We start from the raw sequence: 144,179 nt of genomic DNA, 5'->3' as shown, positions 1-144,179 counted from the left end.
TTCTAAAATAGTAACAGATGGATATGTCTGTAGAGCTGTATAGATTTAGATTCCTACTTTAATTATATAATTTTAAAAAATTGAGTAAGTAGTATCCACCTTTCACGTAGTTTCTTGAAACACGTGCTTACAGCTTGTTCTATGAGCCAGCATGCAATATAATATAATTTTCTAGACAGATGCAGCAAGTCAAGGCAAAAAAAATTAAATTACTGGGAAAATATCCATCCCTTAACTGCTAACTATCTTTATAAATTTAGATTTTTGAATGAATGCTATACAGGACTATCCCTCAAGCAGCACTGTTGCCCAAAAAACCCAGTTTGAGGATATATCTACATCACAGTGTCCCCGAATAGAATTTTTGCTGTCTTTATGTATGTAAGACAACCTCTCCTATCACACTGATAAACAAGGATTTTTATTTTTTTGAATTATCACTAAGTTTGAAATTTGTTTTCAAAATGTCTGAGACTGGGGGAAAATATGATCTTTTTATTCATTAATTGCTTTGCTATTCATGAAATTCCTCAAAATGGAATAAGTGCATGAATTTACCTAGAATTTAGAAACATTATTTGCTTTTGGCATTAAGTGTTATCATTTCAAACAATCATATTTTTTAACCTGTTAACCTACTCTTGATTGTGCTTTGCCTTTCACATCCTTGTGATGCCATCTCTTAATTTAGGAAATGGCACCTTTTTTCCTTCAGTTCTAATGGCTTTTACTTCGACACTTGTTTCGCAGCTTAGAAGGTGTGCCTTTTGCAGGCATGCTGCTCCGATCAGCTTACACCTTACAAATATGGGCACACAGAAGCTTCAGTCTCAGATGCATTTACACAGATGCTTATCTTGGAGCACAGACTCGGCATAAAAAAAAGGTTGTCTGTCATTATCCTAATTATTTGTAAGTGATGACTTACTTAGACTATTTGCAAAGTAAACTACTATTAAATTTGAACCAAAAGTAAAATATGCTTTAAGGTATTTCTAGCCTTTCAGCAAGCTGAGAAAGCACACCAAAGACTGCACGGAAAACATTTCCCTTTTCCTGTGCCGCTAGACAGGCACTGGAAGTCCAGCGGAGCGATCAGGGCCGTGTGGGTCCGGCGGCGGGAGGGCGCATTTACCGCACTCCGGTAGCATCTCTCTGATCTCGCCTTTCCTTTGTGATCACTGATCCAACAGCTCTGTTTCGCATTGTTTTTCTACCCGCTTTATTAGCGAGTTAATGTGTTTCTTCTCAGGAGACCTTTAAGCTTAAAATATTTCTTTAATTAACAGAGCCTAATCTTAAAGAGCCAAAGCCGGCTGCGGTGCTTCCACACCGCGTGAGTGCGGGAATCCCACCGCCCCGGCTCACGGGGGATGCTGATGAAAGGACCATGCCTTCAACTTGCCGACGGGTGACGGAGAGACCCCGCGTCCCCGGCCGGTCCCCGGAGTCCCGGAACGCTCCGGGGCTCTCCGGGCTCGGCAGGCGGGAGGGGGTCACAGAGACAAGGCGAGAAAGCTGCCGGCCCCTCGCCCGCGCCCCTCCCACCTTTCACTGCCGCTTTGAACTTCTCCAGCACAGACCCCCGAAGGTGCAGCGCGGCCCCAGCACGCCACGCCACGCCAGGGGAAGGCGCAGGGCCAGCGCCCCATTCCCGAGCATCCCCCCGTCCCTGCCGGAGCGGAGGAAGATGCCCCGCTGCCGCCGGCCCCAAGCATTCCCCCCACGCGGCGAAGATGCAAGGCTGTCCCCAGCCCCTGCCCGTGCGGAGGAAAGCGCGGCAGTAACCCCGCCGCCGGGGCGACCCCCTCCCGCCGCAGCTCCCGCCTCTCCCGCCGCTGCCTTTCCCGAACAATGAGCCGGGACAGGGCGGCACAGCCCCGGGGCAACCCCGGCATGTCCGCCCGGCCCCCTCCGCCCGCCAGCGAGCGCAGCCGCCCGCCCCGCCGCCGTAGCGCCCGGCTCCGCCCGCGAGGTACCGGGGGCGGGAGCACCCCCATCCCGGGAGGGGCCGGGCGGCGGCGCGGGGGGCGCTCGGCCGTGTGCGGGGGGCGGCTCCCGGGGGGCGGGGGCGGTGCCGAGCCGTGCGGTGCTGAGCCGTGCCGAGCCACGCCGTGCCGTGCCGAGCCGCCCGTGCCGCCGCGATCCGGCCGAGCCGCGGTGCCGCCCGCCCCCGGCCGCTGCCCGCGCCCTGCGCTTTGTGCGTGCGGCGGCCACCAGCATGCGGGGGGAGAGGCTCCGCGTGGGACGCGGCGAGGCGGAGCGCCCGCGCCGCCCCGGCTGCTGCACCTCGGGGGGCAGGGCCCCCAGAGAGCCCTGAGCGCCCGGCGGTACGTAGGGGCGACCCCGGGCGGAGAGCGCTTCTCTCTTTCATTATTATTCTTTTGGGTTTTTGGTGGTTTTGTTTTTTTTTTTTTTTTTTTTTTTTTTTTGTTTTTTTTTTTTGTTTCTAGGAGGCGGGTGGTGATGATGAAGGGGAGGATTTCTACTGTGCAGCGTTTGCTGGAAAGAAAACCCTGTAGGTGAAGCCATATGGGTTCTCAGTGGCATGGCTTAGTGCCTTCTTGGCTTAACAGTTTTCAGGCGGGGAGTGTGCAGGGTGTGTTTTAGGAGGGCTCGGCTGCTCAAGAGAGCTTGAATAGATACGTTTAGAGAAGCAGCGCTTTCCAGGAATTTAAATGAGACCCTTTTTTTGTGGTTGCTTTTCGAGGCTGTTCTGTTAGTTCTATATTTGCTTTTGCAGATTGCTCTTATCAATAGTTAGGCAGCTGTGGTAGCATATAAAAATCGATGTTCTCAAAGGAAAAAAGAAAGTCTCTGCGAATTCACCTCTGCTAAGCGGTGTGGATCACTTCTGTGGTCTGGTTTTGCAATTTATCGGGAATGTTATAGTCTCTAATGCTCAACTACCATTTCTAGTTTATTTTTTATGGCAATGTGTTTCTCTAGAAAATAATTTGGTTGAGTTACTCGTTCAAGTAATTTAGTTGATAACTTGGAGGAACGTTTAGTCATCTCCTTTCAGATGTGGAGGGAAATGCTAAGAGAAAGGCAGGAGGCAGTGACAAACCTCAAGGTTTAGGTTTTTGCTCATTTTTAAATTTGATTTTCCTTTCTCAGTCTTGCAAACTTTCTGAACTTTAACCCTTTTGCAATGAAACTTTCCAGGCGTGGCATCTGCATCCAGGTAATTTTAATACATATATATGTATATATATATCTTTTTCTTGTTTGGAAAACTTAGGTGAAAATAATTCAACTGGTTTGCATAGTGTGGGGCTGTTGAATATGGGGAAAGAATTACCACATTTTTTCCATTTAAAGATGGAGCTCTTGCAGTTTTTTGGTGTTTTTTTTTTTTTTTTTTTTAAAGGGGGTTTTATTATTTATGTAAATCTGAAGTATGGTTTAGAGGTATTATTCTTTCATGGGCAGTTTCTGATTAAAATACTCTTTGATGGAAATCCTGCCATGGATACCTACTAATTTTGTGAGTATCTTGCTAAGACCAACGGTGGCACTATTGGGAAAATATTTTCAGCTATATTTGCTGAATGAGAAGCTGTGGTAAAAGGTCTGGAGCTGGGGTCCCATCCATGTACTTAAACCCAAGGACTCAACACTGATTCTGCAGCTGACAACTTTGTGGACACCTCTGCTGTAGGAGGCAGGCTCCTCTTGCCATGTGCTGTGGAAGTGCTGGATTTGAGATCTTGTAAGTGAAGACTTCAAACTATTCGTTGGCAGAAGTCTTCTCTGATTGAGTTTAGGATGTCTAAAACTCCTGGTGTGATAGTCAGAGAACTATTCTGTTCTACACTTCATCTGGGCAGAGGACAGGATTTCCCAGCATTGTCCACACTCACTGCACATTCAGACTTGGAGGATGTATGCAGTGTTAGAGGTTTCTTGCAAGGTTACAGAGTTCCACATCTATGGTTTTTATGTGTTTTCTACCAAGGCCATGAAAAGAAAGGCCAAACAATAGGGAAAACGTTACAAAAACTTTTTAAAGGGAGCTCAAAGAGATGCTAGGGTTGCATATGTAAACGTCATAGTGGAAAGACATCATGGATGAAGCTGTATGGTCGTCTGATCTCTTATTCTTTGGAATCTGCAAAATGATTGTTACATGCTCTCTTAGGTTAAATATAGACTTGTGCATAAGTAAAATCAGAAAGCATAATTTGTGCGTAATTTAAAATAAAGCAAAATTTTTTAAAAAATGTAATACTACAGGTTTTTTTCTTAATTGCAGATTAGTTAAATAAGGTAGAATAGCATCCTGGTGGTAGCATCCTAACAATTGCATTGTGAATTGCTCTGTGTGCTGCTTGCTGCATAAACTATTGGGGCATGCTGACTTTTACATGAGTTGTTGGAATGCTACTGGCCCATCAGAAATAGTATGCAAATCTCTCTGCAGTAATTTTCAGACTGTGATTTGGAAACTTCTCTGTACTTGCTAGGGAATTGGCTAGCAGTCTGCAGAGAAGTACTTGGGCATATGGTATAGCCTAATTTTCCATGTATTTAGCTACTAATGGCATTAAAATAAGCCAAAATACATTAAATACCTCTCTAATATTAATTATCTTGTTAAGAATTTGCTGAAAATACTATTAAAATCACAGATGTGTACAAGGGTGGTGTGATCAGTGTGAAGGCAAATCCAGGGAATAGGGTCAGTGGGAAATCTGTTGATCTGCAAAGGTTTTCTAAGATGCTGTTGTTGCTACAAAAAAATTGTTTGCTCCTGTGGCATTCTAACTTTGGAACAAAGACATAGGGACTTGCTTCAAGGAATGGAAAATCTGACTTTACTGCTACTTTTGTAGTGAAGGGATCATTTTTGTTGGGTAAGGCTGTTGGCTTCCTCAGCCTAAAGGTTTACAACCCTTAAATAGCTCTTCCTGACACTAAGCGGTATCCTTTTGATGTGTTACAAGTGTGTTAGAAAGGCTGGCTGGCAACACTGGTACTGATGAATGAAAAAGAGAAATTTACAACATCAGATAATTTGAAGAAACTATTTCCCTTGTTAGTTATTACCAAGCATTAGACTGCCACACTTGAATATAATTAATGTAGTAAATGGCTTATTAGGTGCCATCTGAACTTTTGCCTTGTTTAATTATAGAAGCTTAGTGCAGTGGTCTGTGTACAATATTCACCCCAAATAATTGCTTTCTGACTTTTATTTGACTATGGTTATTTTTGGAGCAGCTGCATACATGGCTTTTCCCTGAACTTTGCACTTCTTAGGCTCTCTGCAGTCCTGACACTACATTTTAGTTACATGCCCCTAACTAAAAGCATTTGTGTTTTGATTTTGCTGGTAGTAATTCAGAGCAATTTTTCTGCATGCCATTCATATGTTAATGCGTTTTGAGCTTCCTTAAAATTCTCTAATTCATATTTAGGTATCAATCAATCCATGACACAAATGGGAAATTTATTTTGAAATTTTTAAATTGTTACTGAAGTAAAAGTTTTTCTTCCAGTGACATTGTATGTATTGAAAATTATGTTTAAAGTGTGAAAGGAGTGGCATGGGATGAAATCAGCACCACAAAGGATTTACAATAAAGGGTTCAGATTCAGCAAGCCCTTCTTTGTGTGCTTAATTATGTATAATAATTTCACAATAAACGTCATCTTCCTCTAGTAGAGCTCATGGTGACATATTTAGAATGCAAGATCCTGTGAAAAGCTGAGTACGGCTACCATATTATACCTGTAAAAACCTCTGACACTTGTTACTGGGTTTGTGAACATTTTGTATTTTAGATCCAGTTTTTTCTAAGGTACAACCATAGAAAAACTGATTTTCTTGATCCGTAACAAAAAATAATTCTTGTAAAGAATTCTAAAAAAAAATAATCTTGTAAAAAAAATCTTGCAAAGAAATTCAGATTTCTTTTTATCTGGTCTGAAAATTTTACATAGACTAGTGCTTCAATAGTTGGCCTCAAGGGCAAAGCATGCCAAAATCATTCTGTTTGCTGTAGGCATCTCTCAGAGATTGTCTCTTTCCAGAAGGATAAACTCTTGAAGAGTTAAATATCAGGCAGTGGTTCCCAGTGTTCTTGATGAGGGTCCTTGACCTTGGAGCTCTCACTGGACCGATGTTCTGGCAGACCATATTGGTCTGCAGACCTTCAGAGCCCTCTTTGACACCAGTCACTTTGGAGAGGCCAGTTCTTCCATGCTGCTGAAGATGGCCAGAGGCTTGGAGGAGCTGAGGAGGTGGAACAGAGCTTAGCTGAGAGGTGTGGCAGGCTGGATTGCTGTTGCATTTCACTGGAGATGCAGCTGTACAGCTGGTTGTGTGTGTGTTAGCACACTGTGCTTTCTGGAGGGTGTGCTTAAGAAATCTAAATGTAAATTAAAAGTAAATGTTATTCATGGCATAGCTCTGCCGTTGTCATCAGAGCAGGATTCACTGTGGGTTTTGTGCAGTCTCCTGTTTATTGTATTAAATTCCACCAATGCTATTCCAGAGTAGGGTGTTACATAGCTGGGGTTGTGAAATAACTGTGAGTGCTCTGAGGTATGATCACAAAATCTTTGTAATAACCAAATGGCTGTCAACTTTGAAAAGTTTCTTCTTCACATGTGATGTGTATTTATCTGGCTGGAAGGTATGTGGCCAACCAGATATCGAAGGCTTAGTAAGATGGGGAGGTTTGTTCTGTCACTTTCTGAATCCCTCTTGTCATTGATGGAGCCAGAGGTCTGGAGGGTGTAAAATTTGATGAAGTCTCTTTACAGCATCCTCAGTTTAAAGTGACTGTGCTAAGTTCTGTAGGTAATTTTGGTAGCAGAGCAGTCTTTCTGTCCATCACTGGAAGGACTACTTTTGGTCTAGTCACTGTCATATCGGGGTCTCAGCAAAGGCTCTCATCCTGTCTCTGTGAAATACCAAGTCACATCTGCCCACCATGTTCTGAGTAAATACCTTCTGTGCATAAAAATGTAGTGATGTACTACAATCTACATTAGTCCAAAATGCCCTCAAACTCTGCATAATTGAGTAGTGAAGAATTTGCCATTCTCTTATGAGGCTGATGCCTAGATGAGAAAATGCTAGCTAAGAGTGATGTTTCAACACAATCTGGAAAATGCAGATATTTTATAATTCACTGTACAAAGGAGGAGGGGTTTGGCTCTGGACTGACAATGGAATATCGGGCCATTCACCCGTTGGCTGCGTCAGGGAGGGGAGGTCAGTAACAAATGAAAGCTGTTGCCATCTGATGGCTGTTCAGTCACCTGTGAAATGTGGTTTCTAATAGACAGGTTTCCACATCATAGGAGCAGCAACCGCAATTAGATGAGCAGAGCCAGCCCCCTTGTCAGAAGCCTCGTTCATCGTGCCTCATCTTAGCCTCAAACCAATCCTGCCAGTTAAGTGTTTCCAAACACAGCCCAGGGACCTGGGATTGCTCTGTCTGCTGGTGGAGAAAGAGCATGTTTCTTGTTGAAGCTGTTGGCCTTTCTCTCCTAGAAAGGCTTAAGCTGTGAAAGCAGAAAAAAGTAGAGCCCACAGAAGCATCCATGAGGTCCTGGCTCCATGTGAATAAGTTGCTTGCAAAATGTTCAAAGGCTTTACTGGGTTTAGGATTTCATCCTGTGGAAGCTTTATAGAGGGCACCCTGTATCTCCCAGTGAAGCTGGCTAATCAGTAGTAGTTAGCTGACAAATTGGCTGAGAAGTCAGTGATTAATTTTAACAAATTAGTTTTCTTTGAATGCAAGCTCATGCATGACAATTATAACAGTATGCTTGTGATAAAATTAGAGATTTTTATTATTTAAGCTTCAAATCTGCTTGTGTATGATTATTTTTTCCAGTGTCCTAAAACATCTGCTTTTGTGGGGAGTATCACTAGTGGAAGGGGACAAGCACACATAGAAAAGAACTGCTCTTTCTTTCCCAAAATACCCTAAATACCAATGAAACATTCAAAGCGATTGCAAAATTCCTTTTTAGTGCTAAGGGGTATTTAATATATGGTATCATACATTCTGTAAGGTCTCTGGTGTCTTCAGTGAACCACAGGTCTAATATCCACTCCCATAAAACTAGGAAAAGGTTTTGTATCACCTTTAAGTGAGCTCAGGGTCTAGACCCCAGTGAATCCTAGTTTGTGTTCTAGCTGCAGGCTCCTCTTAACAGGACACTGAACTTGGGTGGTAGGAAACAAAGCTGCTAGCAAACATACCTGAGTTGGGTCATATTTTGATGTATTAAGGAAGCTGCTTTTAAAATCAAGCCTGCTCGGGCTAATATATTGTGAGATGTTAGGGGGAAAGCATTAAGAATAAAAGGAGTGTAGGATTTTTTTTGAGTAAAGCAGTGTATACAATATGGCTTTTTTTTCTTCCCCTAAAGATTGTGGTGCTAGCACAGAAATTGCATTATAGCTGCATAGACAAGAAGCCTTCTTTCTTAAGAACACAAATGAGTCCTGTAGGAAAATCAAGCTGTGACTTATTTTTATGTTAACTTGGATCCAGTCTTGCAGATGGATGGAAGTTTGTGACCAAACCACCTTGACTCCATGCTCACATCTTTATTAGTGCAGCTGAAGGGCACAGAGTATCAAGGGTGGCTTTGCAGCAATGAGTTTGTGACTGTAGCAGTGTGGTGTTGACATTTTCTTTAGGATATGCCACCTAATTTTTAGAATCTTATCATTCACCTATAAACCACATGTTCTGATGTAAAGCGTAGTTAAAAGGTCTATTTAGTGGAAGAAGTCTTACTAAGTATAAAAACGATAACTTTGACAAAATAGAGAAGAATGTGGCATTAACAAAGAGAACTCTTTTTTTTTTTTCTTTCTTTTGTTTTTTTAAGCATGCATAACTCTCAAGCACCCTTGGATTTAAAAGACATTTAGGGAAAGACCTTTAGAAAAATAGAAGTCTCTTTGAACATTATTTCTTTCATTGTCTTGACAAACCTTGAAAAGTAGTTTCTGTGCCTGCACATTTCTGAAACAGTTCTTAGGGGTTTTATTATGTGCTGAAACATATGTTTATAAAAAAGACTATAACCTGGTGGAAAAAGTGCCTTATAATAATAATAAACCTGTCGATGGGCCATATGCTGCCATCAGTATGTTTAAAAAAAATAAATTCTTCTACAAGTGTTAAGTAAGTTTACAGCCTGAGTGTTAAGTTAGGGTCAGACTGTGACTCACCCTTTGTGGATTGAGAGGGGGAGGAAAGTGCCTGCGGATCCTCCTCATGCTCTTTTCATTAGCTCACAGGGTGGCAGGCGGGCTGGAGTTGGGAAGCACCCTTCCCAAAGGGCAGTGGAGGCTGGAGCTCTGGGAGAGACTGCAAGAAGTTCTCCTCCTGTAGCTTTTCCTTGGTGCTCTGCAGGTTTGTGCTGGTCCAGCACAGGCCTATGTATTTTGTAAAACTTGATTGAGTATTGTGTGGTCTCTGCTAAGAAGAGCACACCTCTGAGTTAGATTATCTGCATTTTGAAGGTGAAAGAGCAGATATTTGAAGTTTGTACAAATAAAAGAGCTCTGATAAATCTCCAACTGGATAAGAAATGTGGAAAAAAACTTCTGTTCTTGCTGTCTATTAGGTAGATAATTCTTATTTTATGGGTGTTTTTGGTGATTATAGTACCGGTTTAAGTTTTTAATGTAGGGGTCGTGGTCATTGCAAAGTCTTTTGTTTTTGAAGAGGAAAAGTAAGATGCAGAAGGTCAAAGGAAATGTCATTCTTAAGAGGTGCTTTCTGTGTGGGATCAGTGTTTGGTAGATGTAGACACTTTCGAGCCTATTTTACTTTGGATTCACTTGTGTAGCTCCTGTGAATGGGAGTCATGCATGTGTGCATCTCAAACAGAATAGGTCTCTTTGTAGCACTGCTTCCATGTAGAAACATACTTCACTGGGAAGTGTTTTAATAGCCTAATGTTTCCCACCACTAGTCAGCTGCGCACTGCTTGTTTTCCTGGCAAGGTAGCAGGTGATAGTCATTGTCAAAGGAGATATCAAACACTAAGGAGAATTGTTTAAAGAGGTTGACCATGCTGAAGGCTGTGTCAAGTGATACATGTGGTTGCCATAGTATCTGTTATCAGAATCAAGATTGTGAACAGAACAGTCCCCATCAGGAGTGAATTCCTTACCCACAGTCTCTTTAGGGCTCATCAGGCAAATTAGAAGTTTGCTCAGGGGAGCAAATTTGCTTCTTGAGGACTGAAGTGTTCCCCCTGGGTGTTCCTGTCCAGAAGTCTAATGCCCTACGTTGTGCCAATGTGTACAAGGCTCCTAGTCTAGAAGAGGGCCTTGGAGATCAAGAGAGTGGAGCAGATCAAGAGAATGGAGCAGAGAGGGGGAATCTGCTGCAGAAGAAGTACCCAGACCCCAGCACAGATTCTGCAATCAGCATTTAAATGGGAAATAGATAGGATCAGTAATCCATGGAGGAAGGGGCTGGGAACTGTGTGGATGTTCACTGAGGAAATTTTTTGTGGGAGGAAACCATCTGTGTCTGTTGTTTGCTCACCTTTCCAAGAGAAGCAACGCACTTTGGTACTGGCAAGGATGGGAAGCACCCCAGGACCATTCCTCTCCAGCTTGACAGAGTGTCTCCCCATGGAATCTGTAAAGTCCAGCCAAGTTCTTACACCCAGCTGGACCTGAGGGAAGGGTCCTGGGCTTCCAGGCTGCCTCCTGAGCACAGCTGATGAGGTGATGGAGGAGCCTGCAGCGGGCCAGGCTGGCTTGCCTGCGGCATGCACCAGCCAACGTATTGTGTTATAAACTGCAGCGCTCAGAGCTTGCACAAACCCACATTCAGTAATAAAATAGCCTGCAACTAGTCAAAGGCACCAGAAGTAGCCAAGCAAATTTGGAATGTGCAAGCCAACCATTTTTAAGTTATGGTGGGCCAAAAAAAATTAGGGAACAGTCCAAGCAATGGAGAACACCTCACTTTTCAGGAACTCTCATATCTTCAAGATGCCTTGGCTGATCTGCCTCAAACTTTCCAGAGGAGCTTTCCTTGGCATGAGACCACGACTGAAATTTCATGTGACTGGTTTTACTTTGTTGAAGTTATGAAGGTTAAAACCAGAGTTTGTTATAAAAAGCTAATCTCTCCATTAGAAATATTTGTGCATATTTAATATTCATTCCATTGTCATTGTTCACTGCTTGTACAGACTGATTCTATTTTTGCTATTTATTTCAGGTTTGGTTTTTTTGGGGGGGAATTTTTTTTCAAGGGTAAATTCAGAGACGTGTAGATTGGAGCCAAAGTGTGCATGGCTGTCTATAGGCACATGTGGTAAGGCAGAAGCATTAGCCTTGTAACTGCTGGAGGAGGATTTGCACTTGGAGTCCTACTGCCACTGTACTGTCACTGAGAGCTTTTTGGAGTGCCTGGTTTGAGAGATCACTATTTAGTACAGCTTTTCCCTCTCTGCTCGGTAGAAGAGAGTATCTCTGTTGGCCTAGTTATACTCTGACCTCAAGGCAAAAAATGTTTCTGATTGATGGCCAGCTTGGCATTTACGGTTTCCCTAGTGGCAGCTCCTGGTGTGGAAAGCTGTGAGGGTGGCAATGGCCTAAGATGGGGATCAGTATTCTCCATGTGTGCTTTTGAGCTGCTCTTCCTCGTGTCTAAAAATCTGTAAGCTGAAATGTCTAGCTTTCAAAATTGCAAGATTTCAGACAGGCATTAGAAAACAGAGAGAAAATGTTTGTGGGCCTGGAAGTGCCTTTTATTTTTCAACTTAGAGGCACCTTAGCAGTGACTTCTGTACCAGGGTGAGACCTGGTTGTGCACCAGCCCTTTCCTCTGCTCTGACTGCTGTTTTCTGAATGATAAGAAGACCACAGCATGATATTGCAGATACTTGCTATTGCTGGATGAAGCCACCTGAGCAAAGGTCTCTAAATATTCTTATTTCAAGACATTGAATTTGTTTGATTGAGCCACTGTATAGACAGAGCAGGCAGGGCTGGAACAGATGTCAGGCTGGAACGAGCCCTCACCCTGAGGCAGAGGCTCAGAGTGTTTGAAGTCACTGCTTGTCTGTATTTTTTTTTCTGGGGCTTAAGTTATGAAGCTCCAGGAGAGACCTGGCCGAAGACAGGAGGTGCTGCTCCTGACGAGACAGGGTGCTGTGCATCACTGTTTGCTAGGGCTGTCTTTTAGGCTGGATCACTCAGCACCTGCCCAACTCTGCAGTCAGTGGAGCCAGGAGGTGCTCTGTGCATCTGTACAAGGCCAGGTTTGCCCTGTTTGCCATCTGTACTGTTACTGGCTAGCAGCTGTAGCAGAGGGACATGCCTGCTTCTTGCCTAACACACCCCACACCAAAAATACAATTGCTACGTTAGTTTATTCTGGGTTAACTCCTGTAAAAGGGTATCTGCATAAAATAGGGATCAGTAGGTTTTCTATTTGCTCAGGCCTTTTATTATTAGGAGGACTGAAAAGACCAACAGAGTCAGCTAAAAATCAATGTGCCTCTATATAGGAAGCTACTGAGAAGGGTGCAGGTAATGTGATCACAGCCACTTAAACCAGTAATACCACTACAGTCTGCAAAAGCTTCAAGCACGAGAGAAACCCTATGGAAAACTCCTCCTAGACCACGGAATTAAAATAATTAAGTCTTGCAGTCTATGAAATATACATTGCTCTAGCAAGGTCATCATGAGATAAATAGGGATACTAGCACTAGGTAGAGCACACTGTATAAGTGAAACTTTACTTCTGTCCTGTGTGACATTAGGCTCTTTATTTTTGTGAAACAATGACTAGTTGCAGTTGAAAGTGCCCTAAGAATTCTTCAGGTGATGATGGCACCAAAACCAGAGCCATCAGAGGGGAAATGCACAGCAAAATGTGTAGATATGAAGATGCATCTTTTGGTTTTCAGGTTAACTCAGATACATTTCACTGCATGGCATTGGAGCGCATGCATAGTGACTCTCTGCATGATTTCTTTGGTAAGCAGGACCTCGAAGGAGGAGGTCACCCCAAAGAATTTTTACCTTCTTGGTGTTTCTAGAAATAGTATGTCTGCACTCTTCTGGCTGCAGAGCTGGAAAGCTTTGAGTTACTACTGGTACTGCTCCATCCTGTGCTCCCAGATGAAAGTTTCCAAGGAGTGTCATAAACCCTTTGCACCAGCTGAGAGAAGGAACAGAAAACTGCAAAGCCTGTAATACTGCAATATTATGGTATTGTCTACTGCTGCAATAACCCTGCTGTGTTTGGAAGGTCTCAGGCATACCAGCACCATGGTTAATCAGTCAAGCAGCCAATAGTAATTCATAGCCTTGACTGCTGAGAAATTCAGCGCGGCTAAGATAGACATCTGATCCAGCTCAAGAAAGTAAAGGCATCTTCCCACAGCAGTTTGCTTTTTGACTGAGCTGCTTTAACCCTGTTTCTGAATTTTCTTACTTATTTTCTAAAGAATAATTTTCATTTTTTTTTTCATTTAGAGATCCTAAACAAAATGTTATTTGAAATGTTATATCTTTTAAAGCAGAAGGTTCCCCTCATTTATTTTCTGCCACTCTGAAGTGGCAGAAAATAAGACAGTTGCAAGTCCCATGTATGCAAAGTTTGTAGAGAAAATATCAAGTGACTTGGAAACAGGCATGATAAATAAGAGTGTCATCAGGAGAAAGAGAAATTGGGTCAAGACTTATAACAGTGTGACTGGTTCGTAGGTCTTGGAGTTCAGAATAGAGGTACTACTTCTGAATTTTGGAAATCAAGGTGATTATAGTGATATGATGATGCCAGAGGGGAGACACACTGCTGTAATCTGGAGTTTTCAGTCACTGGCTGAAATGCTGGAGAAGTAGCAGCAGTAGAGAGAGTATACAGAGTGCATAAAGTAATTATTAAATTAACAATATTCTTTTTCCAAGAAAGACAATGCTTTTAGAGAGCTAATGTCGTATACTAAAAGTCTATTTTTTCCCCCGATTCTCTGATGCCCAAGCCAAGTGAATTGATTTTAAACTGAAGTGTGCCTGTTTTGTACAAGTGTGCTTGGCAGAAAAGTGATGTGATGTATTAGAATTCACATAAACTTGGATTCTTCAGCTCCTGGAAAGGAGACTGTATATGTTACCCACTGATGGAACACGGGCTCCTCTACACTGTGCCTTTGGGCATGTTCTGCTTAAGTGTCTTGAAAATGCGTGGTTATTCCTCATGTGCTTGTCCACGCTCAGTTTGTTTATGGAGACTGTGACATTTACAGTATCTGCAGTCTGGAATACTGCTTTTGCCATAGCTCTTAATGATTATCTCCTTTCACTAAATAAAACCCTAGGAGATCTAGGCAAGGCAATTGCATAGAAGACTTAGCAAATACCAATTGCTAACTGCATGTGGTGATAAAGTTAGAAAACACTTTAAAGAAATCAAACTTGCCTTTAGCCTGATCTGAACCATACAAATTCTTCTCCTTTAATTTCTCTTCCCTCATGGGAAGAGAAGTCTGCTCATTCTTTCATCAGAAATGATTCAGACCTGAGGGACACTTGTAATTTGGAAGTAATTAGTAAATAAGTCAGATAAATATTATCCATTGAGATTTGTGAAAGCACATTGCACAGGATTCTTAAAGAGCTGTATCAAATCTGAACAATTAAAGTTTAAAAAAATTATCTCTAGTTAGTACGATAAGTCCATTTCATCATAAATTAATTCACTGTTAATAGTTTCTGCCGCTTTTTGAGCGATCTGAAAGGGTTTGAGAATCTGAAAAAGTGGCTAAAATAGAAGAAAATCTGTAATAGCACAGCATATTTAGACAAAATTTTGACAGTATCCAGATTCTGAGATCTTGCTCGTGTGCAAATGTTGTCAGTGGGGTTCTGGTCCAGAGCTGAACCTCAGATCTGTGAATGTGAGTACTCACTCCTCACTCCCCGTCTAACTTCAAACAATACTTCTCTTGGTTCTTGTGGGGCATAACATATTGCCTGCCTTCTTGTTAAAGAAAAGCTCAGTGGTGCTCATTTTCTTATGCTGAAGTCAAAAACCAGATTATGTGGCTGTTACTGTTCACAGCTTTGGGCTCTTCAAGTAGAAAAGCAGAATTTGAGGTACAAGAGATGTTTGAATAAATGTGGTTTTTAAGTAGACCAGCCAACAGCTGCCCCTAAATTCATCTTAAAATCTTTGTATGCCTCTACCTGAATATACCACTACCTCTACCCTTCAGAATTATCAGGTGCTATAGAATTCTCCTGTAGCTTTGCATCAATGCACTAGTGGGTAATGGGAACATGCAGAGTTCTGCCAGTAGTCCCTGGTGTCTCTCATGACCCCCCAGGTATGTTGGATCTATTATCAGGTTTCACATTCGGAGGGTTTATGTAATAAAAGTCACTACAGTTGCTGGAAGTACTGTGAAATTATACAGTGCTTTAAAATGGATTAAAACATTACTTTTCCCATATAGATTTCCTTCTGCTTTATTGGAATGGTAAATTTGGTTTAATCAATTCACCAAACCAGGTTTGGTGATTGAGAGGTTTATTCCTGGTGGCAGGTGTCCTGCCTGATTGCCAGCACCTTGCTGTACTGCTGCATGTCCAAATATTGATTTGTAAGAATTCTACTCTTTTCCTAGAGCAGAGCAAGCACAACAGACTGTTTTGCATAGATAGTAAAAATTTTGAAAGAGTTTGGAGCAGATGAGCACAGCTGAACACCAGAACAAGAGTCTTGTCACAGCTTGACATCATTTATGATTGCTTATAATATATCTATTTGCATTTTTATACTCGTCCTTAGTATGAACTTCAATGCATTTTTCTCCAACATTTAAGAAGACCTTACAACCCAGTGTGATGAAAGTAGGAAAATTTTGCTTTGCTTTGCAGTCATCCTATGTAGTATAATCTATATCTGCTATAGTAGTTTTCACTGTTGGTAAAACATCTCTACTAACACGCTGACTGGAAGTATGGATGTAAATCAGAAAATAAAAGCAAAAATCCTGAAAATTTTAGGAACGTTAAGCATTAGTTTTTAGATCAGACTAACCTTTCCCCCCATTTTTTAATTGTCTGAATGGGATTGAAGGAAGACTAAACTCCATTAGCAGAATATATTTGACAGGATTGGGTGTTGCTGAGGAATTAATCTCTGTTAAAACAAGGATTTCTTTTTAACAAGTCTCTTTTCATGTTGGTAGAGAAAACCTTCTTGAGATTGATTTAGGGCAGTGAATTGGCTTTACTTTATTACTTACCTTATGCCTTTAGCACTTCAAAGCTGCAGGCAAGGTTTGGAGTTGTATTATCCTAGGCAAGGGTCAAAATCACATAAATGTTTCATCTCTACCATTGCAAACCTTTTCCCTAATTCTCCCAGTGGTTGGTTTGAGTGTTGCCAGTAGGTTTCCTAAATGGCAAATGGTGCCATGGTGGGAGAAAACTCCTGTTTCCTGAGAAGGAAATGAGCCAGAAGAGAAGCAAGCACTGTCTCAGAAGAGTCCCCTGCTCCCTGGGAAAGGAAGCAGGTGGGTTTGCTAGGGCAGTGTGAGCACATCCCATGTGCTCCTCGCTGCAGGTCTGTTCCCATAGATGCTGAGTTGTCAGTGTGGAGGGAGAGGAGAGGGAGAGGAGAGGAGAGGAAAGTTTCAGATGTTTCTGACATCTTGATGAGAGGATGGCTGTGCTCTGCGCTGGGCAAGAGGATGCACTTCGTTGGCACCTTCTCAGCAGATGCATTTACATCTTTTAAACAGAGTGTGCAAAAGGTGGACAGGGGTTTGCATGTCTTGGCTGCTTAAAGGCAGTGTTAGAAGGAGGGCTTTATAATGAAATTGGTGGTCTTTCAAAGGCCTTCTTGATGGCTGAAAATCAAGACATGCATAGCCAGTATTTGAAATACTAAGAAATATTTTAATGAAAATTTTGATTATGCCACCTGTTGAACAAAGGAAGAGAATATATTGCATATATACTGGTTAGCTTCAGGTTTTAAAGTCAGTATTTAAATTGAGACTTTACTCTAGAAATAAAGGCACCAAAAAAATATCTACCAAGTATCTTGGAAAGTGAAGTAATTACTCTTTGACAGACTCAGTAGTAGCCTGTAGATTTCAAAATACAAAGTTTTAGGTGTTGTTGTCTCTTATGATGGTGAAAATTACCATCAAATGGTAGTTCCACAGTTATATGCAGTGAGGATGGTCTCAACCTTATCCCATGCTTCTAACTTTTATAACAAAAACAACTAATGTAAATAATCTTGAGAACTAGCCAGCTCTCTATTGCTTCTCACTTACCTCTGTGTCTCATTGTTTTAATGGTGTCAGAGCTTTCAGAGAACCTCATCCTTTTTGTGCTGCCTTCCATCTTGTAAAAGTCAGTTGTATTTGTAGGGAGAGAATGGCAAGCGCTGGGGGAAAAGACATCCCATGTGCTGCACATGGGCATCAGTGACAAAGGGGATGAAGAACCCAGCCAGCAGCCTCAGTTTGTCACTATTGCTCATGCTAGTTTCATGCTGGTAGTTGTTAGAGATCCTGTTTCTCTGTAAAATTTCCAGACAGATAGGATTCATGTTCCAGTGGTTCATGTCAGGTTAGAAACAGCTGTATCCCCCACAGAAGAGATTTCTGTTGAGCTAGTCATAGTTTAAACTAATTTTGCCCACAGCCATGCATAAAACAGTGCCAGAATGGAGAGAGTAAGAAAGAGGTGTGGGGGGGAAATACTAATACCACTTCATTTTGTTTTAGGAAGCCAACCAAAATACCCCAGCTAGTGTAGGTTGGCTTATTATCAGCATAATCATGTTAAGTATTAAAATATACAAAAAAGAGGGGAAAATTGTTTCAGTCCAGGAAATTTCATTTTTAGATTGTAATGTAACAAAGGGCTGAACTGACTTCATCTCAGTTTGGCAAGCCTTCTTCCAGGGCGAAATTTTTCGCTGAAGCTTTTAGACTAAGGCAAATAAGCACATAGAAGGCATGTTGTTTGTATGTATATATATGAATATACAGAAATGAGATGTTAACAATGATAATTTTCTAAATATCCTCCTACAGTTATTTTGCTAACATAAACAAATGGGAACTGGCACTGAGATAGAGCTGAGAAATAGGGAACAATTTGTTTAACATTGTTCTCTATTAGAGTTTTTAAACAAGGGCTGAGTTGCTTGCTTTCTGGAACAAATGTAAAAAGACAAACTACAGTCCAATAAAGAAGTTAGTAATTAAAAGAAAGCGAAACGGTGCCTACAGTGTTAGAAATGTACAGTAAGAACATACTTGGCAGATGAAAAATACACTGCTACACAGAGATGTAGAAAATTAGTATCTCTCAGAAGTCTTGCTTTAGAATGAAAAATCAAAATTCTCCAATCACTTCTGCCTGGAAGAGTTAGTGAATTTGGTCAAGTTTTTGTGATGGGATTGAAACAGGTCTTTTGTAACTGTACTCTCTGTTCATGTGTGTGTTATTATAAATGTTTCCTTCTTTATGGAAGCAATTCAGATTGCCCTTTTTCAGGGCAATTACTGCTGTGTTAAGTTCAAGTAATATAGCATCTAAAAACATTTATGGAGCAAAGAAAAGAAGCCTTTTATTCTAACCTTGCCAAGAGCAGAAATAAAATGAGCTGTTGTGCTGGAAGTGTAGAACTGCATGAGGATTTGTAACGTCCTATTTCTCGTGGTTTAGTCTTGTGTGCAGCCTGAGATTTGTGTGATTTAATGAGACTGTGATTCGTTTATCCTGTCAAGCTTTAAATAAAAACCCTCAAAGCACTTCCTTCCTTTTTTGAATTATGTGTTTTTGCAAGTATGGTATCAAAAGCTGTCTCTTAAAAAGAGGGAGGGGAATACAATACTGTTATGTATGTTGGCTGGATTTTTTTTCTTCTGTTTTATTAGACACTGAGTAGTATTATCCGTTTCTCTGTGCCTTTCTGTCTTGTTTTGGTGCATTAAGAGGTTCCTACCATCCTGTTCAGTTACACAAGAAAGCAGAGCATAAGCACAGGCTGCTCCTGAACTCTGCTTTTGCAGGGGGGATTGGGATTACAGCCTTACTCTGTGGGTTGGGAATAAGTCCCACAGAAAGCCAGGCTGTGCTGAAGATGGGCATAAACTGCTGCTTGTGTTGTGTGTGCTCAGGCACCATCTGTGTCTGTATGTTGGAGCATCCCTGCATGGGGTATGAAGTAACCTTCACAGGGGAAATAGGTGCAACTCTTTTGGGTCCTGATCCATTGCAAAGTTCAGTCTGAAAATGCCCTGGTGCAAGGGTTGTGCTCCACCTGCAAGGACCAGGGTCAGTGCTCCAGGGTCCCCTTTCCCAGTCACAGGGGGGGCAGGGAGCAGCACACTGACCTGGGAGTGGCCATCCAGAGTATGGGGGAAAGACACAGCGTGGGTCCTGCCACTCACCCAGGCTTCCCATCTGCTGAAGGAACGTGGCAGCCTCTTTCCCATCTTGGGAGGAATAGGGTAGGACGCTCAAGTCCAGAGCCTTCCCTCAGCAGTAGCAAGGCTCTCGTGCTGCTTCCCCAAAGGGAAGGATGTGATCATTCTGGTGGGAGGAAGTTTTCACTTCCACTTCTCATCCCTGTGGTGCTGAGGTGTCGCTGCCTCTCTGGCAGGTGTTGTTTTGCTCCTCCACTAGCACTATGGGTGTAGTTTATTTTCAGTCTCTCTGCCTTCCTGCCCTCTCTGCTGCCCTGCAGCCAGGCTTCCTTCTTTCCTGGCCCAGTGCCACAGCCTCCCCCAGCCCCTGCTTCTTCCTCCCTGTGCTGGTGTACAACTCACTTCCTCCTCACTGGCCTCACTGCAGCAATAAACCTAAATAGTTTAATAAAGTGGTTATGTATGAGTGGAGGATGTGCAAGTAAGTGATGGCCATCAGTCTGGTCACCTTGTTTCCACACCTGGATTTTATCTCCAGCCAGCTTGATGTTTCAGTCTGCACAGCATTCAGCTTCCTAGGACCTTCATGGTGATCAGATGCCCTGGGAAGAAGTGCAGTTCCTCTGCAACCTGCAGTTTGTGAGAGGGAGGAGAGCTGCGCAAAGGTAGCACAGAAAAACCACACGCAGCTCTGTGGTTCGGTCTGCAGAGGAACTGCTGAGGTGGAAGAGTGGAGCCTGCTGGGATGGTGTTTGTGCAAACCCAGATCCCTCCATGACTATGCAGTGGCACACTGAATTTCACTTTGGAAAGTGACTTGCACTGTTTTGGATATTCGCAGTGGTTTTATATTGGTGTAGGTACAAGTGGATTTCTTTTCCCCTGCCATCTGGATCAAGAGACAGCTGAAATATGACCAAAACCCATCCAAAACACCCAGCTGGTAGATCTGCAAGGCCAGTGAAAATACTTCATCTGCTGCTTTGCTGTGTGTGAGGGCATGCTAGGGACTGTGGCCAAAGTGGTGGTTTCTGCACCTCTGTGCCGTGGTGCTACCAAGCTCTGTTGGCAACTGCAGCAACTTAAGCAGCCTTGAACCTTTGCATCTTGCTGTGAGCAGGACCAGGACACAGCAAAGGTGTGGCCAGAGCAAAGGGCAAAGAAAGGGTTCAGAAGTAGATAAGGCTGAGTACAGGTAGTACAGGGCTCCATGAGACACTCCTTGAGAGGCTGTGGGGGGTGATTTGAGTTATGTTGTGAAAACTGCTTGTCTTCACACAACTCTGTGACACTTCTGCCCCTTTGTAGTTTTGATTAAAGAGCCTGGAAGTGCTTTACACTAAAGCTGTACTGAATCTCACACAAAGTGGTAGGTACTACATTTCTATAGAAACCCTCAGTTAGAATAACAGGCCTGTGGTCAGCTCATACCTCTCTGGAAAAAACAGAAGTTCAGTTGTCTCCCCTGACCTGAAATTTGTGAGGAAATCTTGGCTGGAGTGGTGAATCTCAGGGCATGTCAGAGTGAGAGCTCCTCTCATGGCTCCTGAGAAAAGCTGCTGCAGGTTGGGTAGGTGGAGGTTGACCTGCAAGGTGCAGTCAGTGCCTGGGAAACCAGATTCTCCCTGGCAATTGTTGCTCTGTTAAACATTTCCACTGGTGGCGGGAAGGTCTGCATGTGAAGGATCGGAGCTGGTGAAGCTTTTCTTTTCTATTTTTACTTCCCTCCTGTCAGCCCACACTCGGACAACCTGTATGTGGTCTGTGGGAAAATGATAGCTGGCTTCAATGCCAGGAAGCTTGAACTTGATGATGGAGCATGGAGACTAGATATCAGATGCATAGAAGATAACTTTGACCTTCCACTAAGCCCCAGAGACTGATGCATCTAAGCCTCCATGCTCCTACATAGTAATCTAGGACACGTTCCTTGGCAGAAACCCCACTGAGCATTTCTCCAGCTGCCGGGTTGCCAGCTTGAGTGAGTTTTACTGCAAGTTTCACTATATTTGGCAATTTTCTTACAGCCCAAGCTCCTGGAAATGGGTCATTAGTAAAAATAAATAAAAAAGTTGCTTCACTCCCACCCCCTTTAACTTGAAATCCTAGGTTTTATCCGAGGACCTAAAACCAGGCACACTGCCTGCCTGCATTCTCAGAAGTAAGAACCTGAGACTGGTCTTTCCAAATGCTCTGACTTGGGACACTTGGCTCACATTTAATAGGTGATTCAGGTTAGCACTACCTCCCAAGGAATTTTCTCTAAGTAGATAATTAAATATAGGTTTAAAAGGCAATATTGGAAAAAAAAAAATCCTACTTCAGATTTCTTTGGGTGTTTTTTCTTTATTTCAGAAGACAGTTTCTCAGATTGCCACAAAAAATACTGAACTCAGCTTGACTCCTCTGAAGGAAAGAGCCAGATTTTTTGGGACTAACAAGGAAGTTGTCTAAAAGAGATTCATTAATTAGGAGACCTAATCAGAGCCAATAAGACAAATGCACAGGCCATCCACAGACCAATATACATCTTTTGGCAGTCACCACTCCCCACAGGCTTGCCTGTCTGTTGCTGCCTACTGTATGGCTTCCACCGCAGAAATGATGTGATAACACTAAAACCAATTTGGCGCTTTCCACATGAGAGGACGAGTGTATTCCCCACCCTGGAAATGCAGCCTCCAGCTGTCTTGCCCTATGCCAGAGGTTTCTTAATACTCTGGAATTAGCTGACTAAGAGATGCAGCAAACTAACAGAGCATTTGCTATCTGTTCAGGCTGCCTGAGCTTTCCATCAAATAAACTTTGGTTTGATTCTCAGCCCTTTGGGAATGCTTGCCCACAGCTAACATTTGCTACCCCAAATAACCCCGTGGTGACCTTCGCTGCAAAGCTGCAGCCAAGAAAAACCCTGTTTAACATAACAGTGCACATCTTAGCACATCAACTTGAACCATCCTGACCTCTGAGCTGCCAGGGTCTGTACAAATTAATTTTAACAATAGACAGTGTTGAAAGGAAGGAATGTTTCAAAGGAATTAAAAAAATCTCCCTTATCCATCTCTTCTCATTTAAGAAATAGTCAGGAGGCCTACTTTAGAAAAATGAAAAGTGCTCCTTGTTGCAAAACAATGGGCTTTATAAAGGGAGGGGGAACTCTTTGGTTTCTTGCATCTTAGCTTGGCAAGATGAAATTTCCCACAAGTGGGTGCTGCTTCTGGAAAATCAGCCTTTAATTTCCACTGGGGAATTGCCTTTATTTCCTGGGATGCCTCAAAGATACCATTGGGGTTTGCCTTTCTTTTTCATAGCTGCTGACAATACTTCTATTAAGCAACTAAGAAAGTCTTCCCTTTCTGCCCACTTCACTGGTTTGTACCTTGCCTCTTGTTTTCCAGGGCTTTTGTGTGAATGGCCAGACTGGGAAAGGAGAAAAGCCATTCTCCATATGGTAGCTGGAACTTAAATCAGTTAATGATTGAAGGAGCCCATCAGAAGGGAGATACATTGGAAAATGAGGTCTTCAGCCTCTGGGACAAAACAGGCTTATCACCTCTGCTGGAGAGGAAGCTGGGTTGGGTTGTCTCCAGTGTTTCCCCCAGGGGTAGACTTACTCCTCTGCTCCTCCTCTGCAGCAGCTTTAACTCCAGCAGTCTGTAAGTAGGGAGGATTATTACAGCGGGGGGGGGGGGGGGGGGGGGGGGGGGTGAAGCTGGAGACAATAAGAAATGCTAATGATAAATTAAAAATTATCATTGTGTAGAATTGCTTTAACAGTTTAAAGGCTGTATGTTGAGCATAGGTAAAAAAGATGGAAGTTTACCCTGAAGCATCCAGTGGACTTCAGTAATTGCACCCGTGAAACCACCTGTTTTTATTTATTTAGCCAGTGTAATTTGTTGCAATCATCGTTTCTGGTTTCCTACACAAACGCTTTTCTCTTTGCAATTGAAATGTGCTGCTGAAGGCAGCATAGGGCAGGAGTCCAAGTGTATCCCCAGATGGTGCTGAGGAAGATACCCCCTTGAGCAGCAGAGGGGTCTGCTGCCAGCAGGAGGATGGTGGGGAGCTTGTGGAAGGGCTGCCCTCTCCTCCCAAACGTCTTCAAAGCCAGGGACTGTGAGGTGTGAGAAGCTGCAAGGGCTGAGGGGGAGAGGACTGGATGTTTAGTGTAGAGGAAGATAAGATAAACTGATATTTCTCTGAACTTCGGGCAGCTTTCGACACAAAGCCTTCAAGATCCTGTGAGGTTGTAGAGGTCCTCTTGCAACTAATACAGTAATGACCTTGAATTTGCTTCCAGCTCAGCTGTACTGCTGGAGGACAAGGCATTTCTTGTGAGCAAAAAACATTAAAGCAGCACAGAGATTTGCCTGCATAGCTCCAGTCTTCAAGAGATTTGGGTATCCTTTCTGAGGCCCCACTTGCAACAAGGAATTGCAGATAAGCTTCTGCAGTAGTTAATGTGTAAAGTTTTTGGATTTATTCTCACTGGTGCCTCTCCTTTTGCTTGTAGTGTTGACAAATATACTGTTGGATGTTAGTTTTTTGTTTTATGTGTGTATTTTTTTGCTGCACAGAGAAGCTAATCATATGCATGCTAATATGTGCATGCTGACCAAGATGAGTGTGCTTTTGTGACATGTGTTGTGGAGGGTTTGGGGGGGGCAGATTTTTGTTAGCTTTAATTTAAAAATAATTAATAATGTATCTCAGTCCTTTTTCACATTTTAGGCTGAATACTGAGTCGACTTACTATGCTGTGGCAATCTGCTGTGCCAAACACATATGATCACAGACAATTAGAAATTTGTATTCTCAAGCCTGAATTAGGGCTAAACCTTTCTATTTCTTAGCAACTTCTGGTTACAAGATACAACAAAACTTGGGAGGGTGGGGGAAATGAGTAAGTTGTAGGATTTATAGATTAAATTGTGTCTGGACTTGCTACGTGACTCAGTGCAAAATATTAGTGACCTCTTCCTTTATGACTTTGACTTCCTGCAAGCTTATCTGTTAAAAAGATCATGTGAGATGCTTCCATTGCAGATCTTGTAAGAAATGTATATTCAGCAGGAGAAACATCTGACTGAGCAAAGACTAACTTACAAAGTGGTTTGGAAGCCACATGTTGAAAAGTGCTGGGGAAACACATCAGGGAAAATGATAAAAAGAGATGAAAGCAGTTCAGATGGGTGAAGAATGCTGATTTTAAAATGCAAACCATCTGAACACTGATGAGTGGGCAGGTTGCAATAACTTCAGGGCAGACCTAACTGGCACAACAGCCATATACTGTAAGGCAACTCCCACAGGACATCACCTGCAGTGATTTAAAATTGGAAGGTGTGGGAGTGTTGAGGTACTGCAGAGAGCAATCTTGCAGCAGCAGAGTGCAAGTAGGAAATGGGTCAGTTGGAGTAATAGCTTTCTTCCGTGTGGTTTCTGTGAGCTGAGCCAAGCCAAACATATGTGGAGCACTGGGTTATCACAGTCATGATTTTTTTTCCCTGTGTATTAGAAATTGCAATGAAATTTGGTCATCCAAGCGTAACTTTATGAATCCTCCCTCTGGCTGGACACTGCCTTGAGCCCCCGAGTCAGCTGTCTTTATCGAGATCATTAAAATAAACTGTGTTTGGAAACGTAATAGTGCGGTCTCGCATTCTCAGGAGGTCAGCAGAAACAGAGCCTGAAGTATCTCTGCTAATACCACCTGCGGTTTGTTCTCACCCCTGCATTGTGGTAGGTGATTTCCCCATTTGTGCTGAAACAACTGGATGTGTGACCACACTGAAGTGGATAAAGGGGCTGACCCAGTTTAAAAAAACCAAAAACAAACTAAAAGAAAACCCAAGAAAACCCTCTAGCATGTATTTCCCTACTGTATCAGTTCCACACACGGGGGTGTTGGCAGCAGCAGAGGCGCGGTGCAGGAATGAAGGACAGAAAGAGAACATCTTACACTGGTGTTACTGCTGGGTTCTTTTTCAGGTTAAAACACAGTCTTAGTTTCAGCTTTGGTTTAAACTTTGCACTCAGCTTTGATGTACTTGAGCAGCTTGCAGAAAGGTGATAGCATGTGGTGACTGTGGTTTTGGTCCCTCCTGATGGCCAGGGTGAGCAGGCAGTGTGTTATCACAGGCACGTAAGCTGTTTGGATATGATGTGCTGAGATGGTGGCTCCTGAGGCGCAGGCTGGTAATGAAATCCAAGCTTGCCCCTGCTCCCATTCCCCTTTGCTGAGCACAGTTGGCTGGTACAAGTGGCTCTTAAGTCCCACTGTTAAGTTGCCATCCAAACAAATGGGTTAGAAAGAAAACTCCAGAAGAAGGGGTTTGGCTTATTTTTAATTTGGATCAGGTGAGTGATCTGTCACTAATTAGTACGCTGAGTTACACTCATGATGTCTGTGGTGCAGGGAGGTGAATGGTAAGGCTTATGGTGGGGATTTGCTTCAGTCAGGCTTGCAACTGATAGTCACACCACTTGATTAAGCAAGTGAGTTCATGTAAGGGCATAGTGTGCTAGATGGTCTAGCAATGTGGTATGTATTTTCCTTGGAACACAGCCCCCTCAGTCAAACTTTGTTTCGTTTGGACCATGCATCCCTCCACTAATGCACATGCTGTCCAAAACCCCCAGGTATTAGTAGGGCACATATTTCCAGGACTAGGTCTGACATTCTCTACCCACTCCCTTTATGTAAATCTCAATCTTATCCTAAAGGAATGTATTTAGATAGTTGTGCCACCCATTCTCCTTTTTGGAAAACCCAAACCCCTGGGACCTTGATGTGCAGAACTCCTTCACGCCACTTCAGTGTGCATGCAGCATCCGTAGCAGAGGTACAGGAGTTGTTCTTATTCAGGTCTGATACCAGGCAAGAAATGATGTAGCCACAGGGGTTGTGCCAGTTCATACCAGCAGAGGAAGAGGTTCCCCTCTGACCCATTTGTGTGATGCTCTACCCTTCACCCTCTGATGATGTGCACAGAACACCATCCTTTCCAGGCTGTGGGCAGAGGAGGGCTGCAGTGTAGAGCTTGTGCTCCCTGCCTGGTCCCTTTGGAGACAGGCTTGCTCACAGTTTCCCTGCGTAAGGACTTTCAGTGGTAAAGAGAAGACAGCTTCTGTTGCACCCACTGTGCATGCAGCCAGGCATGGGCTTTGCTTTTACTCTCTTAATGCTACACTGGGTACAGCAGAAGCAGGCAGGCACATGATCTCCCCGAAGGCAGGATCCAGTGTTACTGTAGAAACTGGCCACCAGCTTCTTTTGTAGCTAGCAGCTGTCACAGAGTGGTTACAGCCAAAGCGTGTCACTCCTACAGTGTCTGCGGGCTCTGGAGATCGTTTCTGCTACTGAATCCTTGGTGCTACTGCCTGGAGATTAATTCTGCACCGTCTATCAATATGTGTTAAGATATTTCTGAGTTGTCTTTGTTTTCGAACGATTTTTAATAGCATTTGATGTTCTCCACAGGTTTCATTTTTCTTCACCAATACTTCAAGGCACAGAGGAGCTGGTAAAGGCATTGCCATGAAACCAAACTTGAAGCAATGGAAACAACTCATGCTTTTTGGTATCTTTGCATGGGGCCTGCTTTTCTTGGTGATATTCATCTATTTTACAGATAGCAACACTGCTGAACCAGTTCCAAGTTCCTTTTCTTACATCGAAACTAAGAGACTTCTGCCCCTTCAGGGCAAGCAGAGAGTCATCATGGGAGCCATTCATGACCCATCATTCTCTGAAACCATTGATGGGAATGAAGTACTTCTTAATGAAGATCTCCTAGGTACTTTTAAATCGGGGACTGGAAATTCTAAGAAATGGACTGTATTGGAAGAGGCCTTTAGAAATGAAGATGAGCTTTTTCCACCCCAGTTAGGAAGAAAATCAAAAAGTGCTTTCTACCAAGTGAATGATGATTATTTATTTGCTGCTGGTCAGCCTCAGTCGCACAACCACCTTCAAGAGATAGAAAAATTCATTTCGGTTGATGTGAATAATCCAAAAGGAAATATTTTACAGAACAGCTGGAGCCATCAGAGAAGAATGAGGAGAAGGAGCACAAAGCATAGGAGAGGCCAGATGCTTGATGAATCTGATGACTGGGATGGGCTGTATTCCACAATGTCGAAATCCTTTCTTTACAAGCTTTGGAAAGGGGATGTCTCTTCCAAGATGCTAAACCCTCGACTGCAGAAGGCGATGAAAGATTATTTGAGTACCAATAAGCATGGGGTGCGGTTCAAGGGGAAGCGAAACTCCAAGTTGACAGGAGACCAGCTATTCTGTGAGCTAAAAGAAAGAGTGAATGTGAAAACAATAGATGGCAAGGAGGCTCCCTTCTCCACTCTTGGATGGGAAAAGCACGTTCCCCAAATTCCACTGGTCAAATTATATACACATGGCTTTGGGAGCTGTGCAGTAGTTATGTCTGCTGGTGCAATACTGAACTCCTCTCTAGGGGATGAAATAGGTGGGTGAAATGCATCTATTTGTGTGTGTGTATATATGTATATGTGTGTCTTCATGTTTAAATTTCAAAAGTTTCATGCTTCTCAAGCACAGATCTGTAAAGTCTGGTTGTTCTCTCACACTAGAGTTACATGAATGTAAACTAATGGACTTCAGTGAGGCTGTTCACTTTCAGTGAACAATATAACTGAAAGGAAAATCAGGCCTGAAGTCATAATCTAATTTAAAGAAAACAATGATGCTTTCTTATCATATTACAGCTTGTAGTAGGGAGGCAGAACTGGTTTCATCAGATCTGCCATATTCAACATTTGTGTGCAACATGCGTTTATTTCTTCAGCAGATTAGGTCTGTGTTCAGATTTTATTCTGCAAAGCTGTGTTATACTGGTCTTTATTTTGCAGTAGCTCATGAGAAACTGCTGTACTATGTCTGTTCCCAGACATTTGTCTCCATGTCAAGGAGAAGTAGTGTCCTCTTCATCTCTCGCTAGTTTAGAGTTCACAGAGATAAAGAATTCAGACCCTTGAGTAGCTTCATGCACTGAGATCAGGTCCCTTGGCCTCTTTTCTGAGACTGAATTTAAATGAGTTCAAGCGTGTTCACCCATTGTTTTCCCATTGCTACACTGAGTCAGTGAGGTTATAGGTGTGCTGAGATGTCAGTGTCACTCAGAATCCCCCACCTCGAGGTGGGGGTTTTGTAGTAGCTATTCAGAAAGGGATGGTGGGACCATAAAATGAATCCAGGTCACTTCTATTTTTTCTTTTCAAATATTGCTACTACCTGTGTTAATGTCTCAGTAGTTCTTCATTTTAGTAGTACATGTGCAGTATGCTAAGAGTGTTGAAAGAAGGATGAAAGGTTTCAGAACTTGTTTCTGAAACAAGAAGAGTTATCTCCTTCAGCTCTCTATAAAAAACCTTTTGATGTTCACTCATTAATCCTCCCCATCTTCCAGGACTTCACATCCCAATACTTGCCTCATCACTCTGTGTCATCTCTTTGACACAGATAGGTTTTCTTTAAATCTCTGGGATATGTTGGAGCTTCTAGGATTATCAAACTCCTGCAATAGGCTTCTAGCACAGCAGAGGCGCCCAGCTAGCCTGCAGCTAAAATCACACCAGGGTAACCCCTAATTCCATTGGAAGCCTCACTGGTGTAGAAATCTTTGGGGTGAAAAAGCTTAGCAGTTCCTACCTTCTCCAGCATGTTATCTTTGACTGAAACAGAATCTTTCAGTTCTCCAGTAAAACCAGTTTACACCAGTATGGATTAGTGCTGTACTGTAGAATCCATAGCACATTGTAACATGTTTACATAATCACATATTATGGCATGCTTCAAGTAATATTTGCACACTCAGGTGCAGCCCAGGTATGGACTTGGGTGCTTGACATAGTACCTGGGGCCTGCTTGCTCCTGTGTGTACCCATTTTCTTAGGAAGCTTCTGGGCACAGAAGTTTATGTCATTTCCTTCAGAGGAACTTCAGATTTAAATGGGAAATTGTCATCTGATGCCACCTAAAGGGAGGAAGATTGGGTTGGAAAAAGCCCACATAGAATTTCCATATCTCGTACATTTTGTGCCAGGAGATGTTGGGGCGCCAGGAATCAGAGAAGGTTTTTTATAAGACTCTCTCAGGGCAGATACCCGTGACTGAGGAGAGGATTTGGCCCAGACTGTGGGGGGCCAAGTGACTACTTACAGCAATAGTAGACAAAGGAGAGCAATTTTAAGCTAAAAGAGAGGAGGCTTAGATTAGATGTTAGGAAGAAACTCTTTACAGTGAGGGTGGTGAAGCCCTGGAACAGAATGTACAGAGAAATTGTGGATGCCCTATCCCTGGAAATGTTCAAGGCCAGGTTGAATGGAGCTCTGAGCAACCTGGTCTAGTGGAAATGTCCCTGCCTATGGCAGGGTGGTCAGAACTAGATGGTCTTAAAGGTCCCTCCCCACCCAAACCATTCTGTGATTCTATGGTTTATTCTCCCAAGAAAGAAAAAAATGCCTATGAAAGAAGTAGCAAAGGACATTTCCCTTTATAGGCCTTTAGCTCCCTCTTCTGTGTTCCTATTAGAAACACAAGCAAAAATGTTAATTTATGTTCTGCCTTTTGCCCTCCTCTCCCCGACCCCTCTGACTGTTTTTAAATGAAAGTAGGCATGGAAATACTGTGCAAGTCTAGCAAACACTCCCATCGTGTTCATGCTATTAATTGAGAGAACCAATTACTTTGGCATCACAGGAAGTAACAGGGATCTGTGATCAAACCTCAGACTTTTTTTGGTCATTAAAATGCTCATCTGCAAACACATACTAAGATTAAAATCAGTTTATTTAAAACCAGCTATTTTTGGCAAAGAAGGAGTTTTTCATCTGTATATGAAGAACCAGCATGAGTGTTGTTGGAAATGCATCACAATGTCTCTCAATTAAGGTGCAAATCATACAATTCCCATTTCATAATCCAGTTCTCAGTCAACAGATTGTCTAACAGTTGTCAGTCACAGGTCCAAATTTATGTTCTTAAATTCATTACCACAAGCTTGTGTTTTTCTTTTCCTTGTCCAAATACGTGAAGTATCTGCAGATTCTATTAATTTTCTTTAGTTGCTGCACAATCAAGATTACTTGGTAGAAGAAGTTTAGGTGTTGAGGCTAGAGCTGTCCCTGCATGGGGACACAGAATAAACTTCCACTCCTTAGGTTCTGAAGAGTGGGTTTGGTGGGCATCTTTTCAGACGTGACATATTAATGCTAACATGTGTGTCAGAGATCAGACTGCAGGCTGCATGCTGCTCTGTGTTTCCCTGTATGGAGTACAAGTGCAGAGTAAAGGAGGGAAAAGATGAAAGATCCCAGTTTGATAGGAGCAAGCCAAGACTCCATTGAGGGATGTTGATTATCTTTGGAGACTTCTGCCTCTTCCAGTTTTTGAGCTACAGAGAACACATTTTAAATGACTAGAGACAAACAGCTATACAGACTACCTGTGGGTGAAGGCATTTCAAATTCTCAGCTTCCATGGATAGAAGGGATAAAAACCCACCAAATACCGGCTACCAGCAGGGGCCATTGTTTCTAGACAGTGGATAAAATGTCTTGCTCTCCTTCACACCTTTTGGGCTTTGAGATCCCCTTAAAAGAAGCACTGGGAGGGTGATTATCTCTTATCCAGTGGAGGCTTGCATGTGGTGTCTGCCCTTGACCCATACTTGACTTAGAGCTGCTTTCTCTTCTCCATGACTCCAAGGTCAACTGCTTGTGGAGTAACTTTGACAGTTCAACTCTGTTAGATCTCTGCTACCAAGGGATCCTGAGGTTTCTTTGCGTGAGCAGATGTGTGGGCTGGCTTCCATACGGAGGCTCTTTAAGATTTGTACTGAGCTTGAGAATAAGTACACAGTATGATTGGTAGATTTAGGGTAGTCTGAGACTTTCAGGTATTATAAAATACTGTGAAACACAAGCTTATAGTTAAGCATTTTTGTTCATTCAAATCTGCAATTAGATATCCTTGCAGTTTACATGCTTTTGCGTGGAGTAATTCTCTGCAAATTTTGTGATAGAAGTAGTGAGCAATTGTATGTCTGGGTGTATTAATAGTCTTCCCACAATAAGTCTATCCAATTAAGAGAAGTATTTTAGTATTGCATGCTAAATTAATAGATGAATCTGAACTTTTTTCCCAGTGGGCTTTTATGTTAATAACATATGGCAGATGCAAGAGGATTTTTGTTTGTGCATAGCAGAACATTCATCATCCTTAGAATACCCAGATTAGGACAAATGTGTAAGCTCTGTATTAGTTTAGATAACCGGTTTTATCTTACTGTTCTGTATATTAAGAAAAAAGAGTTACCCCCTCATTTGTGCTTCTAGATTCTCATGATGCTGTTTTAAGATTTAATTCTGCTCCAACACGTGGCTATGAAAAAGATGTTGGCAATAAAACAACCATGAGGATCATTAATTCTCAGGTAAGATCTTCCTTTTCAGAGTTCAAGTCAATGTCTCTTCTGTACAATATGACAGCAAGTTAATAACCTCTGAAAAAGTGTTGGGTAGTATGGGAAGCAGGCAGTGATCCAACAGTTGTCATGCAGAGAAGGTGAAAGTTTTCCCTTACAGGGATGTTGGCACTGCTGTCAGTGTGGAGTGGCTCGATAGCCTCATTTCAGAGAACCAGTTTGTAAAGTTTCTCGTGTGAACTAATCTGTAAAGGCTCTGCAGGATGCCAGAGAGCTGTTAGTACAGAAGACCTTGACCTCCTGGAGAAGCCATTGCCTGCAGGATTTTCATGGAGCTCAGGCTGTGGTGATTCCAAAGCTGTTTTCTCATGTTTTCCAGTTCCCCAATTATTTCCTCGCTGGAAGGCAAAAGAAATGGGAACTGAGTTGTGTAACACTAGGCAAGTCACCGTGGTTTAAAAACTTGGAAAGAACTAGTAAAAAACTTTAGTATGTACTGGGTATTATGCATCAGGTGAGTTTGTCATCTGAATGGAAACAAGAGAAAATGGGATTTTCTGCGTATGGGTGAAAATAAATAATTGTGACTTGAGCTACAGTGACACCTTATGGTTGAGATTAGTTTTTCAAGTTCAAAAATGCTATTGCCTGAATTCCTGTCTTAGGCAAACCAAACCTCTTTGCTCTTTATGAAATGCAGACAAAAAATCAGCAACATAATTTCTGTGAAATTTTGTGACATACTGAAATGAGTTTACTTAGTCAACACCAGGAGTATGGTTGACCATGTAGTATGCTCTGCACATATTGATTTTTGTTGAAGGATAGCAAACTTTTCAGTTACTATAATTTTTTTGAGTTCATTTTTTCTTTTGCTTTGAGTGGCTGTCCATACTAAGTCTTTTCTTGGTGGATGTTTTCTTCATGTGAATAAGTTCATGTTCTTTGCCATCAAAAAGAGGACTATTCACTGTTGTTCTCTTCACATTCATTTTGTAGGTATTTGTGAGGCTGCAGAACAGACTAGATCTTTGCAGTGGTTTGGGTTAAATATGCCCCCTTTCTTTTATTTGCAAGAAGAAAGCAGAAATATCTTATTCTGCCTTAAGTGCTGTAATCAGTGTATCAGGGAACATGGATTTTCATGTATTTTATTTTACTTTTTTTTGGTTTTGTTGTTTTTTTTCCTTTTCTTTGATGATTCTCCGTTTTACTGTTAGCCAAAATCTCCTGACATTGACCATGCCTGAACTCCTGAACTGGGCAAGGATAAAGGTTTAGAAACTCTTTTTAGTTTACTAGATTCAGTAGGCTTTCTCTAGAAGAGATAAATGTTCTCAGGGAGTGATCTGAGCTTTTTAGCTCCCCAGCAAATTCAGAGGGATTGTGGTTAAATTAGCTACTCCCCATGCAGGGCAGACTGAGGTCTTCTGGCTCCCAGAGCTGCTGCAGTACATTCCCACTGGGATGGTAATGGAGGGAGGGTCCTGTGGTCTTCTCTTCTGCACTGTGTAAGGCTTGCTTCCCATAAGACCTCTCAAGAAAACAGAGAGCAAAGTTCTGGCCGGGTCAGTTCACATGGCTTCCTCAGGAGTGCTGTTTGTATTCCCACCAGCTTTGTGCTCCTTTAAATTGGTTAGAAGCCCTCCATGGTGGTCTCTCCACCTGGTGAGAAATTAGCCTTGCCCTCTCTGAGAGTGAAATCCACACAGGCCACCTGGTGGAAGTTGCTTTCCCTGCCTGTACTGTAGCTGGGTTACCTGTACTGGTTTAGTGACCCCCCTCCCCTCCTCGCTGTTGGAAACTCCTGCACTCAATTAATTAAAAGGCTGCTGTGGCCCCTTCTTCCTTCATATTCTCCACTGTGAAAGCCCAAAGGACATGAAGGAAGCCTGTGCACTGGCTGCAATAACAGCATAAATAGATACTGTTATTGCAGCAAAAACTCATAGGTGTGAGTGCAGACTCACTGAGAGTGAAATTTGTGTGGACAGCACCTCCAGAGGACTCTTGTTTACTGAAAGGCAAGTAAGAGCTCCTTTGTGTGGTAAGTGTGGAACCAAGCTTTTAAAATCTTGGCCTTTTGTTCTATTTGCTCTGTATACTCAAAAAAGGTGTTTACATTCTGAAGTGAAAATTGTTCTGGGAAATTAAGTTGGGGATGCTGATAGCAGCATGACTAATTCTGTTCTTACTGTAGAAGGCTGATGGAAATCATTAAACTCAAAGTTTATGGTAGGAAGAATATTGCTATGGCAACAATATTATTTTTCTGAAGAAAAATATGCATAATTAAATATGGCTCATTGGATCCTAAAGGGAAATGAAAATTATTATGAATTTATTTGTCTGGAATGTTGATTATTTTAACAGCTGGAAGAAAATTCATGCTGTTTTGACCAATGCTGAACTGCCTGGCATTGGATGCACCAGGAATCAAAGAGATCTAGTTAGACAGGGAGGGTTCTGGAAGGGGTGAGCCAGCAGGAGTGAGGAGTAGACTTCCAGTGTGCTGGGATGATCAGGCAAAGTACTGGGAGATTCAGGAAGGAGTTATATGAGAACAGTAGATTAGAGCAAAATGACAATTCCTTCAAAAATAGCCCTGTAACATGCCTCTTGTTGGAATTGTTTCTCTAGGTATTCCAGTTGGTACATTCATGGTTAATTTGCATTTTTTTTTTGATTGAAGTGACACTGACTTTCTGTTAAAATGAGAAAACCATGGAAAAGGTGGCTGGGGATGGGTGGCAGAGAAAGACATCACCCTTGGGGGCTGTAGCCCTTCAAAGAAAGCTGCTCTGTGTCCAAGAGAATCCCACAGGTGATCTGAAATACCATTTCACTTTCAAGTTCCAGAGTACACAGTCATGTTGATACACAATAACACAGCATCTCAAGTGGTACCATCACATCCCTCACAGATGGAGAGCAATTCAGCATACTGCTACTTCACACCATTATGAGTGCTGTTTATGGCTAAGCTTTTTTTGTGTATTTTTTTAACAAAACAAGATGCTTAAAATCAACCAAGAACTGAAGCATAACAAACAGCAGCGTGGGTAGAGCTGTTCACTTGAGAGAAGGATTTGCCATTTTTCTGTATCCCACTTGCTTTTAATGCTGTGGAATTCTTTGCATTTGTGTTTGCAGATTCTCACCAATCCAAACCATCACTTTGTTGACAGCTCCTTGTATAAAGATGTTATCTTAGTAGCCTGGGATCCTGCTCCGTACTCTGCAAATCTGAATGTGGTAAGATATCCACTTAGATCTTTCTTCCAAATTATTTGAAAGTAATGGAGAAAATTAATTTACTGCTTTAGTCTCCTGGTTCTCCCTTTTCACCATGAGCCCCAGGTTTTGTCTGTGTCTGAGTGGAGCATGCTATGTCTATAGGAATTGGTCAAAATTGGTTTATTGGTCAAAAACTTTTTAGTAGCCAGCAATAATACTGGAAGGGACTGTTCTGAGATGCTGGGATAGATGAATGGTGGCATTTGTTTGATAAAATGTTGCTATTTTTACATAACAGTGAGTTTTCTGTGTGTTTGCAAAGGAGGGAACATCACTAGATTTCAGAAGTAGGTTTTATCAGGAAAGGTGAAAAACTGCATCAATTTTTCCCCATCTTCCCCTCTGCCTTCCCCAACAAAATACAACATCCTAGTGAAAGCCTCTCTGGGTGCCTTCCCCATTTCTCAGGCCTCCTCCCCACCAGTATTCCCTTTATGTCCACTCTCCCACAGCCATCTGTGCCCTGCTGCCCACCCCCTGACTGAGAGCAGCAGATGTCCATCTGCTTGTCACTGGGGGAGTCTCTACTTTGGCTGTTGCTGCAGCTCCAGCAGACAAGTTGATCTGATGGCTTTTGGCACAGGGAGCTCGGAGCTGAGCAGGCTGCAGAGTAGAAAGTAAACCTTCATCTGCTGAACTGCCTTAGCAACAGATGCCAGAGGCTGCCTGCTCCCACGCAGGCTGCCATCGCCCTGCGTCACGGCTGCTGCTGCCTCCGTCAGGGACAGGGACGCTTTCACAGGAAGATTCACCCCCAGGCCCAGATATCATGTCAAAGCTCTTTGAACCACTTCTTTAATGTGGATCTGTGAGGGAAAAATGGTCTTGGCTCATCCCACAGCAGTCAATTACTTATTGGGAGTTTCTGTATGAAGAGAAGAAGCAGAATAGCCCAGAGTGAGGAACGTCTTTCTAGCAGAAGCGTACACCAGTGCAGGCAGCTTTGTCGCCTTTCCTTCTGTTCTGCAGAACCCAAATGAAGCCAGTTTATGCTATTGTACATGCAGTGTTCAAAACATGTTTCTTACTGTTAAAAAACGTGTGACTTCTTTCCTCCCAGTGGTATAAGAAGCCAGACTACAATCTGTTCACTCCCTACGTACAGCATCGCAGGAAGAATCCAACCCAGCCATTCTACATCCTCCATCCAAAGTTTATATGGCAGCTCTGGGACATCATTCAGGAGAACACTAAAGAGAAGATACAGCCCAACCCTCCTTCTTCAGGGTTTATTGGTAGGTGTACCAAAAATGGTCCCAGTTGACATGTTAGATTAAAAAAATTTCAAACATATACGCTGCATGAGGATCGAATTGTGTGCTCGATACAGAAACAATGACTAGCAAAACCACACAGTATGAGAACTAGAAAATAGCTGAGTGAATTTGATGTTCTGCTTTCTTGCCCTCCACATCCATAGTATGTCTACCATTTCTATAAAACACGCATATATCAAAACATGAGAAATTTGTATTATTCCATATTAATATACCTTTTGAGGACCTTGTCAATTCTGAAGTTCCTCATTGGGATGATAAAGCAGAGAATCCTTAGACAACAAATGAAAGCAGATGGCAGATCATGTAGACAGGATGAAATCAATTGCAGGCTGAGTAGTATTCCCTGCATAGGCCAAGGGCTTCTAGTGCTCTGTCTGAGCACTTCTTCACTGGAAGCAATAGAGTTTCACTGTATTTTTTGGTCCTTCCTTTGTATTTTTGGGGGGATAATTTGGCACTCTGCCTACGATTCAAACAGCAGAACAACTTATCTGATGTACAGAAGGTCCTGAGTGTGGGCAGGATGCAGGAAGGCAGAGTGGCAAGGCTGAGTCAGGGTCATCCTGGCTTATGCTTCTAGACTCAGAGGGCAGTAGAGCTTCAAATACCATCTTCTACTTTGGAAACTCCATCCTTTCCTCGCTGACATTGTGATATTGATCTAGGTATTTGCTGCAGTCAGTAAATGGTTTGGGTTTTTTTCTTTGTATTTGAATCTGAAAGCAAAGACACCTGAGATTGCATCTGATATGGGAAATCGAGTTTTGAGCATTTATCTTGGGTTCTATATGCAGCAGTGTCATCCTAGGTCACCTTGGAGCACACCAAAGGCCTTAGAGAGAGTGCAGACGCTCCCAGAGGGAGAATGCAGAGGTTTGTGGCAGATGCCCATCTATGCCTTGAGTGGGTTGTGCATACCTGGAACATAAGTGGAAGGTAAAGGAGGCCTGGTGTGTTGTTGGGGGGCCTTGGCAGTTGGTTACTTCTTGAAGTGAGGTATTTTTGGAACCTGCTTGTAAAAATTCACAGGGAGAAGACAGTTCATGTAGAATGATCTCACCAGCTGCATTTTGCAAAAGTGTTTCTTGTAGCAATGAAGTTGTTGATAAAAATAGGTTAACAGCTGCTGATTGTAAGACTATTGAAGAGGATCATTGTGCTGTCAATCTGTACTTCCACCATACATAAAAAACACTTCAAAAGCTTTCTTTGAAGAAATGGAATTAATTTCACTATGAGAATAGAATAGCAATCTTCAATCCCAAATCTAAATGTTAGTGACAAAAAAATATCCTTCAAGCAGAGAAAGCTTTGAAAATATAAACCATTAAACAAGCAAAATTTTAACAACAAAAGCTGTACAGAAAAATATACTCTGTGTACAGATGTAAATTTGCCTTCTCCTCTAGTGGGAATTTCATTTATATTGTTCTTTTCCAAGGAGCAGTGCTTTTTGGTAGGCTATTACTAACTTTAAAGAAACAAGGTATTAAGATGAGCTTATTGGATGTCATATCCACCCCATTTCATAACTAGCTACTGTTCTGATAGATGTATTTTAAATATTTTATTAGGGAGAGTCTTCCTGTTCTGATAACCTTATCAAATTAATGTCTATGCATTGCACATGTAACATAATCTAAATACAGAAGAAGCACAGAAACAGCAAATGCATATAGTCAGGGACATAAAGGGTAAGATAAAGCATAACAAAATATAACACAGCTTGGCAGAAAGCTGAAAAGTCATGTTGGTCTTCAGTGCAGGTATCTCCCAATCACTCATGCAGAAAATAATCTTGTTGGAACTGAAGCTGGCAGACACAACTAGTGTACCTGTATGAAAGTGGTATGCTGAATATTGAGCTTCTACCTGATCTTATAAAATCTATAAAATTATTTCCTGTAGAATTTGTGGAAAGATTGAGTAAGTGATGGCCATCATAAAATATGAGTGTCTTAATTTCAAGAAGAGAAAATAATTTCTTAAATTACCACACTACTAAATGCCACTGTGCTTAAAACAGCAATATGAAGGGAATAGGCTGTTGTTAAATAGGGGGTATGAATTTTTACAGAGATATACATCCCTGAATCTGAGCAATTTCTAGCAAGGACCATGATGATTCTAATCATATAGAAAAGGTTACAAAAATGGTTCTTAGTCAAGCGAGGCACTTTTGTTTCAAGCATTTTAGCTTCCATTAGGCCCAATTTACAAAATAAATTAAAACATGGAAACATCAGGATGTTTCTTTTCACAAATGTCAAGAATGTTTTAGCATGGTCTTACACTGTTTCTTCAGTAATTACATTTTTCTCCTGACAATTGTATATATTCCTGCTGCTTAGCGCTATTTATAAGAAACTGAATCTTGCCAAAGGGAGGATGTTGGTGGAGTGTGTACTCAAGGTGTTCTTCTGCTGCAATGAGTCAGCATCCTTCCACAGTGACTTATGTCAAGGGGAATCTTTCAACATCATTAATAACTGTATTACAGTGCTTAAGTCACAATATTATTAAATCTCTCAGAAAGGGAGCCGGTGGGGAAGAGGTAGTCTCTCATGTGCTTTGACTTTAGAGGAATGAGAGAGAGAGAAGAGGCAGAACTTCTCCCCTGTTCTTTTTGCTGCATGGGAGCCAGGGAAAATAATGGTTTTGCTCTTCCTTTGGGGTATGGGCTGCCCTATATCTGCATAAACTCTGCCTGGACCCCCTGCCTCCTACAAACCTTGCTACATCAGCTCTGCACCACTCAGTGTTGCTCAGGAGAGGCAGTAGCATTGACAGCTGGTGGATGGATGAGGGAAGCACAGGGTGTGTCCCAGCTGTGGAGGGGAAAGGAGAGCATGAGAAGAGCAGGATTGGTTGGGGCTGGGGGGGATGGTTTGTGGGTAAAGGTCCAACAGGGTAAACCAACCTTTTGATTTTAATCTGGGAGTCTCTTTTGGTTTGTTTCCTGAGACACCAGCATGGACTTTAGCTGGCTTATAACTTTGCCTTATGTGACATGTCATAGCTTAGCTAATGTCACTCCTCACAATAAACCATTTCTTTGTCTTCCTAGTCTAGTCCTTATAAGAGCTTTGAGAAGCCATTTCTTCATATTTTTGCATTGCTTTTGCAGCTGCTGCCTTCACACTTCTAAACAAATTTCTGCACAGTATTCCCATCATCCTGCATTAGCATTAGGCAATTGCCATGGTGGCTTTTCACAGTTAAAGTTCACATTTGGCTGAAAATCAGTTTGCTAAATGAGTATTGATAGGTTTACATCTAGTCTTGGACTTGGATCTGTGCCATTTTTCTCAGAAGATATATAAGCATCCAACCACCAAGCCTCAGACTTGGATTCCACTGGCGAATCCTAAATTAGTACTGTTACTAGGGAAGGATTTGCCCTACCTTTTGCAAAAGAAGTAAGTCACCTCTCACTTCCTGTTAATAAGTCTTTCACTGTGAAATGTGAACTTCTTTCTGTACATATCAAAGCTCAGTTTTTAATTGAATCTGACAGTATATAAAGTGTCAGTCTCTACTGTTACCATTCTGCTGTAAGAACTGACTGTTCCTGTACCCTCTTTGGTAGCCATTGTAAATAGCCTCTTCTATCCTTAAATTTTTGTCATCTGAAGACCATGAGTAAAACTGCAGAGTTTCCCAAGAGCAGCATTCTGTGCTCATTGGATGGGATGGTACATTAGCATTTGGAAATTCTGAGAGCTTTTTAATAATGTCGAGATCATATAAAGGCTTTTCTGGGGAGATTCTGCTCCTGTCCACTGTTTACTTAGTGGATTTTCTATAAATTTCTACGTACCATAGTTCATCAGTACACTTTGCTGATTTACCTCTTCAGAGGTGACTTTAATTGAAACTCACATTTATGTATAGTTAGAGAGCAGTGACTTTTATTTTTTTAAAAGCTAGCTGAAAGCTGTGACTGCAGTATTTTTGTTTGTTTTCAATCAAAACATGACCTGTGTAGATTCTTACATTTTAGGTTGTCTGTTAGGTGGTAGTTTTGATATGTGCTAGAAATTTTTGCCACTGAACACAAAATAATCAAGCCCAGATTACTTTATTGTTGGGAGGAGGGAAATGTTGTTTGAGGCTTTACAGCTGACATTGCAGTTTTAACAGTTATGCATCAGTAATAGTCGGTAACATTATTTTAATCTTCATTTGCATGCATCAAGACTATGGTACAAGCAAGGTTATCAATATGCTGCAACATTAGCATGTTATTGTATGACTAAGAACTTAAATTTAAAACAGCTTTGGAGAGCATGCTGTATAGCAGTATAAAACTGATCTCCAGCTCTGCTTAGAAAAAAATGCACTTTCATAAACTGAAAGAAACAATTGGACATATTAAGAGTTGCCTTTGTTGCTGTTATTCAGTTGCTTAACAGCAATTGGTGCAGGAACAGAATAGTGCTCACTCTTGCCAGCTCAGTGTTGTTCAAGTATTAGCCCACAAATAAATAATACCTCCAATACATAAGCTTTAAATTATTCTTACTCTAATAAAAAGCCCACTGAAATTTGAGTATCTCCCACTTCTCAAAATGGAGACATAAAAGAGCAAACTCTCCTCATAAATCACATGAAAAAATTTATTATTCTAGTGTATCACACAAAATTAAACAATACATTTAAAATTACATTATATTACTGGTCAGTATATTCCAGACCATGCTCATATTACAGAATGTATTATTGTGATTAATGTAGAGCTTTTTGCATTCACCAGGTTATAAATATGTAATTTTCAAGGTCTACTATGGAATGCTAGTATCTATACATCAAAGATGACAAGTATCGCACAAAGTACTAAGCTTAGGCACAGGGCCATTTGGTGACAATTCTTTGATAAACAATTTGTTTTTCTTGTGGTTAATATTTTTCACATAGTTCATGAACTAAACAGAGGTAAGAGAACCTTCTTTAAGAAACAAAGTGTTTTAAAAAGCCAGAGCTACTTTTACTGCATGTACCAAAGAATAACTGAGGCACATTTGGTCCAGTTTGAAGGAGTTTCCTCTGGTATCTGCAATCCAGTCAAGAGAGACTGTAGTAGTAGACTATCATATAGAAGACTATGCCTTCTAAATGCTTTATGCTTATTTTTAATGCTTTCAAATATACAAAATTACTAGTATATTCAGCTAAATTATTTTCTGTGACTGAATTTACGATGTGTGTGAAATGATACATTATGGGAATGAATCAGATTATGTGTATTTAAATGTTTTCAGCATCTCTTGCATTATGTTATAATGATTCTGTGTTCTTGATGAATGTTTGAGTTACACTTGTAATTCTAGATGCTTTCATACAACATCTGTTGATTCAGATATATTACACTATATTTTATTTATTTGTAAACTAGAACACATTCTTTTTTAAATTAGCGTGCTAACCACAATGCTTAATTATACCATACAATATTCATGTTGGAAAATCAAAACCTTTGGAATTATTCAAATTGCCAAGAACAAATGAAAAAACATTTTCTCCTTATGATTAGAATCCATAGAACATGTTCATTTGTAAAAACAATCCATGCAAGGAATTAAATCTTCATATAATTCTGGTTTAAATGTTCTCAGTGCAGATTGTAAAAGCTAGTTTTATTTGTGTCATTTGGACTGAGTTTAAACTATACCCAACACTTCCTAACACCAAAGGTATCTGCCAAATAGGAAAAAATGAAATTACTACACTACGCTTGATCTTAACCAAAATGCCAAGAAGAAATAACACACTTTTCTAAGAATTTTGAAACACTAATATATTATATTTCAAAAAATGTAATACTGTTTTATCATCTACAATTGCACTGTTATAACAAAGTTGCATTTGACTGTTTCTCTGACAAACACATAATTTCTTTGGAATAATATATTTTATAGTATTTATAGTATTTTTAAAAGAGTATTCTATGCTCACAATTCTTTTTTTTCCTTTCTTTTTTTTAAAATGTTCAGTTGGGTGTTCACAAACATTGCCATTCAACTATAAAACATTGACAAAGCACACCTTCTTTGAATGTTCTACCACAAAACAGGCAGAATTATTTTGCATTTTTCCAGTTTTACAATTGTAATCCAAATGACTTTGAAAAATCAAGGGTATTAGAATTAGATTAGAGTGGCCTATGCAGAATTATCTTTGGTTGTGATTTTGAATGTCTGGCAGCACCAGTTATGCTTGTCAAAACTAAAATCAGGCTGGATACCCTGACCTTTTCACTAATATGAAACATGGATTGGATGTCTAAGATCTAAAAAGCTTTTTTCTATTTAGATGCTCTAGACAGCCTATAGGCTTTCCCTTTCAGGTTTTATGTTTTCTCAAGTTGTGCATGTCTAATGGCCTTCCTTAAATACTTTGTAATTCTCTGTTTTTACTCCCATTCCTGTACCTTAGTATTTATGAATGCTGGAAAAAATCCCCACATCTCCCTTCAGCAAGGATTAATCCTTGCACATAAATTTGCCATAACTGTATGGTCCATGTCTGGGTCAGTCAGAGAGCAGGATTTGTGCTTCCTGACTTCAGCTGTTTCTGGTGCAGGTCTGTATTTGTGTTAGTCACCCTTAGAATTATTAGACCAAAAAATAGGTTCCCCTTAAATATTACTGTGAGCCCCAAATTGTCCTCAACATGTGAAATTTTCATCCCATACTGGGAGTACAGCTATTCATGCTGCTACTCAGGCTTCCCCTACAGCGAACAGAAAAAAAGCAAGAGCTTCTGGGGAATGGTTTGTATGATCCTTCAGACATGCACTGCTTCCCAAAAGTGCCCACTTTCGTCTGCTGACAGCAAAGCAGATTGTGATACCTATCTCAGGTGTGGGTAACTGCACCAGGGGGACAACTGATCCTGCCTTGTTTCTGTTTCTTCTCATTGTGCTTCTGGAAAAGAAGCACAAAATACTATTTTTCATGATGCTCCAAAAGCTACTTACAGAGGAGAGTAGAGGAGAAGGTTCTTGATAGCCAAGTGCCAGACTCTTAATTTTGGTTTCTAGTCAGTGGAGAGAAGCAGCACTAAAAGGACAGTTCTCTATCAGTGAACAATTCAACACATCCTAAAGGAGACACCTAAAGTAAGTCAGATGAGTTTTGCCCTAGAAATACCTGTCTCCTGCATTGTCTGTAAAGAATGCTTTAAACCAGCAAGGTCAGAGATGGGCATGAACAGCTCAGTAAGATTAATTCTTACTGTATTAATAATTCTTACTGTATCAACTCTGTATTGTGTTGGGACAAAGACTGTCCCATCCTGTCTATTAATAGCCCCTTAGGTCACGTGTAAGACAGTCTGTGCTGTTTTGTATATATAATAATTGTGCGTTGACCTGAAAATTGTTGCAAGGACTGTTACCAAAGACAAATATTGAATTGTATCATATGGAAATTCTTCACCTTACAGGCTATCAAACAATGAGGTTTTCATTAATACTGATAATCCTGGAGGAGTGTTGAGATATGGAACAAAGTCGATGCAGATGATGTTGAATTGGGCAGTGATGTGAAAAGTACACATGCAAAAGAACTAAGTATAAAGACATACTCAGAGGGCAGTACAGGGATAGGGCAGAAACAAGGCACACTTTGGCACTACAGGTGGGGGAGAATATGCCAGGAAATTCAGCCACAAAAGAGAAACTTAGAAAGCAGTAATACAGACAGAATGTGTAAAGGTAACAATTGGGAAGCAACATGGTACTTCTCAGAATAGACAGGAGAGCAAAATGAGTTAATGGAAGCAAGATTGAGTCTGAAAGCAGTTAGGCACATTCCTCTTCTTTAGCTTTGAGACTGCAACCAAAACATTAATGTTCAAACAAAATGTAAAAACTATTTTGGGGGTCATGTAAGTGGCACAAAGCAATTGGTGATTTAAAAAATGCATAATATCACTGAAGCTAAATGGAGAAGAGAAGGGAAAGTAGATGAAAATATAGACAGCTTGGCACACTTATATCTGCTGGATAAAGATGTCAGTAGCTCTCTGCAATGTTAAAACCAAGCAAAGAGAGGAACGGAGGTAAAGAGTGGTATGAAAAAACATGGGATGGAATGTGAGACCTGTAGTCCAGGGAGCTCTGTTGGCCGTGCTGTTTTAGGGACTTAGGAAAAACAACCTAGACACATGGCATTAGAAAAAACATAGAATAAAACCTGAATATATCTTAGTACATGGACTGATGTAAATGTCCTAGTGGTCTAAATTACTGCCATTCTTTTAAAAATGTTCAATTAACATTTTTTGTAAACTGAGTTTGCAGTAATGGCTCTATAACACTAGGACTGTCCCCTGTGGAGTGGTTTCACATACTCCAAGGCATGAGACAGAAATTAAACCATTTCTTCTCTGTTTCACAGAGGGATGTATTTGTACAAAAAAGATGGCTTCCTTTCCAAAAAGTACTTTTTTTTTTATTCTTCCTTCTCTATCCCCTTGTTTTCTTGTTTTTTTTTTTTTTTTTTTTAAATGCAGTGCAGAACAGCAGATAATTTCAAGGGAGAATCTGGGGGCTCTGCCAGCTAAGTAGAGGGCCCTACCTCCTCAGGTTCATGTGTTATCCTGCATCTCACCCACAGACAGTTTGGATGGAAGTCCTGGTTGTACCACACTGTTGGTCCCATGCAGGATGTTATCCTGCATCTCACCCACAGACAGTTTGGATGGAAGTCCTGGTTGTATCACACTGTTGGTCCCATGGGCTGGGGGTCTGCAGTGTTAGAGGTGCTAAAAGAAGAACAGCCTGGCACTGACCACCATTTTTGCACAGACTAGGGTTTGAGCACTGGACATGTACCCAAGGCCTGGAAGTATCAGGAGTCCTCCTGATTCCACCAGGGCAGATAAGCCTCTAGCACAGAGACGGTTCTGTGTGTGGTAATCCCTACTTGTTGTTGTAGCTCATCTTTCAGACTTCAACACAAGAATGTGCTATAACTTAGCAGTTACCACTCAAAAAATAGTCTGCCAAGTCAATGTCTTTCCTTCTGCCAAACATCATTGTCCAGCATGAGAAAAATGTAAGTAGATGCTATGGTTATTTATGAGCAACCTAGACTGAAATCCCAAGACATGGTCTGGATGGATCCAGGCAGGAAAAGTAAGAAGCTAAATTAAATAGCCCAGAGAACCTTTTTGGTTGATTCTGGAGGACATTGAACCACTGATGACTAGAAGGTAAAACTCTACCACTTCTAAGTCCTCCATTAATTAATTTACTGGAAAGTCAATGATACTGCCTAAAATTTTGTTATGGTTGAACCATATCTGGAGCTAAGTGGCTAATTTTCTATTATTAAGGGGTCACAATTTTTGTTCTTGACAGTTCTTCAGTCCCACAAATGGCAACTTCCTTTATTACTTGTAGAGCTAGCTTGGTAATGTGGCAGTGAAATAATAAAACACACTTTGGTTAAGGCTTGTATTTTCCATCAGAGCCAGTTTTTCTAAGATGGTGGTGGTATAGCTTTTGAAGTTGTCTCTGGGCACAGGAGAGAAGTCATTTTACTGTCTGTTTCTGGATGTGGTTCATTATTGCACACGTTTCCACCGTCCACCCTCTGACCCAGCTGGATAACAGTTACCTTGGAATGGTAGGTGGGCTCTCCATCAGTGGAGGAAGGAGGTTGGCAGTGGAAAAGCTGGCGAAAGCATTTGTAAAACTAAAACAACAAAAAACCAAACAATTCTAGATATAGCTGCTTGGCAGGTTATGGTTCAGAGCATCTCTATAACATCTTCAATGCAAGGAAACTTGGTTTATTAGGATTGTACTTTTTTTTCAAATAGGGATTAAATATTTTTTCACCATGAATATGTGTTTCTTGCTGCTTAAGACTAAAGTTCACTCAAATTTGAGAACTTCAAAAGTGATATGCTTAGCTTTTCTAACACTGTAGAGTGTAAAGCTGTAGAAAAATTATAAAATATTTTCATAACCTTTAATTTATGATAAAATATTTAATCGCAGAAGTAATTGGTTTTCAGTTACTTCACACATCAGGCAGGGAAAAGTCATTTTGATAATCTAATGATACACAGCAGGGAGAGCATAGGGTTCTTTTCATTAGGAAGCCATTGAAATCCCTGCATTCCCAAATGCTAAAGTGAACTTCAGAAAATGGCTTTGCTTAATTAAGAAACAAAAATATTTTTTTATGTTAATTCATTTCACTTCTGAGATCTACCCAAAACACCTTTGATGATGCCAAAGCTGTTGTGCAGAAAAAAGCCCCAAACAACAGTTACATCAGTTCTCATCTGTAAGTGCCAAGTGAGCAGAGTTACACACCTACCTCCCCTGAGAGCTGACAATCCTATTCCACAGATAGAGGTACCAGTAATTCTACAAGTGCCTCAATACATTTTCTACACACATTTATTTTCTGAGTGAAATCTTAAAAAAAATAAATGGCATCCAAAACTTACTTCATGTCACTTTCCTTTTGCATGGATTTGTGAAACAGAAAAATCTTCCAGGAGCTGTGATTGATGTGAAAGTATTGTAGTTTAGGCAATGTTGTTGACCATTATCTGGTATTAGCCCATCTGAAAATGTGCAGCTGCAACAGCAACATTTCTCTTGTTTCAAAACTATAAAGACTGCAGTTGATGGTGCTGATGATAATGTGCCATTGGCATGTGGCAGAAAAAAATGGATTGGAATTTTGTGAATTTCTCCTTGCTGAGCAAGGAAGTTGTGAGGGGCTTTTCCTTATGACAGCACTGCTTTAAGTAGGAATTTGTCCCTGGTGTCTCTCCATGAGACTTGTCTGAAGCTGTGGGCTTCTGTGCCACCACTTCATGGGTGATGTTTCTTTACATGCCCCTCTGCATGTGTTTGGCCAAGTCTGGCTGCTTATAGAGAAGCAAGTGGATGAGCAAAGTGGAGTTGGTTCCATTTCAGACTAAGAAAGACCAACATTGCAATAGGGTGGAGATGTTTCAAGGATTCTTATGAGGAATGTTTTGTGGACAGTCCATAGAGTTAATGGAGGGAAGTGGGAAAGAGCAGTCTTCTCACTCAGGAGGCTGATGGTGATATGCAAGTTCTTGACAGGCTTTTCACTTTTTCTTTATGACTGTTATCCTACCCTATTGACTCTACAGGGATCACAATATTTATGTATCAGGGACAAGTGAAAGCTGCTCAAATAAAAGGAACAATTGCTAAACTTAATGATTTTACAGAATGCTTAAGGTGCGCGACAGCAAAGAAAAGAAGGAAGGAAAAAGTAGGTTGGATGAGTGCAGGGAAATTTCTGTGAGAAAAGTGAAAGCTGGTGTTCACTTTTGTTTTCACCTCTCGTTGCAGGTATCCTCATCATGATGTCCATGTGTAATGAAGTGCACGTGTACGAGTACATCCCTTCGGTGCGACAGACCGACCTGTGCCACTACCACGAACTCTACTATGATGCAGCCTGCACCTTAGGGGCCTACCATCCACTGCTCTACGAGAAGCTCCTGGTGCAGAGGATGAACAAAGGTTTGCAGGATGATCTGTATCGGAAAGGGAAAGTCATTTTGCCAGGGTTCAAAGCTGTCAAGTGCCCCAAACGAAATAATTTCCCACACTTGTAGAAGTAAGTCTTTCAGAAACAATGTGCAATAAGGTACTACTGTCGTACTATAAACAAGAAGAGAATACTTGAAAAAATGTATCTTAGACCAATCTAGTCTTGAGTCTATAAATTGTAATTAAGTAGCAGGCATGAGAAATACTTCTTTTCTGAGCCTGGGTATTTATTACTGCTTTGCAAATAGTTACAGAATAAAAGTAAAAGCTTAGTTCATGAAGGTGCAAAGGACATACTTAGGCAGAAATATAACATATCATTGTTGGTGTGACTGTCGGAATTTGTCAGTGGCCTCATGCCACATGTGCTAGGCTGTAAGGTTTTTTAAATGAATTTATTTAACTGTCAAACCTGGCATTGTGAAACAGCCTCTCTTGTTCATGTATGTACAGAGTGGCCAGTTGAACAATGCAGCATTTCCCGTGGCTCCATGGGATTTTCACACTCTCCCAGAATGAAGTAATTGCTACTCCAAGCTGTGCAGTCATTCACTAGAGCAGACTTTAATGCCTGTTCCTACACAGGCTCAGTTCCAGGCCTCCAGCTGAACAGGGGTTTAGGGTAGCCCTGAAGCATATGCAGTCAGACATGGCTGGACACAGCTAAACCTGTTAAACTACTGGATGTGGTGTCCCATGCTCACACTGACTGAAGAGGGAAGAGAGAAACCATTTCTTTAGAGAAAAAAGAACAGATTTGTAACCCAATTAGGAAGAAAAACTCTCCCTGAAAGGACTATCAGGAAGGTGTGAGATGGAAATGGTGCCTTCCCCCAGTCTGCACAGATACAAAAGTTCCAGACAAAGCCAAGGGAGGCTGTGCAGCATTCACCCATGACACTGAAAAGGAAGCATAGAGGGGCTCACCACTTGTCAACAAAGATAGCATTCAGGAATACCGACATTATTTTTAGGTGTTTCATTGGTATCTGAATCAAAGTCACTTGTTCACAAGTTCTTGCTGTTCAGAAAGGAGTTTTCTGACAAAAGAAGATGATATCAGCATTTTTTACTTAATGCTTGAAAGACTATAACCCCGAAAAGCTGTAATGCCTGCAAAAACTGACAACAGATTGCATATGGAGGTGGCTTGATATTTTCATTCATAACACACAAGGACAATATTCTTTAAGGCAATTCTAAAAGTTAATGGTCTAGAGTGGTTTTATCAGTTTTTTGGTTTTGTTTTTTCCCACCTGACTGTACTTTTTCTTTTAGAGTAAGTTCAGCAGGAATACGTGTACACAAAAGCACAGCTATATCCTACTCATGTCCATCCAGTAAAAAAGGCAGACAACTCAATGGGACATTGAAAAGAATAGCTGACTGGTTACGGTGGAAAGTGGTTTTTGTGTTTTGACTTAAGCAAAAAGCCTTTTGCCAGAAAGGCAAAGAAAAGTAAACAACATTAATGATTATTTCACCTTCAATTTTAATGTAAGAATAATCACAAAATCCTTTTTCTCTTGCCCAGCTCTTTGGGAAGCAGTATTGGAAGGATCTTTTGGAAGGATTATTTTTCTTCCTCAAAATGAAGAACAAATGTCTTACATAGGACTTAGCCTTCTTTTTTGGGCTTGATGATGATCTTAAGATACTTCTTGTTGAAAGAAATCATGTGTAGATGATCTAATAACTGTGTTTCTGTGTTGTATGGATAGTTATATCCATAATGCATTTTGGTACATATCAAAATCAATAAGTTTTACTCATACTAGGCTTGGACTCTGGATGTATTACATATCAATTTCTTTTTAATGTTATGTGTGGTGGCAACTTTTCTTCTTGAAGTTAATAACATTCTTACTTAAATGCATGGAGGATAGATAGCCTACACAGAACTAATCTATTTTTCCATATGTTTGGTACCTTGTTTGCAAAACATAAGCAGTCTGAACAGTGTGATCAAATATGTCTCCCTCTGCTGTACCCTGGGTTAGCTATGACATAACTGTAAAGGAAGGGAGTTTAGCTTTCTAAGACTAGTTAATATGCTACTTTTCAATAAGCAGGAACTTCTAGAGTTCCAAAAAGAAAAAAAATAATCACTTTGACTGGCCTTCAGCCACTAACTTTTAATTTTGATTTTCACAAAGAAGAAAAATACTAACTGCATTGCTCAACCACCCACAGCAGGATTATGTAGTATTATTTATTCTCTCAATAATTTTTCAACATAACTGTTGCTTATACAGAACAAGACAAATTGTAACATTTCATGTAACAAGTGCTAAGCATACCTACTCAGTACATCATTTATATACCAATGCAGAACCAGGTCCGAAATGTTATAAAATGAACGGTATATTTTTCATTTACTGGACTGCACTCTCAAGCCCTTGCAGCCAAAATTTTTTCTTTGCCATATCCTTCTTATATGGCAGTCAGTCCTCCTTCCATAAGTGCAAATGCAGTTGTTGTAGCACCATCACCTCAGAAGATCCTGCTGAGCTGTGCCGCAAACGTTTGCTCACAGAGGAGGAAGACCAACCTGTGATGCCACCTTTAAAAAATGAGCCTGGAATGGCTTTCTAACACTGGTATCCACTGTGATGATTTACTGGTCTGCCTGCTCAAACACATTGTGGTTGTTTAAAGAGCATTTTCTCTCCTACCTTGTCTTGTCCTCCTTCAAATTCTGGCGCAAGTGCAAGTGTGTTTGATCTGCTAATTGAGGGCTCCCCTCCACTTGCTGCAAGGGGGGAAGGGGCAGAAATTAAGGGGAAACACTGAGGACCTGCAGAGGTGCTCCTCTCACCACTTCTTACTCTCTGTGGCATTGGAACTTTATAAAAGGGCTTTTATAAGAGCCCTCTGAGTGTTTTCGAATTCATGGGCATTTCCCCGTCCCTTGTGAGGGCAGAGAAATGTTTGAAAAGAACCACATTCAGGAAATTTAAAACAGTCAACATGTAACAACACTTGAACCACAGCTCTTCTAAAAATAATGGGTGAGAGTGCAGGGTTTAGATGCATGTTAAATGGAGCAATGTGAAAGGAAGTGTATTTTTTCACCAAGATAATGGGACTTTTTGGAGAAAAGGTACAGGCATGGCTTCATAGCTCTCCCATGTGTCTGTCCCACACTAACAGAGTGGGACAGCACCTACACAAGAGAGGTTTGCACAAACCTGGTGCATCTTAAGGTGCATCATCAGCCAAGCAATTGCCTCTGCTATTGGGCCCCTGAGCTCCCTTTGCACTTGTAGGCTTTAAATTTATGGAATTTTACTGACAAGTAGGAACAAGTTGCCTTCAAACACTATCAAGCCTCATTTCTGTGCCCTGGTGCTGTGGACAACAGTTAAAGTTAACTGGAACAAACCAGAAACACAGCAGCAGTTTAAGGAAGTGCACTGAGTTTATGCTGAATTTGATTATGCTCTTCTTTCCCCACTGTGAATTCTGTAACTTTCTGACTTGCGGTGCTCTATTATTTTATGCATTCAGTTTTGGATGGTTAAATCAAGGTATTATTTTGTTTAATCAAGAAAAAATTACGAAATATTTTGCCTCATTTTGAGCCAAAATCTTTTTACTAGAAAAAAAATCATTATTTTGTTCCATTCCTCTACAGTTTTAAAGGTTACCTCAGCATAAACTCATAGCTCAGTCAGTCCTTGGATTAAACTACTACATCTTTTTTTACCTTGTTGTGCCATTTTATGCTGTAGAAACTCTGGTAAATTCAGTGAAATTACCATGATGAACCTTTGGAGAGAGAGAGGGGTGATATAAACACTCTAATATGCTCTGTACAAATTTAATTTAAGCATTTCTTGTCTTTGGTAAAGACATTTTCTTTGGTGAAGACATCTGAATTCTGAACTTGTTGCTGTAGATCTCTTGCCAAAGTCAGAAAAACCAAAAGAGGTTTTTTTAAGTGAAGACAAGTGTCTACACTCACTGGTTGCACAGACTGAGCACAGTCATTTTAGAGACTGATTGAATTAAACAGGAATTCAAAACACATGTGGAGCAATCCATAGTGGGGGTTTTTTATCTCTTTTTTTCTTCAGAAGTTTTTAAGGATGGAAAATGCCATTTGGACAGTGACACAGATGTACTATGAAAGGAGTATTAAATGCATTGACTGCAACAATAAATGGTTACTATTTTTCCCTTCACGCTTTCTAAAGCTGATGCATATTTAAATGAAATCCTGCTTTGAAGTAGGTAATTCAGAAGCCTGCTGTTAAAATGATTTGAATCTTTCCCAGCATCTGTCCTCTCACACACAAGGACGATACCTGATTCAACTGTTTGAAATTAAAGTAGCCCATGTCAGGGGTACATGAATCACTTAATGAAATTTGACAGTGCAGATGTCTTCTCTCTGGCTTAGCAATCAGATTCAGAATTTTGTTCTTCAAATAAGAGTTTTGTGTAAAAGCCTTACTTTTTTTCATATCATCTCATCACTCTTAAAATATGTAGTCATTGAACTATTCAAATATAGACTGTGTACTTTTTTAATAGCGTTGAGAATTATTTTGTATGATGATTTTTTTAAATGAATGTGTACTCTAATAACAAACCTTAAGATTTTACAGGAGTCACATTTTTAAGCAGTGTTTGTATACATTTTAACACTTTTTATATTTTCTATTATGATTTTGTATATTTTTATGTATACACAGTGTACAGATTTTTTCCTGTAAATAAAACATTTGTTTTCATTTGTTTAGGAGTGCTGGTCTTTTCATATTGCCTTAAATGAATGACACTGGAATACAGGTGGAACAAAAGAGGGAAGGTGCCTGTCAGTTCTGCCCACAGTTTCACTGAAATTTCAAATGGAAAGCTAATCTGACAAGGAGGTATCACAGTAAAACTACAGAAAAGAGGCAAATATTGTAAAGCCAGTTTTATTCTAAAGTGAACATGTGTACCTAAGCAGATGTGCTTGGATTTCCTGGGAGAATATATGCACCATACTGCTCAGTCAATTTCTGAGCAGTAAATTTCTGGTGATTGTCAAGCCAGGAGGTCATGGATTGCCAGGGATGGAGCTCGTGCTCTGATGCCTTGGTGATGTATTGAAATGCTGATAGACTTCAGCTAAATGGCTGTGCTACCCATTCAAGGAATCCAGTGCTGTGTTTAAGGGAGAAGAACAGGCCTTTTAATAAATTATTAATTAAAATGAAAAACAGCTTACCAAAGGGAAAATATAACTTGCCCTTCAATCTGTTATAAGTAGTGTATAATTCAACCACAACAAGCCTGCTCACATCCATTAAATGTGGGGCATACTGCTGCTTTTTGGTAGTACTCGAAGTGCACAGGGGCCTGAGTTGGGCCAGTGGCGGTGCTAATCAGTGTTTTCATTCCAGGGACTCATCTTGAGTCCATGCCAACAAGACAGCTGGTTACACATTAGTGGAATGATAACAGTTGGATTGCCATCATGTACTCTCCTGGCAGACAATAATCACACAGCTCATGCCGTGTATTGCACCAGCTCCTGACAGGCAGTGTTGAGGGGCTAGTTACTGCCATGATATGCCAGTAACACCTCTTGGAAAATTCACATCAGTGAGGTACTCTGGAGGATCAACTAAATGCTGGGACCTATGCATGAAGCAACTTTTAAATCCAGCAACTCTCCTTTTTTTATTTAAAAAACTAGCAAGAAAATGTGATTGCTGTGTTCCTGTCTATTAAATGCTCAGTCACCTTCACTGTCTGTGACATCAGAGAGGACATTCTTGTCTCACTGCATTCAAACTCTACCTCAGTAGGAGGTGTAAATCCATTAACTATATTGTGTCATGTACAGAGGACATCCTGCTTACACACTACTCTTCAGCACAGACAGCTAGAGGAGGTGTGACATTACCTTTCTGATAGTATCTCAGGGAACCTTGGAGGCAACTCATTTTCAGGTTTATTCCCAAAGATGCCCTTTTTTGAACAACATGCCTTTGTTGTTCAAAAAGTACTTTTTATTGTTTTACTCATGGAAGCCAGCTGTGTTTCACTTGAGTAGTTCTTAGGGACACAGTTCTATGGACAGGTGAAACTTCATACAGGTATTTTGGTCTGCCTGTATATCAGTATATCTATCTACCTGCTGTGATCTGGGTGAAAGACGTATCTCAGGATTTTTAATTCAGCTTGCTGTCTTAACTGCAGCATGAACTTGTTGAAGTGATTCTCCCCCTCTCCTCTGCCCTGGTGAGACCCCAGCTAGAGTACTGCATCCAGACCTGGGACCTCCAGCATAAGAAGGACATGGACTCGTTAGAGCAAATCCAGAGGAGGCCCACAAGGAGGTCAGAGGGCTTGAGCACCTCTCTTATGAGGAAAGGCTGAGACAGTTGTTCAGCTTGGAGAAGGCTCTAGGGAGACCTTATTGTGGCTTTTCAGTATTTAAAGTGGACTTAAAAGAGAGATGGGACAGGCTTTTTAGTAGGGCCTGTAGCAATAGAACAAGGAGTATTGGTTTTAATCTAAAATAGTGTAGATTTTGATTAGATACAAGAAAGAAATTTCTTATGATGAGCAAGGTGGAACACTGGAACAGGTTGTCCAGAGAGGTGGTAGTTGCCCCATCCCTGGAAATATTCAAGGTCAGATTGGATGGGACTTTGAGCAACCTGCCTGAGTTGAAGAAGGTCCTGATCATTGCAGGGGGTAGGACTAGATGAGCTTTAAAAGTGACCTCCCAACCCAAACTATTCTGTGATACTGTGATAAGAACAGCTAGTCAAGCAAGGGAGGAGTCAATCTTTTCCTATAATCATATCCACTATTGTCTGCAGGTAACTACACTTGCAGCAGTGATTAAACAGTATCTTACTATGTGAACAAAGCACTACCACTGGGGGTTTGTTTTCCAGGACTTCTGTTCTAGCTTTCCTGGTATCTTGGTCTTTCCAGGGTGACAAATTTAATTGCTTCATCAGAATAGCATTGATTTATCTGCTGCACCCCAAAATTTACCAATGTCTCCTCCATAATAAGTATCCTTCCTTGTTTTTTTTGGATTCTACTTTCTTACCCAGTAAATTACTCCAAAAACTGCACTTCAAAGAAATGGCAGTACTCTTATGGAAGTATAGTCCGACCCCAAATCTTCATGCCTTAATAACCAAGGCAAGTAAGCACTGCTATTTCTTTTTCCTAAAAATAAGCTAAGTAAATGCTTATTTAGTTTGATGAAAATATTAACTGATTATATTAAGCTGACTGAGAAGTATTATAATGCAGTAATATAGTGGGGTTTTTTTAAACTGGAGGCAGAATAGCCACCAGAAGACTGGCAGCACAATTAGGTTGTGACAGATCACAGGGGGAATCATTGTTAGTGTGATTGCTGGATTCTTAGAAATTATAAAAGTAAAGAAGGAGGTCCAGTGAAAGGAAGAGGGAGAGACAAGGAATTATAAAAGACATCAAGAAAACAGAAAGAAACAGATAGAAGATATACCATAACAGATAGGCAGGACTGTTACTTTTTCCTAATAGTCACTTACTTGAGTTTGGCATTTTGTTTTCTTAGGTTTTTTTCTGCACATCTGAAAGAAACCCAGCTCATCTGTTGTTGCTCGTATTGCTGCTGTCATGTTTAGTGTGCTGGGATGTGATCTTAAAATGAAGACCTATAGTAGACCTAACAACAGATTTCTGCTGGAGTTAAGCTTCTTTGTAAACAAATTAATTACACAAATTTAACTGAGAAAAGACTAACAGGGTTACAGTCCTACATTCTGAACAACCGCCTCCCTGTGCTTATAGTCATCTCTATGATAACTGAAATAAAACAACTAATTTCCTCTGGTGACCTGTTTCTGCACATAGACAAATACAAATCAAATTTCTACTTGGTTCCAAGATGCTGACAGGTGGGGGATAATTACTGTAGCAATAATTCCTTATAAGCTTGTGAGAAGCCTGAGGGTTATGGAGGGCAGGCAATAGGCATCACAGGTGCCTTGATTTTATGGAAGCAGCCAGAGGGGAAAACTACTGCCAGTGCTGACTCCAGGCTGTGTCAGCTGCTGTTAATTACCTTGCTCCCAGACAGTTGTCTGACTGCAACTGAGCTGCCTAATTAAAATATTTTACTGCCCCACCTTCTAAACAGTAGTTGTTTTCCACCCTCATTCCTGGAGCACTGATGGATAGGTTGTACTGGCTGCATCCTGCTGCTACCATGTGCAGCAGGTATGTCTCCTGTGGAAGTGAGGCCCTTGGGTTGGGGTGGGTGGGAGTGTTGTTAATGGAAGAGGTTTGAGCAATTCTGGATTGGTTTGGTTTGCATAAATCTAAAAGGTTTTGTTTTATCTTTTAAGATAAAAATTTTTGTCTTTATCTTCTTGTTTGGTGTTATAAGTTATAAGAAGCATAACGTGAAAGTGCCTCAAGAAGTTAGAGTTCATTACTTGTGAGTTTTATGATGTTCTGTAAACTAGGCAGCATTCTCAGTCTAAAGTATCTACACTTTGGACTAAGACAAGCAAAATGTCAATTTTTCATATGCCAAACAAAAAATTTTTGGCAAATAAAGGCAAGAAACATGCAACATGTGTCTTGGGCAAGCTAAAAGTGCCACAGGTCTACCCCTAGGCCCAGCCCTACTGCCCATGAGGCACATGAGCCAGGAGGTTTAGACAAAGTGCTGTATCCTGAGCATGAAGAAGACAGTTGACCAGAAGGGAAAAGTGGGGAAGGTTTGGTTCTGGACCTGTTTCTGAGCCTGCTGTTTCAGTAAAAGGGATAGGAGTCTTAGCTGATGCTTCCAATTGGATCAAGCACCATTACTTTTCTCCCCTACCAATATTCCTCTTTGGAAGTGTTGGGTTGTTTTTCAGTTATTTCTAGTGCTTGCTTGTGTCTATACAAATATAAGCTATCTGATGAGCCTAATTTGGACTTTACAAATGAATGGGGCTGAATGTAGCTGTTAGGACATCAGGCATTTTAATGAGCAGTTATAGCATCCCAAGAAGTAGAGACAAGAAGAAAATGTGTAAGCTGTTACCAAAATAATATTAACAAAGTTGTTCCATGGTAGAAAAGCAAGGAAGCAGAAACAACAGAGCATATACCATGTCTGAGAAATATTGCCTTATGTTCATGTTTAGAACATGCTATTCAGGTAAATTTCCTTTTAGATAAGTCCCCATGAAACATGTGCTCTTATATAAAGTTAACAAAGTGAGAGATCAAAGCTGAAGGGATCATAAAGTGGGGATAGTTATTTTGCCAGAGGAAACAGGGAGAAACTCTTCTATGCCCATACTTCAGTGTAATCAGCATGGCTGCTGAACTTCAAAGGGATTGATTATGCACATGAAAGCAAATATTAGCAATACTACTGTGTCTTCAATGCACACTGGTTTAAGACAGCACATGGTTGCTTTCAATGAGTTTATCACTACAGGAAAAATGGATCAGTTGTCATATTTATCTCATAAATGCTCTTCCCTGGCCTTAAACAGAGTTACTAAACCCCATACAGTATATAGCCTCTGTTTCCTATTCCCATTCCATAAGTTCAAACTGTTTAGGGTTTTGCAGTGTGATTGATGGATCCTGACTAACAGGGGCAGCAGCAAATTTACCAGTCCCTACAGTAACATTCTACTTTGTAAGGAGAAATGAAGGGTCTATTACCACCATAATATGGGATGAGTGATTCCCAGATCATTTTAAAATAACCCTCATTTTGCTGAAAGCTCAAAGCATAACAATGAGAAGTATTTTGACACTTGAAAAATCTATGTGTTTGTTTATTTATAGTTAATATGCTGTTCTGCTGACTCAGTTTTTTCTTGTATTTTCAATTCTTCAGCCATGGATCTAGATCAGCCCAAATGGATTAAAATGAAGACTGCGGCTGACTGTGATGGGTTTATGCTGGTATATTCCTGCCCCAATCTTGTATAGTACATTATTAAATATTTGTAGAAATGTGATCTTATTGTGTTGGGGGGGGGGTGGTGTTTGTGATTGGGTGGTTTTCTTTTTGGGGGAGTAGTTTATGAACTGTCCATCTTTGGCTATGTAACACATTGAGGGAAAGCAGATCTTCCAGATGTTCCTTACAGAGTTTCATTATGGCTGAGACCCAGAACACTGCACAAGGAAATCCAAAGTGTTCTTTCCATGAAGTTGTTCTTGTAATAAAATACCAATGACTATCTTCCCTTGTGAATTTCTCAGGGTCTTTTTGCTTGAGTGTTGGTCACTCTTGCATTCTTTTAAGTCACATGCACACAGAAACTTCAGCAGCTCTTAGACATTTTACCTACTGATTCTTCTTCCTTGGCACTAATTAATTCTACCTCTGGCTAGAACATGGGTCCTTACAAGCCTCCTTCTCCCCTAGATTTCCTGACTACCTGCCCTGTTGATTCTGTTGCCCAAAATTATATTGCCATCAATTGCTATGAATGAGATACAGGAAGTTCTCTGATACGGGAATACTGGAAGAAACTTTTAATTGCCAGATAAGCGTTCACTTAACACTTTATCAAGAAATGAGAGCCACAGTACAGTAAGTGGTGGGTATAAAGGATGAGGACTAAGTCTTCCCTGGGTTTTACTTTTATCTTGGTTTGCAGGCAATTAGGTATTGATTTTACCCAAGGCAGAATTAGAAATTACTGAGAGGGGGTTGATTTGTGACTGTGTTTTTGTAGCAGTCATTTGGTTTTGTGTGTGAGTAATAGAATAACAGAACCCATTGGGCTGAGAAATCAGAATTCTGTTCTGACAGAATTTTTAATTCTTCTATAATTTCTTTCTCATATTGAACAAAACCAAAACAAATTATCAAAACATTTTCCAGACAAAACCCAGGACTTTCAAAATATCCAGTTACATGTAGATGTTTTTGTGGATCTATAGTTCAACTTCATTCTGAATGTTCCCCTATAAATTAGATTGCTGGGCTAGCCTACATTTCACTGCATTTCCTCCCCCTCACTGAGCCACTGCTGAGCCACATAAGGGATGCAGTCTGGTAAGAGAGCTTGATCTGCTGGGTGAAGGATAGTGTTCTTCAAAAGTAGATACTTTTGACAAGATCCAAGGTGTAGAAGCTTAAGCATGGGGATCTGAACTGAAATGTCCTTTTTTTTCCCCACTGAAAATAAAATTGGCCAAATTAACAGCTTCTCTAATATTGAAGAAGACACATTTCACACTGAAAAAAATGCTTTTCTAGGAAATTGACTAACAAGTGACAAACATGCCTGGGTTTTGTTTTCTAACTCACAGGATTTCCTTGATTTTGAAGCTGGTGCTTGCTGTGAGAGAGGTGAAGAGTGGTGAAGGTGAAAAGGAAGACAAGTGATATAAGTTTTTGGGTGACCTTTGAATCCTGCTTGTAGTGAATTTCTATTGGCCTAAAGCCAGCAAACACAGAAATCCTGTAAAGCCTTGGGTGAGTTGTAAGGTCTCGAGTAAATGTTTTCCCTGCAGGGTTTGAACATTACATCTGAAGCAAGGTCATCCATAAAGTACTCAGCATGCAATGGTTGTTCCTTATGTAGCAGAACTCTTGTGTATATTTCTATACACCCATTTGTGAAAATCTGATTGTAATTTAGATGAAGGGATTTAAGAGGCCACTGTAGAGCTGATGTTCTTGTTTTCAGTTCAGATTCTGAAGATAATAATCAAGATAGTTAGACACTGCAAACAAGACAGAAACAAGAAATAACTCCTACTACATTGAGGTGTTGGTTCTCTATTAACCTCGAGTGCCTAAAAAGTTTCCCAAATTAAATACCCCATTCCAAACATGAGTACCAAAATGATAATTTGAATATTTGTTTTGAACATGAAATTATGAAAAGAACTAAACTAGTTCACACTAGCAATGTGAGCAATGTGGGGGTAGAAAGTGATCTGTTTATGGTATCCCAGTATGAGGAAAAGACAGCTATCAAAGAAGAAGGGCTTTTTGAGGAATACAGGTTTATAAACTAGAAACAAATACATTTACTTTGAGAGCAGTTGTTATACTAAACATCAGGGGAGCAAAGCTCTGTAATAGCTTCTACTTCAAAAGACAATGATCCTTCAAATTTATTTTCATTTGGACAAAGTCAGATTTCTGAATTGCATTAAATGATGTCGTTTATAATGAGAAGGGGGTTATTCTAATGAATTACAGGCCCAGTACAGTTTTATATTGTATTTTCCATACTGTGGCAATGATTATTTCTTTGAGTACACCAGATTTTTTGCCCTGGAGGAAGAAGGACATCAGGATAAAATCAGAAAATAAAGTTTACAGATTTGAATTAGAATTGTCAAGTAAGTTTGTGAGGGTCTGAGCAGTAATCCAAGTCTTTAATCCTCAGATTTCTCCTGCTGTAAGATTAGGATGATGATTATCATATGCTTCAAAGGATACCAAGGATTAACTCAATTAAAAATATTTATTTAGTGGAGGTTACATAGATGCTGAAAAAGATTCTCTGTCTAGGAAAATTCATTTTGTTTTTTCTCCATCCATCTAATCGGAAACAATTGTTGCTTCAATTTATAATAAGATACATGACTGCAAAAATATTTTGTTGCTGGAACACACAGTAAAACTCTGACAAGTAATCTCAATTGACACAATATGTAGAAAAAATGTCCTGCTCTGAATAAAATTTTAGTATTATGCCACTACCATATGACAAAAGATTACTCAGTTATTGAACAGGAGAGGAAAATTAGAGGCTCTGTCACCGCCAGGGTTGCACTTACTTGTTCAATACTTTTTCATCTGTTGAATTTGATTGTCCTCATAAAGCAACTAAAATCTTTGTTTATCTAATATGCTGTATTGCACTGCATTACAGAATATTGTATTGTTTTCTTTGCCTGATCTGTGCTTGTATTCAGCTTTGAAGTGGTAAGTAGTATCACATGCTTAACTGGAGTCCTATTTACAAAACATAATATTAGACATAGAAAACCAGGAATATTAGAATTGAAATGGGGAATTCTGGGGCTAAATAAATGCTTGACCTTAATCAAATCAAGGTGTGGGCTAAAATTGATTCTGATCCCTGACCTGCCATTGCAGTTTAGACCACTGCAACAGAAGACACTGTGACATCCATTCAGTGGGGCTTGGCAATGCCATTTTGAAGAGTAGCTCAAGTTTAGATTACCTGTGGGTCACATATGCCTTTGTAGGACTTTAACTGTTTACACTAAAACTGGAAATCAGTTCAGAAAAAAAACAACTGCCAAGTGCTTTCACCCAACTTCCAGATGACACTGAAATAATGGAAAGTGGGAAACAGCACAATTGCTCATATTTCATCCTTTTTCCCCCCTGTATTTCTCTTAGGACTGGATGAGCTCTTGACCCTCTAGACTCTCCCTTGCGGACCTGTGAAGCCAGCAAAGAAACACCACTTTGCCTGAGCTTCCTATGATGTCCACTTGCAAGAGCAATGAGACTACCAAGGGACCTTGCTTACAAAAATCCTAACACTTGTCTTTTAGCTGTGAACATACCTCATTTCTTGTTCTACAGTAAGCTCTGAATACTGGAAATTTTCATTTATCTATCAATCTACCCTGCAAGTTTAATGTTATATGTGGAAGTGTATGAAAAACAGCTGGTTGTAAATGATGTTCTGAAATTGCCAGCACAACTGTAGGCTAATCATGATAGGCAAACTATTTGACTGAAGCTGTTTTCCCTGTACTGGAGAAATTTGAGATGTGTAACTATTTATCTGAATCCTTAAACAGTTTGTTGTTTAGTTGCCTTGACAATGATTCTAGAGGTCAAGTCTTCCCCTACAGCTATTTCCTTGCTAGCCCTCAGACAGGCAGCAATGTAAGTCTCCTGTCATTCAATCATTGCAGTATATGCTGATTTATTTCCCTGTCTCCACTAGGGTTAGTGTGACTCTGATTCCTTCTACTGACCAGCATGGCCTACAAGGTTGTCAGGAAGTAGTTGAGGCAATGTTCACTCTTCTCTAAGCTAATCGCCATGAAGATGCAGTAGAGTGGACATGACCTCTTACACTGAGATACAGCTATACTTTTGTTTTGAAATTTGGCTGGTCCAAATATAACAAAATGCTTACCTGCATCATGCCTATTCTAAATTACACTGATCACTTAAACCTTTGAAGAAATAGGTTAATCCATCCACGTTTAGAGAAAAAGTGGAAGAGACAAGAAAAGACCTATTCATATGTTATATGAAAAGATTACTTCCTGTGTCATAGACTGTTATCAAGGGTTGGGTTGGAAGGGACCTTTAAAGATCATCTAGGTCCAACCACCCTGCCATGGGCAGGGACATCTTTCACAGGATTGTGTTTCTCAAAGCCCTGTCCAGACTGGCCTTGAACAATTCATATATATATATATATATATATATATATAGTAAAAAAATCTACCTTCTTTTAGTTTAAAAGCATTGCCCCTTTTCCTGTCACTACAGACCTAGGTGAAAAGTATCCATCTATCTTCCTTATAAGCCCCCTCTAAGTATTAAAAAACCACGAGATTTCCTCCAAGCCTTCTCTACTCTATTCTGAGCAACACAAACTCAAGCCTTTCCTCACTGGAGAAGACTTCCAGCTCTCTGACTATTATTATGCCCCTATTAGGGACTTAGAGGTCCATAATAGGTCTTTCCTGTGCTGGGAGCCCAGAGCTGGATGCAGTACCAAAGCTACTACCAAAGCCACAAAGTACTCAGCAGAGCAGGGTAGAGGGCCCTGCTGGCCATGCTGCTTTGGATGCAGCCCAAGGTACAATTGTCTTTCTGGGCTGTAAGCTCACATTGACAGGTCATGTGCAGCTTTTCACTCCCCAGTACTGCCAAGTCCTTCTCCATGGGGCTGCTCTCAGTCCATTTATTCCCCATTCTGTACAGATACTGGGGGTTGCCCTGACCCAAGTGCAGGACCTTGCACTTGACCTCGCTGAACTTCATAGCATTTGCTCAGGCTCACTCCTCAAGCCTGTAAAGGTCCCCATGGATGGCATCTCTTCCCTCAAGCACATAAAGGGCATCACTTAGTTTGGTGTCATCTGAGGGTACATGCAATCCTCTTATGTCCATGGTGAGGAGGCCGAACAATATTGGGCCCTCCTTCTCTCTTTTTGCTGTGCTAGTCACTTCAAATTCAACACCTCAGCTTCACTCCCTTTGGAGTCTCCTCTCTTCTCCTTTCAGAAATGCCTGTTTTCTTTTGCAGAGTGGATATGGACTACAAAAAGATCCCATCATCTTTGCTAGAAACCTCGCTCACTGCATTTTCCCCTTGATTTCCGACCCATTTATTTTCCTTGTCTAATGTGGAGGTCTCTTCCCACTTCTGTGAAGCTTCATATTTCTCTGTTGCTATGAAAGGAGCAATGCAGGAAGAAACATTAGCATATTAGGTCCTGTTTAAAATAAGATTTAAAGAGATATTGCTGCCCTTCACTTTCTGTGCCTTCCAGAAGAAGGGTCTTTTAACTGGATTTCATTTCTATTAATGTATTCCCTAGCCAGAAAGCAAAAGTCATTATATAGTTGAAAACATGTTCTTATCCTGTATTTCTCTTCATCATTCACCTGCATTAGTTTTCAACTTTATTCAGTATTTTGCTTGCCTAAGAAGTGGTCTGGCTTCTTGCTCCTAGTTTTGGCCTGGGTCTAAAAGAAGAAAGTTCTAAACCCTTCTGTTATATTGAAGCCAGTCCAGGACAGGCAGAACATGTCAACATAGACAAGATGTATCAAAGGATATAGCCTGGGGCAGCATGAAGTCTGGCTGGGGTTGCTTGGAGCCCTAGTTAAATGCCCAAGTTATTTACCTGAACTGATCTTTTTGTCATGAGCTGCAAGAGAAATTCATAAAGTAATTTAAAACTTACTGTGTGAAATGCAATTATACCTTATGACAGCAGCAAAGGCGCCCTTGAGACCTTTTTTCTCTTTGCCCCTCTGCTTTCAAAAGTCATAACACTATATGTTGGCAGAGAAATAAAGTCAAAACATTTCTGAGCTGTACTATAGTAGAGTATTCTGCAGTAAGAGATCATTTTGACTTGACCTATTTTCAACTGAAGAGCTTGGGTGTGCCATTCTCTTTTGACTATTAATTACTCAAAGACAGCTTAGCTACCAGTGAAAGAGGAAAAAAAAAAAAAAAGCAGATCATGAATATAGAAATCTAAGTGAATTTTAAGGAAAAATTATGATGAGATAATAAATTCTATGGTCACTCCACAAACCTCTCAAAGGTTTGAACTAAGCAAACAAGGACTCTTTTCAGGACTTAATAGAAGTGTCCCAATTTATGTATAAAATGAAATTTGGCACAATTGAGCCTGAATTGCATACTGTCTTTCTGGATCTATAGTTCTGTGTTCTTACACAGCTAAAATATCTTTCCAAACGTGAAAACAAGCAACTTATAAAATACACTGTTAACTTACACACATATTCCTCCAGCTTTAAAAGTTAGCCATTACCTTTTGTTGGAAATACTGAAAACTGCAAAATACCCCATGAAAAATGGCTGAAAATATAGATGTTATAACAGCCAGTGGAGGAATGTTAAGATTATTTTTTTTAATCATGATCACGTGTATCTCCCTTTCCCAAAGCTCATCTGCATTTCTCTCTGTTCAGTGCAAAAGGTAAGAAGGATTGAAAAGGGCTGCTAGAAAATTGCATATATAGAGAACAAATAGATTATTATTATTATGGACAGAAAAACTCTTTATTATTCATCTGGCAGCTGGGAAGTTCCACGAAGGCCCTGGGAGAGAGGCTGGCCTGAGCAACAAGCAGTCATTAGCTAAGAGGAAGTGGCATAGCTTCCTGGGGAGTGTCAGAGCCACAGCAGAGGCACCTGGGAGGTGTCTGATGTGTGATGTTGAGCTCGGGTCCCATTGAGGAACACTCCCTAAGTACATCATTATCATTATTATTCAAACATCTTCAGGGAAAAAAAAAAAAAAAAAGGATGTCTTAGTTTTATCATAATTTCTCCTTAATTTCTCCCTTACCCATCATGCTCCATTACATGATAAATTTGGAAAGGTCACAGTAGTAATGACTTTCAAGTAAGTGTGTATATTCTTTTGAGCATCACTTCTCAAGATTCTTGGGGAAAATGAAAGGGTCACCTATTTTTTAAAAGTGCAATGATTTTAATACAAGAAGACAGACACTAGAAATCAAATCACTAATCAGGGACTTATATTCACATTTAGTATATCCCTTTCCTCACACTGCCCCTCCTTATTTTGCTCAGAGGCAGTTTCTGACACCAAAAATAGCACATTACTGATCACATGGTGTGAGTGGACCTTTTATCCAATTGTAATATGCAACAGAGTATTAGATGTGCTAGCCTGAGTTTCAGTAGTCCGGGGAGACTTAGGTGCACCATCTGAGCAATAAAAAATGTGAAAGAAATTAATGTAAAGCTCATGAGCTGCAGGGGAGCAAGGCTATTTTGCTTCAGCAAAGATTGTGACTTGTAATCTCATCTGTAGTTTTCAAACAATTGGTTCTCTAGATCTGTAAGTGATACAGGTTTAAACTTGACTTAAATTTAACTGTCAGTAGCAACGCAGTAAATTTCTATTTTCTCTGAGTGCCATCTTCAAATTTTGTGAAATGAGTGCAGATTCACTCAATCTCACTGTGATCTCATCCATAACCACACCTTCTTGAACACTTGTTATTAGTATCTTGATTTCTATGTCAATAAAAAAATGAATTTTTGGTATGTAAAAACAAGGTAAACCTCTGAAGCTGCCACATCATTAAGCTATCTAGCTATTAATCCCTGTTTCTTAGTGCAGTATGTCCTCATGCACAGTTATAGCAGCCAGAAAGCACTTCCATGTTGGGATTCCCGTGCTGTTCTGTGGAACACACAACAACAGGATTCTCCCAGTGATCACCTCCTCAGCAGCAAACCCATGGCTACAGAGAAACTCCATATCTCCTGAGTGAATGCTTAATACTTGCTTGCATATAACATGTAAAAGAGCAGGGTTCTGTCAGTACCATCATGGTGAAAGGAAGGTAGTCAGAGCTGTCATTAAAAATCTGTTTGGGGTGGCTGCATGGGTGGAAGTTTGAACAATAGGAACTTGACAGGGATATGTGATGGGAATAAAATACACTGAGAGAGGAAGGAGAAGATGAAACAAAGTATGCATAACTACATTAACTATATAATTATAAAGGACTGATGCACTGAAAGTGCCCACTGACCTTGCCCAGCTGTGTGCTGTGTACTGCCTTTTTGGGACCTGACCCTTGGGGAAGCTGCCCCAGGCACAGTCAGTCATATTGCCAAGAGCCAAAAGAGCCTTCCATAAAGAGAGAACAGGGAAAATGGGATCTCCTCTACTGTCTCCTCCAGCTTCACCCCAGCATAATTTGGTCTCAGGCAGTTTAGCGCTTTAGTTTTGTCAGAGAATCTTGATGTCTGCCTGGCATATTATGAGCCCAGTAACAGTCCAGTTTAAACTGTGCATCTCTCTCCCCCTGGAGGACAGCACAGGAAGAAGGGCAGCAGCATACCTCGTGCCTCCCATCTGAGGAAGTTCCTGCAGCTGGAAAGAAATTCACTATTTTCCTCAGTGATTTACCACCTCAGGTCAGTGCAGGAGGCAATGCCAAAGACAAAAGTATTTTTCTAGATTTCCAGGACCGTGAAAATGACTCAGGGACTGCTTGAGAGTTAATTTAAAGATGTGCTCTGTAGGATGAGTTTTAAAGCTGACTCAGAGGCTGCTGGTTCCACGATATTCTGCGGAGATTTATGACAGGTGGAAGCTAACACTACAACTGCAGTCAAACAACACCATTTTCCAATCTTTGGGGCATTTCCCAGAGCAAAAAGACTTGTACATAGAGAGATAAAAATTATGCCATATGTTCTGTGTATTTTCAAGGTGCAGGAGTAAATACCCTGCTGTGGTACCTCACATCTGCAAACAGAGAACTGTGAAAAATGCAGTCCAGATAATTTCTGCAGACCAGATAATTTCTGTGTGGGGAGGCACCAGCCTTCCGTGACAATTCTCAGCTAAGCATGAAGACCAGGAAAGATGAGTGCCATGAAGATGAACAACAACTTTTCCTGAGGTGTTAAATTTACAAGAAAGTGTGAGAAAACTACAGAGGTGCCAAGAACACCAGTGACGCATTGTATGGGGGTGTTACTATTGTTCCTGTTCTGAAAGGAGGAGGAACAGACAAAGGGATGGCTTTCACCTTCTTGAGTAAAGCACATTTCTCAGTGTCAGTTAAAACCAATTATTTTCACTGCTAATACACAGTAGCACAGCAGAGGAGAGATGTAGGTTAATGCTGCACATTAGCTATCATTTTGGTTTGATTAGTAAAAAGTATCTATCCCAAATCTGGCCAAGCATCCTCTTCAGGGTGGCTCATCACACCTCCATGTGTAAAGACAATGCCAAAATGTATCTCTTATCAATATTACATAACATGCTGCAGTGATCACAGCACAATCAGATTATCTCTCAGTCAAGGACCTCAGTCAATGTGTTCAGAGAATAAAGAAGCAAGACAGATGCTGCTGTTGAGAAGTTTTCATAAGAATTGTAAAAGGTAAGGAAGAAAAGTTACTGGTTTTCTTCAGCATTAACACTTTTCAAATGGACTGTTCTCTCTGCTTCAGTGTCACCTCAAACTAGACTTTGGAAATGAAGCCCTGGTCTTGGGGAAGGCAGTAGAACTTTTTCCTTCTGATTTCAAGGTTTCACAGCTTGCTTGAGGTTTTCCCCTCAAATTCCAAGAGTAGATTCTTTATTGTTTAAGAAATTTAGGTTAGATGAAGCAGGCCAAGAATGATCTCAGGCTGTGGCAAAACTTGAATATATTTGGCTGTTACCTTTAACTCTTCCCTTGTCTCAGCTCCACAATAGTATATTGCTGCTGTTGATATATACTAATGGTGGGCTCCAGCATACACTGAGCAAGAAAAGATGAAGAGTGTTTCTTTGCTTTGTAAGTGACACATTGAGGAAAGCAAAGAGAACAACCTCCAACACATAATCAAATAAAAAAAAGTTTTCATAAACCATGCATATTTTTTCAGATTTTCTACTGCAAAACAATTTAAAACTTCCAGATCTGCCATTACCAAACTTTAGAGTCAGAATTGTCAACAGAGAAACATTAGGAGGCTCGCTTTTGAGTACTGACAATGGCATTTACAGGAATGAGAGACCTGAACTGGATGTAGGCATTTTAGAATATGCCTTGGTGCTCGTGAGACAAAATTCATTATGTATTTTGGCACGTAGCTGAACAGTGAATTTAACAGTAAGGATGTAGATGTCCACAAAAACAGTAACTGCAATGATATTTAGTTTCGAGAGGATCTCTCATGAAAATGGTATTTGCAAATGGTCTCCTTTATTTTGTTTTCAAAGTTGTGAAATCCCCTTGTCCATTTTTCCCCCACTCCTTAACCTCACCACATGTTTGAGTATTCCTCTTGTAAATGCTTTTGGCAACTAACTCTGAAGAATACAAACTAACACCCAGTGTGCCCTCAGAAGAACACAGGCAATTTCAGTAAGCAAACATTTTAACATTTAACTTCCTATCTAGCAATATGATGTTGTTTGCAAACAGTAGTATTGTTGGACAAGCTTTCAATGTCCTTAAAGATGCACCGATAAGACAGGTAGTCACAATGGTCAAGAATATCTGATGGACCCTGAAGAAAATACACTTTAAAAATAATGCATTTCTTACCTGTTTATTCATAAGTATGTAGATAATGGGATTACAAACAGTGCTGCTTTTTGCTAGGATGGAAGGTATGATGCTTGTAACAGGAGTCACAGCACCCGGCTTGCCAAATGTTGCAAGCAATGCTATAACCCCATATGGAATCCAGCACAGCAGGTAACAGATAACTGTAGTGATCACCATGAACAGGACGTGGTATTCTCTTTTGCGGGCAGCACTCTTGTGGATTTTTCCAACCTAAGGAGAGGTTTAAAAAGACATAAAATTTAACAAGCAGAGCTCTTGGATTGACTGCATGAGAAACCTGGGACTATTGGTCTTGGATCAGCAATAACAATCAACACTGTAGTTCCAGAAGCAAAACAAATGCAAACCCAAAAGTGATTGAATGCAGTGAAAAGACTTTCATCATCTCCATCAGGCACTAGGGGAAGCTTTGCAGAGATCACATTGCATGCCAGCATAAACCAGAGTCCCAGTGGAGGTTGGAGAAAATATTGAAAGGTGTCAAAGCATCTAGTCCTAAACAGATGTTAAGGCATCTGCAGTTGCTTTTAAGGTATGGAATTTTGTGTAATTGTACCATGCTTTCATTCAAATTATGCCAGTACACAGAACTAGCTTGAGATGAAGAAGCTTTACATAGCACATCTGAACAACCAGAAGTATTTTCTGTTAAGGGTGTGGAAATAGCAGAGCAACACTGGGACTGTACTTAGTATCTGTGTCCTTGGATTTTTTCAACACTAGATAAAGCCTCAGCTGGCCTGGCATAGTGTTAGCCATGGTCATACTTGGAGTGGGAGATCAGAGAAGCCTTGCTGAATCACTTGATGAAGTTTTAAGTGGTAGGATTCATTCCTTCTAGACTATTTCTTCCAGGTACTTAACTATTTTGGTAAAAGGGCTTCACTCCTGATAATGATCAGAAACAGATTTTTGTGCTCTTAAAAAAAGTGTGCTGAAAGCTGATTCATTGCGGTTCATTGTTTTTTTGGGGGAAATGGAATAGAATTGGCTAAACAGGAAAAGCAGATGTAAATGGGCAGTTTCAAAGTGATGGTACAAGAATCTACTTTGTAACCATGAATTTGCTAGTAGTTACAGGGTGTGGGCAAATCTGCTGTAGAAGTATTTATAATCTGTGCTTCAAAATTTATTCTCCTTTAAATATTCTGGATTGAAGCATCATGCTCTTTGGGAGTCTAGAGCTGTAAGATAAAGCTCTAACATTAAAATAACAGTCAACTTTTATTTTTAAGCCTTGGCGTGAATACATTTTTCTGCAGACAGCTACAGAATGCTCTTCCAGAGGGCAGCTGAGTGCATTGGTGGCAACAGTGAGGAATGCTCTAAATTCCCTAAAAAATCAAAAGCAAACTCTGCAAAGGAGGTTAATTTTGGAGACTCTCTCTCCGCTGACTCTAGATGGAAACTCAGCTCACTGGTCTCCTGAGGTTATAGTTGATTCCTCAGCTTTACCCCAGAGTGTATTTAGCAAACCCAGATGTGCCAGCAGGACTTCAGGAACTATTCAAATGTTTAAACTACATTGATTGAGCCTTGTACTCAGCCAAATCTAATTTATGTCCACTTTAAGGTCTTTTTGCCTCTTGAATGCAGCGCTTGAGAGTAAATTGCACCCAGGGGAATTAAGCCCATGTAAAACTACAAACACAAATAAGCAAAAAAAGCTGCTCTGTGTAATGGAACACATCCAAACTTTACTTAATCTAATAACAAAAAAAAAAAAAATTTAAATCAAAAGGTTTAAACTGATTCAGGTAAATGAATAGAGGACAGTTAAAGGTGGAAGTCACCAACCATCCCAGTCAAATGTCATTTGCTGTTGCCTGACACATATCTTGCTCATACCAAGGAAATAGAGCTTTTTCTACCTCTTTTTAGTGTGGGTCTTTTTGCATAGTGTGTGTGTTTATGTATCAGATTGTGAGTTAAACACATATATAGTGCCTGTATAAGGCAAAGTAATATGGTTACAGTTTCTTTTTAGTTTATTATGACTCCAGGCTTCTAGAGTGCTTGGTTCTATCTGGAGTTTCAGTGGAAATGTTCCTGTAAATGAAACACACACTAACTTTGCCTGCCCAAAACTAATAAGTATTTTTCCTGACTCTTTTTTAATGATTTTCCACAAAAAGGCAATAACAAAATAAAGTCTCTCCTTCCTGAGAAGACTTGGGACTACATTTTTTATAAGACTGCAACCTGTTTATTTTGTATTTATTTTAGCTTGCAAAAAGGATTAATAATAGATAATGGTCCAATCCTGTATTGCTTATTTGAACTAAATTTTTAATGACTAATGGGAAATTTCTCTGACTGATGAATCCAGGATCACACGTGAGCTGCAGCTATGCTACAAACTAAATGTTAACCCAGGAATGCAAAGCCCCAGTTAGCCATAGCATCCATGGCTGAAGATCTTCAATAAACATAGAAGGAACAGGCAACACATTTTTGCTCTGTGTTTAGATACGTATCTTGAAGAGTTTGCAAGAGTTTACCATCTGCACAGACAAAATAGAGACCATAAATGAAGGAAGGAAAGATGTCTAAAAGTAGAGTGGCTTGGATGTGATTTTGGCACATATCCTTCCACTTTCACATCTTTAGGTCCTTGCCATAGGAAGGAAAGTTTTGAAACCATGTACCATATTTGTCCTCACACTTTTGGTTTTCGTTGTATTTGCAGCTTACCTTTAGAAGGTGTTACCTTTAAAATTTGTCTGTTTATAGGTACTGGAAGGCCTCCAGCAAAATATAACTCAGGTTCATGTAACCTACAGAAGGATTACACTTCTGCAGGTGAAAAAGCAGTTGACATTTTAACATTGAAATAATTCTATTTGTTATTTTAAAACTACTGGACAATTTACGCAATTGCTACACTGTATTTTCAGTAATCAAATGGAAATGCCTCCCTGGGTATCCAGCTGGTAGAAGACCATCAGATAGTGATAACAAAAAATAGATAAGAATATTCTAGATAAGCTGAGCTTGTAATCTCTGTCTAAATGTGAACATATAGGGTATATATAATATGAATTTAAAATACTAGAAGATCTAAACCACATTTTGAAGTGGAACAAGAAATACTAGCCAAAAATTGGGATCAGATTGTACTTATGTAGGATTTGCTGTAAATTCAGCAGTTTTGTCTGGAACAAAGATCATCTCCTGTCATATTTAGCAATATAAAGGTTGGGAAACCACTATATTTAAAGAAAAGAAGATTTGGGGATTGGTTGTTGAGGGGTTTTTAATGAGGAAATTGTGTTTCTCCCCTATCTTCATCCTGGGAAGTAGCAGAAATGTTTTGGTTTTTCAGAACTCAGCTGGAGGCAGAGAGAGGCAAGCTTGTCTAATCTCAGGCACTGAGCATAACAGTGGCACAATTAGCTCTGGTCTGGATTTGCCCTGCAGCCATGCTGCATCTCACATCTACCCAACACTTTTTTCAAGTCAATCTGACACAAAAAATACCACTACTTAGATCACTGGGTCAGCATGCTGAGCACATACATTGGATGTGACAGGCCACAGAGTGTGGGGGAAGCCAGGGTGGCACCAGTGAGGAGGCTGGCATGGTAGAAGCGTCCTCAGAAGGCGGCCAAGTGACACATTGATTGGTTGGCCTCAAAAGCTGCATCTGCAGCTGACGAGATGTAGCAGATACATTACTCACCAAGTGATTGCTGCATTGCTATTCCATGTTTTGGAAAAGATGAAACTGGGTAGCTCTGAGCAGAGCATAGAAAATTTCAGCAGCACTGGTGAAAGTCTGGAGAGGTCATAAACCAAAGACAAGGGGACCTTACAATGTGGACATGGAGGGGATTAGTAAAAAGAGATGAAAAGAGCTTTTTCTGTAACTGCGGAGATTGTTAGGTTGGAGATTAAAGAGAAGGATTCAAAATATCTGTTGTGACAGTTACTTTACCAGGAGAGAAAAAGCCTTTAAACTGGATGCAGGCAAATGTGTGGGCCTGTCACCACAAGGACCCACAGAAAAGGTATGACCTAGAGGAAGCTTGACTTCCTCTAAGGAGAACAGTCAGTCTTTTCCCTGAACAGAAAAGAGAATGGGTCTGTCCTTGCAGAAAACAAGTAAACCTTCCAAACACATAATCACTGTTGTACAGTGGTATGGGAGATAATAATAGGACTGTAGGTCATAGGAAATGATTTTGGGGTAACGGGTTCTGGTTACCCAATTTAGACACTGTGGCTGTCAGTCGAGACCTCATCACTGTCCAAGTCAATGGGTTCAGTCAGCCTGTTCCTGGAGGGAGCAGCCACTTGGCAACCACAGCTGAGTCCATCTGTTTTTATCAGGCCAAACGTGGCAGCTTTCGTGCCCAGACAAAAGAAGACAGCAGCTACCTGCCTCCGGTCAGGGATTTTCTACTTTAAATAATTTTTTTAGTCATCAAACAGCTTCATATGGAGAAGAGCCCTGAGCAGCTCCTTACCCAAGGGAACAGACTGCCCCTTCCTGTGCTCCAGAGCCAAAAGTTTGACCTACTGCAGCCCCTTGCTCATCTCTCTCTGGAATTATCTGGGTGCGAGTTATGGGACCAAGGGAATACTGGTAACACATCCACTCAGAAGAAAGGGCCAGGAAAGATCTGAATGATTGTTCACAGAGATTGGAGGCAGCTGCAAGGCCCACAGTGCCAGAGGCACACATCCAGTCAGTCCATCGTACTCCCATCACCCATTGGCAAGCTGGGGTTTTTTACATATGTAAGGCAAGGGAACTGGGCCAAAGTTAGCTGTTAACAAGGGGAAGCTTCGGTGATGAAGATCTAACCTGACTGTTTTGAATTCCCTTGTGTTTTCTTTGTCACATTTACCCTAGTCTCTCCTCCTTACTTAATGTAGCTACCTGCTTTTTCTCATAAAGCATTTCCTTCATATTTTAACTGCACCCATTTTCAGCTGTGAACATCTTGAAAGGTTATGAAGAATATATGGCACCTCATTCATCTAACCACTAGATTGAGAGAATATGCACCTTTCAGAGCCACTTCAAGCAGGGGACATGTACATCATAACATCTTAGAAATCAGGGATCCTGTTTGTATATTTTGTTCTTCAAGTCACTTTCTCTTTCTCCAGCTATTTATTAAGACAGAAAATAGTATCAGTTACTATACTCTGTGTACCTAAATAGTGGGTGCTGTAAACATCCTTTATGTAGCTCACTCTAAACAAGCAACATTGAAACAGGGCACAAAGTGCTTTTTTCATCACGGCTGATACATTATTCCTTGATCTGTATTTGTGCATCTTGCACTCATACAACCATGTTTACTTCACTACTTCAGAACTGCACTGTGAAGAAAAGGCTATTTATGAGCAGCAGTGTTTGTTGCCACCAGCATCTTTCAGTATCAGTGATAAGTGCTTGTTTTGACATGATCAAGTATTCGACAATACGACCGAAACCAGACATAAGTAAAATATTCATTACCATCTGAGGGAAGTCTGCCAATCTTTGAACATTTAGTCTGCCGTGGCTTCTTGAAATGAACAGAAGGCATCTAGACTTTTTATGCAAAAGCTGCACTAGAGGAAAAAGCTGGAAAAAGATCAGTCTTCTTCCATCATGGACCAGTCAAGTAAGAAAACAAAAATAAAAGAAAATCAGATATGGCCTCCATTTATTGGTATGAACAAACCTCTACTAAACCTCGCAGTGAAACTAAACAGTGACTGAAATGTCAGATGTGATGAGCTTTGTCCTCTCCCTTCTCCGTGGATCCTGTCCTCACGCAAAACAAGGAAAAAAGGAGAAAAAACCAACCATACCTCCAAAGCATGTAAAGCTCTAAATAGCTGTAGGAAATATACTCTCCAAGTAATCTGTTTCTCAGTGTGAGCTACCCCAGATCCAGTACTGTACAGATTAATAATAAGGGGGATTAAATACTTTGTTGTTTAAAATAGGCAATCCTGGAAATAGAGGGTTCACTGGCTTAAAAAATAAATGCCTCCTTCGTTAGCAGTTAGGGGGCTCAGTTCAAAATAAGTGAACACTGAAGAGATGTATTGTCCTGTGGAAATGGAGAGTGAACAGAAACATCTGGTTTGGGTCATCTTAGAATTCAATGGGCCTTGACTCTACAAAGCATTTACACTTATATATTCAGTGAGCAAACTGAGATTTACATGCACATGAGCATTTTGATCAGCTGGGGCCACATAATGAGGTAATAGCAAAAAATACAGAAGGCAGGAGCCATAAAACCACACAAGGGGCCATATAGCTAATTATTTTATGTCACTGTTAAGTGTAGGAATTTAAGTCCACAGGAAGGATATTTTATCAGCTGAAAACTGGTTTTATTGTAAATTTTTGTTATTGAAATGGGAATTAGCTGTCTTAATGCCTCAAGGTGAAGTGATGCTTTAAATACAAAATTCACAGCTTTGTACAGTGCCCTTAGAGCATAACTGCTATTGAAGCTAAAATCAGCCAAGTTCTATGGCAGACTTAAGGAACACCATAATCCTCTTAGATGCAGGATTTTTTTTTCTACTGCTAAAGGGCTTTTAGCAGCAATTTGACTAACACAGTGAACACATTCCCATACAATAAACAAGGAGGTCATGGTGTTGCTCTCATCACTGATAATTCATGTTTTATCCTGACCTTCTTTATTCATTGTGTATTTTCTAGCATCAGTGTGCATGAGAAGATTAAAGGTGTAAAGGCTTGCTATCATTTGGGTTGCATTAACAGTTTGGTTTTAGAAAGAAAAGTCCATTAGATACTCTTAAAAGGATCATCAAAGTCCAACTCCTAACCTCGCACAGGGCAGCTCCAATAATCACACCATATGACTGATAACACTAAGTTCTGGAAATTCAACAAGTCCAAGTGCCAGGTGCTGCACATGGGTTGGGGAAATCTCAAAAATTATTGCAGACTGAGAAAAGTCCTTAAGACCATCCCTGCAGAAAAGGAATTCAGGGCTCTCACTGATGAAAATCTGGACTTAAGCTGGCAATGTGCACTCTCAGCCCAGAAGGCCCAAATACATCCTGGGCTAGATCAAAAGAGGACTGGGCAGCAGGTTGGGGGAGGTGATTTTCCTCCTCTACTCTGCCCCCATGAGAGCCCACCTGGAGTGCTGCATCCTGCCCTGGAGTCCTTAACACAAGGAAGATGTGAATCTGTATTATAACATTCCTACACATGTTGCTCCTCTGCAGCACAACTTGCTATTATAAAGGTGACGGCGCTGAGATTGCTTTCAGAAAATTAAGGCAGTAATTTAGTTTAATATTCTTCTTCTTCTTGAAAAGCTTGCCAAAAAATTATATTTTTAACCAATAATTTAATAACCAACTTCTGGTTTGGGTTAGGGTTTTTGTTGTCGTCGTTTTAAAAATGTTTGTGATGGCTTTGACTGACTGAACAGACCAGATGACAATAAAATGAAAAGAAAATTAAAGCTGACTTTGATGTATTTTGCATTGAAGAATTTCTGAAGCAGGAAGGGAAAATATCAGACTTTAATTCCTTCTTGGTTTCTGTGTTCTTTCTTCCAGAGACAGCAAAAGGTAGAATGTGTATATGCAAGATCACTAATCAAGTTGAACTCTTCAACAACAGATGAACTGACAGGTGTAAAATTTCTTTCCAGGTTTCTTTCCAGGCTACTTTATGCTAAACAACAATATGCTACCATCTACATAGAAAATGGACTGCACACTTTCCTGCACCTAAAGGAAAAATGTTTACAATCGATGACAAAAAGTAACATTTTGAAATATGTATATATGTGTATTTATATTTATGCAAAAATGTATACATTCCATATGCTATGTATCTTACAAATTTATATACACACATTATATACAAACACACCCACATACATATTTCCATAATTATGTGAAAATTTTTACACCAGAATCATCCAAGTTTGGAGAAGAAAGTTAGGAAAAAGCAAGTTGAGATGCAAGTATTACTCACTGCCCTCTTTACCTCATGAATTAAATTAACCACAACCTTTTCTACTCTAAATATCAATACTTTCTTTGAATCTGGGGCGTGAATTTAAAAAAAAAAAAGTGTCAGGGTAATGTTTTCCCTGAAAATGGATTTTGGCTATTCCCCTAGGTCCGTTTTTGCAGGTATGTAAGCTCCCACTCACATTTAATGCTACTTTTCACAGGCTAGCATATGTGGGTGAGAACTTGAGCTTTGCTTTCCTCTGGATTGGTAGCTGCACTCCTGATTGTAACCACAGTTACCCTTTCTCCTGGGAAGAGGGTGGACTTTCCCACACTTTTCTGAGGGATCCCCTCCCACTTTCCTGAAAATTTCTGCTGACATAAAGCAAGGAATCATTAAGGACATGTGGGTGTGCTTTTGACAGGTAGCTATTTATATTTAAATAAGCCTAATAGATGGGCTTGGATCTGCTTGTCAGATCCTATAGACTCTACAAAGAATATAAATAAAAAGTGTTTTTAAAGCTCTCATCTATTTGGCATCTTGAAAAATACAGGAAACATGCCAAAAAATACCCTGAAAATGTTCTTCAGATGCTTTCCCTCAAATTCTAATACACTTGCCATGGCACAGGTGTATTCAGAAAAAAACAAAGCAAAAACAACCAGACTCTGAGAAGTCTGTAAGTCTTCAATTCTTCTCATCTCACCAGGACCCTTGATACCCTCCTGATTTTAAATCCCACTCTACAGTGTATCACCCTTTTTTCAACACAGAATGACAAAATGGACATGGAAATTAATGTAAACAGCTATCTTAGACAAATTAAATTCAATCAGTAAGACTGAATCTCAGGCGTACACACTTTTTTCCCTTGGGAGATGTGTACTCAGGACTGTGTTGCACATGAAGAAGTTAGGTGTCTCTAGCCCTCACTCTCATAGGTGAGAGAGGGTAAGCAAGGGAAGTTGGCTTAGTGAGTTGTACCTAAACTGGTACAACTTAAATAAATGTTCATAAACATTTATTTATCTTCACACGCAGAAAAGGAAGATAAATTCCTTTTCTGTAGCTTGTGGATTACAGGCGGTCCTTTATAAATTAAGTAAAATCAGTAGCTACTGGAAATAACCAGAGCATGAAGTATTTTGGCTGCTTTTTACATCTACCTAGAGTAAGTACAGTTATTAAAAACCAAACCAAAAACTACCCAACAACAATATTCCTTTTTTTTTTTTTGTTGGAAGTCTCATTCCTGCTTCCACAAAGCAAATTTTTAAAAAAATTCTATTGTAACTGGGGTATTCATAGCATTAGACCAAAATTTGACTTTACAAGGTAAAGATAGCATAAAATAGTCTATGAAAAAGATCAGGAAATAGGTAAGGAAAGAATAAATAATTAGACATGTAGTAAGTAATATCAATTCTCTAGCATATATGTGGCCCTTTCTAGTGATTTGTCCACAGAAGTTTTTCTAGTCTGGCGCTACAGGCTCTGCCTTTTTTGATGCTGCCTTTCCCATTGGCACTTGCAGCCTTTTGGGAGAACCATCATTTTTCAGTCTGGAAACATCTACTCTGTCTACCCATCTAATGGTACCTTGAGGATCACTTCAAAGCAGCATTCCTCTTTACATCAGGGTCCACCAAGAAAGGGAAGGTAGTGGGCTTGTTCAGCCTCTCACTTCTGACATTTCCCAGTCAGAAATGTTCTCTATAGAGGGGGGCATCATGTTCACTGTGGGCAGCCAGACATTGCTTCACATGGAAACAAGATGTAGGACACTGCGTGGGAGCGACTCCTCCAAACCTGCAGCACTCGGAATCATCATGCCTTCAGAAACCCAATATGGATCTATTTGCAGAGATCCATAAACTCCATATTTAGGAACCTCATAAAAGAATTTAAAACATGCCATACCCAAAAGTGACAGAAGAAAAAACAGTGTAAATGATGGGAAAGACTTTGAAAGTGTCAGATATAGCATAAGGCAGTTGGTGGGCAGCAATATGACATGGAAAGAAATGGACTAGAGAAACAAATCCCAGAGTGCCCAGTCTAAAAGAATTGACCAGTTTATCCAAGCCCAATACTCAGAGATATGTAAGATCCAGCATTTATATGTTCTGAGCATAGCTTTGTGATATGCAGCATGACATGTAAAAACACACTATGACTCCTACATAATACAGAAGAGATGGGCAGTTGTGTTTTAGATACTACTCCTTGTTAGAATTTTGAACAAAACTAACAAAAAAAAGATGCTTTCTTGTATAGCTCAAAACACTCTAATTTTCCAAATGCTTAGAAATGCTCAAATGGATGAGCTTGTTGAGAGACTTCCAATTTCTACCCCCTGTATTCTCCCTGATGGAAGACTGTGGATCTGTGGAAGCAATGAAGCTTGAAAACTTGTAAATTCTAGATAAGGCTGAGAGAGGGATATAAATGCCATTTTTTCTTTATTTCAGTCTTAAACCAAATTATGGCTTTAAGTGGAGCCAACTAGATGTCTTCCCTGAAGAGTCAGCATCATCATTAGAAAATAGAGCAAAGGAGCATAAAAAACTAGATATACGTATGGGGCTTTTTTAGCAAAATGTCTCTGAATTATATGTTTACCAGCATACATGATTGTTCAACTCCAGATTAAAGCATTTTTTTTCCCTTTGTCTATCTTCTGAAGTTGGACATAACATTTGAAAAGAAAGGAAGTACATGTTTTCTAACGCAAGAGAAACACTGAAACATGCATCCCAAAGTACAATAAACATGCCATAAAATATTCTCTAAGTGAAAACAAATGCCAAACGTGACAGAGTCAGCAAAGTTTTGGGTTATAGCCATTGTTACATATTCACAAATCTGGCATTCTGAAAGTTTATATTACTTTCTCAGATGCACATTAAAATAAATAGCAGCTGGTGGAGACAAAGGACTGAATTTCTCTGCTTTCCTACCATTTCATTTCCATGTTGTCATAAACTACTCTAGTACCATACATTTCCTGTTACTGTGATGAAGTGGTTGTACTATCTTCGCAAATAAATATTAGAAATTTCATGAATTTTAATGCATTTAAAATCTCACAGTCAGAGGACTGGAAATATTCTCAAGGGATTTGGTGTTGTCCTTCATTCCCCCTTCCCCCATAGATTTGCTGTCTAATAGTAAGATATTTCATACCCCTGAACAACCTTTTCCATAATTTCAACACCTATATCCTCACAAACCTTTTAGTAACATCTGATCTAGACCTTAATTTCTAGTAAATGTTTCTTTGTGTCCTTCCATTAGTGTAAGGGTATGCAAGAACAAGTCACAACTGCTTCTCTTTAGTAGCAGTGCTTTTACATTTGAAAACTGTTCACATGTCTGTTCTCAAAATGTGCAAATCTTGGTTTAACAAAACCAAGGAGAGAGAACAGAGCACAATCAAGGTCAGGTGTTTCATACCTCTGCTCACCTGTCCCACAATTCTGTTTGCAAAGGTATCATGTTCCCAAAATCACACATTATTTGGGACTCACTATTCAAATTAGATCCTTTAGACTTTACTGATTCCCAGCCTGTGTTTTTTCATCTTGTATGATTTCTCATTGTGCAAAACCCTGCACTTGCATTGACCAATCCTGATGTTTACTGAGTTTTAATTATATCATTATATCATTAATGAAAGTGCTGAAAGTACTTGACAAATCTCTGTGAAATGGGCACCTTAAAGGGAGTCCTCTAGGACAGTATTCACCTAGTTGCTAAGGGCATGTCATGTGCAAAGAACTTGAGTTGTATCACGACTAGCTTCCCTTTTTTCCTCTAGACCAGGCTGCCTATCAAAATGTGTGTACAGTTGATTCTGGCCAACTTTTGAGCAACTCATGTTGGCAGCTCCAATTCAGAATATTCAATAACAAAGACTTCAAAGCCTATTTAGAGTAGTGAGAGGAAGAAAAAACTTTTAAAAACACCTTCTACCTCCTGTTTGATGTTGCCAAACTGTGACTTAATGGGGTGTCCATAGAAAGGAGGTAATTGGAAATGTCCAGGTAGTGGATCATTGGGAAACAAAACTCCGTGGTTGAGGTTTCTGCAGTAAATGGCCAGACTGATGGACAGAAAAGAAGGTTTTTCCCTTATGAATCCTACTGAGGATTAGCCTGTTAATACTGAGTAAATGTTAAAATTGCCCATAGCACAGAGCATTCATCTGAGAAGTGGGGATCTACTGAGTATTTCCTGCTGACTTTGGACAGGCTACCAATGCTCCTCACTGAAATGAAGTTCACCAAGCTTGCTTGAAGGCAGGTCAGTGATTTTTATAGTCACCATCATCACTTAAGGAGGAAGTGGCAGTTTTATAGCACTAATAGCCCAGCTGGCATCTTACTGGCATTTCTAGGAAAAAGCCAGGCATTTGTAAAAGTGATGAGCTGTGTTAACTTTACCAGACTTAGACAAATCCCTGTCATTTCTCTGTAGAAAGACCACAATACAGATAGTGCTGACACACAATTGTAAAGTATACTGATGCTGAATTGTACTGTTGATAGGGAAGAGAAATAGATTACACATTAAAAATAAAATGTGCAACTTTGCAGAACTTGGTGTGTTGACAAGCTCCATTTCATTTTTATATGCGAACTGTAATCATGTAGAAGTAAAACACATCTTCCTGATAGGCATACTTACTTTGGAAGAAAAGAGTGAAAAACGCCAGTAGCCCATCAGATTATATTGGCTTTGATACTACAAATTCTTTTGAATCCTGACAGGTCTGAGCCTGCAAAAGAGTATTATTCTAGCAAAAAAACTATGTCAGTAAGAAAAAGACCAAAATAACCTCTTAGAAGATAACTGGGATACAAGATACCTTGGGTTTGGGACTTCTAAATAATATTGGTTTTCCCTGAAATTTCTTTCTCATTTGTTGATGGAGAGCAGTATAGCAAACACAACTATATTGTTGTTACTCTGCTGCTGTACAAAAGGTAGCATTTTTATAAATTACTTCTTCAGGTAGCACAGATTTCTGGGTTATAGGGGAACACAATGAATAACACTCTACTGATGAAAACTGAAAACAATCAATACAGATTCCAAATTTTGTATCCAAGCAGAATAATCGCTATGACTCTGTAATGGTTCATTTGAGCTATTTGCCATGCATTCTCACATACTCCAAGGGGACAGACAAAGGTGCAGTAGAAGAATGTTATGAATTATGGTGGCTATTCTTTAGTATGTTTTGATTTTTATTTTTTTTTGGTGGTGATTAGAATCCTGAAGGAGTAAAGTGGTAGTTGAACAGATAGCAAACTGGTCTTTTGCCAGTGAGACCACTGACTGTGTCCAAGAAGGCATCAGTTCATACAGCTGCAGGTTTTTTCAGGACCAACCTGAGAGTCATCTAATATAGGGGCTCCATTAGAATGGTTCAGTCAGCAAACATGATCAGGTAGCTATACCTTAATGTGTGCTTTAATTTAGATTAAAGCAATTGTTATCAGCAAGCTTCTTGCTGAGACTAACAGGAATGAGAAGGAGAGAAAAGGACAGGAGAGGATGGGAGAGAAAAATGGTAGAGGGGGGAGGGAAAGGAGGAGCAAAGGAAAGGAAAATGGTAAGGGAAGGGGAAGGAAGGAATTAGTGTGATACTGTCAACTCTTGCTCACTTATGGAGTTGTACTTGGAAATTCAGAGCTCCTCTTCTGCTTCTGAAACTAGCTATATACACAGGGTTCTCAGTGGTACTCTATATGGACCAGGATGCTTTCCTGCTTGGATCATATTATATTAATCACATTATATTAATCTTGGAATCTGGGATTTCACCTTGAGTGTCTGAAATGTAGTACCATACTTGAAAGACAATATCTGAATGTTGTTTGCTGAGGATATTTCTCTCACTTTTAATCTCTCCTTGAACACTACTTCTGTAGCTCTGATAGCATTTGTTACTCCTTTTGCACCTTTTCTGTTTTTCTTATATTCTTTTCAAATGGATGACCAGTATTCCTTGCAGTATTCAAGTCTATACAATGGTAAAACAACATTGGGGATGTTTCTTTCAATCCCTTTCCTAGCAATTTCCAACAAGTAATTTATTTTGATTTTCCTGAATAGAGAACTGATTTTTTCATTAAATTACTTAAACTAACTCTGCTGTGTCTTTGAAGGGTGGTAACCAAGAGCCCTTTATCATACATGTATGTATATATATGATGTATGATAGAGTTACTTTGCAGAAATAACCATACCTCAGGTGCTGTTACCACCTGGTATTGCCCAACTCACCCCTGATCTGTGACATTGCTGACAAAGCTATTCACATGCCTTGTTCTCAGCTTTCCTGCTTCAGACTATTGTTGATGGCCATCGTCCCTTGCTTTCCTAATCAACTGAACTCACTCCCCAGCTGATGATCTCCATGGATATTTACTGTAAGTCTACTAAAGGAGGCTGTAACTACTGAGGATGTCACACATTAAGGATGTACATTCTGCACATGGCAAGCAGTCAAATCTATGTTTCACTCTCTCAATCTGCAAACTAATACTACTTCCAATTGTGTGATATATCCTTTATTTTGCAAGGAAGAGATTGGCACTAGAACAATTATTTTTTACAGCTTAATTTTGTTTTGGATATGGTTTTTTTTTAAATTACAGACAGGAAAAATCAACACAGATATTTTTAATAATTCTGTAGAATTCCTTCTAATTCTAATTTCAATAGGGTCAATACATCTGGAACAATTAGTGCCCAGATATATATACTATTTTAGCAATGGTTCACTAACAAGTCCAGCCCTCTTCAAGTCAGTATTTATTAAATAAGGATATTGCAAGTTCTGCTCACTTGTGAGCAACACTTTCATTTCTGAGTTTTGGAACAGAAGAATTCTTCACAGTGCAATGAGTAAGCAGGGATAGATATAGTTAGAGCCAGTAAAAACCTGTCCAGTGTGAATTTAATGACCTCAGAGATGGTGTAGTCATATAAAATTCTGCCATTCTTCTAGGAAGGCTGAAACTAATCGAGCAATACCTGTACCTCCCTAAGGAAAGGTCAAAGTAAAAAGAAGAATGAGTTAACAAGATGATTCAGCAGGCTGGAATTGTATTACTTTTAACTTGACATTTAGACTGAATTAACATCCTGAACTTACTCGGCAAGCAATGGAGACCAAAGCAAATCCATTTAATTATATATTGAGAAAATCCAAAATGTTCCAGACTGACATGGCTAAGCACCTACTGAGCCTTGACCATCCTGGAGCACAGAAGCATAAGCAGGGCAGAAGAGCATTTACACTGCTGAATAGTGAAAGAAAACATACAAAAAGAAAATTCTCCCAGGAGTAGCATGCAATTAGCAAAAGGCCAAGGCCAGATTACCAACGACAGTTACAAATTTTCTTCAGAAAAGATTAAAGATTGCAGAAAGGCCAGGTTAGAGCAATGTGAAAGTCAATTCTTTCCACTTGGCATTTTAACTGAACTGAACATTTATCCTGAAGTTGCTCAGGGAGTGAGAGAGAGAAAAGTATCAGGTAAGGCCTTTAAGGATTTTTATTGAGCTCTTGCAAGCCATAACAATAGAGAAAACACAGAAATTATTAAAGGTGAATTTGTTAAATGTACTTTCCCAGAGATAGGTGTTTTTAAATGCCCAGCTGCATGTTGAGGGCATCAGAGCAGAGCAGAGTGCTACTGGTATTTAACCAGGGACAGCTGCAACCAGGAACTAGTGGCAATAGTCATTCTATTTTCTGTGCAAGACTATAGTTAGTATGCAGCGTTTTACAGACATATAACCAATTTTTAAAGTATATTTAATGGGAATAAAAAATTGTGTATACTTCAGTGTGCTCCAGGTAAGGGAAAATCCATTCTTTATGGGATTGTTTGCACGTTTTTGTTTGTCTGATTGTTTTTAATTTAGTCTCAGATATTTATTAATTTCTTCCTTTTTAATTTCTGTGCAAGTCAGTTTTATTCAAACTTTGTTTTTATTTAATCTTTAATAGGCCGGATATAAGTAGCAAGATTTCAGGTAAATGGAAATCTATCTTGCCATGTTTGGGGAAGTTTCAAGTGAAGTGTTATATTACCAGATAAAATTAAAATTACAGCCTTCTGAAACTGCAATGCTGTGCTTCTTCTGCTATGTAAGTGACCAGAAACAAACAAAAAAAAATATTGCTGAGATTCCTCTTAGAAAATACCTTACATGCTTTTTATTTCCTTGGAAGCTTTTTAGTTGACAGGTCTCCTATTTAAATTCAGGTTACCACTCCCAAGTACAGGTGATCTGGATTATACCCTAAGGCAACCCTACCACCTACTCATCTGTGATTAGTTTAGCTACTTAGCAGATGCCAGTTATACTACTAAAAGTCAAACAATCACCCACTCATTGCGAGCCCAGGTGACTCCACCTCAAGCCAGAGACCACTGTTTTTTGTTTTAAGATGCATATGGTGTAGACATTTTAAAAGAAGAGCCATTGAAAAAAAAAAAAGATGCTTAATTAACAAGGAAGTGAAATCTCAGGACCCTAAACACTATAAATTAAGAGTTAATGTTCACACTCCTTGGTTTTATACAGTGAAATAACAAGGGAAGAATGAATTAAGACCACAAAGGGGACAGTGGTTAACTTACAATGAAAACTGTATGAAGTAGAAAAGTTGGAGAGCCAACAGATCAAAAATAACTTGAGAAGTAGAGTAAAACACCTTACACATATTTCTCTGAAGGAAACATGGGCTAATTAAAATTTTATCTTTTTCTTTCCTATCCTTTACTTGTGCACAGGCATATTGACTGCACAAGGATTCCTGAGCTTTTAAATATGAAGATCTTTATAATTCAGCAGCTGAAGAGTTCATCTAACAATTGCATTACCAATGAAGTGAAATTAAAATAACACATCTGCCTAATAAGAAGAAATGTAAAACTGTCTACATATTGTTATAGATGGGTATCAATTCTACTGGGAAGGTCTGGACAAGAGCTCCTTCACTAAAGAAAGTGTCAGAGGCAAACTGGAAAGTCCCTGAACTGTATCTCTTTTCTTCCAGCAGGAGCAGAAGTTTTGAAAAGCCATATGTTAGTACTTAATTTTAAAAATCTTCAGAAGCCTCTGCACTACATAATTCACAAGGATGAGTTTCACTCTGCTGGAAGCTGCAGTGTGTTTTCCCAGACCTGCCCAGGAGCAGCCACCCAGCCCACATAAACTGCACCAATTCTCTGCTATGGCCAAGGCAGTCACCTTGGTCTGCAGATAGACCTTCAGAAAGGTTTCTCTGGGGGACAATACCACATTGCTGCTACATGTTGGACAATTAATTTTCCTCCAAGTCTTCAGTCAGGGATTTGCCTGAGGTCACAAGTTAATCTCTGAAGTGGAGTTAAACTACAGAAGAGTAAGTAAGTGTAGCTAAGTTCTTGCATGCTGAAATGTAAGTACAAAACTCTGCATGTTTTACAGTGCAAAACACCCTTCTGTACATTTAACCTTTCCAGTTTTATAAGTGATGAGCAAAAAGGAAAAAAACAACAAAAAAAAACCCCCACCAAACAAACAAAAAAAAAAAAAACCTCATGCTTTTTCTTATCAGGAAAAAGCTTTACTATATCATACCCTGAACTCAGTTGTTATGAGTGCTTGGTATTGATAGACATCATTTGCTGTAAACTGAAAGACTCATGAAACCACAGGCTATTTTTTGTGGACATAATGCATCCAGAGATTAATGGATCAGGTCTTAAATTTCTATTAGCTTGTTATTAAGATTATGACAGCCTTATTTTCTCCCTAGTTTATCTAAAGTATGAAAAGTGGCAAACATAATGAATTCCTATTTTCTAACCAGCCATTAATTTGATTTACAATTAATTTGTACAGTGCCTGATTTACACTAAAGTTTTATCACTGCTTCTCTGCAAAACACTGACAATTAACTAATGTTTTATACTCCTGCAAGCACAGGGGAAAGAAGATCATAATCTTTTCTCATGTCTGCTTCCCTTCCAGCATGATCAGACCTCAAAGATGAATCTGATGACATGCTATAACATTTGGTCAACACTTTTTAATCAGAAATGCTGAGAACAGCCCTGAGTGAGTACACCTGTCACTTGTGAGCTAGAAGTGTTTGTGCAAGCACAGCTGTTGATGCCCTTAAAGACTTTGAAAGGTATTTTATGTAGGATTGATTCACCATACCTACTCTCCTAAAAGCTGAGATGGTGAACTTATAAGCCTTGCAGCTATACACAAAGAAAATAAAATGTGAGCTTTCTCCTTTATTTCTCAGGATTTGACATTTTTCTCCACTGTTACAGAAAACACTGAACTTTATTCCCTTGAGACAGCATCCTTTAATAAAAACTGGTATAAATGTAGTGCACAAAACCGAAATATTTTTTTGCAGTTGAAAGCAGAAAACCCCAAAAATCAATACTATATTTACAGTGTTTTCATGATAGCTGCCTAATAATCACTTTGACTCCTGGGGAAACCCTAACAGTTATGAAAGAGTACAAGACTAATTAATCATTTTAAAATTAAGCGTGCTAGTAAATCTTCTTCCTAGCTAATGAAAGCAACTTTTTATTCAAACAGGTTTCCCATTAAAATAAAACAAAAAAAAAATCATCTAACAGGAATAATCAGCACTTTCTTCACTGAAATATCCTTGAACAAAAATGTGAGGATATAACTGTCTGAAACCTTAAATACTGGCATCTGAAAATTGCTGTTTATAAAAGTATGAATGTCAGAAGTTAGTGTCAGAATGCCACAGATTTTGCTTCAAAAGTTATGCTATGTTTGTACCTTATGTTATGACCTGGCACTAAATAACAATGACATAATGGCATAATAATTTAACTATTTTAGCATTTTTTGAAAATAATTGAAAACATGTACCATTAAAAATATAATAATTATTGATACGCCATAACCTCTTTTCAAGGTGAAACTATTTCCTTGTTTTTTTATAATATAATTTGCTTCTTTTAATGCTACTCATTTTATGTACCAGCAGCTGAAAAAAAACTTCCTGGTTTTGAGAATAATCTCCTTGATGTGATTTTCTTTCTCTACTGAGTACAGAGGGAACATAGAGCAAAAATTAGGATAGATAGATAGATTCTTAAAATGCCTTGAATTCTCACAGGTAATTTCTCAAAACCATGTGCTTTCCTTCAGTACAATAGGAATAGTACTATCAGCTTTGCAAAGCCTTGGAAAATCAGTGTATATTCACAACATCTTCAAACCATCAAAGGAAAAAAATGTATGGGAAGGAAGGAAGGAAGGAAGGAAAGGAAGGAAGGAAGGAAGGAAGGAAGGAAGGAAGGAAGGAAGGAAGGAAGGAAGGAAGGAAGGAAGGAAGGAAGGAAGGAAGGAAGGAAGGAAGGAAGGAAGGAAGGAAGGAAGGAAGGAGATCTAGATATGTAAAGAACGGTGTGAGGGTAAAGGACATAGGAAGCAATGAGACTAATGGGCTGTGAAGATAAGAGTGCTTACAGAAATAATAAAAAAAATTGTAAACAGGAAGAGTTGATATGCAAGGATTTCTTGTATATGTAATACCATTTAGAGATTGCAATCCGACTCTAAGTAAATTACATATTCAACAGAATTTAATAACTTACTAAGAAATAGTGAGGCACAGCTTTCCCTCCCCCCACCCCAACCAAGTGTTCCATGGCTTTTTTATTTCAGATATCGGTTCACCTACAGAATTCTAATAATTTTGATCATGTTTAGAAGCCAAGGAGACTTGAAAATAATCAGAACTTCACTGATACCAAATACATACTATATGCAGTCTAATGTCTAATGTCTTTCAGTGGTCCTCTACTTTGAAACAACAAAAAGTAGCCAGCTTTTCTACTTGAGATATGATATAGAAATTTTGAAAAAATTACAGTGTTGCACAGGAATGCAAATTACTCTCCCAAAGCCCATTCTTATGGCAAATACCATAGAATCAAACAATAAAAAACCAGTGTCTGTTATCACAAAATATTCCTGTTATCACAGAATCCAAAAAAAATAGTCTGTTGTCAGCTTTGAGTTCTGGTTATAGAGTGGCTTGCACATGAAGAATTTGGTAAAAGTCAAACAACTGCTCAGTAAGCAGATGTTGAAAATTTACTGATAGGTACTTGCTGAATGCTGAATAGAAATTTGGGAATTTTTTTTTTTTTTTTTTTTTTTTTTGTGATAGGCTATATATCACTTTACAGCAGTTGATAATCCAGCCAATCTTTTAATCATATTTTGTAAATTTATTACAATTCTCTCAGCCTGAGACTTCTATTTTAATAAGTTCCCTCTTCTTCATGATGATGTGACAGAAAACATCTATTAATTTGCAAACTAAATTTTCATTTGAATGAAATGTAATTACTATGTATTTATGGCAGGAATAAAAAATTAAATGCAGAATTATTTATCATTTTTCTTCTATGCCACCAGAAACTAGGAGGGAAAGGGTATATGAAGATCCAAAGGAAAGAAATAAAATTTATGAGTATATGGTAAAAAAACAAGATATGGCTTTCTAATGAGTATATCTGTCTGTTTAGGCTTAGATGCAGCAAAGGTCAAACATACCTGAAATCAAGTCAAATCCCAAACTACTTAATCACATTTAAAAGGGATGATCTACAGGAACTATACAACCAGGTCTATATCATCTTCACCTCAATTACTTTTCGTAGGACTTATTTATTTAAATAAAAAACTAGAAATGTTTTGAACTTTGCTTCTATGACTATGAATCTGGTTTATTTAGGGTTCTAAGAAGTTAAGATTTAATGGTGTCTAAATTGCTTTATCAGCTTTCTCAACATAAATCATAACTTCAGTGCCATGAAATATGAACTTTCAGAAAATGAAGTTTCTCTATAGATAGGCATATGGAGCACATGAAGGAATGATGGAACAATAATTACATTCCCATCCTATTCTTTGTGTTATGGGTAGATTTTTTTTTCAGTTTAAATCACTAAGCATTCTGCCCTAATGTGCTCTCTTTCTCCAAAAGAGATGGAAAACTGGATCATTTCCAAAAGAGATGGACAACTGGAAACATTCACAGGCATGGTCCTTCCACTTTGTTGTCCTTTCCTGACTACTTTAATGAATAATGATACAATAAATGCTTTTACAGATATTGTTTAACTGTTCCAAATAGTACAGATATAAAACAAGATTAAGGAATCAGAAATTATAAAAATTTACCTCTCTTCATTCCTTTTTCTCTTAGATTTCCTGTGTGGGCACAGGAGATTTCAAAACCACCACTGCTGTTTATACCCTAATCTTTAAAAAATAACCTAGAGTCAAAATCTCATCATACAGATTTAAAAATTAGTTTCCTTTATAACCAAGTGATAATTTCACTCCGGGGCATTACTTTTGACATAAGAGATGGAAGCACTTTTCCTCTGCTAAATTTAGTACTTTGAAATCTGGAAGAGGAGTAAGAAAGAGGACTAGACACCTCTCTACTGTGTAACTGCGACTTTCCCAGTTCCCCAACAAGATGACAAGACTCATAAAAGTCAGGAGATGGGACAATAAAAGGTTATCTGGGCCTCCTATGATATCTGGAGGTCAGAAATCGTGTGGCACTTTTCAAAAGAAACAAAAAAAATAGCTGTAAAGAGAAATACTTGGGTAATTCCACTACCTGGACTCACATTTTGGTCACTAGTTAAAACTAGATGTTTTTGAGGAATTAAGCAAGAATGGGTGCATCACAGGATGGAGGACCAGACATACTGGTAAGGCCAACTTCTGCCTCATATAGTCTTAAAATTTTCCCTAAATATTTTTTCTGTTTTCTTTCTTTTTTGTTTTCCAAAGACAAACTCAAAGTACAACTCTAATAACGACAGGAAAAATAAACAAAACAAAACCCATCACACTACAGGACTATCAGGTCATGTCGTAAATCCTTCTACTCCAGAACTCCATAAAACATTGGCCCTTTGCTCACTTCAACACACAGTCTCTTGGAGAGTAAGAATTGCATGTCTAAGTCTTTGTGCTCTGCTTACTGTTCTTTTTCTTGTTTTCCATGTCCTAGCTACATTTCACAAAAAGTTCCAAGCTTTGTTCAAGCACAGCTTTGAAAGAAGACTGACAATGAGATGAGAGTCATTTATAAAACCAAACTGAAAACTTTTCTTGAAACATCCTTCTGGGACTCTTCTTGTCCTTGGGCAGGATTTTTGCATGTAAGTAGGAGATAATGTGGGCTGAAGAGATGTCTTTTAAAAAGTTTTCCTAATTTTCATTAGGCTGGTTCACATGAGTTCTCTGGGCCCCTCAGTGGAGGATTTTAATCACATTGTGTCTTTTGTGCTACAGTGATCACAATGCTAATCTCTGTAATTCCACATTTGGGAGCCCACTTTTCAAAGTGTGAACAAATGACAGTGACTTCAGAAAGAACATTTTTCCAGAGGGAATGAAAGGGTAGAGTCACAGGGAAGCATCATAAGGCAAAAACTGAAAAAAAAATTCCCATGATTGTACAAGGAAAAACAAACCATCCTCAATTTCCTTCCCTTGTGCTGTAGAATGTGCATGAATAAAATACATGTGAATAAATTTTGTGAGGGAGAAAACTTTGCCCCTTTGATCAGACTCAACCATCCAGATAAAGCCAGCCTGGAAAAAAAACCCCATAACTTTAAAGAAAAATGTAATTCCTAAGGATCTTCAAGCGTGATAAATGGCAAGAGCTCAGAGATAGTGGTGGAGTTGTGTTTTAATGCTCTTTAATAGCATTTGCTATTAACATAATTTATACAAGGATGTTATTGACTTTTAATTCCTTGAAAAGATGATCTTTCATAAAACCTGTATAAATGAAATCCTTCATACCATTATGTCAGCTTGCAGCTGACTTCATGGGATCTATTGATGCTTCAAGTAACAAATTGGTATAGCACCTGACTAAATTTAGGAAGAAAAAGAGAAAGGCAGACCTATAATCATTGTCCACACAAAGAAAAAAATGAGGGCACCATGCCAGTTCTTGCATTAGCTATCCCAAATATCTTTAGATATTTCTCCCTCCTCAATAAATTTACACTGCACTATTAACAATGGCATAACTCCTGCACTCTTGATTTCAGGGTGCAATATTATTATTGCTTCAATGCTCTAACACAGAAAACTTCTATAGATCTGGAAAAATTATTTAATGCATTCAGAAAATGTAGCAAGGAGCTGAATTTGGGACAATGCATCTACTATGTTTGCCATGCTCCCATATTTCTTCAAATACATACCACAGAGGGTCACAGAAGGACTTTAATCTACAAGGCCAGAAAATGGCAAGATAATTTTTTTTGGTCCACACCAGAAAGTTACAGCACTACAATGAATGTAACTCTCTTAACCTTTTTAAAATTATCCTACCTCCTCTTTGTACTTTTATATAAGAGCTACTATATGTTCATTTGCATATTGCTCATCACTTCCTCTAGTCTGAAACATGACTTTAGCATTTAATGAACTATCCCATTTATTACAGAACAGTTAAAGCACATCAGACCAAAAGGAAAGTACTATACTTCAGTGACTGTGTCATGGTATGTTCATTAAAAATTTATATATATGTCACAAAAAAAATTATGAAATGCAAGGTTTTAGAATTATGGTGGTGAAAATAGTTCCTGATACATAACAGAAAGCTAAGAAGTGGTGAGTTTTCTGATTGAGATTTTCCTTAGTGAAAATAACTTATCAAGAAAATGTTTTATAAGCACCAGAAAAGCATTAGATATTTTGTGTAAAAATTTAGGGTTTAGTTATTCAAGATTTCACAAATACTCAGGCACCTCTTAGGACCCCTTGTCATTACAACTTTAAAGGTATGATCTAATCCTCACTGAAGTGCCTTTGCATTTAACAAGTATTGGTTCCTGGAGGTCTATTCCTTCAACAGGTTGTGCAAGATTGGGTTCAATTTTCTTTCACTTCCACCATTTACAAAATTTCTCAGGATCCTCTAATCTCAACACCCCACAGGCTTGTGGATCACTCTGGAAGGCATGAGGAGAATGGAGGAGAGAGGATTGTGGAAAATGCTCTTCTTCCCCTCTTTTGTTTTCCTCTGGACAGTTGATTCATCAACCTAATCTTCCACACAGTATACCCAATCTTCATGACCAAATACGAAATGGCTATAGAGTGCACATATAATTTCTATAATACTTTGCTCCCTCAGTATGTTTGCCACAACTTCTTGAGACCAATCAGGCAAATCAGTGAGATTATGAATGCCTTCGATATAATTGAATTTATAAAAAAAAAAAGTTAATAGAAAAGCACAACTCTACATTTAGCACCAGAGGCTAAAGTATGTGCTACAGAAGCTTCATCCATGCTGGTATCTGTATATTGTGGATGACAACTGTTGTCAGCAAGGGTAGTGAGGACTGAAGGAAAGAGAAGCCAAAATTTTAAGAAACATCTATCCTCTGCATGTTTTTAGTATCAGATAATCCAAGATCCTGCTTCTTATTTTGATATGATGGCAAAAGAAACTGTTGTCCAGAGGTCAGATATGGACTGATACTTTACTTGAATGGTTTACAATCACAGCAATTTTTTTCCATATTAATATTTCACAACTTTTAAGAAGACTACTAATGTGTGATTCATAAAAGGGATTTTACTGGCCCACTCAGTACGCAAAGAGAAGATTTCCCATTTGGGCTTAAAGTGTTCTCAGAGTTTTGACAAATCATGTAAGACAATCAAACTTAATTCTTTATGACTAATCAAAGCAAACTACATTCACTTTAATTCTGTGAGAATTAAAGTGAATGTAGGAGAGCCTCAATTCAGGGGTTTACTGCTTTTTTCCCCTTTTAACACCCTTAGTTAATTCATATGAACATTTTAGAGAATTGCTTTATAGAGAACACATATACATTCACTTCTCTCTCATTATTCATCATTAAACCATTTCATTGGTGTCCCAAGAGTATTCAAACTTCACAATACCACACCTTTTTCAGGGTCTTTTGTTTCATTGTGGAATATCTGCAGTGCACCTTAAACCACTGAGAGAAGTATCATTGTAGTAGGAGTAGTAGTAGTAGTAGCAGTAATGTGGTAATGGTGGTTGTAGTTAGAGGGAAAATTTAAATGTGGCCTAGAATTACAAGGAGAAGATGATCCTTGGAATAACTCAAAAAATTGAAGTAGAATTACATTACTGTAGAGTTGAGATTCCAGAGATTAAGGAGTAGAAATTATTAAATGTTACACTCCAAAACTAGGAAGAAGTACTTGCATGGTTGTCTAATTCATAAACAGGTAAAATTGTATTTTTACTTCATTTTACAAATGCAAACTTCACTCTGATATGCTGGTTTTCCCATATACTCTTTTCCACAGTATTACCAATCACAAAATCATTATCTGTATGATGTTATCTCTTTGTTTTGACTGGACCTTCAGGAGAATTAAAATTTTTGAAGACCTCATGCTCCTTCCTTGTGGATTTCTGAGGTTTTTTCAATTTCATTTTGGCTTGCTGATTTGCTCTCTACCATCAGAACTTCCAAATTAGATAAAACAGAAATGCAGAATATGCCTGAGAGCAGTCTGCACTATGAGAGCCGGCAGCTGCTTACCTGTTTGACCGCGTACAGGAGGCGCCCGTAGCAGTACACCATGACTGTCACGGGGACAGCCAAGCAGAAGATGAAGAGACAGATGATGTAGGACGTGGACTCAGCCGACTCTGAGGACCAGCGTACTGAACAGCTCGTGCCTGCACCTTCTACCCCATAACTGCTCCAGCCAAGCAGAGGTGGCACGGTCCACACCAAGGAATAAATCCAAGAACCACCAACTGCCAGCAGAGCCTTGCGGAAATCATGGCTGCGCTTGTGGCACAGGGTGAGAGTGCTGTAGCGCTCATAGGACAGCACAGCCAGGGAGATCAGCGACACGACACCTGCAATGAACCAAGCAATAAAAATGCTTACTTCTATTTTTTTGCATGTATCCATTCCAAATCCCAAGAAAGCAGATGACTATTTTTTTTGGTTTTTATGTATTTGAAGCAACAGTGAAAACTATTTCCATTATTCTCACTGTTCCTGGTTGTTCTGTCCATCCTGTCAAATTTTGTTTAACTCAGATTTATCTTACATTGGAAGATTTTTATACTTGACAGATATTCATCTTCTAGTCAGGTTGTCAGCTTTATCTGTTTTAGTATTACTCAGGGGGAAATCCATTTTCTATCTGAGCTAATAAAATGGTGAAAGATTCCCTTGATAAGAACTATTCAGCTTTTTAAATCCATGAGCATTTTCAAATAGTGTAGATTTTATGGGAAAAAAAAAAAGCCACATATTTAAGACTGGGAACCCCAAAGTGAAAGAAGATTTTGCTTCTTTTGCTCTCCCCATCAGCTATATGAATCTTCAGTTCTGACCACTCATATACGGAAAAAAACAGAACCATATCATGACTGGGATATAGCAACTTGCAACTTTATTTACATATATATTACACAATCAGGTTTAAAAGTGATTTAGGTTAATATTAAGCCCTAGGTGTCATAAACCCATTATATCTTGCAGAGGAAGGCTTTACCATTCTGATTGCAGAATATTTCCATTCTCTTTTTCAAGATTTGGGACCCAACCCCCTTTTCAAAACTGTGTGGTTTTCCATGGTAGGTTCTTAGTCATGACACAATGGGGAGAGTTTTGTTATTTCCTGTGGTTTTGTTCTCCTTGCAGCTTCCTTGGAATTCTTGGTGACACAACAGTGGATACGACTTCCAGGATTTATGATAGAAGGAACTTGTTTGAAGAGCTTTAAAACAATATTTTAAAACCATATTTTCCAATATGCTTTCCAGTCCCCTTCCTTTTGCTCCTGCAAGAAGAAAAACCTGAATAGATCAATGTCAGTCCAGCTCTTTCCATGAGTTTTTTCTTGATCTTTGCTATTAGCAACAGCCAATTATACCGCAGCACTGAGATATATAGCCTGCCAAAATTCTCTGCTTTTGAGTGGTACCTATTCCCAGCAAATGGGTTAAAAGAAAAGGTATTCTTCAGGGGAATCCATAGCTGTAATCCATTTTCCCCATTTAACTGTCAGCTTCTCCTATAGCTCCTTCCCCGGCATGGAATAGAGGTGAGTCAGAGACTTCCCTTGGGAACAGCACTACTCTATCCTTTATCTGGGGAAAAAACCCACACACAGACCCACACAGGGAACAGTGAGATATTTTCACCAGGCGCAGCATTTTGCACCACTTTTCCTTACAATTCAGTGACTCATTTCTGAGTTAAATGGATGCAGGCACAGCTATTTCTGTCATCCTGACTACAATGTGCAGTTACTTAATGCAGAGCTGGGTAGGCAAAGGACCCAAGGGAAATGCAAGCACTTCTTTCTGCAATGGGATGCCTTATTTCTCATGGGGAAAGAAAGCAAAAGGGCATGAGGAGAAGGAAACTTTTGAAGAAAATATCTTTCTTGTTACAAGAGTCTACTAAATTATTTTATGTACATTACTGGGAAGTCAGTCCTAAAGAGTAGATACATTTACATCTGTAAGAGCTCCACTAAATTTAGCTGACTTATAAACTTGCTTTAAGGCTAGGCTACTTTAGAGACAGGGGAGACCTTCTCATCATCCCTCACCTAATCTGATTTCCTACATAACACCACTCTTGAAAGCCCTTGGACTCGAAAGCAAAGAATCTATTACTCTCTTCATGCTCCCAGCCCACACTTAATTATCTTCACTTTCTTAGCACTGCTGAGTTCCATGGTTTTATCTGCTTGACTAAGGATCTCCTCTCTATCAAAAACATTTAGCTCATGTAGGCACCTAAGGCAAAAATCCAGATTTTATATTTGAAACTTAGGCCTCTGTCAGGTGTTACAGATCTATTTCTGTTCTTTAGATTAGACAATCATGGACTAACAGAAAACTGTCTCAGGAACAAGAAATCTCTCCCTTCCCAGCCGGGTGCCGTACAGCAAGGATCTATTGTTCTCGCTGTACCTCAGATGGCCATTGAGACAGCATTTTCCCTGCTTTGATGAGATGGCAAGTGAGCTGTACTTTTGTTGAGCATATCCTACATTCCTGCATGTGTGGGGCTGCCTAGAAAGCTCAGACAGGATGTTCAGATTTCCCTAGCTCCAGGCCCTGCTTCCTGGATTTCTGCTTTCACCGCTGGGATCTCAGGTTCAGCTTGGCTGCCAGCTCTGCCTGCTCATCCCTGTGGCTGTGCAATTGCCCAGCATCTTCTTCTGGTGTGTATTGTCATGATTTATGGCATCATTTACACTTCCTCTTATCTTCGCCTATTGCCAAAGGAAAATGTTTAGCTTTTTTCACACTGATATTTATGATGGATGGCTCTATGGCGTGGCTCTGAAGACAACTGACCATGAATGGAGGTTTACTTGCTTTCAGATGCAGAAAAGTTCTGTCTTAAACCGGCATAGAATTAATGTTCAGATATTAAATTAGGATCATGGTGATGTCAGTCAAGAATAAATCAAATATTAGCAACCAGACAAACTCACAAAAGTTGCCTTTAAATTCTAGAAAACAATTTTCTTCTCTATACAGAAGAAAATTCATGACATTTAATTGCACATCTTGGCAGGAGCCAATTCATCTTTGCTCACCTTATTATTGAGTCCCACTGACATGACACAAACTACACTTTTCTCTGGAGGACAAAAATTGTAATTTATGGAATCCCAAACCACAAAAATTCAGGAAAAAAATCTCTTATTTTTGAGCTCGGCACAGTAAGACTTCAAATTTTGAACTTTTTAATAGCACCACAATTAATACCACTACACACTGACTTCTACTTCTTTCTAGACAAGAAAAAATGAAGAGTACACTGAAGAGGTAGTTCATAAGAGATAAAAGAAGTCAACATTCTTTATGTGGTTCAAACTTAGTAAGTCCAACTAACTTTTTAGAAAAATTAGAATTACTTTGAAAGAATTGGTACTTTGAAAGACGAAAATATAAATTCAAATCCAAAATCCAAATACAAAATTAACAAGTACAAGTAGCTTTTTACAACAGTGAGATACATTTGATTGAATTGGCTGCTAGTAACTAAAACACCTGTTGCACAGGTGAGGCAGAAACAGGAACAACAGAGGCCACTGTAACCCTCTGTTTACTTTGTGTGACATTGGGCAGTGAACACAAAGTCATAAGATGTGCCCCAACACTGCAGCTGCATCCAACCTTGCTGATAGAGGGCATTTCACCTTAACGCAGAAGCCAAGACTGATCAAAATTAAATTACATCAAGAGTAACCTTGTTGCAATGTTGGGACAGAGCAGCTCCACTGTCCCTGGTTGCTAAGAATATTCTCAGCTTTTTAATTAACAAAAAAACCCAACCAGTTTTTTTTTTAATCTCACTCTTTTATTAGTTCAATAACTGAATCCTAGAAATACACCACTATCCTTTCATCAATTATAACAGATACTCATGTGTTGGACTGAAACAACATTATTTCATAAAAAAGGCAAAAGCAGGTTTCATGTTCAGTACTTAATTTAACAATGACTGGAAATAAAATATGAGGATCAGGTGTACATGAGCTGTCAGCTTGCAGTGAATGAGCTGCCAGCAAAAAACTGATGATTGCCTTGTCCTTTAAATGCTTTTCTTTAGCACCCAGTGTCATCCTCTCCATAATTTTTCCAGGTACTGATTTTAGACTAACAGGCTCGTAGTTTCCTCAGCCCTTCCTAATGCTCTTCTTGTAATTTATTTTGGCTAAAGTGGAATAAAGCCTCCCAGTTTTCATTATGCCTCTAGCTTTGCATACAGAGTTTTCTTAATGCCAGGTGCATTTAACTATTGTGACCTTTGTTAGAAATCCTGCAGCTATCTGGTATTCTATTTTATGCACTATCTGTTGCAGTCGGAGGAACTAGTTAGAATCTCAGCTAAAAAACAAAAAAAAATTAAATACTTTACGACTGTCTCTAAAGAAAATACTTGAGTGCAATCTCCATGGCCTTAATAACCAAAAAAAAAATTAAAAAATTAATGTAAGCTATAAAAAGAAGAAAATAATTGTAATTTTTTATGCCAATGTTTCATTTATTGAGTAGTAACATTTATGACTGTGTAGACTGTGTATATTAATTTCAAATGAATATTTTTTTCTAGAACTGCAACAAAATTAGGTTCACAAATTGCAAATCTAAGTGGAATTTGCTTCCAACAAATATTTAGAGCCTCAAGCTGATACCTAGACAAATAACTCCACAGGAGTCAATCATATTGAGAAATGGAATTTGCTCCCCCAACATTTCATGTACATATAGGAACAAAAATGAGATTCTCACTGAACAGTACTGAAAAACACCTAAAATTCCTGTATGCAGATTGCATTACAGGAAGATAATTATTCAAAAGTTAACCATGGAAAAAAGTGACTTTGAGACTAGGTGGGTGTGGAACATAAACCTTGCTACATAGCAATTAGATGCAGTGAGTAGAGTGCAAGAAATTAAATTTCAAGTCATAAACCAGGACAGACATCTATTAATAGGGCTATCATCTGAGACATTATCTATTATTTACTTTTATTTAAGGATCTGTGCATTTTTCCCTAGCAGCACAGCAGAGAGTATGCTGTGAAAGGCACAGCAAATCATTACACTTTGTTCCCAGGGGTTCTAGCTAAAAGTGCTACATTTTCTCATTCATTTTTGATGGTTTATGCTGCTTACTGATGGAAAGTAATTGGAAAGGGGTTGCAGCTCACCCATGATCTGGAGGCTATGAAAAACTGAGAATCCCAGGAATTCAGCCTACATTGGATCAACATTTTGACTACTAACCTAGACATATTTGCCCTCTTAAATGGCCTGTAGGTCATTAGACTACATCATGGTTAGAGTCCTGGGGCTTCCTGGAGCAGTCCTGATTGAATGTTGAAAGGGATATCCTGTACTATGTTCCAGTTATAAAGGACCAGGGGCAATGAAAAGAAAACACAGGTAACCTTAGGCAGACTGAGAATGGAGGGGTACAACAGCACCTTCTTCAACAAAAAATAATGGAGAAAAACTAAATCCAAGTACTTGCAAAAACCCAAGACGGATTTCCCACACCGAGCCTCCATGAAGGTTGATTTTACCCACTCACAGGCATTGTCTCATAGTTTTTCATTCACTCACACTCTCACACCCACAGGGTGTGTGCTTAAGAGGTCCTGTCTAGAGTTTCTTTGGTGCAACAGAGAGAACAAGAGAATCCAGCTATCAGAAATCCTTCATTGCTTACAAATCTTGCCCGTACAAGTCTTGTATGTCTGAGGCGAGACTGCTGCTCCCTGTTGGCATTTCCTTGAGGTCATGCTCCTCTCAGTGGGAGCAGGATCCTCAACCCATGAGTAATAATACTCTTTTATTATCAGCACAAAATCCTTCAGGCTTCGCTGAGTCAATACCTTTCACAGCTGGAAACAGAATTCTCTGTTACCTGCACAAGCTGTTTTCACTCTTCTGCTGTGCTGTCTTCCGGCCTTTACAACCCCTTTCCCTCCCTGCATCCTCTGTACCGACCTCAGTAACTATTTCGGTTTAACAAAGTCTGGTTTTCATTTGGAGGGGAACCTCCACGGGTTGTGGGGGTGCTTCCCTGTGGGGATCTGGCAGAACCGATCAGCTGGCTAGTTTTGAAGACTGACACCTGGTTAAATCACTTAAAAGAGTTGAACACACCTCTGTGGAAAAGCACATTTAAGAATGAACAAAGCCTGGGAAAAAGCTCTCTGGCTTCCAGCCTTTGAACAGGTAACAGGGCACTGACCTGGCAGGGCCTGGCTGGGCTCTGCTGCGGCACTGGCTGGGCCAGCCCCACTCGGCCTGGTCGGTGCATGGCTCAGCTGGGATTTCTGCTACTGCCATGCCAGGCCATGCCACTGGGACTATCCCAATGCCACGAGCAACCACGCGGCCAGGACCAGTGCTGGGAGTGGCCCCATGAGCAGCCTGGGGACACGAGTGGCTGCCGCTGGCCCAGTGCAGCAGCGGCCACGTGGCCGGGACTGCGCGGCCGAAATCACCACAAGAGCAGCAGCGCTGCACAGCTGCGGCTATCTCAGCATGACTCGCAATGGACTTGGTTTGTTTAGCTGCTTTTAGCCAGCAAAGCAGCAGCAGCAGGTTTTTTCCTTTTTTCCCAGAGCCTCACACCAAGGAAAAGTGCAGGGTGATGTCGGGATCCAGCGTGGCTTGCATAGTGCCAGCGGAGACCACAGGATTGGCAGCGAAAGACACAGCGATGCCTTGACTGCAGAGCCTGGATGAGAACAACATTTCAGCGCTGGAGAACTCTATAAAATTTGTTTCAATTGATAAAGCTTGAAAACAAACAAACCTACGAACACCAATTCTCTCCCAAATCAGGCAAAGGAAAGGGTGAAGACATGTAGAGGAAACAACATGGGACACTGAAGTCAGTGAAGAAGGAGTCAAATGCTAGATGGGAGGGGATTGAGGAGATGCTTTAGTCTTGGGCTTAAATTCTTTTGTAATTCTGTGGTGAAGATATATTTGATATATCAGACTTTGTTTTTCCCAGTAATTCATGGAATGCATTGGGTGGGATGTAGTGTTCTAACTACACCTGTAAGTAGAAGAACCAGTGTTGAAATAAGCAGATGTTGCAGTAGCTGTGATTTCAATGAGAAGCTTGAACAGAGAAAGATGAGAGAGATGAGAAACAGTGCCCCAGGGATAGAAGAAGAAATCCTGTGTTCTCAAGAGATAAAAGAAGAAAACTTTTGTTTTTATGCTAGAACAGCATATTCTTAAAATAGCACCCCAATAAATTGACATGGCCCATGCAAGCAGCTGTGGGAAAGCTGCAAGGTATGGGAGGGACTTCAACACAGCAAACAGATTTTCCTTTCCCTGGTGGGTGATTCACTGTTACATTGAAGCCACGAGCGAACTTTTCCTTGTGGAGAAGTCACCCTGGCATGGCAAGAGAGACTCCTCTCCCTGAGTGAACTGAAGAAAGACTACCCTAGAGGTGGTAAACTGACTGAAAGTTCTTGGTATTGTCTCTATGTTGTTAGTGGGAAAGAAAAGAGGATGGGGGGGAGGAGAAGTGCTCTGAAGGTTTATTCTGATTTCTTATTATTTTTTTTCCTTTAATTCTGTTAATGAAGTTTTCTTTTTACCCTTTAAAGGTATAAAGAGCCTGTTCTGCCCTCCTCCTAATCCATCTCTCACAGCAGGAAATGAGTAAATAATTCTAGTGGGTCCACTGGCATTTGGCCAGCACTAAACTCACTACACTAATTGGTGCAATGTCCAGAAAACTCAGACTGGCGAACCAAAAACCAGTACAGTAACCCTACAGCAAGTCCACATATGCCCCAGTAGCGCTGCAGCCCACATCCAGCCCAAACTCAGCTGCTGAGACAGAGACAGGGCAAAATGCAGCTGAGAGCCTGGTACAAGGCATGGAACCAGGGTGTACCTGGCTGTTCTGCTGCTGAGCCCCACTGCAGGATGGTGCAAGCTGAGCACCCCTGGGATGCATCTGACCATCTGCCAGCCATGTGCAAAATGCACAGGGGAAATCAAGGGGACAGTAAGTGATACTAAGTTCCCACATGGCATCTACATGACCCTCTAATTACTCCAGAGAGGCCTGCCAGTGGCAGAGGTTAATCAGCAGCTTCTCCCACCATTGCCGCTTAAATGTGTTGCTGACTGAAGAGGAAAAGATGATTCTTCACACATTCACTAGACTCCATTTCTATATATGTGTGCATTTAATACCCACTCCTGGGGGGCAGCTTTCACATAATATCCTGGTGTGGTGATTTAGCACCAGCCAGAAATGAATCTCTAAATAAGCCACTCCTCTTCCCCCCACCCTTCTGGCAAATGAGGGACAAAGGCAGAGACTATAGGTTGAAATAAAAATTTATTGAAAGCAAACAGGAATGGAATAAGAAAAGCACAGTAATAGCAGCAATATTAATAACAAAAGTACATGAAACACACAAGGAATTGTTTGTTACACACAAGGAGTTGTTCGTCACCTCAGCTTAGTTCTGCATGGCTGCCAGGACAAAGTCAGGGTGGTGGCCGTTCCCATGCCCAGCACCACATGGTTTCTCCAGATGAAGAAAAGCTGTTGGGCACTTCCTGCAGTTAGCACTCCTGTTCCCAAGCCTGAGACAATGAAAACCATGAGGGATAAATCCCCCAAAAGCTGAATAATCTGTGCTGTAATGCCTGTTTTTTTCCCAGATCACTGTGCTCCACTGGTTCAATTCCATGAGGCATGGCCACTTTGAACTGTTCCACCCTGATCCACCTGGCTCCACTCTGCTCCTTTTGGCTCCTCTTGGCTGGGGCTAGGCTCCCCTACACCCCTCTGTTTTTGCAGATACGTCCTGCACCAGTGCTGCTTTTTAGCCCAGTGTCTTAGAGCCAAGGCCACCACTTTTTCAAGCCATGTCTTTGAGGAACTGGGAAGAGGACAGGCAGTGGCGACAGAGGACAGGGTCCACACAGCTGATCCCAGCAATCCCCCCAGTGAAGAGCGAGACAAAATGACACACTTTCAGGGGTGTACTCCCCTTTTCTTTCCCCGGAAACCATGCCTGCAGCGATGATGTGTGTGCTATGGAATAGCAACCTGGCCACATACAAACAGTGCTGAGCTGCACCCCCTCTCCACAGCCAGGACACCTGGGAAGGACATCATGCAGTGGGAAGTGCAAGAGGAACGTGAACCAGCAGCTGGCAGACTGGGACCACCAAAAGTTGCACCTTTCCTTTTGAAGTCAGGTCACTGTGCAGTGGTGAGCAGTGAACTCGGAGACACAGCCAGCAAGGAGGAGCCCTGTGCTGGAAGGACATTGGTAGAGGTGGAAGAGGCATGCTCTGTTCTCCACTTACAAATGCTGTGCTGGTAAATACCTAACAGGAGCCAGAGATAAGTCTCTCAGAAATGTTATGCATCCTAATATAGCCATGTTCCCTTCTCTCTAGTCCCTCATTTTTCAGCTGCTAAATCTGCTGTTCCATTAGCTGGAGAATATGCTAAAAAATTCTGTGGCACAACAAGATGGAGGAGGTAAAATGGAGACACACCCCATGTTGGGAACATTGGGGAATCCTGTGCTGAGGCATTCTTCTGGTGCTTCTTCAGGATGACACCTTTCGTTGTGCTTGCCCAAGGACTTCAACACAGAAGAACAGCAGTAAGAAACAGTTCTCTTCAAATGAAGCCTCTTAATACCTCAAATTTCAAGTTTTGATCTTAATTACAAGTTGTGCTACTGAATGGTATTACATAAATATGTTATTGAGTTATACAAAACTAATTTGATCAGTGACTCAGTACTGTTTTCAAGGGAAATAACTTTCCTGAATATAAATGAAAGCATTTCTGATAGTTCTCTACAGAAATAAAATACTCCACACATGAAAATGAAACGTAAAAAATTTAAGCAACCTAAAAGTCATGACATTTCCAACATATTTGTACTTCTGTATCTCCTTAGAAGTCTTTCTGAAAACATATCTTAGTATCATCTGCCAGGTACTATGCACGAAATACAATTTGTAGGTCTAGTATTCACAAGAGAGGTTTAGAAGCAGCAAGATGTTAAAAAAAGAACCAGTGTTATTTTAATGGTTGCTTATTCTTCAGGAGCAATTTTGTTGCTCTGGGCCAAAGTATCTTACCTAAAAACTGCCACAACATCAGAGACTTTGTAAGAGCAATCCATTCTATCATCACCTTTGTTTCCATTTTTATATACCACTTAACGTTAATACTTATAAGTAAAACTCTCGGGCTCTGCTTCCATCAAAATCAATACATTTCTTCCACAAAAATACAGTGGTACTCACTCCAGTAGCTGCTGCCATCAGAGATTTCTTTGTAAGTGAGGAGGCAAGAATATTATAATGATAAAAGCAGAAACTTTCAAAGGCTGACTCACTGATTGACTTGGTTTTTTCATAGTTTATTGTACTGGCGTGACTTCAAGATGCTGAGTTGTATGCCCATTCACCTGTTTAGCCCAGTAAAAAGTTCTGCAACTTTAAAACTAGATCTGAGAGCAAAGGAGGGGAGAAGGAAAAGCAGTGGAATATTTTTGCAGCTGTATTCAAAACACAGAGATAAGCAGTGCTCTCATAGTTCTCTGCTCTGCAGACAGACAGGGAGTTTTCCCTTGCTGTTTTCACTGGTTTTTCTCTCATTAGCTGAGGCCAGAAGGTTTTTTTGAACTGTTCAGCCATTGTTCATCCCGGGAACACCAGGATTATTGTCTGGGGCCCCCCAAGCTTTAGTGCGGCTGGGACACTGGACCCGAGCTCCAGAGAGACTGAGAGAAAGCCAAGGACGCACGCACAACAAGGACTCTGAACTACAAAAGTACTCTCTTTGAATTTGCCATCTCCTCAAAACAATGAGAGGTTCCATTATTTAATATGATTCATTTTCTCGTGTTTGTGAATACTTTGTTTGGTAAATCAATAGTTTTTTCCACTTTCCTTGAAGGAGATTTATGTCTCCCAAACCAGCATGGGGAGGGGTCCCCTGAATTTGTTTTCTAGAGGGACCCCTTTGGAGGTTTCCCCCTAAATTTGGCCTAAACCAGAACACACATGCACTTCAGTAAAATATGAAAAACTCCTAAGTCACAGCATCACAGAGGAAAAAAGAACAAAACCTTTAAATTGTTTAAACAAAAATTAAAATTCCATTTTGCTTTCTAGCTTTGAGTCTCATAGTAGACATTTCATTGCTAGAGAAAAATCTTTGTCATATGCAGTCTCCAGTGAGGTTCTGCAAGTTACATCTCTTTTTCCATTATACTTTTGCCAAAAAGTGGCAGCGAGTATGTTGATTGGTCTGCGAAATCTAGGATAGGCAGCCTAGAAAGAAACAAATTCAGTTAAATTGATGGAACACAATTAAGTTAGATAGCAACTTTCATTACCAGTAGGGCTAGTGGGAAGGTACCATAAAATAAGCAAATCTGAAAAAGAAACATATGAGAGATTGTGAAGGTGGGATTTCACAAAATATTATTATCCAAGGTACTGGTTTTTGTTGCGGGGTGTTTGGGGCTTTTTTTTCATTTTTTGAGATGAGAAATACAATTGAATATTCAGAAGGGATTCAAACAAGTCTGGAGAGTGGCAGACATATATGGCTACTTCTCCTTCTTTACTAAACCTCCAGAATTTTGTCCACTTCTTCCTTTTCTCTCCCAAACAAAAAATAAAAAGAGATACATATTTTATGAGCCCACATCCAACTGATTTTGGCAGAAAACCCCAAACCTTTCCAGAGCTAAAAAGAAAGCCCACTGAACCTAGAATATATTTCAGAGTTAAGATGAATGGACTCAAAGTGAGGTCTGGTCTTGGTGGACAACCAACCAACCAATAGTAGTCTGACTTGCCTGAAGTTCAGGGAATAAAGAAATCACAGCAGAACTGTTATGATCTAGCAAAACCACAATGTGAGTATAGCAACTGATAAGTTCAGGGCTCATATAAAGGATATGATCTGCAGAGGAGTGGATGGATGCCTCAAAAACTGACAGAAGCAGCTGAGAATGGGGTGTGCTTCAAAACACTATTGGCTTTATTTGGATGTGCCTATTAAATATTTATATGATAAACATAGAATAAATGGTAAAAAATTTAAAGATTCTTGAATAGACTCTTATTCTAGTTGCTGCCACATATTAGTCATCAGAGCACAATTTCCTTTTGATTTTTAATGCATTAAAATCATTTCCGCTTATTTGAAATTGAGAAAATATTTCCCACAATCATTTGTTGAACGTTAGCAGTTACAACCATTTTCCAAATACAGGCTACTTCAGACATCAACCATTCACTTTGAATAGATATAAATCCCCCAACTGCCATTTATCTAATGCCTGCAATTATCTGTTCTCTTTTGCTAAGATGACTTGGAATCATGAGTCCATTAGAACAGGCAATCATTCCCTTCTCCAAAGAAGTATCTTCCTGCTTAACTCTAATGGGAGTCACAGTTTAACATTTTACTTGAAAGAAATTACTGAAAAATGTCTTTGGATCCAAACCTGCTGAAAGAAATATGACAACGAGCATTACTGGTCCTGTTCAATAAATCTTGCTCTTTTCTCAATGGTCATTTCTGTGTTTCATCCTTTGCACAACGTACCATTTCCTTTGTGTTTGGTGGTATCTTCAATAAAGACAGCATATATTACTTTTAATAGGAAAAAAAATCTTGAGTTTTTCTTCTTTCTTCCCCCCCCCTCCCCTTTTCTGAATTTTTAAAGGTGTTTACTTTGTGCTTTAAAGGTGATCTTAATTCCTAGCTGTATCTGGTGACTTAACGTGCATCACTGAGTAGTAATATATTTATCTGCAATGTTATTAATATGTCTATCCATCCAAGCAACAAACTCCCAGTGGCATAAACAGTGCAAAGAATTCCCTTTTGCATCTCAATGATACCAGCATAGTACAAAAACATCCCTGAACATACGCTCCTGTCTCACTTTTCATATGTTAGTCAGGACCTCTTTGCATTCTGGAAAGCAGGCTGGCCATGGCAAATTTAGTTTCCTGATTTGGCTGCCTCCTTATCAATATATTTATTCTGCTGCCTTAAGGAATCAGAATAAGAATTGTCAGCACTAGATGGAGCTCCTGTACAGCAACATCTCAGGGAAAAATCTTCGGGGCTGCTGTGCATGAGAAAAGCAGAAATGGATGTGCAGCCCTGGTGTAGCAGGAGGATGCTCTCAGGGCAGTCAGGTTCACTGCTGCATCCTCATGCCCATGCTACCCTGCAGGGCCCCCATCTCCTGCCAGGACTGCTCCTTTTGAAACGTGGGGGCATCCCCAGGACCTTCCTCCATGCTGAGGATGTGCACAACTGTAATACATAACATGCAGTCTCAGGGGGTTTCTGTATGTGGGACATGGCACCAAATCAGCCAAGAGGTGAAATGACATCTGCTAACCAATGAACCAAGCATCCACAGAGCACACAACCAGTGTCCTTCCAATGAGCTTCTCCTTTTTCACTGAATCCATCTGCTGATTTTTAATAATAAGAGTATATTTCTAATGATTTTCTATAATCTGTGGGGTTTCTTTGGCAGTTACCATTCCTAGGGGTGGAGCACGCTACAAATACTAACTATTCTGTCAAGTTTTTCATAATGTCTAGTGGTCAAACTGGTTTTTATTCTAATTAGATATTAACTGGTCAATAAATAGTCATATCTGATACCATTAATGCAGTCTCAAAATATGATGATCAGGCTTTACACTGCCTTTGAATCAGGAGTTTCTTGTGCAGTTTTACAACCCCACAATCTCACATGGTGTAGAAGTGAGCTGAAACATCAGAGAAGGCTGCTCCTGTCTCTATCCAAGGTCACTGTGATGGCTGAAGGATGTGCAAACAGGAAAAGCAGCATTTCCCATTCCTTAACCCCCTCCAAAGGACCTCAAAGTGGAGATCCTTTGCTACATCCATTAAAAAATTCAATGTAACCAATGCAGACAGAAATCCTTTGCAGTACATTTTCACCCAACCAATGTGTCTAATCTTCAACAATGGATAGAAGGGAGGAAATTGCACCAGAAAGTGTAGTAGTGGAGATGTGGGCAAGTATGCCTATCATGGAGAGAAGCCATACCTTGCTTAATTCATCAGAGGTTCTTGACAGCACCATGCAGACAGGGCTGATGCCTACTTGGATTTTCAAACAACTTAGACTAGCCCAAAGGCTTTTAAGGATAGTAAGCTGCCATGCAATAACAGAAATCTTCATGTGAATGAATAATTAAATAGAGGTAGGAAATAAAAAACAGGAGAAAAAAAATTAGTTTTCTTAGTGGAAACTGTGGATAGCAAAGTTCCCCATAGATCTGTCCTAGGCCCTGGGCTGTTCATCACGTTAACAACTGATCTGGAAAAGATGGGGAAATGTGAAAAGTTTTCTAATCATACTACACAGAATAACTCAAAATCAACAAAAACTGCCTGTGAAGTACTGCAGCACAGCCACATGAATTGGAGCCATCAAGCATACGAGATGCAGTACTGATGCAAACTACCATATGTGGAAGAAAACAGACCTGGCTTTTAATACACAGCATTGTTTCTGACTTACTGCTCTGCAAAGTGAGTTATGATAGAGAACTTAACACAAACCACTTCCACTAAGCACCAATGCTCAGCAACATTAAGAAAAGCAAACATCAGGACTTATTAGAACAGGAAAACAGAGAAAAGAAAGACAAAAGGTGGACAGGGAAAGATTATTTAGTGTTTCCTAAAGTAAGTAGGTTTTCAAATTAAATCATCAGGTTGCAGACTCAGAATAAACAAACTGGAGAAGGTACTGCTCTTTGCATAGTACATAGTTAATAAGTGGAATTCCTTTATATATTATATTGTGCATACCAAAATTTTGCAGGTTTCCTGAGAGCAAGTGGAATGGGAGATAAACACAGGAAGACCTATTAGATTCAAAAGTACTGTTTCATGGAAGATAGGTGTCCATACACCACAAATCACAGGCTGTGGTACTACATATTGGAAAAATATCACTGGACGCTGAAAATGATCCCAGCTTTAAGTTTAGTATTTTAGAAGAATAGCTAGGCAAAATATTTTGAATGGAATGTACTTGATATGTATACAAAAAACACTTTGCAAGGCATAACTTATTGAAATGATAAGAAAAAACAATTACAGCACAGTAAGAAGCTAATACCTGCTTGTATCTGATATCAGTATTTCTTTTCCAAAGGTCTGAATGCCACCACCCTAAAAAAGATATTAACTTGTAAAATTCTTACTCATTCTCAAATTCCTTGTTAAACACCACTTGGTGCACTGACCTATAGAGGAAAACTGCTCCATGAAGCAAATCAGATGGTGATATGCTACTCTCTACTGCTCTTATCTCAATGTATATTAAGCTAAGGCTTTATCTTGCCTCATAACCTGCTTTCTACCCATTAGAAAAAGTCTATTTAAATTCTGACTGGCATATTTATCTGGCAGCCTTTCATCCTACTCCTGTGATGTGGTCTTTGCCTCTCTCAAGAATATTAAATAGAAATACATTTTCAATTTTGAGAAGTACACATAGTAAAGCAATCCTCAGCAAGATCATGCAGCCACTGCTGGATCTTGTCCCTCTTGCGCTGCTACATGTTTTTTCTCTGAAAATTGAACAGTATAAAAACAGTGCAAAATTTCAAAGTTTGGATAAATTAGGGCAAACCGCTGTGATTTGTTACAAAGAATTACATGGAGAAGAGTTACTTGGTGCACCAGTTAGCGTACAGAACATATTGAAAATATATACACAAATGCCACATACATACTCCACTCTTTCACAGAGAGGAAGAATTTGTAACTTGTCCTCACTACCATATTAACTCCTACCCTAGAACTGTCTCTAATTAACTCCTGCTGAACTCAAACTGAGGCAGACAGGGATGGCCATCAGCCTCCCATGCAGTGCTTGCTCTGCTGCCAGCAGTGGAGGGGAGAGCAGTGCCTGCCCTGCTCTGCCTTGGGCTGCCTGCTGTGCAGTGCCCAAACAGCTTAACAGCTTGCCTAATTTCATTAGGGTGATTAACCAGTCAGTCTAAAGAGGTCCCCTGGTAACTCCACAAACAGCCTGAACGCAGGACAAAAATAACCCCCAAACTGTAAATCTGGCAAACAATAATGCTTCAGTGTGCACATGCACATAAGGGTTAAGTCTAAACGTTGTCCATCCTAAAAATCTCATAAGGTCAAGTTAAACAGAATTATCTATGGTAATTTTGTAAAATTCATACCACTTCTTAGCTGAAAGCAAATCTTGCCAGATGTTAATGTGTTTTTCCAGTATTCAGAGGTCTGTACTAGACTCAGACAACTCTTAGATATTAAGCAACAAAATGCCATATAAGTGAATTAACTAATAGTTTTGAATTTTAGAAATTACCAAAGTCCTAATCTAAGCAAAGTTTTACATAGTTTTTTATTTGTAAAGATGATATCTTCCTTATTAAATTTTTGTTACCTTCTTTTTGTTACCTTGTTTTCTGATAGTCGCTTGGTCCTGAAAAAATTTCTACTGTTATAAATCTCTACAAAAATAATTCACCATAAAGAAGTTTCCTTTTTTTGATTCATCTGAAGCCTGTTGACTTTGATTCATTCTTGTCATAGTTATCTACTGTTTCTGCTCTTAATTGCATTAGTGAAACCAATAGAAACAAAGAATAGGAGCAGGGGAAAGAAACAATAGAAGATATAATTGAAAAAAACAATAGAAACAAAGAATAGGAGCAGGGGAAGAAACAATAGAACATATAACTGAAAATCAACACTAGAAATTTAGAATGTCTGCCTCTAATAAAACACTGAAAAATAGATGCAAAGATTTCCAGCTAGCCCAGTGAGTCCCTAGCCTTCTGCTTTTTGGCTGCTATATTTCTTAAGAAACAGCAGAAGTTTGTATCTGACCACAGGATGAGATTGTACTTCATCACACTGGAGTCTTTGAAATAGGCTTAAGAAACTACAAATAGGAGAAGTAACATAATTTACAACATGCTGGGAAGACTTGCTGGCAGAAATAGCCCAGAGCAATTGAGCCTGATGCTGATAGCTGGCACAAGAAACCTTCAGCTGGAACAGGTGAATTCTAGTATAATGTAGAAAAGATGGTACCCAGGTGACCTTGATTAGATGCATTACCATCCAGACACTGAGAGATGCCTGAGGAGTCAAGCAGCCCCAGGAATCTGAGGTTTCACCCTTGCATGGGGTGGTCCCCTGATTGTATCCCCTGATCCTCGCTGGGCCAGCACAACATGGAGGGGAGAGAGGGGCAAACAGGTCCCACACTGCTCAGGAAGGAAAGCACAGGGACATTTCACAGAAATGGGATGTGGGCATGTCATGGGGGTGAAATGCCTACTCAGAGTGGTACTCTTTGTGTTTTCTGCCTGCAGATTCCAAATGTTCCTCCTGCCTGCATCAATTATGGGAGAGTCTAGAGCAGACAGAGATAACTTTGAGTTACTTTAAAAAAAACCAAAACAACCCATAACAAAACCAAATCCACAAATCTCTCAGTATTGGGAGGCATTTGGATTATTTAAGAAGTGAATGATGTTAGCTGAGAAATCCACAGAAGTAATTAAGTGGTCTGCGGCTCAGTAGAGACTGTAGTTTATTGACATTACTGAATCCTCAATTTCAGAAGCAGTTTCTCAGCTAGTGTTGATATGTAGAAAATCACAAATGTAAACAGAATAGTTTCGGCTTTCAAATAAACTCATTTTCCTTTTTTAGTGTCAGCACACTAATTTAATAAATTTTTTTTCTCACTTAATACACTCCTAAAATTAGAAACATAGCAGAAACACTAATATAAAAAATCCCCAAGCAATAGGAAACAGAATACAAACCCTAATAACTACTTTTAAGTATGAAGTATTTGCCACAGCTGAGGGGAAAAAAGAACTTTATAGTTATCACCTATTATTGTGTCATTATTTTGAACTATGCCAATGGTTCTGTAGCCTTTTTATCACTGAAAATACTGTAAGTTTCATTTGCTTACTGGATTGGAAGACTCTGCTTAAATGCTTCCTAAAAAGAAAAAGATATAGAAAAATAATGTCTTGAGTTAAGAAATAGTCCTTAGATATATAACTTGAATGTGAACAGCTAAAGATAATACTGTCTCTCTGGCATACTTCAGGGGCTACAAAGAAAGCTTAAAAGTTTTCCAAAAAATACCGAATTCTGTTCAGATGGGTCAGCATGTGGATGGTCTTAACAGTTCCTAGATATTATTAAACACATAGTTAAAAAATATGATTTAATAGCCCTTCACGAGCAAAGTCCATTGCTCTCTAATATGGTTTTATCTTGACTGAATATTGCTTATTTACTGGCCTCTATTTTATTTCATTATACCCACTGGAGTACCAAAAAGCCAGCTACATTTTTATGGTATATTTTTTCTCATGCATGTGACCTGATTAGCAAAAGAGCTGGTTTCTACCTTTTCCTAAATTAAAAGAAAGCCAGCATCAGGCACAGCCTTGCCTGGGTTAATGCCATGACCCAGGATTAGGGAAAAGGGCCTGGAAATATCAACGATTAAACTTGAACTCTGATAGAAATGCTGTTTCCTCATCTCCAGCAGGGCTTATAGCCATGACCTTTTAGACTCAATTCACCATCAGGATAATTCTGCAAGAAATTCAACATGGTCTTTGCCTTTAAACTCCTGTTTGAGGTGTCCATGTGAACTGAACGCTGTTTGTATATTTCTTTGCACAAAGTCTCCACCATTCTGCAAAGTGTCCATAACACAGAACCGAAAGTATGCAACTGTGCTGCAGGATGGCTGCCCAACTGAAAGGACCAAACATTGGCAGAAATCTGTAGTCACTTGCACATGCACAGAAACAGACCTTGGGCATGAGCAGAACACTATTTTGCATTGACAGCTGACATCTGTACACAAAAAATGCCAAAGGGCTGATCAATTTCCTTACAGAATTCTTTTGTTCTTCTGTCCCTATTTTCAGGGACACACGCACACAAACTGTTGTCCGTCCTTCACTGTTATTATTACTGCATGTTTTTTGCTGTTTTCTTTTGTACAGGCATTAGGAAAACAGATTCTAGATTCCTGATCATACAACAAAACATGTCAGAAAACATTAAGGATGGCAGCTAAGGGAGAAAATGTTTCTATCTCCATGTGGTTCCCTGCGCAAACTGAGGGTATGTGAGGATGTTTTCAGAGCACTCTCCAGCTCCTGTTTGAGCCATTGCTTGAATTTCTGCAGTGATGAAAGATGAGAGAGGGTAGGAGGAGGGAACTGTGGGGGTTCTTAACCACAGGATCTTAACACTGTTACCATCAACAGCTATAGTCTGTAACACCTTGTAAATGGGTAAATTGAATGACGCCGTCCTGCTTTTCAGCTAGGGTAGAGTTAATTTCTACTCAGTAGCTCTCATAGTACTAGATTTTCTGTTCAGAATGAGAATGGTGTTGATAACACACTGATATTTTGGGGGTTTTTGCTAGATCATGTTTATCCTAGGTCATGGAGTTCTTTTTTCCTTGTCTCGTAGTCTGCCAGTGAGGAGGTATACAAATGAAACTGTGAGGGAGCATAGCTGGAACAGGTGACCTAACCAAAGGGATATTCCAGACCACAGAATAACAAGCCCAATATATAAGCTGAGAGGAGTTTCCCAGAAAGGCAGCTGGTGTCTGACATTGATCAGCAGGTGGTGAGAAACCACACTGTGTGCAAATTTTTTCCCCTCTTATATTGTCATCATTGTTATTGTTTACCATTATTATTGCATTTCACTTTATCTTCAATTATTAAACTGTTCTTATCTCAACCAAAATTTTGCTTTGATTCTCCTCCCCTTTCCACAGGGAGAAGAGAGGAGGGCTTGAGCAAGGGGTTGCACAGTGCTTCACCTCCAGCCCAGCACACATCTTGGGTGATACTCTGCCGTAACCAAGGCAAAACTTTCTCTTATCTCAAGAAGGTGTTAAAGTGCCTACCAGAGTGAAGTCTCTGATTTCAGGAATAACATTCAAAGTAGGACTTAAGGCCTTCCATTTTCACTTTCTTTTTCAAGGCACGATTCCTTCTTTATCATGTTTTCCAAAATTTTTGCCCAAGTTGTCTCCCCGCTTTAAGGATGTAAATTGAATGCAGAAGTCCAGTACTTATGCTCAACAAATTACCTGCAGAAAGAGCTGACAGCATTTTCCCTACATTATGAATTTGGGATTATAAAATTGGTAAGAAGACTGGGACACCTCTTCATGGAAACACAGCAGACATCTTAAAAATGCTCACTCTTTCACAACTACTCTAGGCAATTTCAACTTTGTACAGTGTTTAATGCATATAGGAAATGGAAATTCCTGGAAACATCCTGGAAGAGGATACTGAAGTGGGGAGGGAACTAGAAGCAAAAGTAAGAAAATTAGAGGAAGGAAAAAGAAGTAATAAACACCCAATTTTTGAGGGGCCTTTTATGACTTCATAGAGGTACAGAGCAGGGATCTACCCCTGAGTTTGCATTCCTTTCATAGTCCATGGAGATAGAGGGGTGCAGGGAGGACATATCTCATCTCCCTGAAGAGAACGTCTCAGATGTGTTGAACAGTGTTCATGCTGGCAGTACACATTTGGTTTTCTATTGATTATAAAAAAGCCTTGGGGATTGGAAAATGTCTGGTTCTAGTCAGACGATTCCCATCTGTCTCTAACGGGTTGAGCATTTCATTTTTTCCAAGTAAATATGGCCCTGAGAAGTGTATTTAATAATATACATTATTGATTAGTTATTTAAATAAAAATAGTATAGCAGGCTAACTTCCAGTTCTCTAAAGAAGATATGCCAAAAGAGGAATTCAGATTACATATCTTCTTAATAAGTACTTTTCTATCTTCGTTTACTATAAAAATTGAATACATACCAGATGCTGGAAATTACATAGAAAAATTCAGGATAAATTGTCAATTGTTACACTGTATCAAAATAACTAAATCTGTCTAGGTCATGACAGCATTTCTCCTTTTTTTTTTTTTAGATAAAGGGACTGTAAACACTTTTGACTTATTCCCATGAGTCAGGCACTGGTTTTCTCCCTCTCTGTTTGAACCAGTGGATTATTTCTGATACTGACCAATTACTGAGGAAAGCTTGCATGGGTCACATGACTGCAGGCATAACAGAGTCTGTGCATCTCAAACAGAGAATGTTTTCAGGGTCTGTTGTAGAACTATGTTTTCCTAAGCAATACTGATTAGTTGTGTTTGCTACCAACTTTATTTATAGAAGTATCACCTTTAATGCCACTGGAAAAGTAGCAATCAATGATAATTGGGCAGGGGAGGAGCTGCTAGGAGTGGTTTTGCCCTGGGAGATGAGTACTTGCTGCATCAAAGCTCAGAAAACATCAGATGGCCCCTTTCAGGATCAAGCCAAGTGAGATGGTGTCTTTTTTGTGGAAAGAACCATATCTTTTCACAGAAGAGTTGTTTATTACATCTGAGATCTCAACTGCATCCCATAAACAGAGAGTTTCCAGTATGTCAGAAGTTTATGCTCTAAATGTAAGTACCTTAGTTTAAGGCAGTGAGTCTAAGACAAGGTAAAATACTAAGAAAATTATTTGTTTAAGGTCACGAGGCAGCTGAACTTTAAAGCAAAATCATGAGCAGCTCCATTTCTCATTCATTGTGCTCTCTGGCAGTTTACAAGGGAATAAATTGATAACTGCTTTAATATGACTATCTACCCACCAAGCTGAGTACAGGGTTTCTAAAAAGATTAAATTCCTCATTTAGGTATGACCTTGAGTTATCAATGGACATTAGGACACATCTACATGCCTTACTTCAGACTGTAGCCTTCTGCTGCACCCAGGACTGACAGGATGCTGTGTGGGAAGACACAGACGTCAAGTGACACAGCTTTCGTATGAGATGGGCATCTCTGGCTCCTCTAGAATAGTGATGTTCTTCTACCCAACACTGATCAGAATTCATTTTTTACAATGAAATATTGGAAACAACTTCTCAACCAAGCTGCCAGGTATTTTAACCACCATGAAGGTTAAGAAAGACAAAAACAGCCAGCTAAAAACAAGTGCTAAGAATTCAACAGGCACAAAAATTTCCCTGCTAGTAATGTGCCTTGGAACTTTTCCAGCATTAGAATCTAGTGTTGGATTTCTGTTGCCAGAGACAGCTTTGTCTTTCTCATTTGTATCAATCTACTTAATATTTAATCCTGATATGACATGGCATAGAGTAGTGGTTCTAAAAATGAACTCCAGGAGTCATGTGAGCTCAAATTCTGCCTGTCCTACATGTTTGGGAAGTTTACATTAGTGCAAGTATCTTGAGAAAAGACAAATATTTTCTGAAAGTTTGCATCTGTCTGGAGATTTGAAATGTTTAATAAGGCACTGTGCAGAGATTACATGTGCTATGGTCAAAACTGCAAGACAAACCTAATCTTAGGATGGCATATCACTTCCTGTGTATGTGGTCTCTATGGGAGTGCCTTAAAAATAATACACTTTTCCTAAATTAAAATCTAATGCTTATTAATTTCATTATATATTTATCCACCCTTCTTTCACCTTGCCTGCAAAGTTTACTGATAGTTCAGCTGTGAAAATAGATCCCGTCCCTGTGTCACTTTCCATGTTTGCTTAAATGTATTACCATGAGCCTGTTGAACCGTGATGAAGTGGTAATGGCAGCAAATTTTAAAGTGTAATGGCAGCAAATTTTAAAAATCCATCCATTTCCCCAACTCAGTGACATGTGCAATTTCCACTGCAGTGACCTACTTAACAGAGCTGCAATCAAGGACGAGCACCAGGGTAAAATCATTTACTCTGGGAACAGACCATGCTGTTGCTCCTTTAGCTCCATTCCTGGTGCTTCCCCAAATCAAGACCCAACAGCTTATACTTCCATAGCAGATCTCAGAGTATTTCATTTTCTCCTTAACTTCCCCATTACATGCTTATTGATCAGCATCTGCACTTCCCATTTGCTTCCAAACTTTGTGCTTTCCACACATGATTTGAAATCACAAAGCAGACTTAGGGATAGCAGCAAGTAATTAAACCAAAAAACTACACTTTGCCCATAATTTTTCTCCATTGTGCCCATGGCAGCCCCCTGGTAGTTATTCTTGGGTCATGGTTTTTCAGTGCCTGGGGTAGGCAATAGATTCCCTGGTAAACAGCTTACTCAATTTCCCACCAAGTGACATCAACATACATGGCACTGTCAATACTGCTTGAACACCCACCTCTTTCCCCTCCCCCCTCTTCAAATGTTATTCCCCCCTCCCACTGGTAAATAATAAAAAGAAAGCTCAAAGTATGGAGAAAAAAAAAAAAGCAGTCCTGGATTCTTTCTGCCTGAGAAAACTACTTACAGAAATACTGGAATATATAAAACACACAAAAATGGAAATAAAACCTGGAAGAAGACATGTCATTCTGTTCAGCACAGATCAAACTGAAAACCACCTACCAAAACAAGCCAAGGTACTATTGACCATAAAGTCTATTTTTGGATGGCCAAAGTGCTCTTATATTATGCAGCACTCCTAACTCCTGAGACTTTGGGCAAAGCAGCAGTTTCCCAGAGGAAGCTGCCAGGAGGAGTTAATGGTCGTAAGTGGAACACACATTTAAGGAAGGGACAGGTATCAGAGACCACACCACTGGAAGTATCAAAGAGTTTATAATTCAGGTAGAGAACATGTGTTTGAATTCACCACCTGATTTTACATCAAGAGCTGTGGGAGCACTTCTTGGGTCAAAGGGCCTACACAAGACGTGTTGCAATCCAGGGTGGGAAAAGAGCCAGGAATGCGTTTGTCCTGTCCTCTTGGCCTGGAGGCACCAAAGCAAGGATGCAGAGCAAGAGGGAGCTGTGCCAAGTCCCCTGATCTGGGTTAGATAAGGATCACATCTAGAAATGCACCCACAGGCCAGTTCATGCTTTAGTGGATGTTTTAATGAATGTAAGAAAGGGTCACTGCTTGGTAATGGAACAGGCATCTTCAAGCAATAGGCCTCATCCTTGGAGGGATGAAGACTGTCCTCTGACTGTTCACTGTCCTTTATATTCTTTCAATAATTAAAAGAAATCCAGTTACAGCCCTTACATCTAGCAGTGCAAAAGATGGTTGCAAAAAAATTTCGTCTGGAGAGGAGAACAACACCGAATACTTTTCCCCTCACTTCTGACAAATCTATTCCTGCAACTTAATTTTCTACTGAAGCTGCAAGACTGCAAGTCTAAAATAAGTATTTTGCTTTACAGAACAGAAATCATCTGATGATAAGAACTCACTATCTGGGACATGAGTAATTCACACTATAGATTAAGAGATAATTAAAAATGGTAAATATAGTACTTTCAGGAGGCTTTGTTCATGACAGAAACCGCACTGAGGGACCTGCAGTTAAGCAATGGCACAGATTTTCCTGAAAAAGAGGGAAGTATTATATATGTTCATACACTTAATCAAACTCTATTCAGTGGCTGACTTTTTTTAGAGTTCATTTTCAGCTCTTAAGAAATAAGTAATTTTGAAGAATGAGATACATTAGGAAATATTTATTAGATCTATGTTAATCTTTCATAAAGTCTTTTTTTAAAATGTTTTAAACTATGCAGGTCACTTGTGCTTGACCATAACAAGGCAATAAAAGTATCCTTCTGTTCACCACAGAAGAGCATTTATCTCCCTAATCACATTGCTTAGTGCACCAGTGCTAAAAAGAAGAATAGTAAAGAATCATCACTGAACTCTTACCAAAGCAGGAATTGACAAAGCCATACCACCTACAAGCATGGTCCCCTCCAATCCATTTCCCACGGATGTTGGATGCAAAACTGAGGGTGGTGCCTGAGATGCACACTAACATGTCACTGACACTGATGTTCAGGAGAAGCATGTTGACTGGGTTACGCAGGGTTTTGAACTTGCAGAAGAGGATGAGGACAATCAAGTTATTCAAGAAACCAAAAAACAAGATTAATCCAAGAAAAACAGCCACTACTGTGTGCCCACTTCGTGAGAGTCCAGCCCTTGGCTCAACAGGATGTGCAGGTGCACCAAAACTCAGGTTATACATCCAAGTGTGGTTCATTTCGGACTTCGTCATGGATCAGTGAGGGCACAGATGCTGGGTGCCCTTTGCTGAAGCAGTTTCCCAGAAGTCATTCCATCACAGATGAAATCGTCTCAGGAGCCTTGTGATCTTTGCTCAGATGAGTTGGTTATGCAGGTATGAGACACTGTATCATAGCACAGCACTATTTTCCTGCATTGTGTCTTTCCAGGGGTCTGCTCTGCAGTAAATTCAGGGCAACAGAACCAAGTGAACAATCACCTCAAATTCATCTTTTTTTTCAAACATAGGATAATATTAGATGATCTTTTCTGATGTTCAGAATGGAAGGTATCTTAAAAAGATGCTTCAGCATGGTCTCCTCCTTCAGAGTAGACGGCAGCCCTATCAACGGCAGCTACCCTCCTTTCCTCTGACAATGGGTGTCTTTCTGAAAATATAGAAAAAACAAATGGTTAAAACCAAAAAACTCTTTCCACACAAAAACCAAAAAATAGGTACATCATTTACTAACAGTTCCTCCTGTTTTGAAGTGTAACAAATATCTCTCATTCTTTTCAGTTTTTACTCTGATTTTTACCAGAAACATCAGTTTGTTTCCTCTGATGTTTTATGCAATTTTTCCCTAGCTCACAGTTTAGCATGGAGAAAGTCGTTTGCACCTTCCTAGCAAAGTTCCTCACGTGAGAAAATGCATGCTGAAACATACATTTTGTATCAGCTTCCCAGAGGAAGAACTCTGTCTTCCTCCACATTAAGTCAATCTACACCAAGTGAAGTTTCATTCTTGGCTTGGCTTTAATTCAAATGATGACAAATTTAGGAGGAGAAGGTATTTCTTTACCCAGAAAGAAAAATATCAAATGCTGTCCCTCAAGTTCTCATGTGCACACAAAGGTTTGCAGATCTGTGATAACAAGAACTCTCCTCCCACATTTACCAGATGTCTTCCTTTATTATTTATAAAGCAGCCAGACACCCAAAGCCCCACATCTCTCCTATCACAGGCATAAATTTTACCCACATGGAGTGAATACATTGCTTGTGTGTTTTGTGAAACAATAGTGTTTAGTGTGGATTCACAATTACATAGCCTACCTTCTCTGTGGTTGCAGGCAAATCCTGCACAAAATTTTCCATAAAAATGGAGATGTGTGTATATGTGTATATGTATGTGTATATGTATGTGTATATGTGTATATGTGTATGTATGTATATATATATATATATATATATGAATTTCCACTCCCCAGTGCAAAATGCATGATACCCATAGCTTGCTAGACTAAAAAAATTTGAAACCTTCTCTTTCATGTGTCATGTACTCCTAGAATGATTGCATGTCAAAATGGAGCGTCTCCTATATTACTCCTAACTGTTGTTTTCTGGAAATTGTCTTGTAGAAAAACATGTATTTAGCAATTGCAAAATTGCAAGTTCAGTTTACTGAAGATTCAGAGTTTGCTTTGTGTCATGATAAGAATTTAGAATAAGTATTTTGTCTTTCTATTTCTCTACTTTCACAAATTCACTGTGCTAAATGTTACAGTGATTTTAAAGTCTAACATATACATACTGTCTTAAGGTTTTTTTCTGGTGAGCAAATTATGTACACTTCACAGACCTTCTACTGTTTGGTCATTCAGAATCTGAAACACTGATACTTTCTGATTTTTTCCTCCCCCTTTAGGAGGTACATGATGATTTATGTTGGAAAGGGTCCCAGGTAGCATATCTAAGAGAAAGAAATTTTTAAGTCCTCTTCCTACAATTTTGAAAAAAAAAAAAAAAATGCTACCCAATTCTGGTTGCAGGTTATAGAAGGAAACTAACTGGGTCATAGAAGGAAATTAACTGGGTCTAACCATCAATATACTCTAAATTATATATAGTGTTTAAAAGAACCGAGTGCAAATTTGGTGGAACAAAACCCAAATCTTAAAAATACTCTTCTGAGCATTTCTCCTATGCAAACAGGCTGAGAGAGTTGGGGCTGCTCAGCCTGGAGAAGAGTAAACTCTGGAGAGACCTTGTTGCAGCCTTTCAGTACCTAAAGGGGATTTTAGAAAAATGGGGAGAAACTTCTTAGCAGAGCCTGTAGCAAAGGGAGGAAGGTTTAAAACTAAAGGATGGTCAATTTAGGGTCATTAATGAAGAAGTTTTTTATGACAAGGTGGGGTGAAACACTGGAAGAGGTTGCCCAGAGGGGTGTTAGAAGCTCAACCCTGGAAGTGTTCAAGGTGAGGTTGGACAGGGCTCTGAACAACCTGATTGAGTTGAAGACGTCCTTGCTTATTGCAGGGGGGTTATACTAGATCACCTTTAAATGTCTGCTCCAACACAAATTATCCCATGATTAAAAATTTAGCTCAAAATATAAATAATAAATTTTAGCTCTATTATACAGGCATCCTGCATTCTTAAAAACATATCAAGATTCATATTTATAGTGTTTATAAATGGACATTTACTCCCTGGATGGGACTCAGCTACCTAAAATTAGCAGTGTGACACCAGGTGTGGTGGTGTCAGATCAGGTGTGCAGGCACAGCCTGGTGTCCAGGTCATTTCTCCACTGACCACCAGTCACACAGCTTTAGCTGGGCACATTCTGCCCTGATGTATTGGGAAATTATACTTTAATGCACAGGCAAGATGAGCACGTCCTGAAAGTTCAGTGTAAGACACATTTTAAAACGATATTACTCAACATCAAAAGATGACAAACATGATGAACAAAGATGAGCTTCAAAAAGTTTTGGGTGAATTTAAGAGACAGAGGTCTGCAGAGGAAAACATCTGAAGATCAGAGCCATATAGTAGTGTCTTTTTAGGAGCTCATGTATAAAGTGCTAAGTTTTTTACACTTATGGATGAGGTAAAAACTAAATTCAGATTTCAAAAAGGCCTCTAAACTCCGACATTAATCCCTTGAAGAATGGGTCCAAGTTTACCTAATGTTAGCATTTAACTGAATAATACACATTATTGTTGAAAAACACTTGCAGATGAGCTTTTCTGCTCAAAGCTTTTGTGTTCATTTGATTTCCTTTTTTTTTTTTTCCTCCAGAGAGATAGCTTGGTTTAATAGAGGTTACTCTGGAACTCTAAACCCTGTCTTACCCATGACACTCTGCACCCCACTGGGCTCCATGAACTAGAAGGACAGCCTGAACCCTCCCAAATCCTAGCAGGAAGCTAGGATGTTGCTGAATTGCCAATTCTGCTTCTCAAAAAATGTTAAAAAACCCCAAAACAATAAAACCTACGATTCCATCCAAGGCAAGTAAATGAGCATCCAGTTTGTCCCCTTGAATTTGTCAGAGCTGACAGGGAATGGAAAACATACCCAAAGTGATACAAAACATATGGCCAGGTCAAATGGGCCAAAAGTTTGTTTAATGTCACCACCAGTTAAATCCTGCATCTGTTAACTGGTTCTGACAGTAGAAGTCTAAGGATACAGCAAAACAGACACCCATCACTGCTTGTATTTTCTCTGAAGTAGTCTGTTGGAAAAAAAAAAAGGTTTCAGAAGATGTTAGATCAGCTTCTGGGAGCACAGACTTTAATACTGAGAATGAGAGGCTTCTTTTCACACTTGACACCATGCATTAGTTTGAGCAGTGAAGCTGGTTTGTTTTCTTTCTCACTTTTCTACCAAATAACTTATTGAACACATTAGCTTCACAGGCTTTCCAGCTGAGAGATTCTTTACCATCTTCTCTTGCAACATTGTGCAAAATGCCAATGATGCTTAATTCACTTTAAATATTTAAAATCTGAAGAAAATGCATAAAATAAATAAAATCAAACTTCATATTACTAAAAAAACCTTATCCTTTTCCATCATATCTACATTGTTCTCTTGGGATATAAAGGAGCTATAAAAAACCCTCTTGTATTTACATATCCACACAACCTAAATCAACCCATTGCTCACTTCATCCAAAAATCAATTTCAAAATAGTTGTTTTCTTTCATTTAAGAACTTGTATTTCTAATGAAAAGTTAAATTAAAAAACAAACAAACAAAAACATCCAAACAAACTCCCCTACATTATGTTTCAAAGACAATCCCAGATGTAATTTTATGAAGGAAGAATCACTTTTTTGACCTGCTAAAAGAATTATGACAGCAATAGTGTATTTTTAAGTTGACATATATTTAACCTCATCTTTCAGATGAGAAACGGAATTGTTTTTAACAGAAAACATCCAACACCAGAGGTATCATCTGAAACAATTCTTTTAAAACACAGCTGAAAGATGGGGATCTTCATGGGACTTCACACTGAAGTCAGAATTCCCATCTGTTCTGGACTATTTTTCCATGCTACAAGCCACACTGCAAGATTTCAAGAGATCCAGGGAGATCTTTAGAGCTAAGCTAGAAGACTGAGAGGAGCTTCTACGGTTCAGAAGTTTGCATATCTCCCAGCTCCCAAATCCTCCTGTCTGTGCAAGGATCTCTTGTATGCAGATCAGCAGACTTACTTTCAGCAGTTGACGTTCACGACAGAGACAGACATGGAAATGAAGACAAAGTAATTACAGAACACATGTGATGAAGTTCACACGTTTGAATGACGTACTATTTACTCAAGGGAAAAATCTAATTGTGGTAAACCCATGCTTTTGAAAAAATAAAAAGCTACTTTCATTTAGTATATTGAAAGTTAAGGCAACCCCTCTTACGTACAAAGAGGAAGTTTATGCACAGAAATGTCTATGGTACGAGTAGATGAGACAGACCCACTCCTGAGCTGGGCTAAAGCCATCAGAAGCGTCCCAGAGCCCGAGCCGGGACGGCGGCGGCAGCGGGGATTGGAAGCACCTCCTGAATGCCCGGGCTCACCCCAGGCTTCTAAACACTGCACCAAGCAAAAGCCTCCCCAGCCAGCCCCCGCTTCCTTCACAAACTTTTTTACACTTCTTTGGGAGGGGAGGGTGGCACAGTACACTGGGAGATAAACCCACCTGTATCTTTCATCCACAGCAAACCAAAGGGAAAACAGGCACCCAAGTCTGCGGCAAACACGTCCCGAGCGGCGGCACCAGGAGCCCCGGTACCCGGGTTGCCCTCCCGGCCGACTGCCGGGAGCGGACCGCCTTCTCCCCGCGCCCGCGGAGCCGCGGGGCGCTCACGCTGCGCGGGATGGAGCCGGCGGGCTCGCCCTGCCCGCGTACAGCCTTCTCCCCTCCCCGGTGATCTGCGAGGACATCCAGCTTCGAGAGGGCGGGGGAGAATGAACAGATGGTTTTGCTAAGTTAAAGAATAGGAGCGAGGAGCATCTCGTCCCGCTCCCGCCCGCGGCTCCCGGCGCAGCCCCCCAAGCTCCGCCCGCTCCGGGGCGGTGCCGCAGCCCGAGTGCCCGGCACGGCGGGCACCCAGCGCCTAGCCATCCGCACCCAGCCCCCCGCGATCCTCACCCAGCCCCCAGCACGGCGGGCACCCAGCGCCCAGCCATCCGCACCCAGCGCCCGGCACGGCGGGCACCCAGCGCCCCGCGGTCCGCACCCTGCCCGGCCGCCCCTCCGCCGGGGGTGCTCCCCCTGGGCATCCCTGGTGATGCCGCATGGCTGCACAGCGATCTTGGGCTGTAAATTCTTTTCACGCTTACTGCTGGGAAACACTTTTTCTGGTTTTGTTAAGCAAGCAGGTAAAAACACCTGCTCGGCTGCAGTCAGGAATGCTGTTTAAACACGTGTCAAAATGTGGCAGTTTTGTCTTGACAAAACTAAAACCAGATATATCTTAAGTGTAACTTATAAGTCATCTGCTTTGTCTGAGTTTTCCAGAAATCTTTACATTTTAAGCGTTTACAGACTGAACAAGCACCATGGTTGCTGTGTGCTGAAACCAATGTTTTCAGAAATATGTTTGTGTATCACAGAAATAGCATGTGGCTAGAAGAGCTATACAGTAGTGTGTCTTCCTGTCACTACTGCTGCCTACTACTATACTGCTCTTGGAGACATACTGCTCTCGTCTTTCTACAGAGGGAAAAAAACGTGCCCATGGGGAATGAATTGCTGGATAAAACCACTGAGAGAAAAACATTCTAGAGTATACTTTGCTTTATTGAACATCTCTTAGCTCTGGTTCTTGCTGAATTTCTAATGAGTCTTTTAAATTTATAGATCACAGTTAAAGCCTGTAAAGTGAACATCATTGTCATATTAGTCCACCTAGATTTAACCTCTTATCTGATCACACTAGCAGCTTTTTCACCATCTCTGCCTTCAAGACAGACCAGCCAATGCACTTATTGTTATAGAAAAAGAGTCCAGCAAAAAAAAGGTGCTGTGAAGTTTACTCATGTAATCTTTCCCCAGTGAAGTCTAAGCAGCCCTCATAAGTTGTACTAATAATAATATTTTGTTCCACAGTTCAGCCTAAGTAAAACTATTTCATTAAATAAAATAAGAGTTTTCTGAAGAAATAGATCAGGAAAATACTTAATACCATCATTTTCAGAAAACACACTGTATCACAATTTCGCTGATTAGAATTCTACTGTAAACTAAGAACTGCTTCTTCCAGAACAACAACAACAAAAAAAAACAAGTCCAAAATGTTGTGCAAATGTCACATTCAGAGATTCAGAGAGAGAGCAGGAGTGTACCTCCTTTAGAGATGCTTACTTAAAATTAAAATTAAGAGTGTTCATTTTTTAAAATGTCACTCGTAAAATGTCTACCTCTGAAATTTTCTATTATGGTATCTAGTTACAAAAACAACCACAGTCACTAGTAGCACGTATTTATAATAATTTTTCAACAGCATGAAAATATGTGGTGTTAAAGTGAACTTCATAAACTGGTGCAAAGTCAGACAAAACTGCTTGCTAAAAATACTATAAAAATTAATTTGAAATACACTTACCTGCTATGAACTTGGAAGAGTTTAAAAAGTGGATTGTAGCAGCAAAAAAAAAAAACCCTTGTCAGTACAAAAAGATCATCAGACAGTTTACATTCATTGTATCTCCTTTCGTTTCAGAGATTCAGAGCAGTTTGTCAGTGTTACTAATCGCCAGGGTGTGTCAGTGAAGAGTTGCCCTGCTCTGGATGGTGTCCATTTGCGTTGTAATTCTGATGGTGTCTATTTGGTTTGTAATTCTGACATCCTGGTGGTGCTTCAGAAATTAAGCATGAGCATTTGATTTTAATTTCTGGTTTGATTTAATTTAAAAAAAAATTAGCAAATTCCAGCATCTTTCATGAATTTCCTTCTTGCCTCTTGCTTTCAAACAAATCTTGTGACTTTTAGTGAAGTCTCAAATATCATACAGAAGAAGGGACAGCAAATTAATCAAATGGGGAGCAGTACTGAGAACACCTGCCATTGTGTTCACCTACATCTGTACAACATGTGGGAAATTGAGATTGTGTCCAGATACCAGTTGCCTGAAAGCATGTAAGAGTTCTTGAAGTTACTTTCTTATGCTACTATGGAAACTGCTTTTAGTATCCTCATTTATAATCTCTCTAATTTTGCTCTTTGGGAAAAACCAGTTAATCCAGTTTAGCACTAGGGGTTACCTCTGTTCTGGTGTTCTAAAAAGAAAAAAAAAGTTTCCTGACTCTTTCCTTACTTTTACAAAAAAGACATCAGCCATCATGGTTTCATTGGCTCAATATCTGACGTAGGGCAGTTCCTGGGCTCAGTGACATGCTGTGCATACCCAAGATACTGAAGAGTGGGCATGCATTCCATGGTTTAGTCAGGTAGCGACAGTGATAACATTGAAATAATTTTGTTTTGCATGACAGTAATAAAATAAGGAGAAAACATAGGGAAAGGGATGGAAATTCTTCTTCCTGTCCACAGCTGCAAGCACTAATAATTCTCAAAATCCTTACTGTGATGGCATTTGACAATGAAGCAAAACCAAAGTATTCTCAGATTTATCACAGTATCCCACAGCCTATGCCTAGGAAATCAACTCATTGATTGCTTATAAAGAATGGCAGCAGATGACAAATGCATTGGCCTGGATTACGTATTTAGATGTTTTGGATGGCACAGATTCCACACTTTGTGAATTTGGAAAGAGAACACTAGATGTGAGTCCAAGATTGAAATTGCTCATAATCTCCTTATTCTGCAGAAATCATACGAAGGCAAGACTGAAAGCAGCTACTATAATTTAGGATTATATATAAAAATACAATCGTTCCTGTTTTGGAATTAAGATAAGAACATGTTACGTCATATTAAAACCACTATTAAAAGATTTTGAAATGCTTTCTGAACAGTGTGGAAGAAGATAATTTCATATAAACTAAGGAAGAATTTGTGAGTCAAAGCCAAGTTTCTTCACCTTAAAACAATTTTTAGGTTCAGTTACCTAAACAGAGGTATCTAATGTGTTTGAGACATCCTTGGAAATCCCATCCAACTCTTTTTAAGAGGAGATAAGCCAGAGGAGTGTGAATCTCCATAAAGCAATCTAATAGAAGATATTATTTGTAATAGAGGCTAAAAGCTGTATGCATAAGGCTTATCTATTTTTCCAAGTATATTATCTGGCCTAATAAAAGATGCTAGAAATTTCGTGTAGAAACTTTGCCTTACCTTCCTTTTGACTATCACAGCAAGAGCAATGTGAGCATTCAGGGAAGCAGTTCTTTCAGTTCATGTCTTATTTCTGGGGTATGATTTTTCCTCAGCTTCTGTGAGGCTCTGAAATGCCTACGTGAGCTTCTTTCTCATTTTCAGACTTCCTCCGAGTTTCTAAATCATGATCAGCTTGTATTTAATTTACCTAAAGATTCCAAAGAGGCATCTAATTTGTGAGTCAGAGAAGTATTTTGCAGAGTCTGGATCTAGACTATAGATCCACACTTCTCCTTGACTCCACAGTTTGTGAACAATAGTTGCGGTCACGTCCCCTCCTCTTTCTCTAAACAATTCCATTGCTCTCACTCTCAGTGTGGCTGAGAGTTACCCCAAAGTCCAGGTATCACACAGCATATCTAGGTAGGACTAGAATGTTTATCTTTATGGTAGCTTTCTTTCTGAGGGTTATAGTAAATGTGAACCATTCTTCCTGTAGCTTTGCTTTGCCAACTTCCTGGTCAACAGCCAGATGACCATGAGTTGGCAGAGTTCCCAGCCAAAAAAATCCAATGGCATCCTGGTTGGGACCAGCAATAGAGTGGTCAGCAGGACCAGGGCAGGGATTGTCCCCCTGTACTCAGCGCTGGTGAGGCCACATCTCAGTTCTGTGTTGAGTATTGGGGCACTCACTGCAAGAACGACCTTGAGGCACTGGAGTGTGTCCAGAGAAGGGCAGCAGGGCTGGGGAAGGGTCTGGAGCACAAGTCCTATGAGGAGTGGCTGAGGGAACTGGGAGTGTTTGGCCTGGAGAAATGGAGGCTCAAGGGTGACCTTATCACTCTCTTCAACCACCTGAAAGGAGGCTGTAGCCAGGTGGGGGTTGGCCTCTTCTCTCAGGCAACCAATGACAGGACAAGAGAAAATGGTCTCAAGTTGTGCCAGGGGAGGTTTAAATTGGATGCTAGAAAAAATTCCTTCACTGAAAAGGTGAAAGGCATTGGAATAGGCTGCTCAGGGAACTGATGGAATTACCATCCCTGGGAACATTCAAAAGGTGTGTGGATATGCCACCTGGGGACATAGTTTAGTGGTGGATGTGGCAGTGCTGGGTTGAAAGTTGGATTTGATTATCTTAGAGGTCTTTCCCAACCTTAATGATTCTACAATTCTATGAATAAATGCTTAGTAGAGGTTATTTTGAAGTTGCCAAAGAAGATTCTGTGCTTTTCTATTCCCAACTCATGCCCAGAGTCCTCTGCCATCAACATGTAAGGCCACAGGAAAGCTCTCAGAAATCCAGACATACTTCGAAGTTACCCCAGAAGGCAAGAGACTTCAGGTAACAGATGTGTGCCTCACTTCATTAGTGTAATGGAGGATGTGTAAGGAACATAATTCTTATCTGCAGCAAAGGGGAAACTGAGGCAGCAAAGGGAACTTGCTCAGAAAGACAGAGAGGGATCGATGGAGGAAGCTCAGTTTGCTATTAGGGCTTTACCCAAAGTACCTTACTTTTATGCAAGATGGAAGCAAGCTCACATTGTTGTTCCCTCTGGAGATCATGTGTTTCTCTGACCTAATGTCATCCAGAAAGAGCAGAGCTGACCAGAGCCAGACCAGGGATGGGAAAGCTTCACAGCCTGGTGTATAACACAAATTTCATCCTCCAAACCACTGCTAGCATCTCTCGGGCTTTCCCATGGAAGCCAAGAGAGGGCACAGCCTACATTGCTGACATTGGTCCTCAGAATACAGATATTCAGTGCAGATGCTGATTGAAAATAAAAGAGCAGAGGAAAAAAGCTCAAAGGATTACAGAAGACAGGTCTGACATTCCACATGTTTACACTCCTCATATTTGGATTTGTCTGGGAGAGCCCTTCCCCAGCAGAAGTCCCCCACAGGTCTTCTCCATCCTGCCTCATTGCCTGCACATACCCTAGCAAAACAGATTACAGGCACTTCTCTCTCCACTCTGTCAGCACTCCCATTCCCAGTACTAACACTGGAAAACAGCCTTGCCCAGAGGCACCTTCTGTTTCCTTTGTTGCCTGGCCACAATGAAGGTGGCTCAGAGACAAGAAGAATTTTGGAACATTATTTTGCAGTATGCCAAATAATAAAGACTAAAAAATCATCAAGACTCCCTCTGACAAAATGGACCTTTTTATGGCCTGGTTATTTATGCCAGGTTTCAGTTTGCAATGCCCTGCTGGCACACCACACCTTCAGGTGGGTGTCTGAGTAAGCATGTGAGTGACAGAAACAAAGAGGAATATTTGTGGTGCTTGCCCATTGCATATTTAACTCTTGCAAATACACCTGTTCACTGGGTAGCCAGGAATTAATGCCAAACTATATACAGCCTCCTTAACAGCCTCTGCTACATCTGCTTTTTTATAGTCATACTATAACCCAACAGTTGTTTCCATCAACCATGTCTACTTCCCAAATTCTTGTGTCAGTCCCTCTTGCACCTTGAGGAATTATGCATCCATCTCATCAAAGCCCAAGGGGCTGAAGAAGCCTAAGACACCAATCCAGAGCTCTTCACCCCTGAACCATTTTCTGATCTGATTTTTCTTTGAGGAAGGGTTTCCTCCTGGGCAATAGAAAAGGAACAAAACTTGTGAGTTTCCTGATTCTTATTCAGAAAAAACTGCTTGAGATGAGGAAGGCAAAGCACTAATTTTCTCCAGCTTTAGTTCTGTTGGGCCATCCTACCCTCCACCAGTAGTTGAGACAACAAGGTACCAGTCAGAGCTTGTCAGTAATTTGGTAGACAGCTGAGGCAGTTTGCTTTCTAGCATTATCTCCAGCTCAGCTGAAATCTGTTATCTCCCTACTCATGACACAAACCAGCAGGAATGTTAATGGAAAATACTGAGTAATTTGTCAGTTCAAGCTAGCAATGCACACTAATGTCAGATCTGACACAGGGAGAAGGTAGAGCCCTGAGCTGTTTTGTATTTCTGAACATGCTCTTGCTACAGTGCTACGTCTTAGTTTTCTTAGCAACTGCTTAGCTGTTCCTTTGAATCGAAGTTGAATTTTTTTACAGTAGATACATTTCATACTGGATGTGAGACTTGCTTCCTTCAACTGGCAGACTGTTTTCAGCAAAAGGAAGGAGGCAGGTGTAGATCCCACCAAGATCACAGAAGAATAGACTAAGGTTCAGAAAAGGATAAGAGGTCACCACAGAGGAGGATGAAATTACATGTATTTTTGAAAGATTCGCGAGAGTCTTCAATTTGTTTCACAGTATGGAGGTTATCTGGTAGCCGGAAAGTAATGTTTGTATCAGAGTGGGAAACTCAGTTGTACCCTGTGGATAATTCCTCTTGTTCCTGGACATTTTTGGTAGCAGCTTTTTGTAAGAGACACTGATTTGGGCACCAACCATCTGAGCCATGCTGGTTTTGTACAACCCTGAAATATCTGATGCCGTGTTTTCACTGCTGAAGGTACCTGTGCCATGCACTTAAGGCCAGTTCTGTTATTCCTCAACACTGATAAGGTACATTTTAGAGCAGACAGCTGCCCTGTTCAATTTCAGTAGGTTTTCTCATGTGTATAGGACACTGGCTTTGTCTAAACCACAGACCCATAGACACCTTCCATGCTGTCAGCTCCAAGAGTATAAACCTTGCTTAACATTCACACAAGATCTCAGCTCACAGCTTCTGCCTTCTCCTGTACCTTGGTTTGGAAGGAGAACTAAGCATAAAAATCAGCTGCTTGTCCTGACTTACCCTGTCCATATTCCTGGGCTGGACATCCAGAAGCCACAAGGCAAGCAGTGATTGGCTGAAATATGGACTGAGGCAGTCAATACTGTGACTGAGTAGTAATAGAGATGGTGAGATGAAGGGCACAAAGGTTTTGGGATCTGTCCCTTAGAATCTATCAGCAGCTGTTATTGATTGTGCTCTGGTTGATATAAAGGGTCATGTTCATGTTCAGGACTTAAACTGGTGTACAGGTATTGCCTTTATGTTCCTTGTGTTCTTGATGATGATTACTGTACTCTTTTATCATTATTTATCATCATTGTTATCCTTAGTAAGAGGAGATGCTTATTGTTAGGCTTTTTTCTTCCTTTCTTTTTTTATTACCTAAATCTCTAGTGTCCAGCTTAATTTCATTCTGTGACAATCAAAAATTTCATTTTTAAAAGCTTTTAAATATTTGAAGATGTTTCAAGCATGAGATGAGTTAAAACTAACATGAAAAGTTCAGAAAAAGAGCTTCAAAATAACTGGATTTTTATACTATGCTTTTTTTTTTTTTTTTTAAGCTAAGTAAAGAGAAAGTCAAATTATGTAAATCTAGAAGCCTCAAAAATTAAATGAATTTGAAATAACTATAGGTTTTAAAATGGAACAATGTGCAACAAGCCCAACAGTGGAAATACTCATTTGATTTATACAATATAAAAAGACACATTTTATGTCATTCTGAGAATTTCATTAATATTTAAAGATCTGGCTAGGGACTCAAAATCACCAGCTAGTAAATTTTCCTATATAAGTCAGGAGCAGAATCAATTTTTCAAAAGGGCTGTCCCATTCTAGCCTCTTTCTTAGCAATTGGTCCTGAAGGGGTAGTTTTTCCATCAACACATTCTGCTTTCTGGAGGATGAAATTTATTTCCACCCGTTTTCAAGCAAAGCACAGTCTGTTAAAGCAGAGTAACAAGATTTCCAGTGCAACACAAACTGAACTCCTTATGACCTGGTATCTCAGAGAATTTAAAAATAATATTTTCAGCTCCATAATTGTCATTGTTTTGATCACTGCCAATTCATGTACTTAGCACTCCAGTCTATCCTTATGGGAAAAAAAAAAAAATAAAGGAACTCCTTATGGAAATCTTCCTCCTTTGCTTACAATTCCTTGCAGCAAAATGCTTCTCTGGTAGAAAAATATGTCCTTGCTGGACCAAGAATTCATTCTTGTCAAAAGTATAAGTGGAATTTGAAAGTGCATCTCTCATATGTCTTTTGGTTGCTTTACCACTGCCTTTTTTTTTTTTCCTCCTAGAGTCTTTCCCAAACTTTCTTTTCCTTACTCCTTCTGTGTTACCCTTCTTCAGGTAAAATCTCAAATCTTTTAAGCCTGTCATAATGGAGTGGACTACATCTTGATTTTCAATTTTCACAATAAAATTTTAGTTTAGCTTAACAAAAAGATTTTTTTTCTCTGAAAGTTTAGTGGTAAAATTATAAAGTTGGTGCAAATGGAGGACAAAGATGGTTTCATTCTCAGAATGTTTTTGTCAGAAAAAATGTATCAGATTATGTTCTACAAAATCATCAATTTCATAACATTTTCTACCACTCAAGAAAAGCAATGGTTGTCTTATTTCTGAATCACTTGTTTGTGAAGCTGTAGTAGGTGATACTTTGCAGCTGGTCTGTGAAGACATAATGAGCAGTGAAACAAATGGTCTCTTTATTTTTATTTTTATTAAATTAAAACAGTTTCAATTGGTCAATGCTAAGCATGCATTTTGTTCTATGAGAAATTGAGAGAGCTGCTATTTCTTTGATTCCAAAATTAGAAATCTACAGTCTCTCACAATTTCATTAAATGCCTATAAAACTAGAACTAGCTTTCATTCTTCATGAAAAGTATATCTATGCATCAAGTTCATCTTTTGACATAAAATTGTCTATCAGCATTTACCCACACAGCTCACATCAATATCTCAGTTGTAGCCAAGGCATAATTTGCACTTAATTTACAGAAAAAAAAAAAAACCCAAAACATGTTACAGGCATTTCAGAGTGTTACACATTCAGAAGTATGTTTTAAGCAGACATAATTTGTAAAATATTTATTTGCTTCCGCTTCCCTTTAGATCTAATTGTAGAACAAGGTTTTGCAGCAGACGTAATACATGCTGCCAACAGGAGCAGCCGTGTTACGTAAGACAAAGGTTTCTTACGAAATTCAGTAGATTTTTTTAACTAGATGACAGCTGTTTTTTCTTGGCATTAGTGATCACAAATCCCTAAGAGAATACTTAGGAGGCTTTATGGCAATCCTGGCCAAAAACATAATTGAATGAGATCGACATTCACATTTTGCAAAAACCAATTTGCCGAATACTTGTCATGTTCCATAGTTAGCATTGCCGCTTTCTGAAAACAAGAACAGACATCTCTGGCAAATGTCTGCCAAGTCTGTGTCATAACTTTAACAATAACCAGCAATCCACAGTAGAAATGGCTGGTTGAGGAAACCAGCTACATGATCACCTGTGTGGCAAACACCATGTGAAATGCCCAATGTTTCCCTCCTTGTCTCCTCAGTGACCCAGTGGAAGGCCAAGACACACATCCCTTGCACTGGGATCTGCTACAATGTGTGATTGCAGTTTGCTCTGATGTTTCAGGATGTATCCTCAGACAAAAAATCCTCTCTTAACCCAGAGTGATGACCCAGATGGCAAGTATTAATGGGTACTCCAGCACCTGGACTGGGACTCTGAGGTTTCTGAAATTCAGCTCTGTTTATATCGCTTTGTTGATTTCCGCCAGTGATGGAACTCAACTCCTGTCACCTGATGGGCTGTTGAGACTTGAGAGAGCAGGACTGAGCCAGAGGCAGGTTTAGTACTGTGCCAACCACCACAGCTTCTGCCATTCATTTCAATTCCATGACTTGAGTGCAGCAGAGCACTAAAATGTCGGTGTCTTTGGAACTTCAAGCATCAAAGAGAACGGATTTCTTGGGGGTTTGATTTACACTCATTCTATTAAAAGAGGAGTTTATCTCCTCTTTGTGGTTATCCTAGAAACTGAGCTGTGCTAGGGGAGGAAGTGGGATTGGGCTATGGGGCTTGAAGGAAGAGCATCTTCTTTCAGCCAGGTTTCTGCCAGGAGTATGGAAGCACAGCACAGGATCTATTCCCTCCTGGAACAGTGTTCCTTGGATATAGCTGCTCATATTGGTTGAGAGGGAACATCTCTTGCTGACATAGATTCAGTGGTAGAAAAGGTAGACTTTAGCCTTTATGACCAAGTTTGGGCTGTGTTTGGTAAAAATATGAACAAGACCAATATATACCTGTGGAATAATACTGTATAAATTGGAGCTATGTGTATTTAAGAGGAATACGTTTTCTAGATGAGTGTTATTCTGAGTGTCTCAAAATATATCAACTTACCTTACAGGGCACCTAAATGCTTCCAGGATCAGTGATAATTTGCCAAAGCCTGATGCATTCAACCCAACCACTAGCAAACTAAATTCTGCAAAACCCTCAAATACAGGTATATGCATGTGGAATAATCCTTAACCTAATGAGCAATAATCCTTGCAAAGCATAGGCTTTAGTTTTTCTGACAGAGTGAGTCCCTTGACAGTATTAGAATGTAAAAGCAGAGTTGAGAAATATTTATGTGCTGGGCAGGTGTGAATTGCTGCTGAGTTTACAACTAACAATTATATTTTAACAAAATGTGGAAAATTCAATTTTTTCCTATCCACTCCTTTGCAAAAGGATAACAAATATTTGAATGGTAGTGCTTAAATATCCCCTGAATTTATAGATTATTGTGTTCTGAAAACATATTTTTGCTGTAGCATACTGCAGTTCTCTGAGAGAGAGGTGACATAGTGTGCAGTAGAAAAGCCTTACTTAACATAAAAGAAATAGATGTTGGATTCCAGAATGTAAGGAGAGGAAACACAGCCTTGCATTTTTCCTTATGTCCTCGGGTTTTCTGCCATTAGATGAATTCTCCCATGAATTCATCCCCCCTGCTCTCATTATTTGGTTTTGTGGATGGGGGTTTTCTTTTGGGTTGTTTCTTTGAGTTTTCTTCATTATGTGGAAAAAGGGACACTTTTTGTTCACCGCCTATGAAGTTACAGACCATGACAGTGACCATGAGCAATACCCTTGGGGGCTGCAGAAGTAGCTATGGTTTCTTGTGTTTCTGAAGGTAAAATCTTGTAGCAATTTTCCTACCTGTTCCTGTCGAGTGCAGCCAAAAGATGGCAGCATTTTACTCGGCATCGAGGTGTAGCCTTGGGATTAATCACGGGCTGCAACACCCTTTCTAAAAAGAAGCAAAAAAAACCTAATGGAGTAGACAGAATTTCGTTTTAATCCTTGCTGAATGTTAACCATACCAAAATGTGCTTATATTGTAAGTAAGAATAATTGCTATTGTATTTTTTCAGGAGTTTAACTTAAAATTTTTGAACTATTATTTGAAGAGATTAGAATCAGATTTATTTTCTACATACTTTTGTGTCTCCCATCAACTCACAGCTGTAGTCAGTCCTGAAATTCAATCTGATAATTTTGGACATGGGAAAGGAGAGGTGTGGAAAATTTTGATAACTCCATGGGATTTTTTTTCAGCAGTAAAACCTATATAGATTTTTTTTGTTTGTTTAATAATCACTTGCAGCAATCTTTCCATTCCCATGAGATGCAGATCAGCATTATTTCAGTCACAGAAATGTAGAAAGTGAGGCCAATTGTTGGACCCCTGGATGCTGAGAATTTTAAACTTCCCATTTTTAAAGGCACAGACCCACAAGAGAACCCTCAATTGACCTGAGGCTGTGGAGAAGGCTTCTAAAACTGATTAATAGCATTGGGATTATGGGTGTGTAATTTGTTAGAAGTGTGTAATGTCACAGGGTAGAAAACTTAAAGTTTGAGGTTTTAGAACATAGAAATAAATATGAAGCAAGATGGAGGTTTTAGGGTGGAGGCAGGTTGTTCTTCTTTACCTTCTTCTTCCTTCTTCATGGGTTTGGGTGATGTTTTGTAATTGGACAGAAAAGTCCACATTGTGGGCTTCAAGGGATAGAAGTTACATTGTCCACATGTTACTAGTGTTACAAGTCCACATTGTGAGCTTCAAGTTATTGGGTTAAAAGGGAAAATAATCTAGGTGTCATTTCTTAATTGGATAGTTTAGTCTTAAAAGACCTTGTAGCAAGAGATAATTAGCCATTTTGTGCCTTGCTAAAGAAAGGCTGCAGAACTCATTGTTGTGAGGCTGTTTCACTGATAAGAAATAATAAAAACCTGAGTCCGAACATGAGCTACCATCTCAAGTGCCTTCAACCCAACCTCGGGAACCCACAGCCAATAGAGTTGCCCAGCTTCTTAACTGGTGCTCTCTTGGCATTCTTTACTTGGATATCTGCATAAATTTTTCCAAATGCCACAAAGCATTCCTGCAAGTGTGGAACACATTTGAAACCCCAGCTTGAAGTGACTCATGATGTACTAGAACTTTCTGTACATAATTGCCTTTGATTCTGGACCACATTATAAAGGGAGCTCAAACCCTTGCAACTAGCTTTACAAAGCAGGTAGCTTAGCTGACACTATAAAACACATCAGGTTGTTTATATCTTAATTAGTAAAAAATAATTCAGTCTTTTCTTTTTCCTCAAGGGTTTTTTTTCACCCCCAAGTTTATCAACACTAATGGTTTTGCTAAAGTCCTTGCAGTTACTTTCTAGATGACATCTTGCAGTCTCATGTAGGTAAACCAGCTAATCAATGCCTGGAATAGATGCACTTCATTAGTGTACTTAGATTTAAGGGTATTAGTGTGCAATAGCTTGTCTAGCTTTGTCTTAAAGCCTTTCAGAGTCACTTGGCTAATTCAGACAAAACCATTCTTCTCAGGTCTGTTCTCTCTTTGCCTTGAGGTTCCAAAAGCCTCCTGGATACTGATTGACATTTTGTGGCCTATCAAAGTAATTAGGAGGGCTGAAATTTCAATTTGTAGATGCAGCCCTGGTGTTGTGTGCTGAATGCTTCATCTGTGAGGCTGGTAGATGTCTGCACTTGTTGATATTGGATCAATACACCAGTGCACATGCCTGCACTTGCAGCAATGGCACTCAGATGAAAACTGTTCAAGGAGTCTGGAACTCATAGATTATCCATTACCATCACTACAGAGTCCCCACAGGGACTGTGGGCAACAGGTTGTCACCAGCACCATGCAGAAAATCTTTTTGTTTGCTGGTTTTCATCATCTTTTAAGACAAGGGAAAAAAGGCTTTCAGCTTAAAACAAATGGCAGGCTGTTTTGCACTGGAGAAAAAAAAAATATTGCATGGTAATGTAAAGATCTTCAGCTGATCCAGACAGAGTGTGAGAGACCAGTCAAAATTGCTTCTACTAACAAGCAATGGGTTTCAAACTTTTCAGGAATTCATTTTATAAGATGCTACAAAAATAGGTCACTCTATTGAAAAGGTTCTTCACACTTTATTGATGACAAAACTTTATTAAATATGATCACTGTGTGAAAGAGGCTCCTCAACCCCTATTATCTGTAAAACTAGTTCAAATTTACATGATCATTACATCTTGGCTGTAGAGAAACTGAAAATAATCAAGGCAGAGAGGACCATTGGTGTGAACAATCATTGTCCTGAGGCGCAGAAGAAGTTAAGGGGTCCTGTTAGTCCTCATCTCTTACCTGTGACCTAGCCAAGACGATATAATCATCTGCTTTTTACTCCTTGAGGGGTCTGACTGCAACCCCCTTTTTCTTTGAGACAAAGGAGAATAATATCACTCATGCACAGAGCTTTGGCCCTGTGAGGTTGAGCAGTCCAACCCAGAGCTGCTGAGGGGATGCCAGGGAAAACAAGCAAGGCTATGAGTTCCAAAAGGGTTAATAGATCAAACTCAAGCAAAGAGATGTTAGAAAGTTTTCTATGCCATCCAATTTTTAATTTGGTTATTTTTAACTCTCAAATAAATCTGAGAGTAGCTGTGACTGTTAGTGACACTGAAATAACAGTCTCAGTGGAAATAAAGTCTTGGCACATGGAATGAGTCAATCCACTTGAACATAATTCTAAACACAGAAAATATTGTCTAGAGATTTATTTATGGGCAGTGAGCATAAAGAGTCTGTCCATTTGGCCAGTCAGAGCCTCCAATGGGAATGGAAGTGAAGCTGAATATTAGGGTCCTCAGATCTCCAGCCACTGACAGAGGCCTTCTTTTCAGAAAAAAGGTAAAGCTCTGGACCCCCCTGTTTCTGAAAAATGAAAGAAACATATTATTCTTTCTGCAGACTGGAGAACTGTTTTTCTTCAGTGTGCTTTTTCTTTTATTTGTAACCTAATTCCACCCTTTCCTGAATATGAATCACACCAGAGTTGATGGAGAACACATACACACTTGATGCAATTTAACCCAAGTTTCTACACACATAATTATTGGGAGTCTTCCCCTGGGATCCACTGGCATGGCAGGAACCTGAGAAGGTAAAAAACTGAAAATAAAATTATTCTGAAACATTTTTCTATGCCACAGTTTTGTGCTCCTATGTGTATACATATATCTCCTGAGTTCTATCATTTTGATTTGGACACAAAGTCCTAAAAAATACCACTTATGAAAAAATCCTTGGTATGTTTACTTGCAATTTCAAGCCTGACACCAAAGCAACTGGACAGAAAAATGAAGGAACTAACTTCTTCTTTCCAAGTTTTCATGTCACTCAGGTGTTGATTTAAGAATCTGATTTTCTTCCATCATCTGGAAAAATAAACTAGGTTGATGCACTTTTTCTCATTCCCAAAGTTCATAGTGTATGTTTCAATGGGTTGCTTTGTGACAAGCACTTCAATTTTACATATTTCCCAGAACTACTGGAGAAAACTGACAGACATCTCTGAACATTCATGAAAGCCAGTAGATTTAATCCAAGATTTTCAATGATTACATATTCTGTTCCTCATTTGCAGGTATTTGCACCTAGAGTGTTTTTCTCACTGGAACAGAAAGCAAGCCACCTTTTATTTGTGTGAAATCTGAGTTCAGGGTGTCATGGGCATTACAAAATTTCACTGTTGGTTCTTGTTTCTCCATTACTTCACCCCTAATTATATTAGACTATCAAAGAAAGAGGTGCTACAATTCTACCTCAAAGTTCTACTGACTTCATTAGCAGCCTGAATATCCATCAAGGACAAGGTTTCCAATATTTTCATTTATCATGAAGAATAATAGCTGCTTTCTCCTGGTCTTCTTAAGAGGACTGTCAGAAGAACATCTGCAGTTTCTAATAAAAAGTGAAAGAGTACTGCTCCAGTTAAGTTGAAAAACAAAAGCTGGTAAAAACCTACTATAGATTGCTAAACTCCATCTGATTAGCAAGAGATTACATTTTCTTTTGCTGTCCCTCTGCATTTAGCTTTCCTCACAGTGTTCACATTAGCAGTACAGCTAAAATGGGCACTTAACCAAATTACATGGTCTCAGTCATGCATTTCTATTAAGGTGAACTTTCTATGAGTTAGTCAGATGTACTCTTGATGATTTTGTGTGACTCCAGCTGCTAATTAAAAGTGGTGGTGGCCAGCAGAGCAGGGTGAGATCACATGTCCTGTAACAATCAATATTCTCCTCCAGAAGCACTTTGTCCCTCCAAGCCTCTGCTGGAGTCATTGCTACCACCTCCATTGAACTTGATGGGGCAATCGAGTATGCTTTGAGAAAACAAAGTTTACATCCAAAGAAGGCTTGACAGGACTTGGGCTGCAACAGCCAAATGCATGAATCTGAGACCTTCACTCCATATCCACCAAAACCAGAAGGTTTCCAAACTTTTGTTTGATGGGAAGTTTCTCAAGCCCTCTCTGGCTCTGTTTCTGCATGCATTCAGGGCAGTGCCTGTCAAGCAGTGAGTGGCTCACACTGGCCAGTGGCTCAGAAGACTGCAGTCCCTGCACAGAGGGCAGAGATAGTGGGCAGAGATACTGAGCTGCTCATGGCACCAGCTGCACTATCACAGCCTGGTTAGCATCACTGTGCCATGGAGACATTCACATGGAAGTCCCTTTGGGACAAGATAGTTGTTCTCACCTGAACAAATTCAGCCGGAGGAGCCTTCATCCAAGCTGGAACTGTCCTTGGATTCCTGGATTCGTCCTGTGGGCTTGTTTTCCATTTACATTGAAGGGGACACTGTTTAAAACAAAAGCAGAATCTCAAACCACTCCTCCATGAAATGTGCACTCTTCAAGCACTTTCTCTTCATGTGTCCTGCTCCTTGTATCCCCTCTGCACTGAGGCAGAGTTCCAGTGGGAAGGGGGAGTGCCTGGTGTGGTAGTTGCTGCCACTCTCCTTGGCAGTAGAGGGTTTGATTTCAGTGCTAAACTGGAGCTTTTTACACCTTCCTTCCCTGTGATTCCTTTTTTTGATAAATAAATACCCCTGAATGAGGTTGTGCCAGAGCAGGTGAAAAATGTTCCTAGATCTGTATTTCCTCTTTTTCTTGCATGAGCTGTAGCTGCTAAGTCTGCCAGAGGCACACACTGGCCTGCTTTCATTTCATTTCATTTCATTTCATTTCATTTCATGCCCTGCTGGCAATGTCACCTATTTGGCAGCATCCTGACACTGTGAAAAAGCAGGTAATGCCAGCTGCTCTCCTGAATCCTTGGTGCTCACTCCAAGGCACAGCACAGAAACATGTGCTGCTGCTCACAAACCTCCACACCTCTGGCATCACATGGGCATTCAAAATATGGATAACTCACAGAATACAGGACAAAGAGAAAAAGTATACCAACATTTTCTCTCTTCTAAATTTGAAAAGAAAACTTTAGACATTCCTCAGTTCCTACAAATGACAGCAACGCATGCAGGAGGTCTGTGTTTGTGTTCCATTTCACATCAGGGGTGTGCTTTTGGGGGAATTATCCCAACTGTCACTACTTAACTGCACTTCAGTTTACATTTTAGAGGGATCTCTCTTGCAGATGACAAGCATATCTAGCATGCCTAGTCCTCAATAGCGCCCCAAAATGCAAATGGTGTGTAAATGAGACACTCAAATCCAGCTGTTTCATTCTACGGGAATTTTTTCATTGCCCTCACTAACACAAAGCCAAAGCTGACTGCTCCCAGCCCTGACTGGGCACATCAAGTGTCTTCAGCCACACCAGTGCTCAACCTTTCCCACCATGCAGCTCTGTCCCTTTCTGGGGGTGAAAAAAGTACTGGGCAGTGACTTCGCACCTGGATTCTGCTGGAGCCGACCCTGCATAAGGAGCATTTATAGCCTTTAAAAATAAAATAAAAATAAATGTCACAAATGTGTTCATGCTGAAAAATTGCAAAGTTCTCAAATCAAGAAGATGTTCTTTGTAGGAACCGGTCATCTGATGCACACTGCACTTTAGCAGCCAAAGTCTTGCACATAAACTAAGTTTTGGGATTTTTCATGATGAAACAGAAGAAGGCAAATTTTAGGAACTGTTTGGTCTTTACATTTCCAGTTTATCTTAATCTAAACAGCAAATCTCATAGCTAATTGTTGAAATAACATATGCTAAAATTATATTTTTCCTGAAAACCAGTAAAAAAATGCAAATTTTAAAATCTGATAGACTGTAGACATTTTTTTCTCTTCTTTGTTGGTGCCAAAAGAATGTGTTGCTTCAGGTTTTTTTAGCCAGTGCAGTACAATACTATTGTTAATTTCTTTGTCTAAAACAAGCCACTCTTAATTGAGTCATAAAATTTTCCCACTAAACTGTGGGAAACCATTTAGAACATAAGATGATAAATAATGCTGTAGAGAAAAAGAAAATCAATTACCAGTGCCATAACCGTCTGAAAATATCGTTCTGGAATGACTCAACAACCTAATAGGTTCCATTTCTGCTTTCCTTAGAAAACCTATTATTTCAGCTTCTCTCATAATGTGGTATAACTCAGTCTTCAAATTGTTTGTTTTGACCCTTTCAAAAGGCTGAATAGACTTTAGGACTAGGCATCTGTGCATTTGGTCATATGCCAGCTTTCCTCTTTTGCATAAATATTTCATCTTCCCATAATATCTACCCCACAGAAGCAGTTTAACAGAGGAATTGAATCCTTCCTCAGACTTTTCTTACTATACTACATAAACCATGGATATCTATCCCTTCAGTGGAGTTTATTCTGAACTGTGGAACCTAAGAGCAGCATGGATGCATTCATGGGTTGCTGTGCCTGACCTAATATGTCCCTCAGCTGGCACTATCTCCCTTGTTAGATTAATTTCTGCTGTGTTCTTTTGACATAACACCTTCACACCTTCCCAAGAGTTTTGAAGTTTCCATCATAAGCAACTTGCAGCATTGACACGATATCTCACTTCTGTTCACCTTCCTGGCACCACCTGGAGGTGGAATATGGATGCAGACATGGTTGGGGATCAGTATGGAATGACATCAAACTGGTATCTGAAGTGAGACCAGAGGAGCGCACAGAGCTTCTGAAGTTCTGTGAACCCTCATCTCCTGTGAGAAATGTGTGAACACACATATTCTGTTCAAAAGGGCTGAACAGATGGCTTTTTTACCATTTATCCCTGTCAATGTGAACTTAATTCTTCAAACGTGCAATAAAAATGTGTCTGCACTGTAAAACACAGAAAAATTTACCAGGATCATGTAAATAAGAGCAGTGATAACAGATGCATAAATAAACATGATATCACGGCATTCAATTTTCATTTGGCAGCTATCTCAAAAGCTGTTCCTGTGGGAAAGTTATCACACATAACAAGTCTTTACTAACCTATATAAATAAATTTGTCTGATTCCTAATTGCCTTGTTACTGATCTAAGTTGAAAAACTGCCATCTCAGCCAGCAGGCTTGGGCTCTCAGCACTATTACAAAGTTTCTGGCTTTGCACTGAGGCGTGTGGTGGCTCCTGAAGTCAGAGTCCATCCATACACAGATCAACAGAAGGGGTTTGATGCCTGAAATTCACACCACGTCCCCTTCTGATTGTCAAATGTTTTCACCAAAAAAACCCAGTTTTCTGTACCATGTCTTGAATGATGGTGAATTCTCTCAGATGAATACATACACATGAAACTGAGTGTATTTTTTCAGTTAGCTGTCTCTGTTTAGAGTATTAGGTAGCTTTACTCATGA

The 144,179-nt window shown here is 39.9% G+C and overlaps 2 protein-coding genes across 2 annotated transcripts; one reads left to right on the top strand and one right to left on the bottom strand.

The window, feature by feature from the left end:
- Nucleotides 1–26,917: 26,917 nt before the first annotated feature.
- Nucleotides 26,918–52,772, top strand: ST6GAL2 (ST6 beta-galactoside alpha-2,6-sialyltransferase 2). Its single transcript, XM_059839588.1, has 5 exons — nt 26,918–27,914; nt 31,804–31,901; nt 35,046–35,147; nt 36,250–36,424; nt 47,826–52,772. Exons 1-5 carry the CDS (start codon nt 26,969–26,971, stop codon nt 48,092–48,094), a joined length of 1,590 nt encoding a protein of 529 aa, XP_059695571.1. The 5' UTR covers nt 26,918–26,968; the 3' UTR covers nt 48,095–52,772.
- On the bottom strand, nt 42,426–120,086 carry LOC132323851 (pinopsin-like). Its single transcript, XM_059839589.1, has 4 exons — nt 119,341–120,086; nt 94,507–94,832; nt 68,827–69,060; nt 42,426–46,173 (listed from the first exon to the last, which is right to left on the bottom strand). Exons 1-4 carry the CDS (start codon nt 119,690–119,692, stop codon nt 45,958–45,960), a joined length of 1,128 nt encoding a protein of 375 aa, XP_059695572.1. The 5' UTR covers nt 119,693–120,086; the 3' UTR covers nt 42,426–45,957.
- Between the last annotated feature and the right edge of the window lie 24,093 nt (nt 120,087–144,179).

This window comes from Haemorhous mexicanus, chromosome 2 (genome assembly GCF_027477595.1).
Source record: "Haemorhous mexicanus isolate bHaeMex1 chromosome 2, bHaeMex1.pri, whole genome shotgun sequence".
Classification (NCBI taxonomy): domain Eukaryota; kingdom Metazoa; phylum Chordata; class Aves; order Passeriformes; family Fringillidae; genus Haemorhous; species Haemorhous mexicanus.
Note: the sequence above shows the minus strand (reverse complement) of the source record. Positions and strands in the feature narration are given on the sequence as shown.

Bases quoted from the DNA above. Each gene is read 5' to 3' on its own strand.
- ST6GAL2 (XM_059839588.1), top strand. From the start codon at position 26,969: ATGAAACCAAACTTGAAGCAATGGAAACAACTCATGCTTTTTGGTATC. The intron at 35,148-36,249 runs GTAAGATATCCA...CTTTCCTCCCAG, and splicing joins ACTCTGCAAATCTGAATGTG to TGGTATAAGAAGCCAGACTA. The intron at 36,425-47,825 runs GTAGGTGTACCA...CTCTCGTTGCAG, and splicing joins TCCTTCTTCAGGGTTTATTG to GTATCCTCATCATGATGTCC.
- LOC132323851 (XM_059839589.1), bottom strand. From the start codon at position 119,692: ATGACGAAGTCCGAAATGAACCACACTTGGATGTATAACCTGAGTTTT. The intron at 69,061-94,506 runs GTAAGCAGCTGC...ACCTCTCCTTAG, and splicing joins TCCTGTACGCGGTCAAACAG to GTTGGAAAAATCCACAAGAG. The intron at 46,174-68,826 runs GTAAGAAATGCA...TTGTTGTTTTAG, and splicing joins ACATACTTATGAATAAACAG to TTTTACAAATGCTTTCGCCA.